This window comes from Thamnophis elegans, chromosome 12 (genome assembly GCF_009769535.1).
Source record: "Thamnophis elegans isolate rThaEle1 chromosome 12, rThaEle1.pri, whole genome shotgun sequence".
NCBI lineage: Eukaryota > Metazoa > Chordata > Lepidosauria > Squamata > Colubridae > Thamnophis > Thamnophis elegans.
In genome coordinates, this window is record NC_045552.1 from 37182875 (window position 1) to 37327053 (window position 144179).

General features: G+C 46.4%; 1 protein-coding gene across 1 annotated transcript; it reads right to left on the reverse strand.

The window, feature by feature from the left end:
- Positions 1–19556: 19556 nt before the first annotated feature.
- On the reverse strand, positions 19557–109267 carry EFNB1 (ephrin B1). Its single transcript, XM_032227968.1, has 5 exons — positions 109194–109267; positions 67101–67378; positions 45735–45827; positions 31079–31210; positions 19557–22425 (listed from the first exon to the last, which is right to left on the reverse strand). The coding sequence occupies exons 2-5, from the start codon at positions 67372–67374 to the stop codon at positions 22055–22057; spliced, it is 870 nt and encodes a 289-aa protein (XP_032083859.1). The 5' UTR covers positions 67375–67378; positions 109194–109267; the 3' UTR covers positions 19557–22054.
- Between the last annotated feature and the right edge of the window lie 34912 nt (positions 109268–144179).

The window sequence follows — 144179 nt, forward strand, 5'->3', positions numbered from 1 at the left end:
TTGCTGGGCTCATGGCGCTTAGTATCCAGCCTCCTTTGTCAGGCAGGTCATGAGAGGTCCCTTCATGAGGAAGATACCAGCCTTGACCTTCTGCCAGTTAGGAGCAGTGGGAGAACAGGTGAATGCTGAATTGTGGTCACTTTCTTTTAAATGCAGGAAGGGATAAGTTCTCAAACTTATCTGCTCTACCTGTTCAAGGCTACCATACACAGAATAACAGAGTTGGAAGAGACCTTAGGGGTCTTCCAATCCAGCATCCTTTTCAAGAGACCCTATGCCATTCCAGACAAATGGCTGTCCAATCTCTTCTTGAAATCCTCCACTAATGGGGCACCTACTACTCCGAGAGAGAAGCTATTCCATTGATTACTTGTTCTTACTGAACTAAAATTTCTCTTTAATTCTAGGTTGGATGTCTCATTCTTAGCTCACATCTGTTATTTCACCTATCCTGAGGTACTGTGGAGAAGAGGTCAACCCCCTCTTCTCTGTGACAGCCCCTCAAATATTGGAAGACTGCTATCAACCAACTTCATTGTATTTAAGAACAATGACAATAAAGATTATACTTATAATGTCACCCCTACTCTCTTCATTAGACTAGACCCGTGATGACGAAACTATGGCACGCGTGCCGGAGGTGGCATGCAGAGTCCTCTCTGTGGGCATACACACTGTTGCCAGCTGCTCTTCTGGTTTCCAATGCACCAGCCAGCTGGTCTTTGCAGGCCCCAGAGCACCTGAAAATGGCCCCAAAAATGCCCAAAATTGCCCCCAAATGGTCCAGAAAATGGTCTGGAAAATTGCCTGAAAATGCCCCCAAAACAGGCCATTTTTCAAGCCAAAAATGGCCCCCTAAACAGCCAAAAAACAGGCATGTGTACACCAGCTAGCTGGTCTTTATATTTCCGGCACTCTGGCATGCGCACATGCGCGCACATTCCGGTTTGGGCACTTGGTGCCAAAAAGGTTCACCATCACTGGACTAGACATTCCCAGTTCACACAACCATTCGTCATCCTCCAGTCCCTTAATCTTCTTTGTTGCTCTTCTCTGCATTCTTCCTAGAGTCCCAACATCTTTTTTGTAAAGTGTTGACCAGAACTGGATGGATTATTCTAAGATTATTCTAAGTGATCTCACCAATGCAGTATAAAATGTTACTTATAGGAGATGACCAGGCAGAGCCTGAAGGTGGGGTCAAATGTGTCATCAATTTGGAAAAAGTAGGATGTAGTAGGATGTAATAGGGATGTGGTGGCTCAGTGGCTAAGATGCTGAGCTTGTCAATCAGAAAGGTCGGCAGTTTGGCGGGTTCAAATCCCTAGCGCCATGGAACGGAGTGAGATCCTGTTACTTGTCCCAGCTTCTGCCAGCCTAGCAGTTCGAAAGCATGTAAAAAATGCAAGTAGAAAAATAGGAACCACCTTTGGTAGGAAGGTAATAGCGCTCCGTGTGCCTTCGGCATTTAGTCATGCCGGCCACATGACCACGGAGACATCTTTGGACAGTGCTGGCTCTTTGGCTGTGAAATGGAGATGAGCATCATCTCCTAGAGTCAGGAATGACTAGCACATATGTGTGAGGCAAACCTTTACCTTTAGGATGTAGTAAACATATTTCTCCCCTCCTTTCTTTTTATTCTCTGGAAAACTAGGGTGGCTCCCTTCTGAAGCCTCTGCAGTTTTCTCATCTGCTGCTGTCTTCCAAAGCCATCCTCACACAGCAACATACAACCCAGAGACAGCAGGGATTCCTTCCCACCCAAAGACCAGGGAATCTGTTGCCTTGGCCAGCAGCTGCTCATCCTGCCAAGGTTGCTAAATGAGATGGCCAGACAAAAACCTTTATCTCTTTTGGGAAAAAATAGAGCTGCTCAGTAGACCCACTTCTAGAAAGTTGCCTCTTCGTGCCTCCTCCATGTGTTGGTGGGCACAGCGGCTTTTGGCCCTCCCTCTGAGTGCCAGCAACAGGGGAAGTTTCTCGCCTCTGAAGCCCACCCGCCGCCCCAGGCCCAAGTCTCTCAGAGGCACATATGTTGGCTCGGACTCAACAGCTGGGGCCCATCTGTTTGGGTGAAGGGGTGGGGGTGGGGAGAGCCAGGGAGAGACACCATGGCAACCAGCACCTTACCTAGTCCTTTTCCGAAAACAGGTTTCACGTGAACCAGGAAACTTATGGAGGGGGATGGGGAATGTCTGTGAATGCACACAAGGTTTCAGAAAGCTGACCCCTCCCCTCCCCAATTTTTGCAGCTGTTGTTAGTTTCCATCTGATCCCGGGGCTGCTGGCCCGCCCCTCTGATGAGCGTCCTCCCTGCTTCCTGCCCCACGTGCTCAGAAGATGCCAGCGTGCGCTTTGGCCAGAGAGTTTCTCTTGATCTGGGGAAGGGGTGTCTGCGAGGGCCTCCCTTTCTTTGTCCTTCTCTGCAGCCCCCCTGACTTCCCCCACCTCCCTTTCACAGCAGTGATGACAACCATGGTGATTTTTCCTCCCCACATGCACAGTTGTCTCTTGTTTTTGCTCAGGCTCATGACAGCCCCAGCTCTTCAGTTACCTCCTCTTTCATCCTGGTCCCATCCAGGTTAGACAGCGGCAGATAAATAAATTTCATTCATTCAATCAGCAGAGTGCACAGAGAAGTTAATACTGTAACTTCAAACTTATTATTTGTAATTTAAAGGGGGAAGGGAGAGGCAAATCCAGCAACAAAAGAGTTCTTGAAATATCCTGATCCTTTTATTTTATTTTCAGGGAGCGCCTTTAGATAAATTTAAATATATGCCCTTCAAGATCTTGGCTAATTGGCATCATCCAAAGCACACATGTATATGGATTTCGAGTATATGGAGAATAATTGTACTGATAGAGGCAAAAGGAAAATTCCATATAATAAATACATACGGAAGATCTTAGAATGTGCCGAGATGGATAAATTGACCAGGGAAATTCAAGGAAAGGAGGAAACAGAGAATTTTTTAATTTGGGGAAAATGTTATAAGTGTTTAGATGATAGAAATAGGAAATAAGAATTTGGGAAATGTAATCTGTATTATAGAAGAAGTAGGAAACAGTGATAAGAATGTAGGAAAAGTAGGATTTACAAAAGAAGAAAAAGTTATATAATAGTAGAAGAATAACAAAGACTGACTGATACAAATGACCAAACATAGACTGTTAAGCAAAAGAGTAAGAAATAATAGGACTATAAGTGTAAAATTAGAATGTATTGAGGGGGAAATAGTGTTTGTAAAGATGCACCGATAGATATCTGCTGTAAGAAGGAACATGTAGTTCCGATGTTATTTGTAAGTTTTGTGTATGTTTTTGTCAATGAGTATAAGTGTTTATAACAAAAAAAATTAAAAAAATACTGTATTTTTCGGAGTATAAGACGCACCAAGAGTTTTTAAGAGGCAAATTAAAAAAAAGTTTTTGCACTCTGCAGACCCCCCCCAAAACAGCCCATTTTTCATGAAAATGGGCCTGTTTTTTTTTTTAAAGGCATGCATAGCCTTTAGGAGGCTTCTTGAGTGCTCCTGGAGGCTGGGGCCAAAAACGAGCAAAAAACGTTCAATTTTGCTCACTTTTGCCTTCCCCAGCCTCCAGGAGCACTCTAGAAGCCTCCTAAAGGCTCTGCAAGGCCATTTTTGCAAAGGGGGTGGGGTCTCGGGAGGCCATAAATGCTGTATTCAGTGTACAAGACGCACCCAAATTTTCACCTTCTTTTCTGAGGGAAAAAGATCCTTCTCATACTCTGAAAAATACAGTACATAATGGTATATTCTTTTTTAAAAAAAGAGCTCTTCAAATATGTCGATGGTAAGACTGAATGAGAAAGATGATGGGTCCAGTTCCGAAAGAGAAATCTTGAAGGATGATTTCAAAAACCTGAGGAACTCAGCTGCTACAGGCAGACCTTGACTTTCAACAATCTGTTTAATGACCAAAGTTACAATGGTGTTGGGAAAAAAGTGACTTATGACCAGTTCTCACACTTATGATTGTTACAGCAACTCCATGGTCACGTGATCAAAATTTGGTGGTATAATTGGCTTGAAAACAGATGTAAAATCAATGCATAATGAATACATAGAAAATATAACAAAAGGAGATGATATATATTCAGAAAGTAATAGGGATGTAAATATTATATATATATATATATATATATATACACACACACACACACACACACATACACATACACATACACATACACATGTATGTATGTATGTATGTATGTATGTATGTATGTATGTATTGTTAAAATGAGAAACTATGAAACAAAGAGGAATATGTATATGACAATATGTTGTAGAATGGAAAACCCAAAATTAGAAAAAAGAAATACCGATAACGGAAAGTTGTAAAAGCGTAATAGTGATTTTAATGTTTGGAAAATGTTGAATAAAAATATTACTTTTTTTTTTTTAAAGGAGGCTTGGCACCAGCTTGCATTTATGGTAGTTGCAGCCCTCCTGGGTCACACCATTCGGGACCTTCCAGGCTGCCTCTGACAAGCAAAATCAAAGAAGGAAGCTGGATTTCCTTAATGACGACGAGATTCATTTAACAACCAACCATAGTAATTTGTTTAACACCTGTGGCAAAATAAGTCATAAAATCAGGCATGACTCACTTAACAACTGCCTTGCTCTTCAGTGGGGGTCTTGGGGTCAATTGTGGTCTTGAGTCAAGGACCCACCGTGTCCTTTCATGGAATGGAGGAGGAAGTCATGTCATCAGCACAACTAGAAATGGGCACCACAGAGGTGGGGAGGTAGCAGGCCAGCAAGGATATGGCAAAAGAAAGGGGGTCCCCAGGAATTATAACAACCAGGGGGTTTAATTGCTTTGGCAATCTCAGAAAGATGTTAGAGCGGTTAAGAGAGCATTTATAAGCATTGTGAAGGTAGCATCAGGATTATTAAGAGCCAACATAGATTTCTCAAGAAAGAAGATGAGAAGGAGTCTGGAGGTTAAATGGTTGCTGGAACTAGATATGTGTAATCCAAGTGTGTCAAACTCAAGGCCTGGGGGCTGAATGCGGCCCACGGGGTGCTTAATTCTATCCTGTGGGGCAGCTGTGGAAATGGCGAAGGACCAGCCAGTGGTGCCTCTGCCAGCAAAAATGGAGCTCTGTTTTCACTGGCAGAGGGCTAGTGAAACAAACTAAAAGCAAAACAAAAGGAGAAATGTTTCCGCTTTTGCATTGGAGCATGCAAGAAGGGACAGGAAAGGAGAAAGGGAAAGAGGAAAGACAAAGGAAAACAAGGGAAGATAGGAAGAGAGCAAGGAAGGAAAAAGAAGGAAAGGGGAAGGAAGAAGAAAAGAAAAGGAAGAGGGAAGGAAAGAGAAGAGAAGGAAGGGAAGGAAGGAAGGGAAGAAGGAAAAATGGAAGGAAGGAAGGAAGGAAGGAAGGAAGGAAGGAAGGAAGGAAGGAAAGTTCTGCCTTAGCACTTGGCTACCAGCAGTCAGCAAGGCTTCTCTGAAGGAGGAGGGTTTGGCCCTCTCCCTGGTCTCGCCTTCCTCCGCTGGATAAAATGGATCCCCCAGCTCCATCCACAGGTGTCCCTGACACAAGTGATGTCGAGCTGGCCATGCCCACCCTGGTCATGCCCACCCCGAAGTCAAACCCAACCCTGATGCAGCCCTCAATGAAATTGAGTTTCGCACCCCTGGTCTAATCTAACAAAGAGAAGAAGTAGGGGTAACAAGATAGCAGTCTTCTCTTAATATTTGAGTGACTGTTACAGACAAGAAGGGGGTCAATCTATTCTTCAAAGCATTTGAGGTCTTACTTCTCTTCTATTGAAGAAAAAGTACCTAACCCAAACATATTTTCAACAGAATAGTGTCTTGATTGCCAACTTGCCCTGAAATAATCTGGAATACATCCTTCAATTAGATTTAAACTTGATAACTTTATTTATTAAAAATAACTTGCTCCATTTTTATTTTCAAAATTTTGCAACTATGTTAGGAAGGAACTCAACAGGTTTCATTAAATCAGAAAGTGGAAAAATTTTAGACTTGGGGTTCTTGACCCAAAAAGGCCTGTGAATAGATTTTTAGGGGGTTCATGCACTTGAAGGGGGGGAATGCAGCTAAATTTTCACTAATCTGTAACTGAAATTTCAGTTATTTTTCATTCTCTGATGTATGTTGCAGGGGTGGGTTCTGGCAGGGACTATTGCTGGTTCGCTTGTGTGCGCTTTGCGCGCATGCGCAGTGTGATTAAAATTGTTCTGTGCATGCAGAGAATCAAAAAAACAAGATGGTGGCACCTATGGCACAGCCCGGGGAGCTGATTTGGGGGCATAGCAGGCCTGGGTCTCTGCCGGTTCTGGCCGAACCATCTGAACTTGTAGGAACACCACCACCCCCAGGTATGTCGGCAACAAAATATTGTATGTCTCCAGACTCCAAATGTTTGTTGACTTCAATCAATATCACTATCTAAAACTAGTAAATGAAAAAGAGTCATTGCCCATGATTTAAAGAATGAATAAAAAGCATATGTATCCTATATTATAGAACACCTGAAAAATTGCCACCTGTTAATATTGTGGCAAAAAGCAGGAATTAGCAAGCAAATATGAAATAACTGTACTTACTGCATTTACTTTAATAACATTTAAAGCAAAGCAAATTTAATTCTTGCCTTGATCTTGTCGGTAGTTTTTTTCTGGTCCTCATCACTTTAGGGATTTCTAACTCAGGTTGTTCCCCTGCCCAGCTGCTCTTCTCCTAATATTCCTTCAAAATCTTCTTGCCTCCAATATAAATCCGTGATTCCCTGCTGTGTGTTTTGAAAGGAGAGAGAAAAGAGCTTGACCTTCTTCTGTGATGTGTCCTTTGAGGTATTTGAAGAATGCTCTTTTCTTGAGATGCATCACTCCGGACTAACCAAACCCAGCCCTGAGCCTCACTGACCTCCCTAGATCTGATCCAAGTTCTCCGAATTCTTCTTAATATGCAATACCCGGAATGGGACACAGCTAAATGTCTATGGAGATTCTCAGTCCTCCAGGCCATAGTTGCCCCAAAGGTGATTTTTTTTCAAAAGGCCACTGGACTTATTGGTTTTTCTTTGAAGACGTTTTGTTTCTCATCCAAGAAGCTTCTTCAGCTCCCTTCCATTCCCCGCCATCCAGTCAGAGCTGAAGAAGCTTCTTGGTTGAGAAACAAAACGTCTTCAAAGAAAAACCAATAAGCCCAGTGGCCTCTTGAACAAAAGCACCTTTGGGACCAGAATGGGACAGTTTTCAAGCAGGAGCTGGCCAAAACAGAGTCAACTAGAATATCATGATGCCAGCTCAAAGTGCATTCGCCTTTTTTGCAGTCGCATCACACTGCTGATTCCTCTTCAGTTTGCAAGCAAGTAGCATTCCAAGACTGTTTTCACTAAAAGCAGCATAGGAAGTCCTCGACGTGCGACCACAATTGAGCCCAACATTTATGTTGCTAAGCGAGACACCTGCTAAGTAAATTTTGCACCATTTTATGAACTTTCTGGCCAGAATTGTTAAGTGAATCATTGCAGTTGTTAAAGTTAGTAAAATGTTAAATGAATCTGGATTCCTCATTCACTTTGCTTGTCAGACGGTCGCTAAAGGTGACCACATGCCCCGGGAACGGCAACTGTCATAAATATGAGCCAGTTGCCAATCATCTGTATGTTGATCATGTGACAATCGGGATGCTGCAAGTATCATATGAAAAATGGTCATTGGTCACTGTTTTCAGTGATGTCGTAACTTTGAATGATCACTAAATAAACTGTTGTAAGTCAAGAACTACCTGTACCAAGCAGGTTGCCTCCCATCATATACCTGTTCATTTGATTTTTTTTTTCAAAATGAAGAAGTTTGCATTTGTCACTGTTGCATTTTTAAAAAGCTGATCTGGACTACAACTCAAGAATCTTGAGTACATCCACACAACAAGCTTGCCTCATTTAATAGCTGTTAAACTCCCTAATTTGGGGGTGGCTACTACGGAGCAGGCACAGAGTAATCCCCACTATTGCTAAAGGCCAGAAGAGGACAAATAGGCTTGGTATACCTGTTGCATAGGTCTGTGTGCAGCAAACGATTTATTGGGCCATACCAAGAACTTGGCTCTGTTGTCTCCTAGTAGTGAGTGGCATCTCAATCTCGGTATAATGCTTACGAGCAAACACAAACACTTACTTGGTGCCTAAATGAAGCAAGGCCCCTGCTCAAAAAGAATGGAGTCTCAACTCTGAGGGCAGCTAATGAGGACAGCACGGGCTACCCTAGCAATAGCACTTAATATACCACTTTACAATGCTTTACAGCCCACTCTAAACAGTTTACAGAATCAGCCTCTTGCCCCCAACAATCTGGGTTCTCATTTTATCCACCTCAGAAGGATGGAAGGCTGAGTCAACCTTGAGCCTGGGGAGAATTGAACTGCCAAATTGCAGGCAGCCAGCAATCAGCAGAAGTAGCCTGCAGTACTGCACTCTAACCACTGCGCAACCACGACTCATGATAGGTAGGTAGGTAGGTAGGTAGGTAGGTAGGTAGGTAGGTAGGTAGGTAGGCAGGCAGGCAGGCAGGCAGGCAGGCAGGCAGGCAGGCAGGAAGGAAGGAAGGAAGGAAGGAAGGAAGGAAGGAAGGAAGGAAGGAAGGAAGGAAGGAAAGGCAGGAAAGGCAGGGAAGGTAGCAATAGCATTAGACTTATATAGCACTTTACAATGCTTTGCAACCCTCTCTAAGCAGTTTACAAAGTCAGCTTATGGCCCCCAACAATCTGGGTCCTCATTTTACCCACCTCAGAAGGATGGAAGGCTGAGTCAACCTTGAGCCTGGGGAGAACTGAATTGCCAAATTGCAGGCAGCCAGCAGGCAGCAGAAGTAGCCTGCAGTACTGCACTCTAACCACTGTGCCACCCGTTGTTTTGGAGGACGTTGGGTGTTGTTCACATGAGTCTTTGGAAAGGCTGCATGGCTCAGCCTTTAACCTCCTCCATTCCCCAGCTGGCAACCCCAAGAGGCTGTCCCTCCTATGACCAAGGAGCAGAATGACTCTGGGCCAGTGAGGCTGGGGTCTCTGCAACCCCTGACCTGCCTTACGCCTCTCAAAATTAGCCTAGAGGATTGGAGAGAACGGAGTGTTACTTCATCTCTCACCAGGCCAGGAGTAAGGCAGCCATAAGCTGTCTGTGGGGGGAAGTAGCCACATCTCCCTCCCTTCCCCCACCCCTGGCTCCATGATATGCAACAGCAGCTCCATGCCATCCACAGCCACTTTGCTACACAGTTGGGGGCAGAGACAGAGAGGCAGGAGAGGCCCCACAACTGGGCTAATGGGGGGGGGGGGCTGGAGCACCAAGAGGAGAGAAAAGGAAGGAGGCAGGAAGGGGGCCCCTTCCTTGGCTCTAAGAGAAAACCCAGAAAAATGGGTGTAGGCCCCACAGGATTGTGGAAGTTTCAGTGATTGCAAAGGCAGATGGGGTGCAAATATTTGATATGATTAAGTACACATGCATAATCTGTAACATAGAGCTTGAGTCCACAAAGTAGATAAATTGCACAATGAATCAACATGCACAGGGAACAAAAGTAGATGGGAGGAACCGCCCTCGTTGGGTGGTGCTTTTCCTTCCCCTGGGAACCTGAGCGAGATCCTGGCTTTGCTCCATAGCAGGACCCAAGAAGCTCTCCAGCAGCCTTTTACCTGGAGGAGGCTTGGTCCCTGCCCCACTCCAGCCCCCCCCCCCCAGCCCAGTGGGGCTCTGGAAGGCGGAGAGGAGATTGCAGAGAAGCTGCTACTCAAGGGAAGGCCACGGCTACTGAGCAGCTGAGAACATGGCAGGATCTGCGAAAACTTCCTGGGAAGAAAAGGCTCCTGAGCTTATGCTGTTTGGGGCAAAATCTGGCCCTGTAGGATGTCAGGACCAAAAATCAGTTTGCACCAGAATAAAACTGGGAGATGTAGCTAAATCAGGGGTCTGCATCCCCTCCTCAAACCAGCGTCCCACTGCCTGTGGTTTTGAGGAGAGCCCACCAGGCAGCTGCTTGCCAGAGACCCTCTCCACTCTGGTGGCAGCTGGGCAGGCAGTTTCCAGCCCTGGCACCTTCTCCTCTTGCTGATCCTCAGGAAAGCAGAGGCTGCTCTCATCCCTCAGCCAGGCCTGCCACCTGCCAAGGTCTCCAGCAGGAAAGAAGGCAGATCCATCAAGATCTAGGAGGAGAGCCAAACTCTGACCATTGCTCTGGTTTGGTGGGCAAGACCCACAGGTTTGGGCACCCTGTGAAGCTTCCCTTTCTTTAGCCAAATGTACTGACTGAGACTTGAAAGGTTTAGCTGCTATCTATAGGGAAGATCACGGTAGACATTTCTCTTCTTGAAGCCAGCTAACCAGCTGTCCAGTCTCAGAGCCCTGAATGAACTTTGAATGAGGGTTCACAGTTCTGTAATAAAGCCTCCCTCATTGGTGAACAGATCTCCCAGCATGTGTTCCTGGTGCCTGACTGGGCGCCAAATGAGATCTGCCCCTCTGAGAGAAATGCCCACCTAGGTTTGGAAGGAGCACCTGGACAGGGTGGAGATGTGCCAGTTGTCACCTGGGAGTCTCTTCCAGGGATGCTGCTCTACAGGTTGCCAGATGGGAACAGCTGTTCCTTAAGTTGGGCTCTGTTGCTGCTGTACCCGCCTCCCTTCCTCAGCTCCTTGACTCCACAATCAGATGACGGTGGAGCTCCCCAGATTCTGGGGACTTCAACTTGCCTTCTCTGAGGGCAGAGTCTGAGGCAGCCTAGGAGTTCATGGCCACCATGTCAGCTGTGGGACCGTCCCAGTCAGGAGAGCGCTCAATGTGCCTGATCTGATTTTTGGTGATGGTGAACCTATGGCATGCATGACACAGGTGCGCAGAGCCCTCTCTGTGGGCACGCCAACTGTCACCCCAGGCCAATTCCACCACACATGCGTGCACGCCTCCCTCTGGCCAGCTGGTCTTTAGGTCTCTGCCGTGCACGCGTGGGGGCAGGGTACATGCAGGGGATGCAGGTGTGCATGTGTGGTGGCAGGGCACATGCGTGGGGGGGGCTCGCATTGTATTTTGGGGTCTTGCAGAGTGCCGCTACCCTGTTTTGGCTTCCAGGTTAGTGCAGGAGGCCTTCCAGGCCCAAAACGGAGTGCAGGCTGGGAGGTGGGGCACACGGCGACAAAAAGGTTAGCCATCACTGGTATATATCATAGTTTCTCAAAGGCAGCAGAAACAGAGTCTGAGATGACACCCATCTTGGATATCCCTAATCTGGTCGTGCTTCCTCTCTCATGATTTGCATAGAAGATACAATAGGAGAATTGGAAAAGATCTTGGAGGTCTTCCAGCTCAACCACTTGCTCAGGCAGAAGACTCTATATCATTCTGGACATATGGCTGTCCAATCTCTTCTTACAAACCTCCAGGGATGAAGCATCCACAACTTCTGAAGGCAAGCTGTTCCACTGACTAATTGTTTCCACCAATTGTTCTTAAGAAATTTCTCCTTAGTTCTAGGTTGAATCTCTCTTTAATGATCTTCCACCCATTACTTCTGGTCTCAACATCCTTTTTTGTATCATAGTGACCAGAATTGGGTGCAGTATCTCACCAGTGCAGCACAAAGTGGGTTTAGGTTTAGGTTTATTAAACTTATTATAAAAGTTATATAACATAACTTTTCTTGTTATGTGTAAGATCTGTTTTATCACCGCTGAATGGCACATTAGTGGATAAGGCCCAGCGTTCAAGCCTGTCAAGATGCTTCAGGATCTTGAGCCCCTCTTCTTCGGTGTTGGCTATTCCTGCCAACTTAGTATTGTCTGCAAATTTGTGAGTTCCCCTTCAATTCCCTCATCTAAATTATTTTTGACTAAATTGAGTACTGAGCCTAAGAAAGAACTTTGGGGTACCCCATTGCTTACTTCCCTTCCATGTAGTCGTTCTATTAAGGAGTACACACTGAGTGCAATTTGTCAGCCAGTTACAAATCCATCTGCTGGTGGTGCTGCCTATCCCACATTTTTCTAGCTTACCAAGAAGTGGGTTGCAGTCTACTTTGTCAAATGTCTTTCCTGAAGTCTAGGTAAATTATGTCTACAGCATTTCCTTTATCCCCTAATTTAGTCACTTTATAAAAGAAGGCAACAAGGTTTGTTTGGCGTAGTCTGTTTTTGACCAACCCTTGCTGGCTTGTGTTAACTGTCTTGTTATTTTCTAGGTGGTCACAAATGCACTTCCTAATGCCTCCTCAATGGTTCCTGCCATCTTTTGCTGGCCTTTCTTCAGGATCCGATAGAAGCAAGTCCTTCGTTATTCAGTTGCAGAGACAAAAATAAGCAATTCTGACGTCAGCCACAGCTTAACAAAGCAACACTTTCGTTTCTGCAGTTTCAGCACCGCCAATTGCTTTGCTATCTTCACAATTGCTTTGCAATCTTCAGCGTGGCCCCATTGTCCCCTTATCTAATCAAGCATGGAACACAAAGCAGGTTGTGTTTACTCACATTTTTCTGTACAGACCAGCTTTTGTTTTTGGAAGCACTCTAGCAGAGCATGTTCTGAACTTCCACAATCATGCTCCTAGCATTGAAGACACCCCTCTGCACTAGTAATTGTTTGAACTACTCCCATTCATCTATTTCACCAAACCCGTCATAGAATAGAATAGAATTTTATTATTTGTATGCCGCCCTTCTCCGGGAGGACTCAGGACGGCGAACAATTCAAAAGTATTCCTCAAGTAATGGGAGAAATGATGGCATGGTGTACTGCTGCCCTTATTATTATTATTATTATTTTAATAATGAGAACATGGGAAGTTTAGGGAAAGAAAAATAGTAATGTTTCTACCAACTTTGGAACCAGTGACATTCTGCCTGCAAAGCCAATATTACAATGTCTCTGATGCTGAAACAGCCCAAAGACCTCCCGGATGAAAATGCCTCTAGTGAGCCATGAGGAAATGGCACTTATAAACTTCAGTAGGACAACACACCCGGAGATTGCATTTGCAAGGAGAGGAAGAGGCTTGGTGGTGACAGGGAACCAGATCAGGGGTGGGTTTCTGCCTGCGTTACTGCCGGTTTGGTGTGCGTGCGATTTGCACGCATACACTCACTTCGCTCAGTTTGCGGTTGCCTTTAAATAGGCCTGCGCATGCACAGACATTAAAAATGTCAACAAAAAAAATGTCGCAGCAACCGGAGAAGCAGTTTGGGGGCGTGGTGAGCCTGCCATCCCTACCAGTTCGGTGACCCAGTTGCCATTTCCACTATTGGTTTGCAAACCGGTAGCAACCCACCTCTGAACCAGACCAAGGAGAGCAGTCTTGAGCGCTTGGCTCTCCTGATTGGCCACAGCCAAAGGGAGAGGAAGCAGCCCGATCTGGGTTCGAGAGACCTTCAAGGAGACTCTAGGACAGAGGTCTTCAAACTTGGCAATTTTAAGACTTGTGAACTTCAACTCCCAGAATTCTCCAGCCAGCATAATTTACTCTTTTGTAATCCCTTCCTCTGCAATCTCTCCACTTAGTTCAGAAGCCTTCAAACTTGGCAACTTTAAAACTTGTGGACTTCAACTCCCAGAATGGCTGTTCTAGGAGCTCTGGAATGGCTCAGTCTATGTCTTCCTCCTCATCAGATCAGGGCAGGCATGGAAAATCCCGCGGCCACATGTTCAGAGGGCTTCCACAAGGACAGGGTTTCTGGAAGCATCATTCCTGAACCCTCGGGGTGGCTTTTTCCCCTAGGAACCCCTGCAATGGGTCGACCTCCAGAAGACCAAGGGGGGCGGACACAAGTCAATTTCTGAGGGGAGGGTACACTGCACCTTTGCAGTCCTGCCTGGGGACGTAACAACCATCTCACTTAGCAAACAGAAACTTTGGGATCAACTGTGGTCGTAAGTTGAGGACTACCTGTATTCTTGCCAAGGCATGAATCAAAATGTCATTTTAAAGCTTTCCCTTTGTAAAGAAGGAAAGACCAGACTCCTGCTCCAAACAATCCCGTTGAATTTTTCTGTAAAGTTTTGCCAGGACTGAAGGGAATTCAATGGTCCCAGTGCAGGGATAGTTCATCGCATATCCCAAATCCCAACAGTAGTCAGTGTTTCTTGTTTTCCTTTCTTAGGAGTAGGAGTAATATTGTGGAAAGATCAGACATCACCAGTACGTTAAATAAAGAGAGAACTACGGTACTTTAGTACATGGTGTTGCATAATGCAATATTTGATCAAAATAAATAGGGACAAATGCAAAGCACTGCATCCGTGTGATCTAGACCCAAAAAAAACCCTATTTGCCATGCTCAGGTGCATTTGTTCGTCTGATGATGTGCTCAGACAAAACATTTTGACCCTTATTTAACTATTTATTTGATAGCCTTTTTATATTACCCCAATCTTAAACATTGCTTCCAACCTTTGCATTTTTTTGGAACTATGACCCTTAATATTTTCCCATGAAATCCAGGTTGCATCAAGTGAAGGAGACCAATCAAATGCCTTTACTGAAGTCTAAGTATACTACGTCTACAGCATTGAATCACTTTATCAAAGGAGGACATAAGGCCAGGCACAATCCATTTTAAACAAACCCATGCTGATAGTAATTGACCTGGGTACTTGAGAGACCGCCTGCTGCCAATTACCTCCACTAGACCGATTAGATCCCACAGATTAGGCCTCCTCCGAATTCCATCCGCCGGCCAATGCCGACTGGCGACTACCCGGAGGAGAGCCTTCTCTGTGGCTGCTCCGACCCTCTGGAACGAGCTGCCCGTGGAGATTCGAACCCTCACCACCCTCCAGGCCTTCCGCAAAGCCCTTAAAACCTGGCTGTTCCAACAGGCGTGGGGCTAAAGAGCTTTTGCCCCCCTCCTCGAATGGTATGGCTGTTGTGTGCTTTTAAATTGTGTATTGTTATGTTCGTCTTTTTTATCACCTGTCTGTACCCCCTTCCCTGACTTGAATTGTGAGCCGCCCTGAGTCCCCTTCGGGGAAAAGGGCGGCATATAAATGTAATAAATCCAATCCAATCCAACCTTGTTCATTTCCCGGTGTTCAAAAACCCATTGCTCTTGATTATTTTTTCCAGGATTTTCCCTGGTTCTTATGTCAAGGTGATTGGGCTAGAATTTCCTGGATCCAATTCCCCCCCCCCTTTTTGAAGACTGGAAATGCATCAGATCTTCTCCAGTCTTTTGGGAGTCCCCTTGTGTTCCAGCAGCTTTTTTAAAAATGTCATTCAGTGGTTCTGTAATCATATCTGCCAGCTCCTCCGGAATCCTGGCCCAAGTTATTTGTACTCAGGCAGGGCAGATAAGTGTTCCCTTACAACTTCCTTGCCTTTTAATGAACAAGTTAAGTTTTTTTTTAAAGTGACAATTCAGTTAAAAGGTGGAATCCCACAAGATGGTACCTCTTTGCCATCTCTTATCGACAACACACAACAGAATCCTGTTGCAGGCAAGAAGCCGCACTGGGTTTTCCAAAGCTGTTCTTGAGGCTTCACCTGCCATTCTGGGCCTAACGTTTTGGAAGCCAGGCTCTGCCAGTCACAAGCCAGGACAAAAGATGAGTGATGGAGGAGTAACACCTCCTTACAAAACCTTGGTCCTGCTGACCCGGCTGGGAGCACCTCATAAGGGCCCCTTTCCAGGGTTACAGGAGAAGATGGTTTTGAAGGCGGAAGAGGGCTCTAGGCCACAACGGCAGACAAAGCGGCAGAACCATCTTCTAGGAGAAGGGAAACTCTGATGACAAACCTCCACTGCCTTGTGGCTCTATCCACTCCTGGAAAAGGCTTCAGGAGTCAATCTCGAGGCAAAATCTGGAGCTGGAGTCCCGGAAGCAGTTTGTGACTGTGTACAACCATTTTCTGGCAAATCGTATTGGCTCTGCTGTTCCATTGGACTGTTTCAGCGACATGGAGAGGGGGGATCTGCTGCTTGGGTAACAGTCTATCCTCCATACTAATCTATCCAGGCCTCGTGCTCTGGAGAGGACACTCCAGCTTCACCTCTTTCCAGAGCACGATTCCATAGTCTTTAGAGGCTGATGGAAGCCAATGCAATGCATACAATGCATCTTGAGTCTCAGGGCTGCTTCTACCCTTTGAGCAGCAACTGGGAACTTCTGGTGAGCAGAACCAAGGAAGATCCTCCCCACCTACTACAACTCACCACAGTCCAACACATCCCCACGGCCCATTCTGGGGGGGACACCACGCCATGGCAGCCCTTGAAGAGCATTCGGAGATTTCAGCTTGTCCAGAATGCAGCCGCGCGAGCGATTGTGGATGCACCTCGGTACACCCACGTTACACCTATCCTCCGTGAGCTGCACTGGCTGCCTATTGGTCTTCGAATACGCTTCAAGGTGCTACTCGTCACTTATAAAGCTCTTCATGGTATTGGACCTGGGTACTTGAGAGACCGCCTGCTGCCAATTACCTCCAACAGACCGATTAGATCCCACAGATTAGGCCTCCTCCGAATTCCATCCACTGGCCAATGCCAACTGGTGATCACCCGGAGGAGGGCCTTCTCTGTGGCTGCTCCTGCCCTCTGGAACGAGCTCCCCGTGGAGATTCGGACCCTCATCACCCTCCAGGCTTTCCGCAAAGCCCTTAAAACCTGGCTGTTCCGACAGGCCTGGGGCTGATGAGTTCCTGTCCCCGCTCGAATGGTGTGGCTGTTGAATTGTTTTTAAATTGTGGTATTGTTTGTCCATGTCTTTTTTTCCCATTTGTATCCCCTATCCCCCCCCTGACTTGGGTTGTGAGCCGCCTGAGTCCCTTCTGGGAAAAGGGCGGCATAGAAATATAATAAATTCAATTCAATTCAACTCACCCCAGGAAAAGAGTTACACTATTATCGAATAAATGGTGGAATAGAATCAATAAAGGATGCCAAAGGAGGGACAAAATGAAATGTGAATGACAAAAATTTAAAAAAAAATATTCAAATTAATCTAAAGCAATTTGCCTTGACACAAGTTTTCCGGGGTATATTAATTGTGGTGAGTTGATTGTGGCAAGATGGCTGCAGCAAGATGTCCCATTCAACCTGATGCTGCTCCATGGGGGAGTAAACCCACAGCAGCTTCTGAAGGGGGGGCAAGCAGCCCCCTCCCTTCCACCATTTCAAGTGTCCAGATCAGGGATCTCCAACCTTGGCAACTTTAAGACTTGTGGGCTTTAACTCCCAGAATTCTCCAGCCAGCATAATTTACTCTCTTGTAATCCCTTTCTTTGCAATCTTGCCACTTAGATCAGAGGTCTTTAAACTTGGCAACTTTAAGACTTGTGGATTTTAACTCCCAGAATTCCCCAGCCAGCATAATTTACTCTCTTGTAATCCCTTCCTCTGCAATCTTGTCACTTAGATCAGAGGTCTTCTAACTTGGCAACTTTAAGACTTGTGGACTTTAATTCCCAGAATTCTCCAGCCAACTGGCTGGGGAATTCTGGGAATTGAAGTCCACAAATCTTAAAGTTGCCCAGTTTGGGAACCCCTGTACTAGAAAAACATTCGCGGCCAGGTACCTTGTCCACAAAAGAACCCCAAAATGCAAGACAACTAAATTCCATAGGAAAAAAATACTTTATTTAACAATATACCACGTTCCATCATGGCTCCAGGGAATTCATTTTCCCGTTATTATTGAAGACAATGATGTGGCAACTGGGTGAAAGCAGGGCAAAGGGATGTCTAAAATGTGACAGAATCAATAGTAATAAAAAAATAAAAATATGCTCCACACCGTTGTTCTGGTAAATTCGGAGTTGTCCACTGGCAACCTCAACCACTGGAGCACCAGGCAGGACTGGGAACATCCTCGCCAGGAAAGGCCCACCATTGCCCACCTGCTGCCAGATGGCCCCTTTTCTGAGCTGGACCCTTCTGGGGAAAGGGGGTGCAGAATCTAAGTCCTCGGGGGCCACGCCCCATCCCCACCAGAGTAAGAAAGACTGGCAAACTGCAGACCAGATGTGAAAATACCTCCGGACTGATAGGGGGCACAGGGCACTCTTGGGGAAATGAAACATGCCTTCTCATGGGTGCCCCCCCACACACACACACAATGGCCCCCACAGACTCCTTGATCTCAGCCCCTCCTTCCCCGAATAAACCAGAGCTCCTCAAACCTGCCAGGCACCTGGGAAACATGAGTCCAATTGGCCCACCTGCAGGATGGATGGCTTAGTACCAAGAACCATTCCGAGGCAACTCCAAGGCCTACGGAAAGGTGACTTCCAGGGACCTCAGCTGGGGACGGGAGTGTATTTGGCCTCTCAAGCACCAGCAGAGTCCTCTAGGGCAGGGTTGTCCAAACTTGGCAACTTTAAGACTTGTGGACTTCAACTCCCAGAATTCTCCAGCTGGCATAATTTGACTCTCTTGTAATCACTTCCTCTGCAATCTTTCTACTTAGATCAGAGGTCTTCAAACTTGGGAACTTTAAGACTTTGACTCCCAGAATTCCCCAGCCGGCATAATTTACTCTCTTGCAATCCCTTCCTCTGCAATCTCTCCACTTAGATCAGAGGTCTTCAAACTTGGGAACTTTAAGACTTGTGGACTTCAACTCCCAGAATTCCCCAGCCATCTGGCTGGGGAATTCTGGGAGTTGAAGTCCACAAGTCTTAAAGTTCCCAAGTTTGGACACCCTTGCTCTAGGGTATGAAAGAGCAGGGATCCTAGCCCATTTCAGGACTGCAAGCCCTCTGGACTGAGGGCATTTCCGCCTCAGTTCTTTGCTTGGGTGGGGTATCAAGTGAGCCCCTCTGGTGGCCCCCAGAGGTTTTAGGAGAAAGGGGGCACGGAGAGGCCTTTCAGGAGGTGAGCATGCTGGTTACACACCCCAGGTGTGTCCTTCTGCGATAGATGAATTGCACATAGAGACTTATGGTACGACAAATGTTTTAACACCCGTTCTTGTGGTTGGGTTTCCCCCCCCCATATTTTTAATTTGTTTTGTTTTCTTTTTCTAAGAAAAGCAACCAGAAAATAATCCAAATTTATACAAAACTTCTTTACATTATACCCTCCAAAAAGACTGGTTATTTACACAAAATAAAACCTCATTTTAAAAAAAGACCCTTCTGATGAGAGAAAGATGAAGCAAAAGGACATTTCAGGATTCAGCAGAGGTGCTAAAAAAAAAACCCAAGACCCCAAAGGCAGATGGACACCCCACACACCCATTTTACACGTTTATTTGGCTGCCCACACCTCAACTACTGGTTTATTTTATGGGGGGGGTTGCAGGCCGACCCCCTCTCGACCCCAACTTGAGCTTCTGAAGGTTCTTGCCATCCCACTTGCTTCAGCCTCACCCCTCGCCCCCACAAATTGTTTGTGTGTGTGTGTGTGTGTGTGTGTGCGCGCGCTCGCGCATGTGCGTGCATGTGCGCGTGTGAAAAGAGAAGTCTCACTGGAGAAGATTTCATGCCAGGCAAAATTCCCGACACAAAATGAATTGCCTGCATCGAACTCCTCATGTGTTTCTTATTTTGTTGTTCTGCGTGGAGCAGGAAGGGGGACATCACCCAGGTTTCCATTTCTGCACACCAAGGAAAATAATCCGTGCCGAATTCCTATGATGTCCAGACTGTAAATTGGTTTTCTTGAGTGCCTGCATTAAGGACTGCAGTTGGCATCTTATCTCTCTCCCTATTTTTGCTCGCACCCTGTGTAAAATTTACATGTTTATGCTTGGAATCATACAATCCCTCTTCTCCTCCTCCCCCATCCCCCGTCTCTTTCTTTTCAACTGGGGTGTGTGTGTCCCTGTTCCCTTCCCCAGAGGGCTCCAGAGCCCATGAGGGTCAGCACTTCCAACCTTGACCTCTGACACGCCACTTCCACAATTTGGCAGATGGCTAAAAGCCCCTCCTTTCGGGACGCCTCTCCCATCTAAGGGCCCCTACCACTGGGTGTAAGATAATAAGGGGCCACGGGAAGAGTCTTTACATTTGAAAGAAAAAAAAAGCTGCTACTACTACTACTTACTACCGCTACTAAAAATTACCTGTCGATTATCTGTGGAGCCCTGAGAAACTTGGAATTCTTGGCTGATCTCTACTGAACACGCCTCAAAGTGCACAATTAACCTAAGCCCTTACACAGATGGACAGACGGATGGACAGACACACCCACTTCATATCCTGCGTAGAAATGCTGATGGGGAGGGACCAAAGGGCCTGTCTCTGAGGATGGACAACTGGTCAGACAGGCGGAAGAGCCCCTCTATCCCCACCCCCACCCCACCCTGACTGACTGGACCAGTTTATTGCAAAAGTCGGTCTCCAGAAGGCAGACAGGCCAACGAGGGCCGCACAGGGCTAGCCATGCAATCTTCTCTGGGGTGGCCGAGGCAGACTAGCAGTCGGCTGCCAGGCAGAAGGCTGGCCGTGGGGCCTTGCTGTGGGGCTGGTCGGCCTGGGGTGGGGGGTGGGGGCAGACAGTGAGCTGCAACCGGGTTCGATGAAGGAGGCGTGCATGGAAAGGAGGCGTGGAGGGTGAGACATGCAAGCGCAGAGCAAGAGGCGCAGAGTCCTCTCCGTGCAAAGTAAGGCTTCTGGCATGACAGGTGCAAGGTGGACGTGGAAGGGTGTGGAGCCCGGGATGCTGCAGCCAAGCAGGTGTGAGGGGGAATGCCCCCCCCTGCTTCATTCCGAACCCCAAGGGAGGGGGAGACTCCCTCTTCAGGGCAGATGGGGGGGACTCTTCCCTTCCCTGGAGGCTTTGGCTGGCACTTGCCCCCTGACATCCGCAACCCACTGGGAGAGCTGAGCCCAGAGGGGCTTTCTTTCCCATGAAGGGCCCTTGCAGGCCACAGGAATCACCATTAGAATTAATATGACTGGCAGGAAGCGAACCAATGAAGAGCTCTGGGATGGGTGGCTGGATAAAAGAAATTGGGGTGGGGGAAGGGGTTTTTGATTACCACATTCTGCAATTGGGCACTAAAGAGACCAGATCCAAGCAGGGGGGAGGGGGGGTCTGTTGCTCCTCCTCCTCCTGAATCCCCAAATAGCCAAAAGCTGAGCTTCCTTTCATGGGCTTTCTGGAAGGGACTATGGATGCTTTCCCTTCATTCCCCTCTTCTGGGTCACGGAATCGGGAATTCAGGGAGACCCCTGCCCTGGGCATCACAGTCCCCTCGCGCATCTGCGCCACGGCCTGGGAGGGCAGCTGCTCTGGTGGGCACAAACAGCAGCCCACCCCTTGACACCCACTTCTGGTTGGTTTCCAGAACTAGGTTCTCTGACCATTGCAAACTTTGCAGGTTTGTGTTTTTTGTTTCATAAATTAGCAAAAAGAACCAAAATGAAGAAAGGTCCACATTTCTCGCAGCAGACACAGAGCACAAGACTGTCCAGTGGGATGAGTGGATGAGGCCCGAGACGCGGGAAGGGGGAGGGGGGGAAGGACTGCAGATGAGCTTGTGCTGGGAAACTGCAGGAGGCAGATCACAAGTCCAATCTTTCGCAATTTTTTAAAAAGTTACAAAAAATACTTTAGAATTATAATATATATATATATATATATATATATATAAAAGATGGGGTTAGGCAGACTCCTTTCTCAGCACGCCGAAAGCTCTGCCCCGCAGGGACTGGCATGACCCCGCTCCTTTGGAGTGCCAGGCTTGGTGTGGCTTCCCTCCCAACAATGACCCCTCCCCCCAAATGAAATGATGACGAGGAGCTGGAAAATCTACCCCCAAAGCGCAGCGGCGACCATTGTGGGGCTTCCCGGGTAGGTTCAAGAGGGAGAAAGGCACAGAGCCCAAGTGAGGGCCACAAAGCGCGCTGGGAGTGGAGGGGGCAGCAAGAGGACACCCCACACCCTCAAATCCTGGGTCTCAAAAGCTCCAAACTTACAAGGCTAAATGCTAATCAAGGGAGGGGAGTGCTTGAGGGGGCAAGCAGACCCTCCTCCTCCTCCTCTCGCCTAGCACCTGAAGGGCTTTTGCGGTGGGGGTGGCAAGGTTTGTCCTCAGACCTTGTAATAAATGTTAGCTGGGCTTTGGGGGGGGCATCTCCTGGACTATGTAGACTGGGTGCCCGTAGTCTCCGCTGACTTTCTCATAATGAGGGCAGTAGTTGTTCTCTGTAGTCCGCAAAGGGATGATGATGTCGCTGGGCTCGGAGCCGGCGTTGCCGCTGCTCTTGGGGCTGGCCAGGGTGCTGAGCGACAGGGCCGCCGCCCGCTGCTGCGTGTGCTTCCGATGCCGTTTTCGGATCTTGATGAGCAGGACAATGAGGAAGATGAGGATGAGGATGAAAATGACGCAGCCAGCCCCGATCGCAGCAAACACGGCCACCTTGGAGCTGAAGAATCCATCGGTTGGTCTTTGGGTATCCTGGCCATCTTGGTTAACAGGGTCTGCAGGTGTGGAAGGAAAAGAGAAATTAAGAAAGGTCGAAGGTGGGACCAGGCAGACGGTCCCCCCTCTGTACATCTTAAGGGGCCCTTCGTGTAGATGGGAATCTTGGTGCCCAACTCCAAATACGTGCACTTTATGAAATAAAGTAAGTTAGAACAAGTAGGCCACCATCTTTTCAAGATCAAAAGAAGCATCTCTGTGGAAAAGGGGTCCCACCCAGTGGGGAAATTCAAAAAATTTTTTACTACTGGTTCTGTGTGCGTGGCTTGGTGGACATGGCTGGGGAAGGATACTGAAAAATCTCAATTCCCTCCCCACTCCAGGGGAAGGATACTGCAAAATCTCAATTCCCTTCCTACTCCAGGGGAAGGATATTGTAAAATCCCCATTCCCTCCCCACTCCAGGGGAAGGATACTGTAAAATCTCCCTTCCCTTTCCACTCCAGGGCAAGGATACTGTAAAATTGCCCTTCCCTCCACACTCCAGGGGAAGGATACTGCAAAATCTCAATTTCTTCCACTCCAGGGGAAGGATACTGCAAAATCTCCATTCCCTTCCCCCTCCAGGGAGAAGGATATGGCAAAATCTCCATTCCTGCCCCACTATGGGCCAGCCAGAGGTGCCATCTGCCTGTTCTCCAACCACTCAAAATTTTCGCTATTGGTTCTCCAGAACCTGCCAAATTTCACCCCTGGTCCCTCTGCAAAATGATCTCTTGCCGCAAGGATGACCCAATGCTCCTCCCTCAAGGAGGCTTGGCAAAAAGGGCTTCCTTGGGATTTTAAGGCCCAACTGTCTCAGTTGAGGAACTGAAAGAAAACACCACAATATGAACTGGGCTGGGAGGTAAATCGGCAGCCAGTGAAAGGCTGTCCTGGAATCACACCTGGCTGAAATAGGAAGGAAACTGGATTTCTCAAAAGCTTTGGAGTCATTTCTGGAGAGTGCAGGTACTGCCTATTACAGTAATCCATGCAGGACATAACCTGTCCATGGGTCCCCCATCCCCAGCAAGGCACTCCCATCCAGAAAGGAACAAATAAGGGAAGGATCCACTAGCTTTGAAGGAGACAGTTGGATTATGGACATCAAAGACAAGAGGCTACATTTACTGGGTCGCATGTAAATTGAGTTACAACCACTGCCACCACCCTGTTTGTTATAAAATGGCCTTTAATCCCAGAAAAGAAAAGCAACCCTTGGTCTTGCTAAGATTCCGTTCAATTTACTGGACTCCACACACGCCAGGACCATAAGCCAGAGATCTTCAAAGCTGGCAACTTTAAGACCTGTGGACTTCAACTCCAGAATTCTCCAGCCAGCATAATTTATTCTCTTGTAATAAGAGATCTTTTAGACCCCTGATCTAAGTGGAAAGATTGCAGAGGAAGGGATTACAAGAGAGTAAATTATGCTGGCTGGAGAATTCTGGGAGTTGAAGTCCACAAGTCTTAATGTTGCCAAGTTTGGGGACCCCTGCCATAAACCAAGCAGAAGTTCAAACCTGCACAACCTCATCTCACTCAAAAGACAAAGAGGGTGAGAGAGAGAGAGAGCAGATGCCCTCTGGATCTCCCACGGCAGCTTCAAATGTATGTTAAACAACACAGATGATCAGATGAAATGTCCCACCACACCTCCTTCATGGACTGGAGCAGAATACCATTCCCACTGCATGGAACACATTGTTCTAATAGGAGCGAAACTGCTATGCAGGGCCACCTCAACCCAATCAAGCTGCAGAAAGGAGAGCTTGAGAAGAATCAGGAATGTATCCAACTTCTCTCTTCTGCGACCACAGAGCTGCCAGAATGCAGATCAAAATACAGCCTTACGATTATTTTTCTCCTAACTCTTGGCCAGAGATGGTGGAGTTCTAGATGAGCATCAGCATCACTTCCAATATCCCCCAGACAAGTCGGTCAACCTCCAGGTTGCTAGGAAATTATTCTGTAGCCCATCTAGGAGATACCATTTTGGATAATAAAATGATATGAAAGGAAATCACCAAGGAACCCTGGCAGCACAGTGGTGAGAATGCAGTACTGCAGGCTAATTCTGCCCACAGCCAAGAGTTCGATCCTCACTGGCTCAAGGTTGACTCAGCCTTCTGTCCTTCTAAGATCGGTAAAATGGGGACCTGGATTGTTGGGGCAATAGGCTGATTTTGTAAACCACTTAGACAGGGCTATAAAGTGGTATATACAGTAGTGACCAAAATTGTGGAAACCTTTTGGGAAAAGTGTATTTTTGAGGTTTGATTGCTAATACGACTTTTTTTTTGGAGTAACATAAAATTATATATCAATGGAAAGATAATTTAATCAAGAATGTAGTGTAATAACCTTTATGGAGGATTTGCTATTAGAATAGCAGTTATAAAGAAGAAAAGTGAAACATAGAAAAAATGAGATATACAAAAATTATCACCATAGGAAAAATGATTAAATTATCTTTCCATTGATATATAATTTTATGGTACTACTCCAAAAAAAGTGATGTTATTAGCCTTCAAACTTCAAAAATACACATTTTTTTGCAAAAGGTTTCCACAATTTTGGCTACTACTGTAAGTCTAAGTGCTCTTCTTATTCCTATTCTTCCAGAAGAATGCCACTTACTTTTCATCAATGGATTAGGATTAGTTAACAGAACAATTAATCAGTGGAACCTCATTGGAGGTTTTCAAGAAGAGACTAGACAGCCGTTGGTCCAGAATAGGGTAGGGTCTCCTGCTTGAGCAGGGGGTTGAACTAGAAGACATCCAAGGTCCCTTCCTACTCTGTTGTTCTATGACTTCTATACATGGCTACCCAGGGCTGCACCTATCTACTTTTGCTCATCTTTCGTCTGTTTTTTTCTGCTAGAAGGCTGAGGAAACTGCCTGTGGAGAACTGCATCCACCAGAGGTTTGTCCAAGCCTTCCCAACAAGAGGGGAAGGCAGGAGATTCATGGAGGGCAAAGGAGCCGCCAGAGCCAGCAGGAGAACAAGCACAGCTGGTAAAGATCTGGAAAAGCAGTATGTCGATTCAAGAAAAAGCTTTATGAACATCGGCGTGCACAAAACCGAGGTTTAATATGTATCTGGTTGGCACTGGTGCACCTTAAATAGATTTGCATTAAACTTTAATGGGTAAAAGGAATCTAACCATAACAGGTCAACTTCTAGTAGGTTTTTTAAAAATCTTTTGTTCTTTCAGATTTATCTGGAGCTGTAAGGGGCATTTGGGCTACTTCCCATCCCCATCCCACCCAGGAACCCACCTGGAAGCATTGGCCAATGTCCTATTGGAATCAGCCCTTCTGTCAAGTGAAACCTTCCCTTTTGGAAGAGGGCTAAGCGTCCACCCCAAAGGCATTAGAAACGTCCAGCTTCACAGTCTTTGATCATCCTCTTCCTTCTTCCTATCTATCAGGAAGGGGCAAACAGCCAGGGATCTCCTCGGAGGAGGGGACGCTGGGGGCTTCCTCCTTCCTCCCCTTTAAAAGGGAATGCACTCAAAAGCCCCATTGGGCTTATTATCCGGGGAGGTCTTATTTTCAGGGAAAGAGGGTAGCTGTACTTCTCAGTCTCCTGGATGCTTGTCTTATAAATTTGACAGGATTTCAGAGAAGTTGAAAGCTTTTATCATTCAGCATGAGATGATATACAAAACCATTTTAAACACTACTGAACACATAACAAAAGCCGTGAACTTGACGTCCTTTCTGAGTTTTCATTGAGGGCGTTAATAGTTTCCCACCTGTTTATACATTCTTTTGTGCAGGGTGTGTTTGTGTCTGTGTGTGTGTGTGTGTGTGTGTGTGTTTCAACTCACTGCCTGGAGAAATCCCTGCAGTTTTTTCCGCTGCATTTTTGAAAGTGGTTTTGCTCTCTCAAACTTGCTCCGTAGGTAGTCCTTGACTTACAAACGTTCATTTAGTTCAAAGTTGCAACGGCGCTGAAAAAAGCGACTAATGACCATTTTTTACAGTTATGACCACTGCAGCTCCCTCATGGTCACGTGATCGAAATTCAGATGCTTGGCAACTGAGTCATTTTTATGACGATTGCAGTCATGAGATTCCCTTTTGCGACCTTCGGATAAGCAATTAGAAAGCCAGATTTACTGAACAACAAGATTACTCACTTAACAGTTGCAACAATTCACTTAACAACTCTGGCAAGAAAAGTCGTAAAATGGGGCAAAATTCATTGAACAAATGTCTCGCTTAGCAACATACATTTTCTGTTTGATTGTGGTTGTAAGTCGAGGACTACCTGTCCTTGAACATACCAGACTTTCATCAGACCATGTGAGTGTAACCCACCACAATGTCAGCAGTCCTGTTGTGGCCCACCAGCGGCCAGTAGAGCTGGTGGCAGACTCAAGACAGTGAGGAGGTTGTGGAGGAACCTGGGCCAGTCCTGGGGAAGGCTCCAATGAGGGCTCTGTGTCGGAGGCAGAGAGGGAGCCAGTTATCAGCTGCCTTTGGAGTCAAACATCAGTGAGGCAGACGAACAGCTGGAGCCTGTTCCCAATGTACACACGCGCAGAGCTGCCAGGAAAAGGGAATAGTTAGGAGTAAAGGCGGACGGTGAATGGCCCCTCCCATAGGGAATAAAGAGGAGCTAAAGGGGAGTGGAATTTGCCAGAGACAATTTGTTCGTTTCATTAGTGAAAAGATTTGTTTGTGACTGTTGCCAATGATTTTCTTCTATGGTGTTGCAAAGATATCGGCCTGGCAGCTCCCCAAGCCTGATAAGGTCTGTGGTTAGAAACTCACCCTTGAAAGACTGTTTGCTGGGATTTTGCTGGGTGTGAATGAGAAGAATTCACATTAGCTTAATAAAAAGGGTTTTTGTCAAGACAAGGAGTCTGCTTCGTGGTTTTGTGAAGCCTAGGTCAGAACAAGTCCATGGTCCAAATAATTCAGGCTAGAGTTGCAGAACCCGCCCCCTCCTATCGGCCCAGGGTTCATAGTCACGCATTGTTCTTCAATTCTGCTTTCTTCCATATATTCTGTAAGAAACATTCCATTTCCCAATTTCTTTCCAGGTTCTTCCACCTCCGTAATAAGACAGTTGTGGGTTTTTTATTGCAGGATAATTTGCCCCCACATGTACGAGCAGGTAGGGATAATTGTTGTTGGACAGGGAAAGGGCTGGAAGCTGCACGTCCCCATCCGTAATCTTTGCTCCTAGTGCACCAGGGTGTGGTAAGTGCCTACTTATTTTGTTTCCTTGCAGCTGTGAGTCAGCAGCCATCACAAGGCTTCTCTTGTCTCCATGCAGGGTTCGGTTGCACCCCGCCTTCCCTTTAGGGATCCGCCATCTTGCTGGCTGCAACACAGCATCTCCTGGTCTTCTTCTAAAAGCTCAGGGTGGGTTTATTCTTGTGCTCCTGGAACACCTGATAATCCTTCATCTTCCCTCATTACCTGCCTTTCGCAATGACCCATTTCCCTAAATCTTTCAAAAAGGTAACCAAGATGGAGCTCTTCGAGGGGGGAACAAACTTTGTCCATATTGTTATTTTGCTATTATTTTTCTGTTGGCTTGTGTTAATATTCAGTCATTTCCTGTAACAATCTTTGGACATTTGGGTTGGTTATCTAGAACAATTTATTGTTGTCAAGCCTAAAAGCAAGAATGGCACGTGGCGATTCTTCCGAATTCTTTATTGCTTCACACCCAGAGACAAAATATTGTCTATAGTGTTTAGTTTAGCAGAGTGATGGTAAACAAATAATTCCCTCACCACTGTCAAACCATTCACTAAGGCTGAATTACTATTCCTATTAGTCTTCTCATCATTCCTATCACCCATCTCCTCCCACTTGTGACTGCAGGACTGTAACTTTGCTGCTTGTATCCTTACGATTTATATGGACATTGATTGTTTCCTGATTGATTATTTGTACCCTATGACTATCATTAAGTGTTGTGCCTTATGATTCTTGACAAATGTATCTTGTCTTTTTATGTACACTGAGAACTTATGCACCAAAGACAAATTCCTTGTGTGTCCAATCACACTTGGCCAATATAGAATTCTATTCTATTCCCTTCCCTTCCATTCTTCCATATTTTCTATTCTATTCTATTCTGCCATCTAGCTGTTTGACCATCTGTGATACAATCACATATCAAACTTCAAGACAGTTGTGTTTGAAAGAGAAATCTAATGAACAATTCACCCCCTGCAGCCCTTGTTAGAGAACTTCTGTTCCCTGTGACCATCTGGAGCCATTCAGGCCAGGAAAGATGGACGAACGTAGAGCATGCAGTAAAGTTGGGGAAAGGGGTGGAACAACTCCTATCTCCCAGCTACATGTGTCTGCGGTCAGCATAACAATTCATTAGACACAGATTCATACATACCTTCAATATGCAATATGGCTGGCTGGGGAATTCTGGGAGTTGAAGTTTACAAGTCCTAAAGTCCCCAGGTTTGGACACCCCTGCAATACGCCAACCCCAGGACTCTGTGGCACGAACAGTTGTTTCCCTCTTCCAAGATGACACCCCCAGCCCCTCCCAGGGACGAACCTGCACATTCTGCTGGCTGACATCATTTGACAAGGAACTTCCCAAATGGGTCACCATCTCCTTTCCTGTCGTGGCTTTCAGTCTTGTCCATCAGTTTGGCCAACTTATTTTCTACACTTAAAAACACCAAGCCCCTGAATAGTCGCTCTTGCTAACTTTGCCTAGGGCAGGGATGGCTAACCTTTTGCGTGTCGGGTGCCAAAAATGCGAGGGCACGCGCACAATAGTGCGCGCATGCTGGCAATCATAATACAAAGCACACCCCCACATGTGCATGCATGCACAACTCCCACCCACTTACCTCCACCCCCCTGCACTACCCGCCTCCAAGCTGAGGTTGGTATTTCCTCGTGGGGGGGAGGCCATTTTTGCCTTCCCCAGGCTCCAGAAGGCCAAAAGTCAGCTGGCCGATGCTGGCGGATGGCTTGCCAGCAGATATGGCTCTGCATACCATAGGTTGGCCATCAAGGGTGTAAGGGGGAACATTTTTCCAAAGGTGGGGTGGGGGGGCAGAGGCCACCCTAACAAGATTAAACAATTCAAACAGCTGCCCCATAAACGTTTTTGACCCACTTTATTCGCAGCCTTGTCCCTTTCCATGCTTACATGAAATGTATTACTTTTTTTCCCCCTTAGGCACCTTTCCAGAATTTATTTCAGATTCCCTATTTGATGAATCCTCCAATTCCTCTGCAAATCTCTGAAATCCACCATGGAATAGTTCCTCACTTGTGTTTCTTTCCAAATCATTTCATCCCTTTCATTTATTCTGTGGAAGGATTTTCCCCCCGTCACCCTCTTCGCTCACTCCCCACAAATTTTTAAATCCTCATACAAAAAACACCACTCCTTTACACACCTACACACTTTCTCACACTGATGTCTTTCCATCAGAATGCCGTTGCATCATCCAGTTCACATGGGAGCTGTCTGGAATTTGGGAAACTATCAGTTGCTGTGCCTTCCTTAAAGTTGTTATTATGGATCCCCTTCCAGATGCTACCAAAGCTGAAATCAGCCCTAGGAAAACTCATTCTCACAAACCTTGGAAACCAACCTACTATTGCCCAGGCTCATCAACTAGAAGCTGCTTTTGTAGGGTGTTTAGACACTTGAGTGCATGTACAAAAGCATAAAAAGTATTATTAAAACATTTTTTCCTTTGAATATTCCTTAAAAAAAAACACGTACACATTCCTAATTAAAAATCACAAAAATTACAGAACAGAGAGTAGGAAGTGGCAATTGAAGTTATCTACTACAACCTTGGTTAGATAACATTCCTCAGAACCCCATTCCCTACCAATACTGATGATGTTACCAAGTTTGGGTAATGAGACGTCTGTAAGAAAACAACCAGGCACCAAGGACCCTTGCTCCAAACATCTGACAGATGACCATTCAGCCTCCTTTTGTAGATTTCCACAACTGGAGAACTGACCACTTCCACTGGCAACCTGTTTCACTGGTTGATGGCTCACACAGTACCGGGAAGCTCCACCTGAGATACTGCCTGAACCTCCCATGGGGCAGTGTTCACCCTTTGATTTTGGTCCTAGTCCCTAGGAAAACTGAGAATGCCCTTTGGGTATTTGAAGACTGCTGTCGTATCTCCTTTCAGTCATCTCTTCTACAGGCTAAGCAAACCCAGATGTTCTACTCTTCCTCAGAGTGTTTGGTTCTTGGCAGCCACAGCAATCACAAAATACCAACAGTAAGTTATTAAAGTTAACATAAAATTAAAACCACATCTCCCACCCTGATGACATCACCCTAAAGCCCTGGGATTGCTCAGCCTGAGCTCCTCTTGAGCCCATCTCAGACTAAGGAGCTTGCAGAGAATGAGCCCAAAAGGAGCTCAGGCTGAGCAACCCCAGCTCAGCTTTAGGGTGAGTTGTGATGCCATCAGGGTGGGAGGTGTGGTTTTAATTTTATGTTAACTTTAATAAGCGAACGCAAGCGAACTGATCCAAACTCCCAGCAGCCGGAGGCCAAGCGTAACCCCCAATGTTCCCATTCACTAGAAACAACCCCAATAGGTTAAAAAATGCAGAGCCACGTCATAAGTCACCCTTGCATGCAGATGCTTCTCCAGTGCCAGGCGGTGGGTGGTCTTACCTGGCTTCCCTGGGACCTCCACCACGGAGGGGAATCTGTGATGGGGGCTTTGTGTGGCGATGTTCCCCGCACTGCCTGAATCCTTGCTGGGCCGGCTTGTGGTCAGCTGCTCTGGCATCACCGCATTGGGATCTAAGAACAGGGAGGGAAAAGTTGGGGTGAAAAACTGAGGCCCGTCTCAGGGGAAGGGGCCCGGCGGCTCAGGTGGGGCACCGGATTGTAATTAGACCATGATAAATTCGGTGGCAGCCAAGAAAAGTGTCGGCTTTTGGCCAGGAGCAGGGAGCTGATGCAAGAGAACATTTGTAGGAAATATGTCAGACGGTCAGGAAACAATGGAAATGCCATTAATAACCCCTTCAGTTCAGAGTCCTCCCCCCCAACTGCTACAAAGTCCCATACAAGCTATCCTCTTAAGATTCCTCCCTCTTTCCCTCCCTTCCTCATCCATCTCCTTTCCCTTCTTCCCTTCCTTCTTTTTCCCTTCCTTTTCCTTTCCTTCTTCTTCCCTTCCTTCCTTTTCCTTTCCTTTCTTCCTTTCCATCTTCCCTTTCTTTTTTCCTCTTCTCTTCTTCTTCTCTTCCTTTCTGTCCTTCCTTTCCTTCTTCCTTTCTTCTTCTTCCCTTTCTTCTTATTTCCTTCCTTCCTTTTCCCTTCTCTCCTTCTTCCCTTCCTTCCTTTTCCTTTCCTTCCTTCCTTTTTTTTCCCCCTCCCTCCCAGATCACCCTTCCCTACTCAACATGGCCTCTGTCTCATAGGGCCAATCACAGCACTCTGTTCAGTGGCTCAACCCTGCATTTAGACAAAAGAAATAGTTTCAGTCTAAAATGAGGACCAGGAAAAAGTTGAAAGTCTGCTTTTTGTTCAGCTATGAAGCTGCTCACATATATTTCCAATTCTGCTATCAAATTGGGGAGGGGGGGTAATTCAACGCTGTAGGTCACACGCTGTTCCATTTCAGTGGTTCTTCTGAAGTCAGAAAAAAGGGAAGGGTGGAGATATTGGCAGATTGTGCTGAGGTGGCGCTGTGGTTAAACGCAGCACTGCAGGCTACTTCAGCTGACTGCAGTTCTGCAGTTCGGCTGTTCAAATCTCACCGGCTCAAGGTTGACTCAGCCTTCCATCCTTCCGAGGTGGGCAAAATGAGGACCCGGATTGTTGTTGGGGGCGATATGCTGACTCTGTAAACCGCTTAGAGAGGTCTGAAAGCCCTATGAAGCAGTATATAAGTCTAACTGCTATTGCTAGATTATGGGGAGCTCCTGAGATCATGGAGAACATGGCCACCAGTCAGCTGTTTTGCCCCCTTTCCTATCAGGAACTGCCAGACTGCTGCACCCCAAGCTAGAATTAAGCTTTCGTGATGGTTGTTTACTTCCATTTATTCAGGGGAGACTCAGCTCACGATTATGACTGGTCCCTTCAGTGCAATGGGAAGACATAGATTTTTAAGAAAAACCCTCTTTCTATTGGCCTGCACTGTCCAAAGTATTCACTTTAATGTGTTGTTTCTGCGCCAACTCAGGAAGCTCAAACTGCCCAAGGAACTGCTGATTCAGTTCTACAGAGGAATTATTGAGTCTGTCATTTGCACCTCCATAACTGTCTGGTTTGACTCTGCAACCCACCAGACAGACACAGACTTCGGAGGAGAATCAGAACTGCAGAAAAAGCAATTACTGCCAACTTGCCTTCCATTGAGGACCTGTACACTGCATGAGTCAAAAAGGGGGCTGTGAAAATATTTTCAGACCCCTCGCATCCTGGACATAAATTGTTTCAACTCCTACCCTCCAAACGACGCTATAGAGCACTGCACACCAAGACAACTAGATACAAGAACAGGTTTTTGGCTGCATTACTATTACTATTAGTCTTCTAATCGTTCCTATCATCCATCTCCTCCCACTTATGACTGCAGGACTGTAACTGCTGCTTGTAGCCTTACGATTTATATGGATATTGATATTGTTTCCTGATTGCTTATTTGTACCCTGTGACTATCATTAAGTGTTGTACCTTATGATACTTGACGAATGTATCTTGTCTTTTTATGTCCACTGAGAGCATCTGCACCAAAGACAAATTCCTTGTGTGTCCAATCTCACTTGGCCAATAAAGAATTCTATTCTATTCCATTAGAATGAAGGTATTTTGTCCTCTTCCTGCAAGTCATTAGAGACTGGTCAGGAAGAGAGAATTCCTAGATGGCATCTCTCTTTTCCTGGAGTCAAACAGTTATGTTCTCAAGTATTCTCTGGAAATCGAGTCACGATTCCATAGCTCCACAATGGGAGTCACCGCTTTACAGACTGCTGGCAAAGATTAAAGTTTTCCAAATTGCCAAGTTTTGGTACTGAAACTTACAGTTTATTATCCATCTATATTTTCTAATGCATACAAATTGATTCAGTTTTCACTGACTGCATGTAAGCTGATGGGATGCATGTTTCCTAGAGAGCCAAGCTTGCATAGAAATTGGCTGCAATATAGCTGGGCTGTGCCTGCACTCATCCCCAAAGCGTGACACACCCAACTCATGCGCCCTTACTTAACAAAGAATGGGGCATGCAGCTGAAGGCAACCCTGTTCCCCTATTGAAGAGCATCAAGTGACCTCCTTGACTGACCAAGGTTTGTATGCACAGGCCCACCTGCTCATCATAACTGCCGCAAGTAGAAGGTTGCAACTTGGAATACAAGAGGAGTACACGAATTAACAAGCTTCTGCTAAGGCCCCTCTTTCCTTGAACTCGCCTCTTTACATCTGGTATCATTTCCGTCTTGTATTCAATAAGCCCAATGTGAATACCAACACGCTGGAAGGCCCCACAAGTCTTATCTTACGGCTAACTGGAAGGCAGAACGACCGGAATGGTTCAGCCAGTCTTTCAAAGGGTAGATCCATGTCCTATGTAATGGATTCCTCATGACCTCACTACAAAATTTCTGCATTGTTTGCTCTTTGTTTTAAACCAGGGGTCCCCAAACTTGGCAACTTTAAGACTTGTGGACTTCAACTCCCAGAATTCTCCAGTTGGATGGAGAATTCTGGGAGTTGAAGTTCACAAGTCTTAAAGTTGCCAAGTTTGAGGATCCCTGATATAAACAGACCAAGTGTGCTTCTAGGAGGGTTCCTTCGAATTGACTTACTCCAAATTCCAAACCAAACCAAACCAACCAAACACGGGGAATGGAAGGGAGAGTCTGGAGGGAAGAGTATTTCCTCTTTCCCATCCACGTCCAGCTCTTCCGGCCTTTGGTCTGTCTTCATGTTGTAGGGCTGGGAGAGTTCCTCTGGAATGTCTACTATGCCCGTCAAACTAGCTAATCTTGCCATTCTTCAAATAAACCTCCTTTAAATAGGTCAATTAAAGCCAATTAATTCCAGCCTGCCTCTCTAGAAAGGACGTTGGTCTTACCTGAACGTCTATTTTCTGATGGGAGGAGGGAATGGTCACACGTGGGTTTTATCACAACCTGATTGGTCCAAGGCTGAGAGGAAATCTATAAATACCGGTGCCTGTCCATTGCTAGCCCAGATTCTCGAACATGAACGGTACAACTGAAAAACAAGAAACAACACAACAAACCCCGGGAAACACCCCCCAGGCCCTCCCCTTGGCCCCAACAGACAGAACTCAGGGCGGGTTGTGACCATTCCCTCCTCCCATCAGAAAATAGACGTTCAGGTAAGACCAACGTCCTTTTTCCAGAATGGGAGGAGGGAATGGTCACACGTGGGACATACCCAAGCTAAAGTCCCAGGGAGGGAGAACAGGAACTCTAGGAACCAAGGGGAGCCTCAGCTGCCACCCCCTGTAGGACCCTACGACCGAAAGATGCGTCCGCCGACGCGAAAGCATCTAGACGATAATGCCGGATGAACGAGGTTGGAGTGGCCCAGGTAGCCGCCCGGCAGATGTCTTCAAACGGGGCCCTCGTGGCCCACGCTGCCGAGGTTGCCGCGCTCCTTGTAGAGTGCGCCGTGACGCCTGATGGAACCGGCCGCCCTGAGGCCACGTAGGCCTCCGAGATGGCCTGACGCAGCCAACGGCCGATGGTAGCCGAGGACACCCTCGAACCCAGAGCTCCAGGTAGGAAGGAGACGAACAAGGCCTCCGACTTGCGGAAATCCTTGGTCCGCCGGAGGTAGATCCGCAAGGCACGGCGGACATCCAGACGATGCCAAAGACGCTCCCTGTCAGTGGACGGACTCGGGCAGAAGTCAGGCAGGACGATCTCCTGAGCCCTGTGAAAGGGGGTATTTACTTTGGGGACGAATGCCGGGTCAAGGCGAAGGACCACTCCGTCCTGGTGAAAATGACAGAGGTCGTCCTTACAAGACAGGGCGCCCAGCTCGGATATACGCCGGGCGGAAGTGATGGCCACCAGGAAGACCACCTTCAGTGATAAGAAGCGCAAGTGCACCGAGCGGAGAGGTTCAAACGGAGCTCCCGTTAAGGCCTTGAGGACAAGCGGAAGATCCCATGTGGGGAATCTATGAACGGGGGGAGGCCTGAGATTTGCCGCCCCCTTGAGGAACAGCTTGACCAGAGGAGACTGGGAAAGAGAAGAAGATCCCGCCCCCCCCAAGACCGAGGACAGAGCCGCCACTTGGCGACGCAAGGTGTTTTGCGAGAGCCCGTCCTCCAGGCCCTTCTGAAGGAAATCCAAGACGTTGGGGATGGTGGCTCTGTCGGGAGAGATGCCCTTGGGGGAGCACCAGCGGACGAACGCTGCCCAGGTGGAGTTATAAATGCGGGTCGTTGAGGGACGACGGGCCGCCTCGATGGTGCGAATGACCCCGGAAGACAGATGAGCCCCCCTTAGAAGCTGCCGTTCAAGAGCCAAACGGTCAGCTGAAGCCACTGAGGCTCTGGGTGAGTCAGGGCCCCCTGCCGTAAGACCACCTCCCCCTGCGGAATCCTCCACGGGGAATTCACCGACAGCTGAACCAGGTCCGCAAACCAGGGTCTCCTGGGCCAAAACGGGGCCACCAGAATGACCAGGGCCCTTTCCGTTACCACCTTCCTGACGGTCCCCGGGATGAGTGGAATGGGGGGAAAGGCATAGAGAAGGCCCGGGGGCCACCGGCTCCTGAGGGCATCCGTGCCCTCCGCCGAGCTGGATTGGAAACGGGTGAAGAAACGCGGGAGTTGTGTGTTCTCGGGAGACGCAAACAGGTCCACCCGGGGGGACCCGAACCGACGACAGATCTCCCGGAACAGCGACGGGTGAAGATGCCACTCGCCGTTGTCCAGAGTTGCTCGACTGAGCCAGTCCGCCTGGACGTTGGAGAGTCCCGAGATGTGCTCCGCCACCAGGGACTGTAAGTGTTTCTCCGCCCATGACCCCAATCGCAGAGCCTCCAGCCAGAGGGCTCTCGAGTGGGTCCCGCCCTGACGATTGATGTGCGCCTTGGTGGCCACATTGTCCGTCAGGAGGAGAACGTGGCTCCCTTCCACCGAGGAGCGAAAGTGACTCAGAGCCAGACGCGCGGCCTTCAGTTCCAGCCAATTGATGTTGTGACGGAGGTCCGAGGCCGTCCATCTGCCCTGAGCCATCCGAGAGCCCACCAGGGCCCCCCACCCGAACAGACTCGCATCCGTGGTGACGGTCACCCTGTTCGGCTCCCAGAACAGACACCCCCGCTGGATGGCCGGGGAGAGCCGCCACACCAGGGATGCACGGACCCCCGTCGAGATGCGGAGAGTCCGAAGGGAATTGCTCATTTGTCCCCTCTGATAGGGGATAAGCTCCCATTGAAGGGGCCGAAGATGGAGTCTGGCCCACGGGACAATCCCTATGCAAGAGACCATCTTGCCCAATAACTGCGACAGAGAGAGGATGGAAACGGAGCGCTTTGTGCGAACGCTCTCTGTCAGCCGACGAAGGCTGACCTGCCTCTCCTGAGACAGACGCACCTCCCCCAACTTGGAATCTATGACTGTCCCCAGATGCAGAATGCGAGTGGAGGGAGTGAGATGGCTCTTTTCGAAGTTTACCGAGAACCCCAGGGCCTGGAGGCTTCGAATGGTAATCTGAAGATCTGAAACGGCCTGAGACAGGGAGCCCGCCTGAAGCAAGACATCGTCTAAATAACATTGGAGGCGGACCGGGACCGATCTCAGATGGGCCGCCAGAGCCGCCAGGACCTTTGTGAAGGTCCTCGGGGCCGAGGCCAGGCCGAAGGGAAGAGCCCTGTACTGGTAATGGTGGGGCCCATGGGAGAACCTCAAGAACCGGCGATGAGCGGGCAGGATGGGGATATGAAGATAGGCCTCCGTGAGATCCACGGAGGCCAGGAAATCGCCTTTCCTGATGCCCTGAAGGATGGACTTGAGCGATGACATTTTGAACCGCCTGTAGACCAGAAACCTGTTCAGGCGCTTGAGGTCTAGAATTGCTCTCCAACCCCCCGTGCTCTTCGGGACCACGAAGAGATTTGAGTAGTGGCCCCGGCCCCGTTCCCCTGCGGGAACCGCCTCCACCGCATGGATTTCGAGGAGGTGGGCGATCGCCTGACTCATCAGGCGGCGGCGCTCTCGACTCCGGGATGGAGGGAACGACCGAAAGAGATTTGGAGGAGTGGAGAGAAATTCTAACCTGAGCCCGTAACGAACCGTGGCTCGAACCCAGGCGTCCGACGTGATGTCGTCCCACCGGTCCGCATAAAGAGCGAGGCGGCCGCCGATGGGATGACTCGGGTTCGAGTCACTTCCCCCTGCGGAAGGGACGGCCGCCTCCCCCCCGAAAGGGCCGCCGAGCCTGGCCCTGGAAACGGCTCCTGTCCTGGAAGGGCTGCCCCAAGAAATGCCTGTCAGAAGAGAAAGAAGAGAAGCGCTGGTTATAGCCGAAGCTAGGGGCCCTATACCGTTGCCTACGGAAGGGACGTGACTTGTTCTCGGCCTTCTTAGCCGTGGAGGGTAGGACCTTCTTCTTGTCCTTATCCTCCACGAGGATGCGAGTAAGGGCCTCCCCGAAGAGATCGGGCCCCTTGAAGGGGGCAGCCGCCAAATCCCATTTGGCTTTGTTGTCCATTTGCCAATGGCGCAACCACAGGAGCCTACGGGAGGTGACCGAGGTGGCCAGGGCGCTAGAAGCAAACTTGACCGTGTCCAAGGTCGCGTCAGCTGAGAACTGACACGCCACCAGAATCTTGACCAGATCCTGATGGATCCGGTCCTCCTGTATGGGAATGCGTGCCTGCAGCTTCTTGAGCCACATGACCGTGGCACGATTAAAGTAGGAAGCCGAGGCCGCCGCCCTAATGGCCCACGCTGTGGCGTTGAAGTTCTTCCGCAAAGTAAGCTCTGCGCGCTTATCCTCCGGCTTCATCTTATCTGCCACATCGCCCGACACCACCGGGGAGGAGGACACCAATGCGGCCACAGGGGTGTCAACCGTCGGGAGCTGAATGGCCTGAGCAAAGGTTTGCTCCATGTTATAATGCCGACGGTCGGTACTGCCTGGAGAAGAGAAATTAGAAGGTTTAGCCCACTGGTCGGTCAGAACCTCTAGGAACAAGGGAGGGGCAGGGATCTCTTCCTTATTGGTGGCCGTGGCAGAGAACATGACCATGTCGGGATCCCTTGGGGGGGGCACAGAGGGATCCCCAGTTCCGACCTTGGTGGTGTGTCTCGCCTTATCCAAGAGAACTTTAAACAAGGCGGGCATAAATAGGACCTTGGAAGAAGGCTCCTCCGAAACAGTGGTATTCTCATCATCTGAGAATCCCATCTCCTGGGGTAACTCCCCCCCACCCAGGAAGGAAGCCTCACTGATCATGGAAGGGGAGGAAGCCCGACACTGAGCCCTGTTCAGCCCCCCATGCCTAGAGTAAAGGGAGCCTTTGTCCCGCTGGGCAATGCCCCGAGTGATGGCTGCCGAAATAAGCCTCTTAATCCCTTCAGGGAGATTATCCAGATCCTCCACATCCACATAAGTAGAAGCAGGGCCCTGAGGAGCCAACCTTTGGGGGGAACAGGGGCCTCTGGACGTGCCCTCCAGAGGATCATCTATGGGGGATGGAGAACGCCCCCTCCTGGAGAAGGCCCGCGACCTACCAGGGGAGCTGCATGAAGAAGCCGGGCTAAAACCTCTAAGTAGAGACCTTTCTGAAATGGGCCTAACAGGGGACCTGGATCTGTCCCTAGATAAAGGCTTGGAGGGCTGGGCCTGCCTTTCTGCCCTGGCAAAGGTCCTTTCCAGCGCCCTATGGCGAGCTGCCTCATCCCTAGAGACAGAACTGGAGGGGCGCCTTGAAGAAAGGGATCTCTGAGGGGGGGCCCTCCCCCCCACCTCCTGATCCAGGGCCTCCTCACTCCCAGTAGGGCCTGCCCCTTGTCCCTGGGGAATCTCCGCTCCCTCGTCCATGCCCCACTCACGTGTCCGACGAAAGGAGCAGGAATCGGCCTCCAAAGTCCCACCTGAGACCAGGGCCTGAAGCCTGTGGGGAGACCTAGGCTCAAGGCCTCTCACTAGGCCGCACTAGGCCCGTCGATAAGGGCCAGGCCTCACGCACGTGGCAGCCTCCAAAATGGCCGCCGGAACGCCGTGCGCGGGAGAAAAGGGCTGGAAATAATCACCAGCAGCCCAGCCAGGCTTTTCTAGCCGGCTTCACTTTAAAATGAGCAGGGAGAACAGCTCTCCCCCCCTGCTCTGTCTCCCCGGCAACACAAACAAAGGAAGCCTGCAGCGAGGGCCCCCTCCGGAGCGATCTGCTCGCTGGAGCCTCGAGGCTTAAGTTTCTCTTTCACTTTCCTGCTGCAAAAAACAGCCTCTTCAAGAAGTTTGAACGAAGCAGTTTGAATGGAACCGCACCCCCGCACCCGGGGACGGGCAAAGGTTCCTGGCCTGCGGGGGGGAGACTAGTGCCCCACTGGGCCCTCCCCCAGCCGCCCGAGGCAGAGATCTGTCCCTTGGGGCCGCAGCAGATCAATTTAGAATTTAAATTTAAAGTGCCCAATTAGCCAAATAGGAATCAGACTGAATAGAACTCACCCAAAAGGAGAAAACAAACAGAACCTATCCAACTACTCTACAGCTTGGACCAGGCTGAGAGAATCTGGGCTAGCAATGGACAGGCACCGGTATTTATAGATTTCCTCTCAGCCTTGGACCAATCAGGTTGTGATAAAACCCACGTGTGACCATTCCCTCCTCCCATTCTGGAAAACTAAAATTTAAATTTAGCTAACTACACCCGCACTCAGTTTTTAATCTTAGCACAATCAACAATTGTAAGGACGAGCATTTTCCCCTGCTGGCAGGGCCATTAAAAAACAGATTGTGGCTTAAGCACAAGCACTGGCCTAATAATCCAGAAGGAGGTCACTATTATCTATAATTGAAATTGTGCATTTGGCATTTCGACCTGAAAAATTTGTCCCGCTGTATAAATTCCATTGAAGAATAACCTCTTGGGAAACTTACTTGATCTCGTATATCGTCTCACACTGAATGATAAAAGCTTTAAACGTCTCTGAAATCCTGTCAAATTTATAAGACAAGCAACCAGGAGACTGAGAAGTACAGCTACCCTCTTTCCCTGAAAATAAGATACCCCCCCCCCCGGGATAACAAGCCCAATGGGGCTTTTGAGAGCATGCGCTAAAATAAGCCCTCCCCAAAAATATTGAAATCCAGCAGCAGACATGAGGTGACCATGCTCGCCACCTCCTGCACCTCAAAAATAATAAGACCTCCCTGAAAATAAGGCCAAGTGCTTATTTCAGGGGTCAAAAGCAAATAAGACCCCGTCTTATTTTCGGGGAATCATGGTATAAATAATGGGAGAAACGGAAGCAAGGAAGGCAAGTGGGAGGATGGCTGGCCTGGCTTTTCTGTCATCTGCCTGAGTTAAAGGTTAATTTGGAAATCCGCCTGTTCTGGGGGGAGCCCCCCCCCTGACTCTTATGTAGGAGCAAACAGGTGGCAAAAGTTCCTAGCCAGCTACCAGATCACAGAATCACGGGGCTAGGCTAGAAGGGACCTTGAAGCTCTTCTAGTCTCCAATGTATACCTGGAGATTGTTTTAAAAAATGGTTAGTAGCAGTCCTCGCTTAATGACCATGTGAAGTTATAAGAGGGCTGAATGGATGGCACCTATGCCTGATCCTTGGACTTTCAAGTGTTGCAGAGTCCCAGTGGCCATGGGACCAGAATAGCACTAGCACTTAGACTAATATACTGCTTCACAGTTCTTTCCATTCCTCCTTCAGGCTGTGCTATTTCTCCAGTTTCTCCTACTCCTTTTCTCCCTGATGCCGCTGTCACTTGGCACTGCTCTGTCCATCACATCCACCGTCTTCTGGGCCTTGTCTACTACATGTCTGGTTGATTGGCTAGTGCCCTCCTGCCTTTGTGGATCTGGAGGGCTCACTTGATCTTAGCTTTCTTATTCTGCGTGATCTTCTGTGGGTTCTCCCATATAGACTCCCCTGTAGCCCAGTGATGAAATTCAAATTTTTATACTACCGGTTCTGTGGGCATGTCTTGGGTGGGGGTGGTAGGGGAAGGATACTGCAAAATCTCCATTCCCATACCACTCCAGGGGAAGAATACAGCAAAATCCCTGAGTTAAATGCCTGAGTTAAAGGTTAATCTGGAAATCCGCCTGGTTCTGGGGCGAGCCCCCCTGACTCTTACGCGGGAGCAAACAGGTGGCAAGTTCTGCAGAACCGGTAGCAGAAATTTTGAGTAGTTCAGAGAACCAGCAAATACCACTTCTGGCTGGCTCCAGAGTGGGATAGGAATGGGGATTTTGCAGTATCCTTCCCCTGCCACGGCCACCAAGCCATGCCCACCAAGCCACACCCACAGAACCAGTAGTAAAAAAAAAAAATGAATTTCACCACTGTCCCAAACTAATTTCAAGCAGTGATAGCGGGCGAATTAAGCAAGTTTAATATCAAAACACATAGACACCACACGCCCAAAACAAAGACTTCAAGATCCAACCATTTCGAAAATCCCACATAAATTATTTTTCTGCTTAAAAGCAGGCAGATGAAACAGAGCCCATACAAAATCAGAATTTGCCTCTCGCCTCTATTCTCCAGTTGAGAAAGGCAGGAGTTTTTCATAGCAGTGGTCCAACTGCTCCCTATTCTCAGAGCCTCTGGCTTTTACAAATCTCTCCCACCCGCCTTCAACTTAGACCTATTAAAGATTCTGCGTTTTGTTCGGATTTTACCACCAGAATTACAGCTGCACAGACTTGACTCTTCCTTTCCAGCATCAAGAACATGAACCAATTAAAATTGCACAGAGGTTGGTATTTCTTCAACGTCCCCAGGCACAGGCGTTCCTCTTTGCATCTTTGGGCCTCTCGGATGGAAATCCAAAGAGCAGAGATAGCAACAGCAACAGCACTTAATATACTGCTTCATAGTTCTTTTTACAGCCCTCTCTAAGCGGTTTACAGAATCAGCCTATTCCTCTTAACAATCTGGGTCCTCATTTTACCCACGTCAGAAGGATGGAAGGCTGAGTCAACCTTGAGCTGGTCAGGATCAAACTGCTGGCAGTGAGCAGTGAGTTAGCCTGCCATCCTGCATTCTACACTGTGCCATCACGTCACGGCTCCTATGCGCATGTCCTCAATCAACATGTATTGTGGTTTATTTGCCAAGTGACAAACACTGGCCTTCGGATTCATGGAATACTTGGCCTCTCAACAGCCAACAGCATTCTGTCAAAGAGACACAAGGATCCCCCGTGATCAAAAAGGCTGGCACTGCATGTGATGAGCAAATATGCCCCAGACCCCAGCCATCCAAAGACTGAGGGGCTTTGCTTTGGACCAGGAAAAAAACTTTCTATCCTTTCATCTGGCTTAGGGCCAGGAGAGATTAAGCTGAAAACAAAGAAACCTGTCAATCAGCTAGCAAGCCCACCGAGCCCCTCATCCCAGGTATGTCTGCCAGACACACCTGGACAGAGAGATTGGTCATATATCAGTTCAAGGTTGATCTCGACTGTGGGTTAAGGAGAGCATGTATATAATTATATTATGTTATTCAACCCTGGAAGAAATCAAGTGTGGGCCTCACCTGCTACCCTCTTATTTTCAAAAGGACTGTTGAGATAATGCTGGGCAGATCCCCTGCTTGTCTACTTGGCTCATTTTCCAGGATGTCCTAACCTCTTCTTCCCCTCCATTTCACTTCCACAGCATTTTGCCTTTCCCAGAAATCCTGTGCACTCCCTTGTGTGAGCAGTTAAAGGCTCCTATGCTCCCATTTAGCCTCTAAACTTCCCAACCCAGGAAATAGTATGTGGCGTCATGGCATCCGTACCGTTAAGCATTTCCTAGGTTGCCATAATGGGAAGGCGGGGCTAGATGAATCAAAAGTTGGGATTAAAATTGCCGGGAGAACTATCAACCACCTCAGATATGCAGATGATCCCACTCTAAGGGCAGAAAGTGAAGAGGAACTAAAGAGCCTCTTGATGTGGTTGAAGCAGGAGAGTGCAAAAGTTGGCTTGAAACTCAACATTAAGAAAACTAAGATCATGGCATCCATCCTTCTCAATTCCTGGCAAATAGATGAGGAAGAAGTGGAGGTAGTGACAGATCTTATCTTCCTGGGCTCCAAGATCACCGCAGATGGGGACGGGAGTCAAGAAATTAAAATACATTTGTTCCTGAGGAGGAAAGCTATGGCAAATCTAGACTAAAAGGCACAGACATCACCCTGCCAACAAAAGTGCCTATAGTCAAGGCGATGGTTTTTCCAGTTGCAATGTATGGCTGTGAAAGTTGGACTATAAGGAAGGCTGAGCACCAAAGTATGGAGGCCTTTGAACGATGGTGCTGGAGAAGACTCCTGTGAGTTCCTTGGACTGCAAGGTCAGTCCTAGAGGAGATCAACTCTGACTGCTCTTTAGAAGGCCAGATCCTGAAGATGAAACTCAAATACTTTGGCCATCTAATGAGAAAGAAGGTTTCACTGGAGAAGAGCCTAATGCTGGGAAAGATTGAGGGTAAAAGAAGAAGGGGACGACAGAGAAGGAGGTGGCTGGATGGAGTCACCGAAGCAGTCAGCGTAACCTTAAATGGACTCCAGAGGATGGTAGAGGATAGGAAGGCCTGGAGGAACATTGCCCATGGGGTCGCGATGGGTTGGACACAACTTCGCAACTAACAACAAGGTCTCCTTCGTAGCCCAGAAGTGGCTGCATTAACCTTTCTGAATAAAACCAAGTCCAATCTATCCCAGGGGGCCAAAAAACCCTCAACTTTTTAACCAACATTTAAAAGTCCACAAAGAAATGACTTTCTCAAAAACCTCAACAAAACATGTGGGTTTTCATGGAATGGGGCAACTTGCCGCAGCCAACCCACCATAGCCATTTTGCCAGGGTCAACTCATCGCAGTCAAATCACCACCACCAGCTCACTGACCATGGTAAGTTGGCTGGGGCGAATTGACCGTGGCAAATTGTCCTAGAATCCATTTTTCAGTACTTTTACTTAGCTGGATCTACCACAATAGCTATATATTGAAATATGTTATCATTGCAGATCTCCAGTGAGAAGATAAGATGGTTGTATTTCATATTATTTGTCCAAAATGTCTACAGCCAGGGCAACTGGAGTCATTCTTGGCAAATCTCATTAAGCAAATTTACATTCTTATGCTGCTTTGACTGTACTGAGTTTCTTGCTGAAATCTCATCCTGGAATTCTGCCTCCTGGTTCCTCTCTTTGCAAGGCTGCCATTTTCTGCCCACATCATTTCTGTAGGAAAAGGGCTTCCTGGACATTAGCACCAGCACGGAAAAGGCCTCTTTCAGAGGGTTTTCTCTGGCATCAACTTTCATGCGGAATTAAGCAGGTGCAAGGAAGGTCTTTATTCTGAGGCTTTAAACGGGTTTAATGCCTTCCCCCTCCCTCCTTCTCTCCTAATCATCCAATGATGCAGGGTGTTTTGTTAAGTTTCCTCTACTGCACGGTTAATTATTATTATTATTATTATTATTATTATTATTTTGCCATTAGCTGACTATATAAATCTTGGAAGTGGAAATCAAAGCTACTTTGGAGGCTCCAATGTTGGAACCAGTTTCCGAACACCAGCTTTCTCCTAGAGGGGCTCTGCGCCCCAACTTTCTTCTGCTTGTGCAAAGGCTTCCTAGCTGGAGCCCAATCTCCCTTGCTTGAAATGATAGCACTGAAGACATTTTCAAAATCCCCCCCTTCTACCCCTTTATGTCTTTTCCATCCTTTGTATTTTACAATTGCTACTTTCTGAGTTTTTATTTAGCTTCCTAAATCAAGGCAATTTAAACCCCTGAGAGGGAGCGGGGAATACTTAATTTTACCCCATGCAGAGAGAGGGGCAGACAATCCCTCTTATCAATCAGGTGCTCCTTTATTTTGGGACAAGGGCTGCAGCCACTCGGCAGAAACAAACTCATTTGGAAGGAGTTGTTTGGGGAAAGGACAGCTATGGATGGGTCTCTAGGCCAAAAATGTCTGGAATGCAAAGGAGTTTCACAGAGGGCTTCAGCTGAGCTTCTCCACGTCCCTGGTCATTCTGGGAAAGACCCAGGTCACTCAAGGCCCGCAAAGGTCATCTCCTACCATGGCACCAAGCTCAAGTCCAGATCAGAGAACCCACACTGGCCCTGGAAGGAGAACTCACCTTGTCCCACTTTCATGATGATCTTCATGGAGTGTGTTTGGCACACCCCGCCTTCTCGGTTCTCCAAGCCCTCAAGGGACCCATTGGACGTGGCTGCAAGGAGAGAGAAAAAAGGCGTCAGGGCTATGGAAAGCAAGGAAGGGCGACAGTGCAACACTGACGGACCCTCCTCCACCCACAGTGCACGAGAGGCAAGGTGGACGGTGGGCCCGAGAGCCTCCCCCCCTGCCCAGAGCTGCCATGACTGCCTCTGGGGAAGGTTGCCCCACGTGGGTAGGGTTGCTCTCATCCACAATGGGCCATTCCCTCTTTAAAGGGCTAAAGTGGTCAAAGAGGGAGGAAGTGGGAGGGAAGCTCCATCTATAGTTAATCCTGCCCCTCCCCACTCCCACTCAGCCAAGGAGCTGCCAGTTCTGCAGGGGGAGGTTGGGCCAGTCCTGTCCAAAGCGGCTGCTGGTCCCGAGAGCCTCAGCATCCCTCCAGCTCAAGAGGCCTGAAGATTTATTTTTTCATTTTATGACATGTATGTGAGGCCCACCTTGTCCAGAGACAACTCCGAGCAGCCTACAAACAATAAAACTACTACACATTAAAATAATAAAGCAAAAATAAATAAATAACAAAGGTAATAAGTGCTGTTCAAAAGGCGTTGAGGGGGAGGGGAGCACAAAGTACACGGGGAAGAAGAGTGGGGGTCTTTCCTAATCCAGGAATCACCTCCAGAAGGGGGCACCCCTTTGTGTCACCAGGCTGAGCTGAGTTTTCAGCTCTTTTGGAAGGCCAAAAAGGGGAGGGGGTCAGATCTACCAAGATTTGGGAGAAAGAGGACCCTTCCCATTATGGAGACCCTCCATTTTTTTGAAAAAGTTTTTTATTTTTTCCCATTCAAATACATTCACAAATATACATTCTTGTAAGTGCTACTAACATTTATCTATTAACCATTAATGTTTATCATTATCTTATATAAAATACATTTTGGGTCACTTTCTTGCCACCCCATGTCTCCATCTTATTCTGCAACAACCTTGCTCCTTCCGTCTTCTCAACCTCCCTTCTCTGCCTTCTTCTTTCCTCCTCTCCTTCCTCTTTTCTTCTTCCCCTTTCCCCCACTCCTCCTCTCTTCTCCTCCCCTCCCTGTCTCTCTTACTCTTACTTCCTCTGCTTTACCCTTCCTTCCTTTCTTTCCTCATCCTCCCTCCTTCCCATTGTTGCCCTTATTTACTTTCTCTGATGGGTTCCCAGGGTGGCATTTCAGCGATCCCAAATTTATATTTACATAATATAACATTATGGAGACCCTGTTTGTCCTGCTGCTGTCAGGGCACTCATGATGCAGGAAGAAAAGCCCCACACACACACACACACAGAGCCTTCAGCCCCCGCTGCCCCCCCCCACAAGGGATTAGGACAGTCCCTGGGAGGGCATGCCAAAAAGAGAAGGTCCTTTTGTGTCTCTCCCTCCTGTTAACCAGCTCTCTCTTAAAATAGGCAAGAAGGAAGGGGAGGGAGGCTGGGGCTGCCTTCCTGCCCCCTTTCTGCCCATTGTGCAAATTTGGGGAGGAGGGTGCTGGCCTCCTCTGCTCTGCTCAGAACCCAACCTAATTAGCAGCAAGTACAGGCAGACACCCCCCCCCCCAAGGCATGTGGGAGAATAAAGGGGCCCGGGTGGGGTGAAGGCAAAGCAGAGAGGGAGGACCTTCTCCCACCTCATCCAAATAAAACCTAGCAAGTACCACCTGAAAAGAAAAGCCCCTCCCCCATAAGAAGCCCCCAAAGGCTTCCTGTTTCTTTTTTTTCCCCCATCAATTTTTTATTTTTTATATTCTTTATACATATTAATGCGTGAATGGTGTGGTAACTGGGTAACGTACATGTCAGTACACATAAACATAGTCTTATTATTCCTAAATATTACATTTCATTTCCATTCTTTCATATTATTTATACATGCCTTTTATTATCACCTTTCCTTTCTCAACCATCTTTCTGTCCTTTTGTATATCTTAACATACTAATATATAATTATTATTTTTCCCTATTTTCTATCCCTATTTTAACTCCCCCCACCCTTTATATTGCTATAATATTCAAAGACGTGTTTTCCACCTATTTTGTTGTTCATATTTCCATAATTAAATCAAAGTTTCATCCTTCCCAAAGGCTTCTTGTCTTTGTGTGTGGAGCTGTGTGACCTAGAAGTTGTACTTAACAGAATAACAAAGCTGGAGTGGGCCTTGGAGGTCATCCAGTCCAGCCCCCTGCTTAAGCAGGAGACCCTAAACTTTTGCTTCGTCGCCCTTAATTAAAGGTAAGACGCAACCAATTAAATTCAAAACAGGAGGGAGATGGGATGCCAAAAATTTCAATATGAGGCTTGCAAACAGGGCTACAAAGCCATTGGCTATGAAAGGGGAAGTTTTATGGATGTATACAGCCTGATTAGGTGGCTCAGTGGTTAAGACACTGAGCTTGTCGATAAGAAAGGTCGGCAGTTTGGCGGTTCGAATCCCTAGAACAGGCCTTCCAACCCTGTTACTGTTTACACGTGAGGACCACTCCTTGCTCGCCCCAGACCAGGAATCTGCCTTCAGCAGCTCCCGCCAGGTGCAACGTGGGCGCTTCCAACGACTGTTTTCCATCTGAATCCAGATCGCCACATAGGATCTCCATTACACAACAGGATCTCCATGGTTACCTACATACCGTCTCTCTGGAAGAGATCCACTGAAATACACACAGGCACCTTTTTAAAAGAGAACCAGATTTTAACCTCTCTCTGCTACAGAGCTTCATCCAAGAAGCATGCAAGTTTTGCAGTATCTGGATCTTGAAAGCAATGGCTGCAGCCCACCACAGGAGATCACACCTGGCCATGAAAAGATTGCTGACCCCTCTTCCATGGACGGTTTCAGGAGACGCCCCAGGAGGCCTGGCCTGCTGTTTCAGCAACCGTGGAGCACAAATATTTGACGCATGAGGAAGGCATAAGGACGGGGCTTTTGAAGGCACCAGAAAGGGGGAGGCTTTTTCCTTGCTCCAGGCAAGTACGGACCTTGCATGACGGCCTAATTTTAACTAGCACAAAGCCACATGTGCCAGGCACACAAAGGCCGCTTCGTGCATCTCTCTCTTGCCCGCCTTCTGGGCAGCTGTGGGGCAGAAAACGGCTGCAGAGCAATGAGCACCCAGTAATCCAGCAGAAGGAGGGTCTGGGCACAGATCTCCTGATTTCAAAGCCATGTTTTGGATGGAGGAAAGGGACATCAAAACGGAGGGGGGATGAAGGAAGAGAACAGCTAGCAGCCCCCCCCCCTAAAATGATAAGTGGAACTAATGAATTCTTGGGTGGTCACAGGTGGCAAAGGGTTAAAAACACACGCTCCCCCCAATATCTCACTATCGGCTGATTTTTCTCAGCCCTACCAGTCAGCTGGTCACTTCTCTCTTCTCTTTTTGCTTCTCCCCAACAAAAGCTTCTCCGTTTTCAAAGGGTCCCAATTTCATATGTTATCCTCATTAACATTTACAAGTCTGTAGACACCCCGAAAGGGACACTCAGGTGGCTCCGGGGCTAAGATGCTGAGCTTGTCGATCAGAAAGGTCGGCAGTTCGGCAGTTTGAATCCCTAGCGCCACGTAACAGAGTGAGGTCCTGTTATTTGTCCCAGCTTCTGCCAACCTAGCAGTTCGAAAGCATGTAAAAAATGCAAGTAGGAAAATAGGGACCACTTTTGGTGGGAAGGGAACAGCATTCTGTGCACCTTCGGCGTTTACATGACCACGGAGACGTCTTCGGACAGTGCTGGCTCTTTGGCTTTGAAACGGAGATGAGCACTGCCCCCTAGAGTCGGGAACGGCTAGCACATATGTGCGAAGGGAACCTTTACCTTTAGACACCCCAAAGATGCAGACCTATTACCCCATATCATCACAGTTCACCCCAACTGATGTCCTTTTTGCTGTGCCAGGTGAGGGAATGGCCAGAACAAACAAACCAGAATTCAGTCATTTCTCAGCCTCCTTCCAGACCTCCCCTGCTCTGCCTCTGGAGCCTTCTTGGCTTGCCCAGGCGAAAGAGGAAGGGGAGGGGTTTCCAAAAGTCCTCTGCTCCCCACTTTGCCAGCAGCAGGACCTCAATGGGGCTTAAAAACACCAAGCCATGCCACCTCTTCATGTATGGAGGACGCATACAAATTCATAATTTCCAGGATTTTTTTTATTGATTGCTATAAAAAAATTACTATGCTGCCCCATCTTGATATCTAAAATGACTCTGGGCGGTTTACGATGTAATAAAATAGAAATATAGCAAAACAAAATTGCACAGGATTAAGTACCGATTTACAAAAACCACAGGCTCAAGCGGAGCAGAGGTGGTGCCTTCCCTGTCCTTGCACCAACCCCCAGCCCAACCGAGAGTGCCTCCATCGGGGGGGGGGGCAGACCAGCCCCAGAGCCCCAGGTTTAAAGGCCCTTCTGGAAGGCCAAAGAGGTGGGGGGGGGGGTTATGGTGGATCAAGATGCTCCAAAGAGGCAGAAAAGCTGAAACTCCTAGACTGTCAGAGCAGCAGGCCTTTTCTGCCAGAACGAGAAGGGCGGACCAGTGCCAATGGGGCAGGACAATTCCCTAGGTATCTCAGACCCATAAAGGGCTTCAAACACATCTGAGCTGTATCTGGAAGCAGATCAGCAACCAGTGCAGCTAACTTAACAGTGAGTGGTGTTACACAGGCCACAGGTGGAGCCTCCACAACGGCCCACACCATTGTGTGTCCTGAACCAACAAGTTTCTGAATACTCTTCCAGGGTTGCCCCAAGCAGAGCACATAGCAAAAATCCAGACATGAGATGATCAAGGAATGAGTGATGAGCACAAGACCCAGAAAAGGACATAGTAGGAAGTTGCGCAAAGGCTTCCTAGCCGCAACCGTCACCTGGTCTTTGACCAGGAATGACAAGTCTAGGATAACCCCCAAGTTGTGCGCTGAGTCTGTCTTGGCCAATGCAACCCTATCCAGGACTGAAGATGATAAAGGATCCCAAGACCTTCCACACCCACAGCTCCTCCAACTTATCAAGATTCAGCCAAAACCTGTTGCCCCATCCAGACCACCACAGGTACCACAAAAGGTACCACCACAGGTACCACAGGTACCACCACCACAGGTATCAGACCACAGCATTACTTGGGTCATCCAGGATGGAGACTGGCATACTGATTAGGACTGTCCAGGGGTGAAATTCAGCAGGTTCTGACAGGTTCTGGAGAACCAGTAGTGGAAATTTGGAGTAGTTCAGAGAACTTGCGAATGACAACTCTGGCTGGCCCCAAAGTGGGGAGGGAATGGGGATTTTGCACTATCCTTCCCCTGCCACGTCCACCAAGCCACACCCACCAAGCCACGCCCACAGAACGGTAGTAAAAAAAATTGACTTTCACCACTGGAACTGTCCCATTGGCATACTGATGATACCCCACCCTGTTAAACAGGAGCAGAGAGAGACTCCCAAGCCACAGAGGGACGCGGGCTTATGGTGGACCTCCTGGCCCCTATCAACACTGATTAGAACCAGCCTTGGGGGAAGAAACCAAACCAGCACAGTAGAGTCCCAAATCCCGCAGTTGGTCCAAAAGGATACATGGTCAATGTTACGGAAAGAAGCTGAGAGGTCAAGGAGAGCAAGGACGGACGCACAATCCCATTCCTCTTTCGCCAGAGAGTGTCAACATGCAACCAAGGGTGTTTCTGTCCCATAACCTGGCATGGAATCAGACTGTCTCTCAGAACTTGCACCATTTTTGCTGCTTGTCTCTGGACTCGCTCAATTTTAGCAATTTCTCTTTTAAGTGAGGTCTCTAGAACTGAACACAGGATTCCAAGTAGGGTTTGACTAAATGCTGTTCCTGTCCCCTAACAGGGCCTGAATTCTAACCAGGAGGGGGCCAGATAATCAGTTTCATCCAGGACCCTCTGAAGCTGCCAAGTAACCACCTTTTCGAATCATCTTCCCTAGTACTTTACTTTATTGTCATTGTACGTATCTACACAGTATACACATACAACGAAACTTACTTTTTCCTAAAGAGGAAAGATAGGAAACAAGACTAAAGTTGTCAGGCAGGTGGGATCAAGTGATGATTTCTTAAGGGAGGGGACAAACCTGGGCCTCCTTAAAAGCTCCTAAAAATGCCCCCACCTGCAGAGATTAATCAATACTGCCTGAACCCATCTGCTTGCACCATCAGGGAGGGACACGGATTGAACTGACAGGTGGTAGAACTGACAGCATCAAAGACTCTATCCACTTCCTCAGATCCAACACTGTCAAACTGTTCCCAGATAACTGGGAAGGCCTCCCCTCAGGCATCTCACATGGACTTGCTCCACACACGGGATCTATGTGGGAATGAATCCAAGTTACTTTCTCCCTCAGGAGTTGAACAAATTTCTCTGCTTGCCTTTATAGATCAGGGGTCTCCAACCTTGGCAACTTTGAGACTTGTGGACTTCAACTCGCTCAGCTCACTGAGGAATTCTGGGAGTTGAAGTCCACAAATTTCAAAGTTGCCAAGGTTGGAGACCCCTACTGTACATGATCACCAAGTTTTTCTGTCCCAGGAGAGACCGAGTGATCTGGAACACAGCCACTGGCCGGCACCCTATGGGCACAATAAGGACAAAGAAATAATGCTCTTTAGCTGCTTTTATTACCATGGACTAGGCCTTAATTGCAGCTCTAGGTCGGAGCCATCCTTCATTTTCCTCAGTGGAGGAAATTTATCATCTATCCTCCCTCTTTAAGGTTGCCTCATAATTGCCTTCTTCCCATACTTTTGAATTATAAAGTCACCAATTCAGTTTTTCTGTTTTCAGCAAAAAGTCCACAAAGGGTTTCCAATCATGAATAAGTGTACTTGTTTTGTCCCTGATCAAGCAAGTTAACTTGGCCATTTCCTGCCAATTTTGTCATCTTCCCGAGCATTCCTCCAGAGTGGGTATTTTGGAATCCTTCCATCTTTGTGCAGATTGCATCTTGTTGTAGTTAGCATGTACAAAAACATTTTCCATGGTTCTTTTCTAGTTAACTATCCATAAATTCCAACCAACCAACCCATACATGCATACCAGTGGTGAAATTCATTTTTTTTACTACCGGTTCTGTGGGTGTGGCTTGGTGGGTGTGGCAGGGCAAGGATACTGCAAAATCCACATTCCTTCCCCACTCCTGGGGGAAGGATATTGCAAAATCTCCATTCCCACTCCACTCTGGGGCCATATTTGCCAGTTCTCTGAACTACTCCAAATTTCCGCTACTGGTTCTCCAGAACCTGTCAGAACCTGCTGAATTTCACCCCTGATGTATACATACATATATGTACTACACATTTAAGTGCATATTTTTCCTCAAAGGTTTGAAATTAAAATGGCCTTGGAGAAATGACTTACAACTCATCCCCAACATTATGATTAACCACCAACCTCTTGCTCACATAATCCCAATTTGGGTGACTGGAAACTGGCTTGCATTTATAGCAATTGCAACATCTTGCAGCCATGTAAGCAGCAGTACAACAAGGAGGAATTTGGAGTGGAGGAGAAGAAAAAGGAGGAAGAATATAGATAAAATAAGTTGCAATTGGGGGTGGGGGAGAATTTAGACATCAGTTTTGAAGAACTGCCAAAGAAAAAGAAAAAGGGGGAAAGAGAGGAGGAAGAGGGAGGAGGAACGGCATCAGAAAGACAGTGGGACGTGCAGGATAACAGCTGAGAATGGAGGCGGCCTGGAAGAAGCAAAGGAATTTCAACACTAGCCACAAGAAGAGCTGAAACAAGTATTATTTCATCATTAACCTTGCCACAGCCAACTCGCCACAACCAACTCACCGTGGTTGGTTAAGGAAATAAATAGGTGGCATGTATGTATTCATGCTCACAGAAGACCCAAGTTATATCTGTAGTAAATGTAAACTAATTCAAACATTTGGGGGGGGAATAAATCTAGAGACAAGTCTAACCACACAAAATGTTGCTTGTGTCTCAGACTAAACCGAACTGAACTGAACTGAATACAGTAAGGAAAAATTAACTAATAGGAAGTGAACTTTGAATGAAGACAAAGAGACCTGTCACTCATAGAAGGGGAAAAATATCCAACACAGTCAAGTCCAGCTAAACAATCGATTTCATAAGAAAACGTGCAGGCACGTGTTGATGATAGCAGACTCACTGCTCAGGGGAACTGAATCAGCAATTTGTAGACAGGACAATCAATCTAGGGAAGTATATTGTCTCCCAGGAAGAAAGATCAAAGTTGTAACTGAGAGATTTACTAAAATAATTAAGTCCACAGATTATTATTCCTTTTTCCTCTTTCATGGGGGGGGGGGGATGATTGATATGACAAAGAGCTGGAAAAATGTATCCAGAGATTATGAGCAGCTAGGCATCAAAACGAAAGAGATAGAGACACAGTTGGTGGGTTCCTGTGTACTCCCAATGAAAGGTAGGCATCCAATGAAGGAACACAGAACTTTTGAAGTAAACCACTGGCTTGGGGCAGGGGTCAGGAAACTGCAGCTCTGGAGCCGCATGTGGCTATTTCATCCCTCTACTGCGGCTCCCTACCGCCAGTCAGCTCCGCAATCGATTAGGATATGTAGAGGAAAAAGGACGCCGCACTAGGTGGAGACTCTATGGTGGGGGAACCAGACTTCCAGTCGGCTCCAGAATTGAACGGGGGTTAGGACCTTTGTGGCTCTTTGACTGTTTAAGATTGCTGACCCCTGGCTTATGGGAATGATGTTGATGACACAACTTTGGATACCTACACCCTGGTTTAAAATACCTGCATGGGGTGGGGTCTTCTGGCAGGGGATGGATTAGTTCCCAATAACTGGGAATAATGTTTTTGGAAGTCAGCTGGATCAAAGCTCCGGGAAACTGAATCAGGAATCTGTAGACCAGTCAATCAAAAGAAACACGCCTAATAAAAGAGGAGGTGGAATTGCACTATATACAAGAAATAACTACGCCTCTATAGAAATGCAAAGCTAAAAAGAAAAAAAAAACCAAGGATGAAAACAATTTCTCTTCCTGAAAATTATATAGGTGTATACAACATTTATATAGGTTTTTATATAGCATTTATATAGGTGTATACAATATTACAGAACACTCACACAAACAGTGGAAATAGATGAACTTTTTGCTAATCAGTTAGCTAAAGTATACAGGATGCACACCACAATAATAATGGAGGACTTTTAACTCACTGAAGCAGTCGGTGTGAGCTTAAATGGGCTCCAGGAGATGGTAAGGGACAGGAAGGCCTGGAGGAACTCTGTCCATGGGGTCGTGACGGGTCGGACACGACTTTGTGACCAACAACAAAAAAACTACACTGACATCAAATGGGAGCAAACTCTACATCTAGTAGAAGATCCAACAGATTCTTGACAAACGTAGCAAACAACTTTGGCTCCAAAAGGTAGAGAAGGGAACTGGGGGAGGTCAGCAATACTGGAGTAACCAAGCTCTCTTTAACAGCTGTGATCATCGGGAAATTTCACCTAATGTTTGCTAGAACAGCTTCCTTTCTCCTTGCTCAGGCATCTACATATTCCCTTTACAGCAGTGTTGGGTTCCTAACCAATTTACTACCAGTTCGCTGAGAGGGCTTTTTGTGCGATGGCAGAAGAGACTGGGGAACCAGTTCAGGGGTATGGCAGGCCTGAGTCGCTGCTTGTTCCAGCGACCCAGGACACCATGCTACTACTGGTTCAGACGAACCGGTCCAAACCAGTACTGGCACTCAATACCACATCGGATCTGAACAACGCAAATCAAAGGAAGAATTACCAGTCTCTGAATGCCAGTTTTTGTTGTTGTTGTTTGTCACCCTGAGATTGCACTGGCCTTTTTAGCCGTTACTCTACCCTGCCTGCTCTGGTTCCCTTTGGGATCTACTAGGACCTCATCATAGTACTGCACCACATTGCCACCAATTCAGCCTCCCCACTCTGGAAGAAATGCAGCTGAAGGACTCATTGAGAATTTCTTTCTCTTTCCTTTATGCAGACTGCATCCATTTACCCTTCGAGAGACACATCCCTGAGAACAATGGAATTTACTCTCAGTGCACACAAGCCTCCCAAGGCACTCAGAGAGGCAGCTGTCTGCTGAGCAGCATTTTGCACCCATTCGCTGTTGCTTCCAATAAGTGTTGAGAGACTTCCAGGCACTCCTGGAAAAAGAGGAGGTACAGTTCAGTCTCTTAATCTCTAATTCCCAGAGGAAACAAAACTCCCCTCTCTGCAAGCAGAGAGACACAAGATGAGAAATGACCAATGTCCAAGGCTGGGCTAGCGAGAACATTAAACAAAGGCTAGGAATCTGGAGGTTTGTCTGAACTAGAATCCTGGAGTTTTGAATGGCTTTTTTTAAGGGGCAAAGCCACCCATGGCGATTGGGGGTGGGGGGAGAGGGATCCCTACTATGCATTCTTCCCTTTATACCAGCGGTCCCCGACCTTTCCAGCTTTGCGTGGTGGGGAGAGAGGAAATGGTTTCGCATAAGTGGCAGGCAAGCGTGTGGGCATCTCCATTTGCATAAGCAGCAAGGCACTCTTGCGAGCATGTGAAACTCCGTTTGTGCAAGTGGCAGGCACAAATCCACGCCACTTGTGCCATTGGAGCTGTGTGCATGCACTTGCCTGCTGTTTGCACAGCTCAGTTCCAAAAAGGCCACAGCCCAGGGGTTGCCGGGGGGGGGGGAACCCCCTGCTTTAGATAAACATGAGAGGGAAATGAGAGAAGAGGAAGAAATCTAACACAAACGTAGACAGGGGAAAGCCTATAGAAATCAACCAAGGTTATTTTTGCACTACACATGTTTATTCTGTGTCTTTCCATTACTCTTCCTTTTGCAATTAGGATAAGTCAAGTTTCATGACTTGCATTTGGGTAGCAAAGGGAGATATTTGGGGGGGGGGGGCTGCTATAATAAATCTTTGCTTATGCATCCTAATGGCGCGAATTGCAGGAAGCAATTGTTACTGCAAAAATGGGATGATCCAAAAGGCACCTTGAAGGAACCTTTCTGCTCACCGCTAAACTGCATTTAGCCTTTGCCTGCATTCACACGTATTCAAACTTCTCGATCATTCTCAGTGAAAGCACAACCTTCTGGAAGTCAGCAAGACGGCGTCAATGCAGTTCTATTCATCAGAAATAAAATCCAAGGTATTTTTCAACCCAATGTAGCTGCCACCTGATGACTTTTCAAACCACTCTGATTCTGGAAAATCACATCTGATCTACATCAAGCTTAGCTAGTTATTGCTTACTTCGACTGTTTCAAGATTGGAATGGATAGTCTACAAGCAATTAAAAAATAATTCCAGAACATTAAGATGATCTCTCTCATCTTAATGAAGCCTCAGGACCTCCTAATGCCAAGAGGATGACTCATGGCTCTAGTTGCAGCCCACAGAAACCATCCAGATGGGCTCCCGCTGCTGAATCAGCTCTCCGTTCATTTGGTGGGTTGATGCAGGAGAAAAGACAGACGGGACTTCGGTTCCCTAACCAACTTTCCTTGAAGCTGACATCTCAGAGGAACACCCAAAAAATGCGGAGGAAACCAGACACTGATGAGGCTACTGATATTTCTCAGCTTGGCCACATTATTTGTACTGTGTGATCAGATGTGCTTCACAGACAGAAGCCGCCAAACCAAATGCCTTTCCGGGCGATGGTGGAGCTCCTGAACTTGCAATTTCACTGATTTGTGTAGAAAGATGTTCAGCTCCCTCGTGAAAGATGGAGATTTTGAGCTTCTTCTGCTAAGGCTCCTCTTTTTTTTTGAACTCGCCTCTTTACATCTGGTATCCTTTCCATGTTGTAATCAATGAGCACAATGTGAATACCAACATGCTGGAAGCAGTGATGGGATTCCATTTTTTTTACTACCAGTTTTGTGGGCGTGGCTTGGTGGGCATGGCATGAGTTAGTGGATGTGGCTTGATGGGCGTGGCATAGCTTGGTGGGTGTGGCAGGGGAAGGTTACTGCAAAATTCCCATTCCCTCCCAATCAGCTGGGACTCGGGAGGCAGAGAATAGGTGGGGGTGGGGCCAGCCAGAGGTGGTATTTACCGGTTCTCCGATCAACTCAAAATTTCAGCTACCGGTTCTCCGGGACTGGTCAGAACCTGCTGAATCCCACCTCTGTCTGGAAGGCCCCACAAGTCTTATCTTATGGCTAAGTGGAAGGCAGAACGACTGGAATGGTTCAGCCAGTCTTTCAAAGGGTGGATCCAGAGGGGTGACTGAGTCTGTTTCTATACAGGATTACCTCACCCACGTCCTATGTAATGGATTCCTCATGACTTCACTACAAAACTTCTGCATTGTTTGCTCTTTGTTCTAAACAAATATTACCAGGAGGGAGTTCAGGAAGTCTTGAAATGCAAGATTTGCCTGCTTAAATCTGAGAGTCTCATTTTTTTCTCCTCCTAGTTCCATTTCATTAGCAACTGAGACCTTTTTATGACCAGCTTTGTCCTTTCTCTTCTCAATTGCTGAAGAATTCGGCTTTCTGAGCTGCCTTAAGTTTCAATACCGGGAATTTGGCCATGTTCATTCCAGCTCTGCGTTTTGAGTCAGGATCAAAGGACTATTTGCTTCCTAGCAAAACAACAAGACCCAATTATCCCCAAGGCAAGGAAACTTCCAAAACCATCCAAGACCAATTTGGGCAAAAGCAGACTTTTTAAAGAGCAGCACACAACCGATTAAATTCCAAAGCACAGAAACAACCCTCCAAGAGAGCTTTAAATCAGTATCTTGCACCATCCTGTTGCTGGAGATCAGCTACACATAAGCAGGACACAAGTAGGAGGACAGCTTACATTTCTGTTCACGTCTATGGTTATGGAATGGGGATGCTAATAAGGATGATTTGGAGCTCAGACCCCCAAGAGGCCACATTGCAGAACCTAATGGACAAGGAAGACTTTGGCAATGCCCACAGTAGTCCTCTTCAGTTGCATTTTGTCTCTTATAAACACCACAATCAAACCATGTGCTCTTAGAGAATAGAATAGAATTTATTTGTCAGTACACAAGAGACTGGTTGAGCTCCTCAGTGCACACACCCCAACACAATACAACTCACAATGAAGACAGAAAATCCCTAACACAATAAATCTTATTAACAAACACCCAGTCCTATTGCACCAGTGTGAACATGTTACACGTTGCGCCAGCATGTTGCGTCCATCGTACTACATAGTTATGATGTTATTGCACATTCAGGAGTCCGACAGCCCACAGATCTTCTTTCTGCCTCCAACCCACACTAAGCCAGGTGACACCAAAACACAAAATCACCCCACACAGAGGCCTCCTCCCACTTACACATACAAAAGAGCAGCCTGCACGTAAAATAATAAACTGCTTACTGAATCTACTGAACCAGTGGCTTCCGGTGAGCACCAAGGATATTACCTAGTTTGGGTGATGAAACGTCTGCAAGAAAACAAGCGAGCTCAGAGACCACCAAGGACCCCTCATTTCAACCCTGAGCTACAAATATTCTCCTTTATAGGGAACCCCCCCCCTCCCGATTGTGCATCAGGTTTGTCTGTATAATGCAGGGGTCAGCAACCTGTGGCTCTGCAGCCGCATGTGGCTCTTTCGTCCCTTTGCTGTGGCTCCCTGTTGCTCAAATATGCATCACAACCGTCAATATGTGACACACGCTGGCCACGTAATTTACTGAGCTTTTCAATCCCCAGTAGGCCAACTAGAGATAAATCCAAGAAAAGTTTCAGAAAACAGAACGTTTAATTCAACTACATATGCTAGTATTGTGGCCACTCAGGAAATAGTCAGACACGGGAAGGGTTTTGTGGCTCCCGGTGCTTTCTTTTCTGTGGGAAACGGGTCCAAATGGCTCTTTGAGTGTTTAAGGTTGCCGACCCCTGGTATAATGGAATATATGGATGACCTTAGGGGATGAGGGGAAGAGATGCTGCCTAAGAAACAATCAGATAAGAGAAGCAGGAGCCCTCAGTCACTTAATGATCGGGGAAAGAACCTTAGGAAGGATCCCCCCCCAATGGATCAGGTGATTAAAATTAGCTGTGGGAAGTTCGAATCTTCATATTTGCAAGATTGTATTAATGTAGCCTTATGATAAAAGTAGAATTCGTTCATCTAATTACGTTTCCTGACTGGTTTGCCAGTCTGAGGGACTTGTATCATATCCAATACCAAAGTATTTGGTATCAAATCAAGTTTATTACACTCCGAGACCAGAACAAATAAAATCACTCAAGGACTATCCAGTTAAAAATTCTAGAATAAAATAATAAACAACAAATACAATCTATATTAAAATCACATTTTGGCATTCAATCGTGTCAGTTACACAAGGCCCAAATATTTGGCATTTGCTACCAAAGAAAGCAAAGATCCAGAAGGCCCGAAAACCAAGAATTATTCCATTTTCAATTGAAGCCTCTTTCCTATCCATAACTGGGAGGTGAGGTGGGGGGAGAATCAAGATGGTGGTTGCAATTGGGCAATGGGAGCCCCCATAGCTTGATGTATCCGTGTGTCATTAACACATTACAAAAGGCTTAGATCAGGGCTTAGCTTTTCTAACACTCATCACCTCAGATGTTACTACTTTGAACTACCAAGCAAGGAACTGGGGGTTATCCTGAAGGCTTTACTACACGGCCATGCTGAAGGTTGGGCAATGTCCTAGAGTCAACGGGGGGCCCAGACTCTGGACAGGATCGGACTGCGTCGTTTGTTCTACCCATGCCAGCAGAAGGGGCATGCTATGGATCCCGTCAGTGAAGGAATTCTGGTTGGTGCATCCAGGAGAAGAGCCTTCTGTGCTGTGACTCCAACACTCTGGAGCACGAGTCTCCAACCTTGGCAACTTTAAGCCTGGCGGACTTCAACTTCCAGAATTCAGGAAGTTGAGGTCCGCCAGGCTTAAAGTTGCCACGGTTGGGAGACCCCTGCTCTGGAATGTCTTACCCCCTCAAGGTGGGATCTGCCCCCTCCCTTCTGACAGGGTCTTGGAGACCTTGATCTGCCAGCTGGCCTGGTGTCCCAATGGGGGTGCATCTTTCTGGAGGTGCTCGACAAACTAAGACCCCCCCCCCACCTTTATCCCTGCACATCCTTCCTTCTTCCCCATCTTTTTAATTGTGCTTTATTGCTGTTATTAGGCATATTTATTGTTCATGGTTTCAGCATTCGCCCAGAGTCACCTTGACACGAGATGGGCAGCAAACAAATCAAAGGAACAATTAAGTCTCCAACCGGCAACTCCAAACCACACGTTGCTCTAACCTTTAAAAAAATGTTACCAGGATGCAGAAAATGGAAGTCTACCATCATTATCCAGTTGTGCTGGTTTTGTTTTACCCTAACTGGTGAAATGTCATAGAAAACCCCAGTGAGGTTGGAAGCCTATGATTCTCCAGCTTGCTCCATCAAAAAACTTGAAGTTGGTTAAAGTTCCTGGGATTTTCCCCTCCGGATCACAAGACTAATTCTGTGGAGCAAATGCAGCCCTTCCCAGGAAAGCAATCGGAGGGCCTCGGAGGATCGCAAGCGAAGATGGACCAGCAGTGCGGAATGGGGACAACTTGCCACGGCCAACATGCCGCAGAACAATTCAACAAATAGAAAAGTTCAATGAATTTCAACAGAACGGTAACCAATTATAACAACAACATAAAGAAAGTCAATGGTGTGGCGTGGTGGGCGTGGCAGGGAAAGGATACTGCAAAATCCCCATTCCCTCCCCATTCCAGGGAAAGGATACTTCAAAATCCCCATTCCCTCCCTACTCTGGGGCCAGCCCGAGGTGGCATTTGCTGGTTCTCCGAACTCCTCAAAATTTCTGCTACCAGTTCTCCAGAACATGTCAGAACCTGCCGGATTTCACCCCAGCTACACACACCAATAGTGTGATGATGATGCAGTTGCAAAAAAAAAAAAAGAAACACATCAACTAAAATGTAGTACTGGCAGTCCTTGACCTACAACCATTATGTTCGGCAAGCGGTGACAGCCTTTAAGCGAGACAGCCTCACTTAATGACCCTCCACCCTCTGTTCCTTCTTATGTGGCCGTTAAATGAACATGGGATTAAGCGGAACATGGAGTGCCTCCTGGGTGGGGGAGGCCCCACCTAGCTGGGTCCATGAAGGAGGCAGACAAGCAGCAAAAGTCCAGCCAGATCCAGGCCTGGCGCCAGCCACGTTCAAAGCAGCTTCCAAAGAACACACACACACACACACAAACACACACACACACGTGCTTGGAAATGCCAAGGAGGAAGTCAGCCTTCCATCCATCCATCCATCCACGGGGTGGGGAACCTTTCACAGAAGAAGGAAGCCATGCTGGTGGGCTGGGCCTCTGCCGCAACTCGCTCCAGGCTTTGGGGAACTGGGGGCGGTGCAGAAGCCTCAATGGAGGAGATGATCGTGCTGCGGGAGGGATCCAGTGCACACACACCCCTTTGGAGTCTCTTCGTGCCCACAAGGGATCTAAGTCCAGCCTGCTTTCAATTCCACGGATTCTTACCTACCCCTACTTTGCTTTCAGCGTTAATAGTTTAGATTCTTGTGACAGTCTGGAATAATCTTGTGTTCATTTGAGCAACGGTGGTTCCTGGTTTCTTGTGCTTGACATGTAACTTTGAAACATGGTCATATATAGGGGGGATTTGGGTGGGTGGGGGAGTCTGTCATAACTTTGAATGGCCATTAACTGAACAGTCATATCTCGAAGACTACCTGTATTGAAATTAAGAAAAATCCTTGGTTCTCCCTAGTCCACTTTGGACAGAGCGCACCTCATATATTGTATTCCATTAGGGATATCTGACAGGTATAACAGATATAACAGAGTTGGAAGGGACCTTGAAGGTCATCTAGTCCAACCCCTTGCCCAAGCAGGAGACCCCTACACTATTTCTGAGAGGGTCTCGTTTTAAGGACATGGACATCTGGATCATGTCCAGAAAAAAGGAAGCCAGACAATTAAGGAAGGAAAAACATATAAGGAGTAAGTTGTTATAGGTGTTCTATCTGGAGGAGATTGTGGGGAAACACATGACAATTGTCTTCAAGCATCTGATGAGCTGACATGTAGAAGTACAGACAGAATTGTTTAAAGTTGTATCAGAAGACAAAAAAAAACCCAGAATTTATATTTCAAAAGCATGTTTTCACCTGGACACCAGGAAAAGAGACCCTAATGGTAAGAACAGCCTCAGAAAATTTGATCTGCCTTTGCTGGGGATGCTGAAACCGAGGCTGGGTGGACATTTTTGATCAGGTTCTACCATGGGTGAAATCCAACAGGTTCTGGAGAACCGGCAGTGGAAATTTTGAGTTGTTCGGAGAACTGGTAGCAGAAATGTTAAGAAGTTCGGAGAACCAGTAGCAGAAATTTTGAGTAGTTCAGAGAACCGGCAAATGCCACCTCTGGTTGGCCCCAGAGTGGGGTAGGAATGGAGATTTTGCAGTATCCTTCCCCTACCACGCCCACCAAGCCATGCCCACAGAACCGGTAGTAAAAAAAATTGAATTTCACTACTGACCTGGAGGTCATCCAGCCCAACCCTGCTCCAGCAGGACATTGTTAAAGTGAGTTTCTGTCTTTTGACCTCCCCAGTCACATGAGTACATAGCCATGCCCACCCAATCACATGACCCACCACCACCAAGCCATGCCCACAGAACTGGTAGGAAAAAAAATTAGATTTCACCACTGGGTTCTACTAAGGCAGGGGTGTCCAAACTTGGGAACTTTAAGACTTGTGGACTTCAAATCCCAGAATTCCCCAGCCAGCCATGCCAACTTTAAGCCAAGTCTTAAAAGTTCCCAAGTTTGGACATCCCTGTACTAAGGGATCCTTCAGCTGAGCTGGGAGTCAGGCTGGATTACCTGCAAGGACTCTTTCAACCTTTATGCTTCATAACCTTACAATGATCTGAAATAGGTACCCTAAGTGTTGCTTCCCCCCACCCACCCAATCAAAACACTTCCATCTTACTTGACCTGAGCTTCAGGCCATGAAAGCCCAGTTCAGGAAAGATTTGGAAACTGCTTCCTATCGAAGGAGAAATACAACACGAAACAACCACCTGAGCATTAATATGAATTATGTTGGAAAACCTATCCCCTTCGCTACAAGTGGGTGGTCAACTCCAGGGGTGGGTTACTCTTACCGTCGCTACCGGTACGCTGCTCACAGGACCGCGCTTTCTGTTCCTGCACACGAGCTGCGCACACATGCGCAATCCACCGCCCCTGTGACACCCAGGCGCCACATGCTATGCGTACAGGCGCAATTGGCCGGTTGCTTTAAAAACTAGTATAGAATGCAGGCGGGCGGGCCAAACGAGCCACGATACTGGTACGCTGTCAGCTGCTCCCGGCTACTACCGGTATGGCCGTACCGTATCATGAGGAACCCACCACTGGTGAGCTCTATCCAGACTACAGCAGTTCTCGTCTTTACCTCTTTTCCCCCTTTCTGGTTCTGCCAACCTCTTGCCCTGCTTTCCGCTTATGGGCCTCAGTGACTTCTCTGATATTCCGAAAGCTCTTTTAACAGGACCAAGATGGCAGCAAAGGAACTGCTCCTTTTAGAGACCGAGAATTGAAGACTTCATAGAGCCGAAAATCCTAGTTCTCTGGATTAGAAGAGCTGGCGGAAGGGCCCAACAGGCATCTGCTTTCAATTTCCTTCCACCCTTTAAGTTCACAGGGGGACCAAGGGACAGCCTGGAAGGAAATTCTGCTCCAAGTCTGTCATTATCTAAAAACTGTATGTGGCCTGTTCTTCGCCGTCTTGCCATTTTCGACCCTTCAAACAGAACTTAAAGCCAAACAAGCACATCCAACATATATCTATTTAGTGAAGTGGAGGGTAGAAACGAAGGAAAGAAGCCCAAAGCCACACTGGCATTCTGGAACCATCTAGACACGGCCCAACCAGAAGACAATAGGACAGAAAGAAACCCTGTTGGCACCCAAAGCCCCAGCTAGAAGCATTCCATGTGTCCTCCGTGGCTCAATAGAACGCAGATGCCGCAGAAACCAAACAATTCCTTCTCCCAAATCAGTGAAACGAGAGACGTCCATTGGGAGGAAGGATAAGCAGGACCGGATGTTCCCTGTCCTGCCAACAGGCCCTCAGTGCCAAGGGCTGAACAAAGGCCGGGCCTAAAAGGATCCATCTTGCCACATCATTAGGGGCCCTCCTAACGCCAGCCACAGGAGAGAGTCCCTTCAATCAAGGCCTCCTTTTCAGGCTGCATCCCCCATAGAGAAGGCCTTTCGGCACTTGACAAATAACACAAACATGACGTTAGAAAGAGAAGGTGGGAGGCAAAAGTGGATTCCATGCTCCGAGGATCAATTTCCATACCTAGATTGAACTAGTACCTGTGACTGTTTTACCTGTTACATTATTCTAAAAATGATAATATTGTACCTAACCAAAAGGGGTCCCACAAAAAGTTATGTCAGACCTTTGAGGTCATCCAGACATGAAGTATGAATAGAATAGAATAACAGAGCTTGACGTCTTCTTGTCCAACCCTCTGCTCAGGCAGGAAACTCTACACCTTTTCAGACAAATGGTTATCCAACATCTTCTTAAAAACTTCCAGTGTTGGAGCATTCACAACTTCTGGAGGCAAGTTGTTCCACGGATGAATTGTTCTCACTATCAGGAAATTTTTCCTCAGTTCTAAGTTGCTTCTCTCCCTCTTCTTTGGGGCAGCCCCTGAGATATTGGAACACGGCTATCATGTCTCCCCTAGTCTCTCTTTTCTTTAAACTAGATTACCCAGTTCCTGCAATGGTTCTTCATATGTTTTAGTCTCCAGTCCCCTAATCACCTTTGTTGCTCTTCTCTGCACTCTTTCTAGAGTCTCCACATCTTTTCTACATCGTGGCAACCAAAAATTGAATGCAGTATTCCAAGTGTGGCCTTACCAAGGCATTATAAAGTGGCATTAAGACTTCACGTGTTATGTGTACTAAGATGAGTACTAACTCTTATCTTTATTTGCTGAAGACTGGAAGAGTTTCTCTCCTTACTCTCTTGGAAAACCAGGGAGGGTCCTTCTGAACGACTCCCCTTGTCCCTCTCCCTCTATGGATGGACATACAGGCAGCCCTTGACTTACAACAGTTCATTTAGTGACCGTTCAAAGTTACAATGCACTGAAAAAAAGACACTTATGACCATTTTTTCACACTTGTGAACACAGCAGCATCCCTATGGATCAGAATGCAGACGCTTAACAACGGACAAGGCATGTTCAAATCCACAAGCCAAGGAAACCGCTGGATTCTCCTGAATAAGCCCCAATGCTCCGTAGCTACAGTTAAAGTGGGACAGAGCTTGGGAGAAACACTATGGGGGCCATTGAAGCAACCACCAAGGGTGTGTGGAGAGGACTTCTAACCAGAAGCTCGCTTTGGTTTCAATCTCTGGACCAAAATCACAAGAAACGCCCCCAGCACTCCGCCAATGGACTCTTGACTTTGTTTCCCGAGTCTCCCTTCAGACTCTTTCCCGAGGCTTTAACATAGCAAATCCCGAATCCTTTTCCAGACTTCCACTGGTTCCTGCCCAGGCAAATGTTACCCTTGTGCTGGGCCAGCAGCACGCTTGGCTCGCCTGCAGGGAGTGTGCGGAGAATCCCCTTCCCCTTGCGCATCCCGCAAAGCAGCTACATTCAATTGAGAATTTTTCAAAAGAGTCACAGGTAACAACAGTGGTAGTCAACCTGGTCCCTACCGCCCACTAGTGGGCGTTCCAGCTTTCATGGTGGGTGGTAGGAGTTTGCTGTAACTCTGCTTTATAAATTTTATAAAGTAAAATTACTTCCCTACTTTATAAATCACCATTACTGTGGAACTGGTGGGCGGTTAGAAAAATTTACTACTAACAGAGATACAAAAGTAGGCGGTAGGTATAAAAAGGTTGACTACCCCTGGGTAACAAGATGGCTCCCCAGAGCATTTAACAAATTGCAACTGAACAACACAGGGTCTTCCCTAATGGGAAGAGGTTCCCTGGGTGGAAATGGGGAAGGGGGGAGGGAGAAAGAGGAGGGGAAGAGAAAGACTGCGAGAAGAGAGTGAAGGTTCGCTCTCCGTGCTTGTGGATTGGTTTCCAAACGTTTCGTTACCAGCGTAGATAACAACTTCAGCGGAGTTTAGGGGATTGTGAACGTAAGACTCTCCACGGAAGTCTGGGGGAGAAACACCGAGGGGGAGGAAGATGGGGGGGGTGTCACTCACATGTGATAAAGTAATCCTGGTGTCTTTTGAATTCCAAGCCCATATAGTTGGGGCTGAACTCCTGAAATTTGATGGTAAAACGGATTTCCAGCTCAGGCCTGTTGCAGGTCACCAACACATTTGGGTCCATGATGGTGCTGCAGAACTCGGCTTGGTCCCGTTTCACAAGGTACAGTTTGTAATATTCATACGGTTTGGATGGCTCTGCCTTCGGACAGATGATGTCCAGCTTGTCCCCAATTTCTGGGTAAATCACCAGCCCTGTGCCGGACATGAATCTGCAAAAAAAAGAAAATGGAAAGAAAAAGGAAATCAGAATGGAATGAGCTGTGCTTCACATGGCATCCACTTCACCTGTTACATTCAGCCCATCCCTGCACAAGGAGAGCATCCGAGCACAGGCCATTTCAAAGTACTACATTTCTACTCCCAAGTGCTACGTTTTTATTTATTTATTTGTATCCCACCTCTCTTAATTTTATAAATAATTCAAGGTAGTGAACACATCCAACAACCTTTCTCCTCCTCTTTCCCCCCAACAGCAACCCTGGGAGGTAGGCTGGGCTGAGAGAGAGCGACTGGCTCTCCCCATCTCCCCCTTTCTGGACTGGTTCCTTAACCATTAGGCCAAAATGGCTGACATCGCCTTCATTTCAGTCTGTTTGGAAAAAGGAAGAGCTCAGCTGAGAGTCCAGTCCCATTAAAGACTGGTTGAAGACGGATGCTTGTCCCTGAGTGCTGTCCGTCCACAAATCTTTCATGGAGACTCCATATTTGCATCATCACCTGGTTCTTTTTCACCCAGGAATGACAGCTTCGGATGAAAATGGAAGACACCATTCCTCTCTGGCAGCCTGACCTTTCCTTCTCTGACCATCTTCACTAGCTTGGGGCCTGCTCTGGGTCTCCCTTTCTTAGCACATGGAAACTTTAAGGCTTGTGAACTCCCAGAGTTCCTCAGCCAGCTTTGCTTGTGGACTTCAACTCCCAGCTGGCTGAGGAATTATGGAAGTTGAAGTCCACAAGCCTTAAATTTGCCAGAGTTGGAGACCCCTGTCTTAGCAGGCTGGTCAGGTCCGGCTTAGAGCCTTCTTAAGGCCAAGGTTCAGTCCGATCTTCTGGCATAGCAATGACCTGAGCCAGACCCTTTGGGCCTGGGTGAAAGATGAAGAAAATGGCTGTGCGAGTGAAATAGATTTCACTCCCCTCCACAGTGATCTGAGGAAATGTGTGTCTCTCCTGCCTCTGCTGGGCACTGGCAGGAGCGATCCTTGGCTCTTCATTCTCCACATGGAGTGGAAGGGAGAGGAGGAAAAATACAAAGCTCCAGATGCTTGAGAGGGAATGAAAACACCCACCCTGATGCCGAACGTCCTTGCTAAGGGAGATGTGGTTGAGTGAAAGGGGGCATTTTTGACTCCTTTAATCTTCGAGGACTCTAGTTCTGATATGTTATCGTTAAACTTTTATTTTGGAGAGTTCAGGAAGGTACATTATTTGAAGATGCCAACCTTGTCCAGCTAAGGGCCGGAGAAGAGTCAAATAGGTTGAGAGGGGAAAGCATTTTAAGAAGAGAGCGGAGAAGGCTGTCGGCCTCATGGTAGGGCTTAAATTGGGGGGGAAACACAGCTCCCCCTTACATTGCAGACTGTTTAAAAGGGTGATGGAACCATCCTTGAAAGAGACTGGCAACCTGACAAAAGGCAGCACAGAAGTCAGGGGGAGTCATTCACACAAGGCTACCAGAGGATTGCAGGTCTGAGCAGCGTATGCGACTGGAGTGGGCAAGGAAGGGGGAGGGCGCATGTGTGGAGGTGAAGGGCGCATAATCGGCCACTGACCAGGTGAAGGCTGCACAGTCGCTGCTGTCAGGTTTCCAAAAGATGCCCCAATTAATTCATGAGCCCAAGCCAAGTTTCAAGAGAAATCCAGTCATTTATTAGGAACACCATTTCGGCAATGCCCTATTGCAGTCAGATCTGACTTCATTTAAATTATTTCCCTTGTGGTGGTGCCTGGGCATCTTGGTGCCTGCTCTGGACAAGCCTCTCCCTCTTGCTCGTGATTAGAAATCCCAAGGGGTCAGTTCAGGACTGCTCTCCCCAAGACAGAGAAGGGAGTCAGCTGTTTCTCTTCCCTCAGGAGTTATTCCACACCAGCTGGCTTCCTTCTTGCTGCTGAACTGCTTGTCCTTTCTCAAAACTGTGGGAACTGACCTTCTGAGCCTACTTCTGGCCCCACATCTTGGGTGTCCATGTGGACACCACAGTATCCCGACAGACCTGGCAGGGCCTTTTGAACGCTGCTGGTGGCCTGTTGAGCCCAAAGCTGGAGGCCAAAAGCAACCCCTGCAAGGTCTCCTCCCTTCCAGCCGACGGAGGCTCACTCCATGGTTTGCACGCTGAGCTTCCAACCCAGCCAGAGCAAGTCAGTGCTTCCCCCACCCCCACTCCCCACAGAGCTTCTCTGCAAAGTCTCCCAGCTAAATTGCACCATGGTGTCTGCCAAGAGCAGCCCATTTCCCTGCCAAAGTGCTGTGTCCCTTTCCCATTTTTTTTTCATTTCAAGTACATTTCTTTCTTTCTTTCTTTTCTTTGTCTGTTTATGTTTCTCAACCTAGAATATTTACAAGAATAGAACTGGTGAACGCAGCATTTATTTTGCACCAGAACACTAACATTTGGAAATTTCATTTCATTCTAATTTTCCCCTGAGAAAGTTTATGATTTCTTTCTAAAGATCAGGGGTCCCCAAACGTGGCAACTTTAAGACTTATGGACTTCAACTCCCAGAATTCTACAGCCAGCAGAATTCTGGGAGTTGAAGTCCACAAGTCTTAAATTTGCCAAGTTTGAAGACCTCTGTTATAGATGAACAAACGTAGACTAAGAATCAGGATCTTGAAATCCTAGTGAGGTCTGTTAATGGCCTCTGAAGAGAGAAACAGCTTGATAGGTAAAACACAAACTGTTACACACCAGATACCCCACCAACCTGCCTCCTATACATACCCTCATAACTCTCACTTGATTGCCTTGTCATGAAAACAGGGGGCTGGGTAGAACCTGAGTAGAACTCTACTCCTGAGTAGAACCAGGAGCAAAGAAACCCTCGGGTGGGCTCCAAGAGCTTCAGCTGATACAACACGAGGCCACGTGGCTGCTAACTCATAACACATTTGGATGGCCCAACATCTGTGGTGCCAAATCCGCATTGGGTACCAACTGCTCCTGGCCCTTACCAGGCCCAGAGCATCCATGGCTGCTAACTGGGAAGGCCTTTCTTCGCCTTTCGGAAGGGCTGGAGAGCTCCACTTGGCCCCACTCTCCAGAGTGAAAGGGAACTGTGGCCCTTTTACAATCCATGAACTTTGACTCCCAGAATACTTGAGCCAGCCATGCTCTAGAGCAGGGGTCTCCAACCTTGGCAACTTTAAGCCTGGAAGACTTCAACTCCCAGAATTCCCCAGCGAGTAAAGCTGGGGTCCCCAATTTGTGAGCCACGGCCCAGTACCACATCACAGGGTAATCACCACCGGGCCTCGTAATTGGCTGGCCAGTGTGCGCACCTCTATGCGTGTGCACAGCCCCTCTCACAGGAGCATAATTGCAGGTACCACTCACGTGTAGTCACGGGGCTTCAGCTCTCCTTGCACAAGCCTTGTTGTCGGAGCTCGCAGCCCCAATCATGCAAGTGTCCTTGCAGGCGCTTGAGGCCCCACTTGCACGAACATTGCAGGCACCCATGCTTGCACATGCACATATGTGCTTGCCCCTCCCACAAAATCATCCCCTCTTTCCCCTCTCCTCCTGCTCCAGGCCACCAACCCAGAAGGGTTGGGGAACTCTGCTCCAGAGAGGTTAAGAAAAGGGTAAGGAGAAGGGGTTTATTTAGAAGGCCCAATTTTAAACAGGGCTGTGTGTGTCTGTAGTGCACGCGCATGCATGTGCCCACGCACCTTCATGTCAGTCTTGATTCCTGACAACTGCCTGGACCAGTGCGGCATTTTTCAGAAGGGGCTTCCCCTGCCTCCTCCTTTTGAGAGAAGGGACTGGCCCAAGGTCATCTTGCTGGCTTCATGCCTAAGGAGGGATTTGATCGATTGATGGTGGATTGCAGGGGTACCACCAATCAGGCCCCAACGTTTTATTCATTTTAATACTTCAAGATAAAATATGGCTGTACTTAGGCGTGCTTGGAAGTGTTTGGAAGAAAACGGCAACCAATTTGAGCATTTAATGTCATTCGTACCCTACGTTCTCTAAGGGGCCTGACTTTGGTGCACCCTGAATGTATAGATGTATGGAACATGGAAGCGGGGGAAGATGGAAAGTCAGGGGAGAACACTGAAATGCATAAGCAGGTAAATGAGACAGGTGTGCATTCGTGTGTGGGACAGAAAGAGAGAGAGAGAATTAATTACATCTTCCTGGGTGTGGAGCTCCAGTATTCTGCATAGTTACTTGCCACTCCCCAAGATTAGTGTAACTGGCATAAATCATGCACAAGAGTGAAAAAAGAGCAGCAGCAGAATAAACTCCCCAGATCCAGGTAAATTCTGAAAGCTCCCAATTAGAATTAACCATTCTTAATAGAGCAGACCCTAGAATTTGAGGGCATTGCGCCATGACAGCGCTGCCCAAAATCACTTCTACTTTCTCTTGCTCTGCCACAGAAATGGGCCACCTGGGTGAATCTCAGCTGGCACTTCATCAAACGTGGACAGTAGGGATACTGGCTGGTCGGGGTTAGGTTAGGCCAGTGGTCCCCAAACTTGGCAGCTTTAAGACTTGTGGACTTCAACTCCCAGAATTCTCCAGCCAGCATAATTTACTTTCTTGTAATCCCTTCCTCTGCAATCTCTCTACTTCGATCAGAGGTCTTCAAACTTGGCAAGTTTAAGACTTGTGGACTTTTAACTTCTGGGAGTTGAAGTCCACAAGTCTTAAACTTGCCAAGTTTGAAGACCTCTGGTCCCATGCGCTGAATTCCTCTTTCCACCTTCAGTGGGCACAATCCACTGGGAAAGGCAATCCACTGAGAACCAGAGCAATCCACTGAGAACCAGAGCAACCCCCTTCCACAGTCCTCCCCATGGCTTCCCTGCTCCCCCTGAGGATCAACCCGTTGCCAGTCCACCCTTTGGGGGAGCACAACTCCGCTGGCGGAGACCCTGGCTCACCTGCACCCCGAGATGACCTCTCTTCTTTGGGCAGAGCCTGAGCCTATGGCTCCCCTCCTCTCCAGGACCAACTCCCAAGGGAAGAGACCCCTGCAGCTTTCCCCCCACAAGATTGCGGCAGGGGATAAGCGAGCCATAACTGAGCCCTGGTGGCGCAGAGGTTAGAATGCAGCATTGCAGGCAAATTCTACTGACAGCCAGGAGTTCGATCCAGACAAGGCTTGAGTTAGACTTCCATTCTCCCCAGGTTGGAAAAATGAGAACCCAGATTGTTGGGAGCAAAGATACAAAGGATGCTTCTGTATTGTAAATGATCCAGAAAGTGCCATTGCTATGGAACAGTCTACAAGCATAAATGCCCTCTTGCTAAATGAAATAAATGCCGCCTCCCTGCCCTGGGATGGACAACAGCCCAGAAACGTGTCAATGAGTGGGATGCCCTTTTCTCTATCCAGCCAGATTGCAGTAATGGACACAGGTCGCCTGTCCTCTCAGGTACAACCACATCATGGACGAAGGTAAACTTGTTACAGATAGTTCTTACCCCAATAGGTAAACAGCACAGTCATTAAGTGAGGTCCCACAAGGCTGGGACTAGCGACTTCATGCCAGGTTCCCCCCCCCCCTTCAACTCTGATCAGAAGCTGGGTGTGGCAATCACATGACCATGGCATGTCACGACCCCTGTAAATGTTGAGCCAATTGGCAAGTGCCCAAATCGGGATCACATAACTGGAACTGTTGTGGCCACAAGTTTGAGAAGAGATCATAACTTAGAAGAGTGGCTGAATGAGCAGTCACTAAACAAGGACTATTTGTACTAGATAGATATAGTATTTATGTTTACTATTTTTCAGTTTTTCTAATCTCTATGAAAAGTTGCTTACGTTGAAAGGAAATAGGATGACGCGTATGAAAGGTGTGTGTGTGTGTCTGTGTGTGTGTGTGTCTTTGTCACTCTCTCTAGGACGCTGGCTTGGACGCTGGCGGCAAAGCAGCTGCCCTGGAAGAGCCATGCCAGGAGAACCTGGTGCCAGCCTCCCTCCCCTCTGGCTCTCCAGAGCAGGGGGGAGGGGGTGTCTTGCGCTGCCTTTTGAACGCTCGCCATAAGAATCCCCAAAGACAAAAGCGGGAAGGCGAACTCTGGGCAGCCTCCATAGACAAGAAGTTAGAGGATGCTGTCATTCCCTTTCGTTGCGCAAGACTTTAGGCTGCTTTACACTGCTCTTTAAAATGGACAGGCAGGAAAAATTAGAGCAGGCGTCCGCAAACCTGGCAACTTTAAGACTTGTGGGCTTTAACTCCCAGAATTCTCCAGCCAGCATAACTCCAGCATAGCTGGCTGGAGAATTCTGGGAGTTGAAGTCCACAAGTCTTAAAAGTTGCCAAGTTTGAAGACCACTGAATTAGAAGATGAACTGCAAACCCTCCAGATTTTCTTCAGCTGAGCCTCGCTTCCAATTCATGGCCATCTCTAGGCAGTTTCTTGGCAGTGGAAGTACTCACCCCACCACCACCACGCCTGGCCCTGGAGGGCTCTCCCACACTCTCTTCTCGCCCCCCCCCCTCTCCCCCAGCCTTGGATCTGCCCGCCGGTACCTGGCCAAGCCCAGCCAGACAAGATCAGCCGGGTGAGGCAATCGACGGAAGCCAATTTACAAATTAATTCTGACATCACTGTGTCAACGGCTGATCTTGGAACAGCCGTCCAGCTCTCTGACCCACTCGGGGAAGCCCAGAAGAAGTGGGAAATCTGCACACTCCCATTCATGTGTGAGAAGGGGAGGTCTCTACAACCCTTTGCCTCCTGGATACTCTGGGGAGATGCAGCTCTCTCTCTCCCCAAGTTGCTAGACTAGAATAGAATAACAGAGTTGGGAGGGACCTTGAAGGTCTTCTAGTCCAACCCCCTGCTCAGGCAGGAAACCCTACACCACTTCAGACAAATGGCTATCCAACATCATCTTCAAAACTTCCAGTGTTGGAGCATTCACAGCTTCTAGAGGCAAGTAGTTCCACTGATTAATTGTTTTCACTTTCAGGAAATTTCTCCTTAGTTCTGCTTCTCTCCTTGATTAGTTTCCACCCATTGCTTCTTGTCCTGCCTTCGGGTGCTCTGGAGAATAAGTTGACTCCCTCTTCTCTGTGGCAGCCCCTCAAATATTAGAACACAGCTATGATGTCACTCCTAGTCCTTCTTTTAATTAAACTAGACCAGTCATGGCTAACCTTTCTGTTGTCACATGCTGAAAGCGCACATGTGCGCACTGATAACGCAATGCATGTGCAACCCCAATGCCTGCCTTGCCCCCCACACATGTGCATGACCCATGTGCGCCCCATACACATGCGCACAACACCCACCCCTGCACATCTATGCAAGTCTCCTACATGTTCCCTGCGCATGCACGGCAGACACCTGAAGACCAGCTGGCTGGCAGGAGGCACGCATGCATGTGCGGTGGAGCTGAGCTGGGGCGACAGCTCATGTGCCTGCAGAGAGGGCTCTGTGTGCCACCTGTGGCATGTGTGTCATAGGTTTGCCATCACGGAACTAGACATACTTGTATCACAACTTCTGTATCACATCTCTCGCTATCTAAAATTTTAAATTTAAGTCAAGGGAAAATAAACAGGAAGCCTGTTTCTAGCTCAGTGATGGCGAATCTTTTCGGCACTGAGTGCCCAAACTGGAACACGTGTGTGCGTGTTGGGAACACTGGAAACCTGAAGACCAGCTGGCTGGCACACGCGTGCCTGTTTTTCTGTCATTTTGGGGGCTGTTTTCGGGCCATTTTCAGGCTGGTTTTCAGCCCCAAAACAGCCTGAAAATGGCCCTGAAAATGGCTTGAGGTGGGGTTTTTTTGGCCTTTTTGGCCATTTTTCTGGCCGTTTTCTGGTGCTTCGGCACCTGCGAAGACCAGCTGGAAACCATGTGCGCCGGAAAGCAGAAGAGCAGCTGGTGACGGCATGTGTGCCCCGAGAGAGAGCTCTGCATGCCAGAGATTCGCCATCACAGCTCTAGCCTGGCCGTGTTGTCTGGTCAGTGTCAGGCCTGCAGTCAGATTCCTTTTAGGATCTTTGGTCTGCCACACTCTCTCTCTTTCTTTACTATGCTGTTCATTAATGGGGTAATTGGGAGGGGGGAATAGTAAGGAGTAGAATGTGTTGTTGTCAAAATAAAACTTTCCTTTCTAGAAAGCCAAGATCATCCTTTGTCTCTGCACCTGACTGGAACTAGATGGGTGGAACTGCCAGCGTGGCAGTGGGAGATTGGACCATGGGATGGACTTGTGGTGTGAGGCAAGATCATGAACTTTCAACTGGGTGGGAACCCCGGGAAGCTTTCAGATTTGGGTTTTCCACAGATATGCCAACATGTCTCTCTCAATAAATTGGAAATTTGAGGAAAGTTCTGCCTTCGACTCTGATTTCATTTTGGATGATATTTGAAACGCTGACAATCATGAGAAAGCCCCCCAACAAAAAAGATCTCAATGCACCCATCAGGGAGCAATGAAATCATCAGTCAGCCTTCCAAGGAAGCCCGGAGAAGCAGCCCTTCCCTTTGGCCTCTGTGGATGGAGGTGCCTTTGTCATGCTGGTTCTCTAGGCTGTGATTTTCTCCTGTCCTTGTTCTGACCAAGTCCTAGACAGGTAGTCCTTGACTTACGACAGTTCATTTAGTAACTGTTGGAAATTACAACGGCACTGAAAAAAAGTGACAGGACCATTTTTCAGTGTTACAACCTTTGGCGCATCTCCGTGATCCTGTGACCAAAATTCAGATGCTTGGCAACTGACTCATACTTATACAAAGTCCCGATGTCACAGGATCACCTTCTGCAACCTTCTGACAAGCAAAAGTCAATGGGGAGCCCAAATTCGCTTAGCCACCATGATACTAACTTAATAACTTCAGTGATTCACTTAACAATTGTGGCCAAAAAAAAAAGCCGTAAAATGGGGGGAAACTCACTTAACAAATGTTTCCCTGAACAACAGAAACACTGGGCTCAATTGTGGTCGTAAGTCAAGGACTACCTGTGTAAGAATAAAATTTACATTCTTTTCAGCTGCATTTTCCGTTCTCCTCTTTTGAGTGGGCTTGTCAATCTCCACCTCTCTTTTGTTTCGGTAATTGCTGTATTTGCTCTCCTGTTGTTTTTTTACTGATTATGTGAGAGGTAATTTGCACAAAGCCCAGTTGCTGAGACAAAGAGGAGCGTAATTTTGCTATTCCATCATTCCCTAAGCCTCCTCACTGCAAGTGTTGCACAAATTCACCGAACAAAGCCTGGAAAAACAGCAACAGTCCCTTGGTGTCTTCTACTATTTCACTTAGAGCAGGACTGTAGCCAGCCCAAACGTATCACAGCATCAGTCAAAAGTGTGTGTGTGGGGGGGGGGACTATTTGGTTGTAACCCCCATCTGGTGACAAAGATGTAGGCTGAAGAACAAGTCAGCTATTTCACCACACAGATTTTATTATAATATTTAAGAAAAAAAAAACACAACAATTTTGTCCCTTGCATGAAATGAACACGCAAGTAGGTGGAGGCTGTTTTCATGGGAGATGGTCCCACACATTGTGCAAACAGGCCTCCCTCAATTTTTGTTGAAGAACTGGCCATTAACCTGGAGATGCAAATCTCCCCAAGGAACCACTTGTGAATTCACTCACACATGCATGCAACCAAGGCCTTTCTGAACTCTCCAGAGATTATACATAGGTTTAGCAGGAACCATATGTACCGATTGAGTGATTATGAGCTATGAAGTCATTCGGACTCCTAGCAACCATATAGATTATCTCTGTGATTGTTTGTTTGTTTTTTTGTTTTTTCAAGTCATCATTTACTCCCGGCAACAGCATCACAATTGCATGCGGTTTCTTGCCAAGATTTCAAAACATGTTTTCTATCCTCTGTTTCCTAGGGCTGGGAGTGAGTGGATGGCTGAATAACATATGAATAAAAAAGGAAAATAAGGCCATGCATGAATGGAAGGATATGACCTATGCAATGAAGTATCTTTGCACAGAAAGGCACAACTAGAAGCCCGAAAACCAGGTAGGGAATACCTTACCTGTGGAGGAATGCAACAACAGGTATGGCTGGTTTAATGAAAAGAAGGACTAAGGGAATGACATGATAGAAGTCTTCCAATATTTGAGGGGCTGCTCCAAAGAAGAGGGGGGCAACTTATTTTCCAAAGCATCAGAAGGCAAGACAAGAAACAATAGATGAAAACTAATCAAGGAGAGAACCAACTCAGAATAAGGAGAAATTTCCTGATGATGAGAACGATTAACCAGTGGAACAGCTTGCCTCCAGAAGTTGTGGATGCTCCATCACTGGAGGTTTTTAAGAAGAGGTTGGACAACCATTTGTCTGAAATGCTATAGGGTTTCCTACTTGAGCAGAGGGTTGAACTAGAAGATCTCCAAGGTCCCTTCCAACTCTTGTTATTCTGCTAACAGATCCTTTATTTGGGGGGGGGGGGAATCTTCAAAAGTCCACACAACACAAAAGATTCATCTGCCACAAAGCAAAGGAAGAGTCAACTTTAGGATGCCACGGATTTACACCTCTTGTAAATCTACCCATGTAAGTCCCGCCTCTCTCTACAGCCAAAGAAGAGTGATGTAATTCAGATCATCCAGAACTGGGAGCATTTCAATAAATAATGGAGAAGCTGAAGTTGCAATACCCTCCCAAATCTGCCACCTAAGAGGGCATTCTAAGCACACCCTGTCTGGCAGCGCCGGGTCAAAGTGGAAGTTTCAACTGCCAGGAAAAGCAACAATATGGGGCAACCCCTGCTTTGTGTCTTTGTGCTGATGTGGAAAAATCAAATCAAGTATATATACTAGTTTGCATGCAGGTAGGAGTTTCAGTAGCAAATCCCACCGTATAAGTATTTGGAGGAAACCCCAGTTTGGAGATCAGCTAGAACCGTGATGGCGAACCTATGGCACGTGTGCCCAAAGTGGCATGCAGAGCCATGTCACCTGGCATGCGTGGGGTTGCCCGTTCTTCTTCCGGGTTTCTGGTGTCCAAGCGCACGACGATCAGCTGGCCTTCATGCGTGCGGCACTGCCAGGAACTGGAAGAGCTGGCCTTCTGTTTTCTGGTGTGAACATGAGCCAGCTGATCATCAGGGGCGCATGCACACCAGTACTGGAAGACCAGCTGGCTGGTGCATATGTGTGTGCCAGAAATTGGAAATTCATTTTCCTGCACGTGCATGCCTCCTGGGCAGCTCCTCCTCTGGTTTGCATGCCACACTCCCTTTTTGGCACTCGGTGCTGAAAATGTTTGCCATCACTGAGCTCAATGAATTTGGACCAGTTCCCTCAGCCAAAAATGGAAGCCAAAAACCCATTGATGCCCTATCCCAGACTGGTTAATCCCAGGGTGTTTAATAATAGCCCATAACCTTAAATGAAGAGTCCCTCATGTTACACTGGGCTGTTTCTGAATAATGAGAATGAGGACGATGAAAAATCACCTATGCCTAACCCACTTGCAGGTTTTTTGTTAAGGGCCACGTTTGAACTACAACTGCCATGTTTTCTCCATCTGGACATTTAGAAAAAGTAGAATGAGGAAAATTTCATCCAGAATATATGCTATTCATCTGTATTAGCCGAGGTTGATTATTCCCAAATCCTCGGAAAGATTACTGCGATCCCCCCAATGCTTCCCTTAAAACCATCCCAGCCTCCGTTGCCCTGGGGACAGGTGGTAGAAGCTCCAGACAGGAGAGCAGCCCCAAGTCACCTGAACCCAAAGGGAGACTCCGGCTGGGATCCTCTCAAGGGCCAGAGGCAGAAACTGCTCAGGCCACAGAAGTCTTTGCTCCGGAGCAACTCACGGCCCACATCCAGCCTGCAGGATGCTTAGATCTGGCCCATGGAGGCACCCTGGAAACAGTGAAGGACTGACCCACGGTGCCTCTGCCAGCAACAAATGGCTTCCGAGCTCCATTTTGGCTGCGACAGCCTCCTGCAACCCTCTGCCAGTGAAAACGGAGCTCGGGAGGGCCGCACATGGCCAGCAGATTTTTGGCCCTTTGGAGGGCTGGGGGAGGCTGTTTTTCATCCTCCCCAGAGTTCAGGAAAGCCTCTGGAGCCTGGGGAGGGTGAAAATCCCCCCCCCATGCTCAGGTATCGCTCGTGCATGTGCGGTGGGGTGTCGCTCATGCATGTGCAGGTGGGAGGGGTCGCATGCGCAGGCGGGAGGGGATGCGCACACAGTTTTGGCACACCTTTAGAAAAAGGTTAGCCATCACTGCCCTAGATCATATTTAGATGGATGAAGGGCTAATGGTAATGAAACTGCAAGGAGCAAACCCTGTTCCTGTTCAGTGGCCGGGCCAATTCTGGCCACATAAGGCCATCCTCGACTGAAAAAGGTGTTAACTTCCCATATGAAACCTCAGCCCACAATCCCCCACTGGGCGACCTATAAATATCCATCCCATCTCTCAGCATAACAGGGCGAGGGTTTCGGTGCAAAAACATAAGCCTCATGGAAAAAATCCAAGCGATGTGTCACTCTTGCCTACAGGAAAAGGCCTTCTCCACACCACGGGAGCTCTCACCCACCCCTGGGTCCCAGTCTTGACCCACAACAGCTGCCTCTCTGCTACCAAGGTAAAGAAGAGACCGGGGCAACCATATGGCTAAAAACACCAACACAAAGCAGAGTTGTCCCCCCTGGAGTGAGCCGAGATTCCCTCAATCCCCACCCATGAAGGCTGCCTGGAAAGAGCTGCGCTCCAAATGAGCTGCATACCTCATTTATTTACATTTCAAACATTTATACAGCCACTCAGCTTGTGCCAAACTCTAGGCAGCTCACAAGCTTCCAGTTTCCAGCATGTACATGTGCACTGGCCAGCTAATCTTCTGCTTACTGACACACATGTGTGCACGACGATCAGCTAGCTGACGTGCATTCTCACACTGGAAAACAGAAGACCAGCTCTTCCAGTTTCTAGTACTGCCACACCCATGAAGGTCAGCTGATCATCATGCATGCATACGCACCAGAAACCTGGAAGAGGAAAGGCTGACACTACGCATGCCAGGCGACATGGCTCCACGTGCCACTTTGGGCACGCATGCCATAGGTTTCCCATCACGGCTCTAGAGCATGCAGGGCAGGGCTGAGTGCTCAAGAGAGGACAACTTGTATGCCCGTCCTATGAACAGACCAACCGGAACTGCTCAAGAACCACACGGAATCCTTGAGCTCAAAAAAGGCAGGGAGATCTGCAGGGGCAGCAGCCGGAGGCGCATCCTTGCCCATGGTAGCAATAGCAATAGCAGTAGACTTATATACCGCTTCATAGGGCTTTCAGCCCTCTCTAAGCGGTTTACAGAGAGTCAGCATATTGCCCCCAACAATCTGGGTCCTCATTTTACCCACCTCGGAAGGATGGAAGGCTGAGTCAACCCTGAGCCAGTGAGATTTGAACCGCTGAACTGCTGATCTAGCAGTAGCCTGCAGTGCTGCATTTAACCACTGCGCCACCTTGGCTCTTATGGTGTGACTTCCCCAGCCTGGAAAGTCTGTGGAGCTACTGCTGCTGTTAAGGATGAGGCCGAGTCAATACTGGAACCTCGCCCAGCCCCATGGCTGCTCCTCTCTTCCGACCCCCTCTCTGCTCTTCCCAAATGGCTGCCACTACTGCCACCCTCTCACCCTCCCAAGAGATAAAAACCACTTGGGACAAGGCCCCCTCTACACTCAGATTCAAGGCCCCATTGAGACAACAAGGATTCAGTTGCCACATCCTCCTCCTCCTCCCCGCTCCACTCCTTGTGCCCCTCAGGCTCTTTCTCAGAAAGCTTTCTGAATTGCAAGAGGTCTGCTCAGGCCCCCAGAGACAAAGGACCGGCACAGATTTACACAAGGCACTAATGCAGCATCCAAGGTTGCCTTGGTAACTACAGACGTTGGGAATCTGGGCTTAACTCCGCAGCCCTGCCTCTCCCGATTCCACCCCCCCCCAAGAAATGGCCAACCCTTCCCTCCTCCCTTCAAGCAACAGGACAACTGCCTTCGCCACTGCACCCCGCTTTGTACCCCCAAGTCAGCTGGGTGAAAAAGGGGGAAAGAAAGGGAGCCAAGGTCGGTCGCCACTTTTACCGAACACCATTCGTGGCTTTCCACATTACTTCAGAGCAGAAAGTTGCCGCAGTCACACACACACCCGCCCTCCCCCCCAAGCCAGACCGCACAGATCGCTGCTGCTGTGGACGGGGACCCCACAGACATACGGTCCATGTCTGCGTGCATAATGTTTGCTGCAGAAGACCTTTCGCATGCTGATATTCTGAGTTACGTGGAAATGCTGCCAAAGCAACTGGCCCAGGATTGGCCTCGCCAAGAGGAGCTGTGGCCTTGCTCCTTCTCTGAGGGACAGGATGGCACAAGAGGAGCTCAGTGGATGCCTCCGTCCTCCACACAGCCAGCCTCACCTGAGCACAACAGCTGTCCTTTTGCAGACAGCCAGGATGGCTTCGTCCAAGAAAGCCCCAAGAGGGCAGGGTGGTTGGGCCATCCACAGCTGGGGAACCACCTCATCATAGGCAGCCATGCTTAGGGCAGCAGAAACTTAGGGCGCCCTCATCCAACCCAACACACAGCATTCCACTCCTTTCCACTGAAACTGGTTGAATCTCGAGAGTTAGGGGTAGGTGTGTGTGTGTGTGTGTGTGTGTGTGTGTGTGTGTGTCTGTGTGTAGACAGCGTTCTGCTTTTTCCTGTAGGATGCAAGGAAAAAAGGAGCCAGATTCTGAAGAAGCCAACCCTTCACAGCTGAACAAAAGCCAGAGCCTCACTGGAGGTCTCGCCAGCAGAAGTGGAAGGGAGAGGATGAGATTCCCCCCCCCCCAGGTGTAGCTCAGGTAGCTTGGTTTTTCAGGTAGGCAACACCAGCTTCATTTTTTTTTTTTAACAAAGATGATGCCGCAAAGCCCAGAGGCTCCTGGCCAATAGAAAGAAAGAAAGGAAAGAGGGGAAATCCAGCTGCTCAGGAAGGACAACTCAGAAATCCCTCAATATCCCTGATGGCAATGTCTACTACTACTACGATGACAACCACAATAACACCGTTTGTGTCAGAAGCACTCTTACCAAGGCGTTTCTGGGTTGAAGTGATTAACCACTGACATTACTGTTGCCCAGGGAATGCCAGAGGGCTCCTTTTATGTCCCCAGTATTTTCCCACCCAAGTGGTACCTATTTATCTACTTGTATTTGCATGCTTTCCGCTCTGGGACAAACTGACGGGAGCTCTCGGGTTTTGAACTGCTGAGTCGTCAGCCTCTCCATGATCTTCTGACTCAGCATCCTAGCCACATGAGTCACCACAGCCCCCATGTCCCTGTCTGTGAGAGCAAAGCAAAAGCTAAGTTGAAACTAAACGCTATTTCTGAACACATCATCATCTGTCTGGTGCTTGCGATTGTGGGTCAGAGAGACTTGCTGGCAAAAAGAAGTCAAGGAAACGATTGGAAAAAATCAAGGGAATGATCAGACCACTAATGGGAGAAGATGGCAAGAAGATGAAGGACAGCAGAGAAAAAGGGGAACTATGGCATTCCTTTTTTGCATCTCACTTTACACTAAAGGGAAGAAAAAACAGTCCTATCAAAAGTAGTACTTTTCAAGACAGATTAAGAATACAAGTCAAAGTGGACAAGAAAATAGTAAGACAACACCTGTCCATTGTAGACAAGTTCAAATCACCAGGCACCAGAGGGATTACATCCTAGAATTCTGCAGGAGCTGGCAGCTGTGAGCTCAGAACCACTGAACCATGTCATTCAAAGCTTCTTGAGCACCAGGGAAATACCAGAGGGCTAGAAAAGAGTTGATGTGATACCAATCTTCAAACAAGAGGGGAAGAGGGTCCAGGAATTTACAGACCAATCAGCCTGACATCAATACCTGGGAAGATCCTGGAAAAGATAATCAACCAATGGATTTCCAAACAACTAAAAACAAACAAAGCTATTATCAGAAGCCAACATGGGTTTGTCAAAAACATGCCAGACAAGCCTTATTGCATTCTTTGTCAAAGTGACTAAATTAGTGGACCAGCAAAATGTTGTGGACATCGTATACTTGGATTTCAATAAGGGATTTGACAAAGTAGACCCACAACCTATTTCTTGGTAAGAAAGAAAAATATGGGATAGACAGCATCACCACCAGATGGATTCGTAACTGGCTGGATCTTCCCTGGGTCTCTTCCCTGCTCTGCTTGGCACCAGAAATGTTATGTGCAGCAGTGTTTGCTTAATATCCAGCACTTTGGTTACTCCTGCCATCAGCAACCCTGCCAACCAGGCAGCCTGAGGGTCTCCCAGCAAACTTCCAGAGCTCTGCCTCAAAGTTTCCCAGAGAAAAGAAGACCTGGCATAGCAAGGACCCTCCTGGTCAACCTTTTACTACTCAACATCAAGAAATATGGCCTTGGTGCATCTACTTAACTAGGCCCTTATTAGGATAGCAGTACAACATCTATAGATTAATATTGTAGAGGTTTGCCTTTGTGACAGCAGCCCAAATGTTGTTTAGGAAAATGAAGACACACAAAGAAATACCAGGTATGGTTTCACAATTGCATACTAACACAGAGAGAAGCAGATGGGGATTCCTGAAACCACGGTCCATTGCCAGGAAAGAGAAAAGAAGGGGATACATGAAGCAAGGACTCCCAAAAGGCTCAGAAAAAGCATGCACCAGAAAGAAGAAGCTGATCAGACATGCAGAGCTGCAACCAGATTTGTCAGGAAATCATCAGGAACGCGGGGTCAAGCACGGAGACAGGGCAGGGGGCAGCTGCACGCTCTCTACATCAAAACGGGGGGTGGGGGGCAGCTGCTTGTGAGCCGCAATCAAGAGGGAGAAAAGGAAGACAGCGGCTTCTTTCTTCAGATTATGAAGGACGAAGAAAGGAAAAGCCGAACGGCGGCTAGACTGAAAATCACATATTGTTCTCCCACAGCACTTTTGGGGGAACCGGAAGGGGGTAGAACTGGCAAATGAAGGGCAAGCATTGAATCACAGAGTTAGAAGGGATCTAGGAGATGATCAAGTGCAATTTCTTCTATGCTGCAGGATTCACTAGAGACAAATGGCGATCCTTTGAAAACCTCCAGGGAAGGGGGGGGACCCCACCCACCCAGGCACCATTTCTGGATCTGTCACACTTGAAGGATTGCTCCCAGGGTCTCTTCTGCTTTTGTTGTCACGTTCCACTTGACAAATGAAAAATCTGGACAAGCAAAAATACCTTTCAGAATATAAAATATATATATTTGCTTCACCAATAAATAAAAGGGCAGATGACTGGCACATATTCCTTAAAGTGGGATTAAGAAGGCCCCATAACAGAAATAAGGGAAAAGATTGGGACAAGAATCCTTCCAGTGGGGGAGTCCATGTTCTCCAACGTTCAGGCATTCTGTGTCCTGGGACAATGGAGGCTGGCCATTTCTTCCAAGACTTCAGATAAAGAGAAGGAGGAAACCTACAGCAACTGGAAGGGATAACCAAGGCTCAGACTTGCCAGATGAAGAGAGCAGGGTGGTCAAATCCCACCCAGAAATCCTTGCATGTTGAACCCCAATCCTGTGATCAAGCTGGGATGCTAAGCCCACATCTCTTGAAGGAAGTACTGTGTTTCCCCGAAAATAAGACAGGGTCTTATTTTTGTTGACCCCCAAAATAAGCGTTTGGTCTTAGTTTAGGGGAGGTCTTATTATTTTTCAGGTGCAGGAGATAGTGAGCATAGTCACCTCATGGCTGCTGTTGTGTTGCAATATTATCAGGGAGGGCTTATTCTCTGGGGCGGGCTTATTTTCAGGAAAACAGGGTAGATTTATTTGAGACTTGAAAGGGGCCCCCAAGAAAATAGTTTTGGAACTAAGATTCTTTGGGAAAGCAAGTGGAGCAAAGAAGAGAGGATAAAGGTTTGTTGAGGAGAAATGGTGTAAAAGAAGCAGGAACACCTCCCTACTGCTATGGACAACAGAACTAGATCTAACACACTTCCAGGCACAGGAGCTTTTGAACAATAGGACGACCTTCATCCCGAAATGAACCAGAGAGGACAAACAGAAGAGAAATCTCTCCGTTGTTGGGGTAGTCAAGAAGGAACGCAGCCTCTGAGGGGATGTCCCCTGGAGCACTGCAAAATCAGGCCAGCAGGTAGAAGGAACAGATTGAAAAGGATGCTAACAAATTTCACAGCTTTCTTTAAATGCACTGAGAATAGAAGGAAATGAGTCAATGAGTATGACCAGCTACTAGACAAAAAAAAAGGCGAGAAGAAAAAAGCAAGGAAAGTGTGCCATAGCAATAGCAATAGCAGTAGACTTATATACCGCTTCATAGGCCTTTCAGGCCTCTCTAAGCGGTTTACAGAGAGTCAGCATATTGCCCCCAACAATCTGGGTCCTCATTTTACCCACCTCGGAAGGATGGAAGGCTGAGTCAACCCTGAGCCGGTGAGATTTGAACCGCTGACCTGCTGATCTAGCAGTAGCCTGCAGTGCTGCATTTAACCACTGCGCCATGATAAATAGCAGGGTGATGGGGCAAGTCTCCAAAGCTGACAGGTGCATGATCAGCCCACTCTTCTCTACTCTGGATAAGTTCACATCTTCAGGGACAAGAGCTCCCGGAAAGTCAACCTGGCTCACCCCCTGGGATAAAAGGAGGCATGAACCCCCCCAAAAAGTCCTGGAAATAGGTGAAGATCCATGAAATGACAGAGTAATCAGTCTGACATCAAATCATTTTCACAGGTATCTATGTCAGCCTGAAAATAATTATACCCAAGAACTAATCTCCCAGAGCTCTGATTAATACAACTTATTAAAAAGTCCACAATTCTGCTGAGTATTTTGAAATTATAAACCTATATATAGGCAAATTAGAGTAGGACAATTCTTCTCATGCTGTTTCATTGCAAAGGGTGTGTGGGTGTGTGTGGGTGTGTGTGTTCGTGTGTATGTGTGCGCACGCACTCTCACCAATCTGAGATCTATCTTTTAAAAGACTTCCCTGAATCTTAGATCATAGACTTGGAACAAACCATAGAGGTCATCTACAGGTAGGTCCTCACAACCTTACAACCACAATGGAGCTCAGAATTTTGGTTGTAAGTTGTTACAGTTGTAAATCAAAAGCACCACATAGGTGAACTCAATTTTACAATGATTTTACCAGGGTCATAAAGTGAGTCACTGTGGTCCTTAACCGAATCCAGCATATACAATGGATACTTTTTGCTGATCTTTGCCAGAAAATTGCAAAAAAAAGAAAAACTAGCAAATTGTGGTCATGTCACCCCAGGATGCTGCAAATGATCAAAAGTGCAAGCCTGCTGCCTTGTGCTCAAAATGCAACCACGTTAATGCCAGGGGTGGGGGGGTTAGTTGTAACTTGAACTCTAACAGGATGTAAGTAACTTCTTAAAAGCCCATCAAAACTTTGAACAGTTGTTAAGCAACTGGTCATAAGCGGAGCCCTCCCTGTAGTCCAAATCCTTCCTCAGGGCAGGACCCACCTTGGGAGCTGCAATAGGACCACCCAGCCTCTGTCTGAAGACCTTCAACGAAGGAGAACTTCATCATCCATGGTAGCAGTTCCACCACCCTCTAGCCTCCACTGGAAGAATCCTACTTCCGGAAGGAACATTGTTTGGCTGACTCTGAACAGCTTCTACAGGAGCTTCCTCACCAGTTCCAGCCTAAACCTCTCCCCTTACACTTCTAGCCCCACTGGCTTTTGTCATAGCCTCTGGAGCAAGAGAAGATAAATCCACTTCTTCTTCTGTGTGACATCCTGCTGGATGCTCCAGTTTCCCCACTTAGCTGCATTTCCTTAGGCTAAACAAGCCCAGGTTTTTTAACTTGGTTTCAACATCCTTCATTATCTTGGTAGCAACCAACAGACTTTGATCCAATGCGTTACCATCTTTTTTGAAACTGATACCCAGAACGAGGCACAATATTGCAAGCGAGGCTTGATCAGAGCAAGCAGAGTGGAGCAATTCTGTAAGCCTACCTCATTCTTTGATGTAGTAAGTTCTTGAGTAGCTTATGGTGATGCTGTCAGTTTAATATGCCTTAATTTCCGGAAAGTGCTTAATGAAGTACCTTTCTTCCTCCTTTCCATTCAATTGTGTCAGTCCTTAGAGCCATGATGGCGAACCTGTGGCACGCGTGCCAGAAGTGGCACCCAGAGTCCTCTCTGTGGGAACGCATGCCATGACCAGCTGCTCTTTTGGTTTCCAGTGCACACATGCACAGTTGGTTTTTGTGCATGCCGGAGCACTGAAAAATGGCCAGAAAAAGACCCCCCAAACAGCCGAAAAAAATGCCATTTTCCAGTCCATTTTCCAGTTTTTTTTCAGGCCTTTTTTGGCTATTTTCCAGGCCAAAAGTAGCCTGAACAAATGCCTGAAAATGGCCTGAAAAACACCCTGAAAACAGCCCGAAAAACACCCCCAAAAAGCCATGCACATGCTAGCCAGCTAGTCTTTCAGTTTTCGGAGCTTCGCTGCGCACAAAGACCAGCTGGCCAGCACACATGTGTGTTCTGGAAACCCAAAGACCGGCTGGTCAGTGCCAGCATGCTCACCAGTCAGCTGGTCCTCAGATTTCCTATACTGCGGCACATGCACACGCACGGACATGCACGCACTTTCTGGTTTGGGCACTTGGTGCTGAAAAGGTTCACCATCACTGCCTTAGAGGTTGCCTAGAAAAGTCCCTGCAGTTTTCCCAGCTGGGTTTTCCAGAAGTGCTTTGCCACTGCCTCCTTCCTAGGGCTGAGAGAGAGTGATTGGCCTGGCTTTGTGCCTAAGGCCAATGTAGAACTCACAACTTCTGGTTTCCAGCTTGGTATTTCCCAGCATTCTCAATGAACAACTTGTTAAGTACTGGCTTATGTCTCTCAGGTGGCTCCACCGTTGATTGACAACCCAAACTCAAAGGGTGCTTATCCATTATTTTAATCAAGGAAATGTGTTACTAAACTAGGTTCACTGGGCCCTACGTTCTTCAACCGTTTCATTCATGGCTTCAATTAAGAGAGAGAAGAAATGTTTAACCAATGTGCTGATGAAACAACATTGGACAGGTAGATGCCCTAAAACAGAGGTTCACAATGTTGGCAAGCTTAAGATACGCGGACTTCAACTCCCAGAATTCCCCAGTCAGCGAGCTGCCCTAAAAGACAGAAATCAAATGCAAAACACTTGTAAGTAGGATAACAGTAACAAGCCTAAGAGTAGCAGTATGAGGTACCATCACCTGAAGTAAATAGAAGGTTCTTGATTTGGGATGGGGGGGAGGAAGAACCATGAATGTACCATATAGCATGGGTCTCCAACTTTGGCAACTTTAAGCCTGGCGGACTTCAACTCCCAGAATTCCCCAGCCAACTGGGAGTTGAAGTCCGCCAGGCTTAAAGTTGCCAAGGTTGGAGACCCCTACCATATATGATATCTAGCTGGCATTAAAAAAAAATGGAAATAGCCGAGTGGCTGCAAAGAGAAATGTGCCATTTCTGGCTACCACAACAGAAGCAGAATTCCAAACTCCAGAATGGAGAGTTTTGAAAATTGCTCAGAACTCACCTCGCCTACCTTGTCACTTTAAGACAGGGTCAAAGAAAAGCAGAGGAGTCACGCAATTCCTACCTCCCGAGGGAAGGCTGACTCATGCCACAGGAGGAGCAAGAAACTAAAAAAATGCTTTCCACTCCAACTTAACTTCCCAAGACAGGAATGTGGTGATTGGAATCACTGCTCGGTCCGAGAAGCAGCAAGAGGCCACCCTGAAGCAAAGGGGGGGGGGGAGAAAACCACCCAGAGGACCGAGGGTGGACCTGAACTCAGGTATGGCCTGCCCCACACCTTCATCCCAACACCAGCTGGCTTCCCAGTTCAGAAAATGAGCAGGCCGCCTGATTCCGTGGCTCACAGCTCTGACTCACAGGTAGGCAACCTTCCCGCAGCACCCACCACTTCTAAAAGGCGGAGACATTCGAGGGACCTTCACCTGGCTGAGAAATGTGTGAACACGCCCTTCTCGGCAAATCCAGGCAGATCTCAGGTTCATTAAGGAATTCTTGCTGAAAACAGCCAGGGGCCTTTGTGGAGGAGGAGGAGGAGGCAGTACCCAGGTTTGTTTCCCAGAGCAGATGCAGCGGCCACCGCCCCTCCTATGAATCTTCGCCTTTGATTAAAGACCCAGCAGAAAGTGTGATCAGCAAGGAAGGGGGCATCTTTTGCTCAATGGGCCCATCAGCCCCCACTCCAACACACAACAGGACTCTTAGGGCAAGTCCTCCCAGAGCTAGGCCAAAGATCCTCTGCCAGATGAAGATGAAAAGACTGTGGATATTTTCAGCAAGACAACAATCCAAAACATGCCTCCAAAGGATCCATGGGATGCAGGAAGGAAAGAGAAGGATTTAAGCAAATTTCATCATCTGAACTTGACGTGGTGGCGTAGTGGTTAGGTTGGAGTATTACAAGCTAATTCAGCTCAATGCCAGGAGTTCGATTCTGACCGGGTCAAGGTTGACTTAGCCTTCCCTCCTTCTGAGGTCAGTAAAATGAGGAACCAGACTGTTGGGGGCAAGAGGCTGACTCTGTAAACCCCTTACAGTAGGGATCACCAACCTTTTGGACCTCAGACACCATTAAATTCATAATTTTAAATCCCGCAGCCCACTAATATGATTTTTTTTAAAGATAAATAGTATTTAGTGCAATATAAAAAATGCAAATAATTTTTCAGTTGACCATCAAAATTTTCTCATGGACCACTGCCTTAAGAGAGTGCAGTAAAGCACTATAAACAGTATATAAGTCTAAGTGCTGTTGCTAATGCTATTAAATAATACTGAAAATCTAATCTCAAATATTCACTGTAGACAAGGAAACCTAAGAAGCAGGATAGGGAGGTGCTTTTGAACTCTGGTGTGGGGGGAAGAGTCCAAGAAGATGGTGGACAGCCAAAACAGTAAACCAGTGAATCTCAAATCAGCCCAGAGTTCTCACGCCAGACACAAATCACCCAGGCTCAAACCACTATTGGACACTGGACCTCTCCCAGTAGCAGCTGCCTCCTTACATCCTACCCGGAGTCTTGGGTGAAGCTGCCCCCTGCAGCCAGTCAGCCCTGGCCCTCCTTCCCATTCTTGGACCCTGCAGAAAGCTCCCCTCCCCTCTCCTTTTTCCAGGGAAGACCCAACTTCTCTCCAGCTACGTCCATTCAACTGCAGTCTTTTACTCCCTCCCTTTCATTTTTGATTAGACTGACAGCATGCCCCACATCAACCAAAGAGTGGGGGGGGTGTCCCTTAGTACTCCAGTCCCCACGCACCAACTAGACGACTGGCTCCAAAGCTACCCACACCAGCCTGGGCTAACAGCCAGACCAGCGTGTCAGCCTTGTGATGGAGCAGCTGCACATGAAGGCCAAAAGTGACAAGTTTTTTGTTTCTTCTCTTTTTCTTCACTCAAGTGGCTGGTTTCTGCCAGAAGAACTGCGGCCAGGCCAGGCCACATATGGCACAAATATGACCAATGATGCCTAAACATTGCTACAACTGCATCTTTTTAAATAAACTAGCATGCACTGATTAGATTCTGTGGATAAATGGCCAAGATGTGATGCTACTACCATTAAAAGCAACTAAAATAAACAGTTCAGAATTTCTTGCCAAAGATGGAGAAATATGCAATCCTAGGATATAAGATCTTTGGGGCACCCCCTCATTACCAGCAAAATGCAGTGGGTATAGGATATACTTGAGTTTCAGTAAGGCATTTGACAAAGTAGACTACAGCCTACTTCTTGGTAAGCTAGAAAAATGTGGGATAGACAGCAACACCACCAGATGGATTTATAACTGGCTGATTAATTGCATTGAGCACTATAGTCCTCTGCATCTACATGGAGGGAGGTAAGCAGTGGGGTACCCCAAAGTTTTATCTTAGATCCAGTATTCTTCAATATCAATAATTTAGAGGAGGACATAGAAGGGGAACTCATCCAATTTGCAGATGACACTAAGCTGGCAGGTATAGCCAACACCCCAGAAGATAGGCTCAAGATCTAGATGGATATCAACAGATTCAAGCACTGGGCCCTATCTAACAGAATGAAATTCAGTGATGAAAAACTAAGGTTTTACACTTAGGAGGAAGTACCCAAATGTACATGTATAGAATAGTGGAAGCTGGCTCAACAAAAGCAAATGCGAGAAGGATCTAGGAGTCCTAGTAGACAACCACATATATATGAGCCTGCCGTGTGTTGCAGCTGCTAAAAAAACAATGCAATCCTAGGCAGCATTAACAGAGGAATAGAATCAAGATCTCATGAAGTATTAGTACCATTTTATAAGCCCTAGTAAAACCACACAGCAGCATCCATTTCTGTGAGGAGAAATGTAAAACCTTGATTTTTGGGTAGGAGGAGAACCAATGCAGACACACACTGAACAACAGTCTGCTGAAAAAAAATGCAAAATCAATCCTAGCATGCATCAACAGAAACACAGGATCATCCTCAAGAAAAATGACCATCTCCCTCTATTCTGCATTAGTCATATTGTACCCAAAATATTTTGTAGATCTAGGTCTGTATACAACAGTAGATCAGGAAACATTCCCTAAAATAAGAGCCCCAGGAGCAACTTCTTTCTCCGGGAGGCAGTAAATTCTTCTGTCCTCAAAATGTTCAAAGAGAAGGTGGGTGGCCATCTCCCAGGTATGTTGCAGTACTGGGCAGAAGCTCTCCAATGTCTTTGAAGAGGTTTCTTCAAAGCAAGCAGTTTTTGTGATAGCAGCCAGCAGGAGATAACACACAAATGGGGACTGAGCTTGGTGAATTGTCAAAGCAGTCCCAGACCAAGCAAGAAAAAGGGAACCCACCAGCCAAGGGTCTGGATCCTTCCCCCAAAGCCCTCCCATCAAGAGGCTCATAAAGCCACTGGAAAGTTAGGAGAAAGCCATATATGTTCACCAGCACCTCAGTTCCAGGGTGGAAAGGCTCCTGGGCTCGGTGTACCTTGAAGGAGCTCTTAGGCCAGCCCCAACCACTATGGGACAACTCTAGGCCTAGAAAGAAATGGATGTCCCACCGCCTGGTAGTGGGAGACTGAGCTGCCTCTGCTCAGCCTTTGAACCCAACCACTTCTCAGGGCTTCTCTGTCCTTCCTTGGAGAAAGGAAAGGCAGCTCATTCTGAGAACTTCCTTATCTCCTTGGCCCCTTGAGAAATCGGAAGGGAGAAAGAAACCATTTTGCTGTTCCAAGACAAAGAATTACCTTGGCACAGGGCTGAATGCTGACTTTCATGGAAGGAAATATGGCAGTGCAGCAGAAGGCAAGGGGGGAGCCCACCCAGCCCAACAACGTGGGAAAGGAGAAGAGACACATTTCAGCACATATCCATGCAGTAGAGGCGCCAAAGACTGCAGTGGGGGGGGGGCTTCCAGCCTGCATGCAATGGAGCACCCTCTCTAGAACACTGGGGGGGTCCTGCCTCCCCCCCCCCCAGGAAAAGGCAGCTTCTTGGAAGGATCGCTTCTGTCTTCTCCCTATCTTTCAGGAAGGCTTCGTTCTGCTTCTACATCAATGCCCTTGTGATGGAAAGCAGCCGATCCCATTCAGGCAACTCTGGACCATTTGAATCGTCCTTCTTCAAGGACCAGCTCAAAAGTCACAGAAAATGCATGCATCACACCAGCATGACCCTACCCCAGAGGGGACCTTCTCAATCCTTTTTCCATCATCCTGGACAGGACGAAGAGAAGGGTAGAAAGTTCTGTCTTTTTTTAAAAGTTTTTTATTTTTCCCTTTCAAATTGATTCACAAATATACATTCTTATAGATGCTATTAATATTTATCTGTTAGCCATTAATGTTTATCGTTATCTTATATACAATACATTTTGGATCACTTTCTTGCCACCCCGTGTCTCCATCTTATTCTGCAACAGCCTTGCTCCTTCTGTCTTCTCAACCTCCCTTCTCTGCCTTCTTCTTTCCTCCTCTCCTTCCCCTTTTCTTTTTCCCCACTCTTTCCCCCACTCCTCCTCTCTTCTCCTCCTCCCCCTCTCTTGAGAAGGGTAGAAAGTTCTTGGCTGTATACGGACTGGATATCCATGAAGGGGGAGAGGATGAAAGCAAGTGTGTGTTGCCACCAGCCAACAATCAGAAGATGCAAGTGCCAAGAAATCTTTGAGTAATTCAACAGAGGATGTGTCAAATTGCCCCTTCTCCAGTATGGCTGATCCTCCGATCTACTTTACTCTGGGCCCCGAATTGGATAGCATCCCGAGGGAGGCCCAGGGAATTTCCGCAAGATGCATCTGCAGCATTCTGGAATTGGCTCAGCTCTGCCCATCCTCACAGAACTGGATGGGTCTGGGAGCTGCCAACCTATGGCTACCACCACAGAGGTCCACGGGAGCACATGTTTTCTTGAAATTGCAGGCATTCCCACGCTAGTTTGCCCACCCAAGTCTCTCCCATTGAGCTATGGAACATCTTCTAATGTTCTCCATCTCCACCCAATAGAGGTTGCCATATTTTAAGCTGGAGCTGCATAGATAAGTACAGGTAGTCCTCAACTTACAACAGTTCATTTAGTGACCATTCAAAGCTACAACGGCACTGAAGAATGTGACTTAAGGCTGTTTTTCAGTTTTGAGCTTTGCAGCCTCCTCGCGGTCATACGATCAAAACTCAAGACGTTTGGCCACTGGTTCAGATTTATGACCGTTGCTGTGTCCCAAGGTCACATGACCTCCTTTTGCAACCTTCTGACAAGCAAAGTCAATGGGGAAGCCAGATTCACTTAACGACCAGGTTACTAATTTATCAACCGCAGCGATTTGCTTAATAACTGTGGCAAGAAAAGTCTTAAAATAGGGCAAAACTGACTAAAACAAATGTCCCACTTAAAAGCAGACCTCTGGGACTCAATTGTGGTTGTTAGTTGAGGACTACCTGTACTGTAGCAAGTTCTTTAGACTATATACATCAACGCAGGCAGAAGGTAGCACTCTGTAAAATACCACGTGTTTTTCAAACTGATTCTGGAATACAAAATACCGGTCAAAATATCTGTGCGAAAGGAGACAGGCTCACCCTTGAACTAAAAAAATAAAGGGGAATCGGAATATTTTGAAGTTTGGAACAGATTTATTATTGGTATAAGGCAAGGTGACAAAACTGGAACAAACTGTAAACATGTGATTAGAAGGATAGATAATGTATTAAGTTGGCTGACAGTTATTGGTTGAGATTATCTGTACATAATGTGATTGTATGATCACTATGACTTCACGGTGCTGCATTGTTTTAAATGTAAAAACAATAAAAATATTTTTTTTAAAAATCATTGGGCATCAATAGAAGGAAATGCTTCCAATCATTTGGATATAAATTCTCAAGGTAAGTCATCACAACAGCCACCTTTCCCTTATTCCCCTCTCCACAAACTATTGTGACTTTTTCACTCCATCTGAAAAAGGCATTAATCACGATGCAAGATCACTCAGCTGAAGAAGCCATCCTCAATACCAAACTGTCTCCTAGTTTGGACCCCGTTGGGTATGAAGAGCTTCCGGTGCTTAATAATGGCCTTCCCAGCCCAGCTCCAAGGCTCCTGAGGCCAGGTGTGTTACCCACTGTGGGCCACACAGCCAGGCGCCCTGCATGGACATGCACAGCTGCTGCCAAGGCTTGTAGGCTTGTGAGGGAGGCGGCTGGTCAGCACAGCACCAGTCTTATTGGGAAGGGTGGGGAAAAGCAGAGAGAGGGGAGGGGAGAAATGCTTGCCACATCCGGTGGTCACTTGGGGAGCCTTCTCTTCTGCCCAGACTAGGGGGAGGGGCTTCCGCAGAGAGCTGCTGGTGAGGAAGGGCTGACCTGGGTTGGGAGGAGGGGGAGAAGAAGGGCCTCCCGACCCATTCTTGGCAGAGCAAAAGATGGAGCTCATGAATCACCCCTGTCCAAACAAACTACCGCAACCTTTACACAATGCGCCTCAGTTTGGGGCCTCTGTGTTCCAAAAACAAAACGGCACAAGGATGCATTCAGCGGGATCTGCCTGTACCTGTTTGACAGCAGTTTTAATTTTATTGCTAACTAATTAATTAGCCTGGGCCAGAAATATGCTCAAGTAAAGTCTCTCTCTCTCTCTCTCTCTCTCTCTCTCTCCTCTCTCTCTCTCTCTCTCTCTCTCTCTCTCTCTCTCTCTCACACACCACACACACACCACACACACACACACACACACACACAAAACAAGCATTTGTGAACACCTGAGCAAACTTGAACCAGACAACCACTTCATTGTCTGTTAGCTCAGATGCTCTCACTTAGCCTTTTTAATAATTATGCGGATGTTTGAAATTCTGGAATATTTTCTAATATACCATATTTCTCCAAAATAAGACAGGATCTTACTTTCTTTTGACCCCCGAAATAAGCACTTGGCCTTATTTTTGGGGAGGTCTTACTATTTTTGAGGTGCAGGAGGTGGCAAAGGTGGTCATCTCATGGCTGCTGCTGTGTTACAATATTTTCGGGAAGGGCTTATTTTCAGGGAAGGGCTTATCTTAGCGCATGCACTCAAAAGCCCGATTGGGCTTATTATCCAGGGAGGTCTTATTTTGGGGAAACAGGGTAGTTCATATGCCAAGGTTTGCGTTTTATTCTACACCATCCAAAATTACATTTTGAGATGGGCAGCTCTTTAAGTAGAGGTAGCCCTCAATTTACAACAATTCATTTAGTGTCTGTTCAAAGCTACAAGGGCATGGAAAAAAGTGACTTATAACCATTTTTCAGAGTTACAACCATTGTGGCATCCCCAGGATCCTGTGATCCAAATTCAACACATTTGGCAACTGACTCATGTTTAGGACGGCTGCCGTGTCTCTTGTGGTCCCCTTTTGCGACCTTATGACAAGCAAAGTCAAAGGAGAAGCCGGATTCACTTAACAACCGTGTTACTAAGTTAACAACTACAGTGTTTCATTTACCAAATTTGGCAAGGAAGGTCCTGAAATGGGGCAAAATTCACTTAACAACTGTTTTGCTTAGCAACAGAAATTCTGGGCTCCATTGTGGTCATAGGTCGAGAACTACCTGTGTCATGTAATTGACAAAGCCAAATAAAGTGAGCACATACAGAAGCCTTTTTGTTCCATGTTAACAGGTGCCAGCTCATATGCTTCCTCCTTGGATCCCTTCCCGTCACATGAAAACACACTGGACAATAATGGCTTTTGGGTCTCTGGAGGCCAAGGGACCCAGCTGTCCCATCCAGCTGTCTTCTTTCAAGCACTGCCCATGGTAACCCCTTGCAGAGTTACCCTCTCCTGGACCTCCTCATCCAGGCACGCATGCCACTCCTCAAACGCCCGCCCGCCAGTGCAATGCCACGATGCTCTGGCATGCCTGCAAACATTTACAAGTCCTAAGGCTTGGCAGGAACAGAAGGAGCCTCTTGAAAGCTTGTTGTGCCCAGAAGTGGGGTCATCTCCACACTGGACTCTCCACACGCAGCAATCCCAAAGGTAAGAAGGGGGAGAGCTTCACTCGCACGGACCTCGTTGGGGCAGAAAAACAGCTTCTAAATCAGCTGATCATCGCAGGGAGCTCCAGTAAGTAAGCAGACGAAGCACAGAAGCAGTAAGACAGGGAAGCTGGGTTGCTATTTTGGGCTTCGCACCTCGCAGTTTCAGCCTCCAAACGCTCTGTTTGAGACCAGTTCAAGGCTGCAGGGATTGCCAAAGCACATCACTGCCAATCACCGGCCAAAAATGCAATGCACAGAGGCCCAAAACGTGATGCACAGAGGCAGCAATCGCCGGCAAGGTGCTCTGGTGATCCCAGCAGCCTTGAACCAGTTTCAAACGGAGCCAGCCTCATTTGCCCACTGCATAACCTTTCCACCACTTTATCAGGGACGCCAGTTCTCCTCCCACACACGCATTGTCTCAACAAACAGACAACTACAGAAAAGGGCTGTCAAGTGTGACTGCCCCCCCCGCACATACCCTGAGGGACAACCACACCGTGCGTGCAAGATTGCGTTGGAGATGAAGGCACGAAGGGTGGGGCAAGGGCGAGGTTCCTTGTCTGCAGAAAGGTTGGAGCCTCTGGAAATTCAAAGAGTAGCAACTGAAGAGGGGAGACCACCTGCCTGGCTGCCTCGCAGGCCACCCGCTGGATCTCCTGGTCCTCACCTTTACACTGGAAGCGCCTTGGCTGCTGCTACCCTCAAGGTATTTTAAGCACCATGGCTTGGGAGGAACTGGGGAAAGGTTAGGAATTCATAGCACACACACACACACCGCCTAACTCTATCGGACTTCCATAGGGGCCTAACAATTAACTGGGGAAGGAGGAGCATTGAGGGGAAAGTCTTATCGTATTTTTCGGAGTATAGCACCTTTTTCCCTCAAAAAAGTGGCTGAAAATCTGTGTGCATCTTATACACTGAATACAGCAATTTTTTTGCCTCATAAAACCCCATCCCCTTCACCAAAATGGCCGTGCATAGCCCGTAGAAGGCTTTCAGAGAGTTCCTGGGAGCTGGGGAGGGCAGAAATGAGCGAGAAATGGACAGTTTTTGCTCAATTTTGTCCCCCCCAGCCCCCAGGAGCACTCTATAAGCTTCCTAATGTCCTCTTTTTTAACAAATAATGAGCCCGTTTTTGCAAAAAATGGGCCGTTTTGGAGAGGTTTGCAAAGTGCAATAACTTTTTTTTTAATTTGCCTCTTCAAAATCTTGGTGCGTCTTATACTCCGGTGCGTCTTATACTCCGAAAAATACAGATATATAGGAATCCCTGTTAACCAAAACGACATGTTCACCATTAGCAGCTCTGCCTGTGCTAAATTGAATCTATGAGATGCTGGTTTTCAGCTGACAGAGACAGCTCCAGGCATCTCCAGGACAACTTCCTCTTCCACAGAGCACCAGTCTGGCTGGGGATGCTCGAGGGTTAAGTACACCAGGTGGGCCAAAGACATTGTCCTCCTTCATGGAACAATTTTCCCAGCATGCCTCTGGAGATGGCTGGGAGCAAAGGAGCATCACAGCCACAGAGATGGTCTCAGTTGCTTTCAGATCTGACGGCAGTATGTTTTTAATTTTCATTTTTATTGCATGCCCCTAAAAATTGGTTCTTGATTTCAGCAGGCCGAAAAATTATTAAATAAACCCTTGAAATGTAGGTGTGATAAGCCACAAAAGAGACCAGGTCTAGTCCAGAGACAAAGCACAACTATGCGTATGAGTATTTACTCTATTGTTAGGCAATATTAACAGAACCTTGCAAGACTTCAAGTACTTCCCCCCTCCCCTCCTTTTAGTCTCCATAAAACTAGGAAGGATTCCTCCCGTGAAGGAGGGGGTCAAGCTATTCTCCAAAACATTTGAGGGCAGGACAAGAAGATGGAAGCTGAACAAAGAGAGCTCCAACCTGGAACTTAGGAGAAATTTTCTGACAGCGAATCCATTACCGTATTTTTCAGAGAATAAGACGCTCCAGAGTCTATGACGCACCTTAGTTTTTAGGGAGGAAAATAGGGGCGAGGGAATCTGCCTATCAAGTATTCATCTGGCTAGCATCCTGTCCTTAGCTTGGTCAGCTTCGGCACATTAGTTTGCTGGTTGTGAGCAAGTGCGCGCACTTCACTCACATGCACCTCGTTGGGGCAGAAAAACAGCTTTTAAAACACAGATCATCACCGGGAGCTCCAGTAAGTAGAGTAGGTGAAGCGCAGAAGCGGTAAGACAAGTAGCAGCTGTTCCAGGTTGCCATTTTAGCCTTCGCACCTCGCGTTTTCAGCTTCCAAGCGCTCTGTTTGAGACCAGTTCAAGGCTGCGGGGATCGCCAAATCGCCACCTAAAAACACGACGTGGCGGAGGCCAAAAACTTGATGCATAGAGGCAGTGATCGACAGCCATGTGCTCTGGCGGTTCCAGCAACCTTGAACCAGTCTCAAATGGAGCATTTGGAGGCTGAAAACATGAGGCGCAGAGCTCCAAAAATGCAAGCCATTGTCTGTGGCAATCTCTGAAGCCAGGAAGAAGATGGAGGCCGAAGGGTGGGGCTGGTGGGTGGGCAAAACTACATTTGGAGTATAAGACGCATCCAAATTTCCATGTCTTATACTCCAAAAAATACGGTACTTCTAGAGCCGTGAGTGGTCCAAACACTGGAGGTTTTTAAGAAGAGTTGGATGGTCATTTGTCCAGAATGGTATAGGGTCTCCTGCTGTATCTCCCAACTTCCTCCCTACCAACTCTATTATACTGGACTGAGAATTCTTTCTTTGACAGTTGTCCAGTCTGTGGCCTTTCCTCCTCCTTCCCCAGGTCGCTGCCCACAAGAAAAACTGATCTTTTAAACTTGGCGAGCCAGTCTGATCCTAAAGAGAAACCTCAAAATCTGTCGCACAGGTCCCACTGCAGACAGTTGTTCAGTTCTAAAGGGCGGCATGTCTCATTACCTTGATCTTCCTCTACACATCAGCACTTATTTTGGTTGATGTCACCCTTCCTTCCAAGCAGCACAGGAGGGAACCCCAAATTAAAATTACTCTCCTAAATGTTTCCTTCTCAGCTAGTTAGGAAATGTGTCGTGGTTTTCATTATGGATTCTGCACCCAGGAACTTTTCCCTCACGCTTACATCAAGTCTGTTGTGTGTTTTGAAGCCCCTGGCAACACCTCTCTGACGATACCAGTTTTATTATGTGTCTAGAGGAATCACTGCGATTATGGTATATATTTTATAAGGCAGGTAATTGCCTATTTATTATTTTAGGGCTTCTATTTTTATGAGGGAATCTCCTTTTAAGCTCATTTTTTCAGTGTCGGGTTCCTTTCTCCCAAATTTATTAGCAGACAGTAAGACAAAGCTCAGACACAAGTCAGTAAGAAAAATCAGATGTTTTTCTTCAGGCTAAGTAATTCCAACACACACACACACACACACACACACACACAACCCTTAGCTGCAGCCACTTCCCAAGCAGCAACACCTGCCTCAAGAGTTTGGGACTGGGAAGCTGCAACACCAGACTGTAAGTAGAACATTTCAAATATCCACATCACACAAACTATCAGCCTTTCCTGAACATTTCTGTACAGGAGAAAGCAAAGAGATTTGATAGCCAGTGACCTAACTCTTATTCTACTGTAAGATACACTATAAAAGTTCATGCCAAAGTCAAGCAATTCAGCCATCGCTGCCTGCAGAACCACAACCAAACTTTGGATGCTCCTCTACCACAACTGGTTTCCTGTTCAACTCCTCTCCCCATCCAGGTTCAGAGTTTTGCATACTTGCCTTGATGAGGGTCACAGGCCAGCCCCATTTACACCTAGGCAGGTTTCCTTTCTGCCATGTATGCTGTTCCTATCATTTTCAGAACCAAACTTCAAATCCACATTCATCAAACCATTCCACCGCCAATCATTATTCTATGGATAATTTGCATTTAGTTTTACTCATTAGTCTAAGAATGGTGAAAAGTAATTCAAGTGTTAACCAAAGGACTGAAGAATTATTAAGTTAATGTCTAACCATATACACAGCTCCAAGTGGGGTTTTGGTTTTTTTTGGTAAAATTAGCATGTTTAGATTCAATAAATTCAATATTTCCAAATATTGATGCAGCCCTCATTCATTCTAATGGCTGGTCGCACAATCAGCCAGATGCAGTTGGCATTCCAAGAACCTGGGGTAGATGATGTTGTTGATGCTCTTAAAAGTATCATCACAGAATCTAAGTGGTCCCAAATAAAGATGGCTTTTGCAATTGACTAGTGGTGAATTGGTCAATGTCAATGGTGTTCAAGGGATGCTCCAGATGTTTTTGGATAGCAGCCAATGCCTCTATTTGGCGACTTTCTCCATTTTTCTCTGTCTTCTGCTTTCTCTCTGTATTGCAATGTCCGGTATCCAGACTTCAATCAACATTTGTTAAGTCTGGGGAGTTATGTGGCAGATGCCTATCAATTGAAATTCTGAAGCCCCAGAGCACTTTAGCTTTTCATTTGTTATTATCTTGTCTATTTTGTGGTCCCACCAGTTCCTTCTTGCAGGCAAATGGTATTCCAACGCGCTATTGTTGCTACTTTGTCACAACACTGTTTGAAGTCAATCTTTGTGATCTTCTTGCAATAGCTAACTAGATGGTTCACCATTTTTTCAGTTTCTTCTAGAAGTAGCATTTGGTGTATGTTGCTGTCTTCTCAACTCCTGATTTTCATGCATTTATTCTTATGGTTTGGTCTTGTGCATCCAGAATTAGCCCCCTTGATTCTTTCTTCAAATTTTGTGCCCTTAGTCATTGCTAGATCTTGTTGGAGCCCTGGTGGTGCAGTAGTTAAAGGGCAGTATCGCACGCAAACTCTGCCCACAGTCGGAGGGACAGACAGTCCACCTGGCAGGCGGGTGAGCAGAGTGCAGAATGGCAGAGGCCCGGCGTGTCCTATTTTCATTTACACCACCACCATGGGCTGTTCAGTGGCAGTGGTGCTCAGGCGATTTGGAGACAGTGGGCGAGATGATGGCAGTGTCCAGGCACATCCCATTTTCACAACATCACCACGGACCATTCAGCAGCATCCCAAAGCTGTTCTTTCTGCTGCCAGTGGCAAGTTGTCCTTGCAACAAATTCGCTTTGTTGAGTTCTACTGCAATGAGTTAGCGGCGGTGAGTTGGCAGAGGTGACTTGGCGATGCCAAGTTGCCAGCAGTGAGCTGGCCGGGCTGAGTTGGCCCATTCCGCTTGGGAAGGACTTTACAGGATGATAAAAAATGCCAAATCCAGTTTAAAACATCTGGCTGACTGTGTGATGAACTGTAAAGAAGTAATACTAGTAATAATCTTGGTTAGAAATGTTGGATTTTTAAATAGTTTTAATTTAAATGGTAAACCATATATTTAAGGTCAGGGAATTCAATTTTGTTTTGGAACTCCACAATGGACGATCATAAAGTTTCTAAGAAAAAGTTATTGCAGAGCTGGAGTGGCCTCTGCACTTACAGAAAGAAATTTAATGACAGTTTACATCTGGACAGCATTAATTTAGGACCTAATGAGAGAATGTAACTCTTTTTTTCAACTCCTATTTTTCAGTACTTCATTTGTTTATTTGATTAGTTTTTAATATTCCAAGCTTTAGTACAGGGGCTAGACAGTTATTTTATAGGTTCTCTTATAATAGCCTTTTGGATGAGCCCTAGGAAGAAGATTTCTAGCAAGCTTAAACTTCTTTTTTTAATGCATCAACAATCAGATTTTCCCAAATTTTCTGCTCACCCATAAATACTTCAACTTTTTTCTTCCAAATAACAAATACAAAGACTGTTAGGGATTTTAAAGCTTTTACACAATAGGGGTATAGCCTCATTGAAGAAGAAAGGGGGAAATCTGCCACTGAAATCTGAAAAAGAAGATTAATAAGGAAATTTTGTTCAGCTATGTGAGAAAATCAAATTTGGAATTCTAAAGTGACTTCCAACAGATTACACTGGAATTTGATCACCCTGGCTGCACCTGAAGCTGAGGAGTGTAATGAGGTGTATTAAATGCTTGTGTTGGGAACTGACAGAAGAACCAGGAAAAATGTTGGTTTCGCAATTGAAATCACATAATAAGATACAATTAAAGCCTCTGCAGATAAAACATATAATGAGTCAGTGGAAATTCTCACCTGGGGGATTTTATGCTGCCTCTCCCACACCCTTTATAGTTTGAATTAAACATACCTGACAACGAGCTTCAAACTTTTTTAAAACAAAGTCCAGCTGAAGGGCTCTGACACATCTCTGATTCTACAAAAGTATTAAGCAAGCCATGAGGGCTCTTGGGACAGGTTTCTACACTGTGATGGGAAGCTATAGAATAACTATTTTAAGATTGGACAAACTGATTTGATACCCAATACTGCCATCTTGACAAATAATACCTCTGACAAGTCATTCGTTCAACTTAAATGCTGTCACGTTGTTGTTATTTGCGGCATCCTGCAGTCACATGACATTTTATGACACTTTTGCTTATTTCCTATTTTCGGTAACACTGCTCATAGCAGCAATAGGTTTGCTTAACGACAGCCACAGAAATGGTCCTAAAATAGGGTGGCTGACCCAATTTATAATCATAATGGACAGGACTCCATTATGATCATGGGTTGGGGGACTACAATAAAGGCAAGATAAAGCCAAATTAAATAATAAATGATGATTTCAGATACACAATAAATGTAAATAATCTAATATCCTTTTCAGGAGGGGGAGTGCTTTCAAATCATTTTTTTTTATTCTGGCAACTTCTTGGACTATCCCTCATAGCTTGTTGTAATCACGATCCCTGCATCAGTTCTACTTTGATACTTTAAACAAACTAGAAAGCTAATAATTCATTTTTTTAATAGTATGACCAGATCACCAAATTTTCTTTTTAAACTGAGGTTTCCATATGTGAGGGCTTCCATTTGAATCATTGGGCTTATATATCAATGTGCTATTTTTTGGACTGTAAATGAGACTGTAACGTACGCAACTGTTATGTTTCCATTAGAAGCCTCTAAATTCTTGCACATATTATGTCCTAGTTATCCTGGGAATTGTTTGTGTTCCTAACATTAAAGGCAACCTAACATATGTGAATGTTACTGGGTAATAAATCTGATTTATTCTCTCATGAAAATGTGACTCTAAAACATTTTTAAAGGCTGAAAATTAGTTTAGCGCACATTCAACTTACTGCTAAGTATACCTTCAAAGCTATATACAAGGTAACTTGTAAAACTGCGGAATGGCAATAAATTCCATTAAAACATTAATGTATTTTCACTTTGGAGTGATGCGCTGTCCAGCTAGAGAAAACTCCAATGATTTGGAATGCAAAACATTTACAATTTTAAAAAATAGATGTTTATGAACTAAAAAAAATATAGCGGGAATGATTACAAATTAAATAAGCTCTTCAGTAAAGAATTGGAGTATTTGTTTCTAACAAGTCAATGTCTTAGTTTTTAAGGAAACATTCAACATATTTTATGGTCGTAAGATTGATTTATTTCATGTATAGACGATTGCAATCTCTAAGGACTTACAAGAAAAAGATGCACAATAAACAATGTATGATTAAAAAAATTAAAAAGCCCCAGAAACCCATCAAAAACAGAATGAACAAACTACAGGTAATCCAACCAAGATGCAATCATGACCCTAACATCCTCCAGGACAGCTCAATTTTGAGCTGCTTCCAGAACGCAACTGGCTGTCCAAAGGAGTGAAGCCCCACCAAGAAGACAGTGTCACTGAGCTGTAACACACATACACACATCTTCCTAAAGTGCAGCAGGCCAGCAGCTTCTCCCAGGTAAATCAAACAGGCTGGATCAATTCCAAGGGTAGAATTCATGGGACTGAATCTTGTAAGATACCTTGGCACCTAGCCATGGAAGGTTTTATAGGTAAACACACCACTTTGGGTTTCATTCAGAAAACTATTGGCAAGCAGGGTAGTGTCCACAGCACCAGTGTAATATTCGCCTATCAGCAAATGCCAATTCCATTAGCATACAAGCCATTGCATTCTGAATGAACTGCAGTCTCTGAGTCATTTCCAAAGGCGCAGTCCTACCCAGAGCACCCTAAAATAGAGTGGAATAACAGAGTTGGAAGGGACCTTGGAGGTCTTCTAAAGCAACCTCTGCTCAGGCAGGAAACCCTATACCGTTCCAGACAAATAGCTGTCCAAAAACTCTTCAATGTTGTAGAGCATTCACAACTTCTGGAGGCAAGCTGTTCCACTGGTTAATTGTCCTAACCGTCAGGAAATCCTCCTTAGTTCTAGGTTGCTTCTCTCCTTGATCAGTTTCCATCCAACTGTTTCTTCTCCTGCCCTCTGATGCTTGGAGAATAGCTTGATTCCCTCCTTGTGTGCAAAGTCTAAACAGGCGGCCCAAGCGTGAGTCACTGCAGCAAAGTCCTCCCACTGCCTATAGTCCCCCGTCTGCTGCTCTAAAAGGACCCAGGAGTTCAGAATGAAGTCACACATCAGCTCCTTCATCTCAGCAAGGGGCACCACTGGAGGGAGACAACCACAAAAAGAGCCACTGAGCACGGACTGGAATTTCAGCCATACAGAGCCCCAATTACCACAGTGGCCGCATAAGAATACCAAGTTCAAACATTGCTGGGTGTTCTTAAAAGGACCTATGAGGGATCCACTCTCCTGATCTGGGCCCCAGCCGATGCCCTCCACCAGGCCATCTCTCCTACATATCCAGGCTTCAGAGGAAGGTGGGAGACCAGGAGATAGTTATCTAAACACTTGCCCCTCCACCAGAAGCTGAGAAGAAATAGAGATCCAGTCTGCAGGGGAAAATCTTAGGAGAGCCTTCAATCACTTTCTTAAATCACAGCTCAAAAGAAATCCAGGTAACCAAGTAAGTCCACCATCCTGGATCCTATCCAGAAGGCGTGAACAAATCTGGGCAACCCTGGAAGCAAAATGATCGTAGCAATCTGATCATTGACCATAGCAGCCTGAAAGGAGGTTTGGGAAAACGCTGGTTGTTCCTTAGCAGAGAACTGGTTGTCCACACACCCGCTGGCCTGCCAAAAAGACAGCAATGATGCATCAACCTCTTATCAGCACAGGGTATGCCCATCAAAGGTAGCCACATACTAATGCACGGTCAGGCATTTTTCTTCTCCTTGGCACTGGAGGTGCCGCTTTGGATGCGTCATCTCCGCTCAGCTAGCCCAAAGCCACCACTAGCTACCCAGATCTTCCGCACTGCTATAAGGGAAGCTGGTTCGGTGCCCAGAGGCTGGCAAGCAACAGACCCAGTGGCCCCCTTTACGTAATCTGTCCCCGAGACAGGATGAACAGAACAAGAAAGGAAAAACTGAAAAAGGGACCCAGGAAATTAAGGTATTAACAGAAAAAGTTGCCCCTTGTTGCTCAAAAGTCTTCCTCCTTGACTTTCCTCCAAAGGAAAAAGAGATGCCCCCATTTCAAATGTTAGCAAGTCAACTGTGATGATTTGCTGTTTCTAGTGTGATAGCTGTAACTCTTTGGCAGCTCCCATCGGTCTGTATTTAAGATGCACAGAACCAGGGAATAGGCGCTAACGTTCCACATCATCTTTTAGCGGGATTGATGATGCTGATTACATGGCTTTCTTTTGTTTTGTTTTTCCCACAACAAACTCCAGGCCCATTCAGGCCTTCCCCATTCAGGCCTTCCCCTAGCATAAGACTAAAGTTTACACAGCCGTCTCTCTGACATTTCAGGAAGGGCACAATAATTGTTCCCTTCTGCCAGCTGGGCTTTAGCTAGGAATAGCAGAAGCAGCCTTCTTTCTAGACTTTTCACAGAACTGAGCTAGAGAAGGGAAGGTTTGGGGAGAAGAACCCCAGCTGGATCTCCCCCCCCCCAGGACAGGTGAATGGGGGAGCCTAGGAAGATAGGAGAGTTTAGGTAAAAGGTCTTCAAACTTGGCAACTTTAAGACTTGTGAACTTCAACTCCCAGAATTCTCCAGCCAAACTTGGCAATTTTAAGATTTGTGGACTTCAACCCCAAGAATTCTCCAGCCAGCTTGGAGTTGAAGTCCACAAGTCTTAAAGTTGCCAAGTTTGGGGAGCCCTGGTTCAGATAATCCCCTTCCCATTCTGTAACAGGAGGAGGGGGCGGCAGAGAGGGAGGGGGAAACCCTTGCCCTCTTTTTAACAAGGCCTACAGGCAAAGGGCGATCCACTCAAGAAAGAAGCTCCCAGATGAAATCCTGGCAGCCAAGCTCCAAGAAGAGGACTCAGCCCAACTGGCCGCCCAAGAAGAGAATCCCCGTCCTGAGACCCTTCGGGGCCTGAAAAAAACCAACCGCGGCGGGATCTCCCTTATCCTCCCCACCCCCTTCCTTTGTGATCAGGCGAAAGTCAGGCTAGGAAGACCAAGCCCTCCCCGCTCAACCCACCCAGGGGGCTCTGAGTGAAACCCACCGAAGGCGGCGACCCAGCAACTCCGGGGTCTTGGCTTACTGACCAGCCCTACCTTGGGAGTTAGGGAGGGGGGGGGCAATGGCTGGAATGCGCCCGCAGCCAATCAGCCGGCAAGGGAGGCCGACCGAAGGGAAAACAGGTTTGGGAATGTTTGGAAACATGGTAACATTGGAAACACTCTCTCTTTCTCGGCTCGCCAGGAGGCGGCCGCCAGTAGCCCTGTCGATCGGCAAGGGGTTAAAACGCGGGATCCTAACTGGGAGCGGAGAGAGGAATAGTTCCCGTCGTATCAGCGTTTTGATCTTTCGCGGAGGGAGCGCAGAAGCGCCGGAGGGAGGGAGGGAGGCGAGGGGGACGTAACCAGAAAGCCGCTCCGCTTGCAAGGCGACTCTCGGCAGGCGAGGCCAACGGGCAACAGTTCGCTCACAACCAAAAGGGCCAACAGGCAACAATGGGCGCTTCTCCCATCGGAGGCTTCGCGCCGCGCTCGATCCCCAGGGGCAGCGGCGGCTGATTTGCCTCGACTGGGAGAGACCCAACTTTTTGTAAAAGTTTTCTTCCCCCGTTAAAAACGCATTCCTAAAATACAACATATTTACGTGTAGTGAAATGTAAATTACCCACTTACACCATTCACACACTGATATGTATAAAAGTTTAAAAAAATAAAAATTTGATTGGGGGGGGAATCATTCCTAAAAAAAGGTCTTGCTACGTTCAGCTTCATAAAGAAGAAGAACCGAGCCTCTAAATGCAAACGCCAAGCGAACTGCGCTGATTTCTACCATCCCGGCCAATCTGCCAGTTACAAGGGAAACCATCTCGCGCCTCATACGGAGCATTTCATCCCGTAAAACCCCCGCAATTCCACCGACCGGACTATGCAATGGAAACCCCTTTTAAAGGAAGGGTTACCTATGGCATCTTGCTCAATGCCGGCCCACCCCCACCCAATCCGTCCCATTCCTCTCTACATTTCAGGTTTTTCACAAGTTCGGGACCGTGGACGTGGAAATCGCACCTCAGAAGGACGGAGGCTCAGGAATTAATGCCGAATGAATCCGAAGGGAGCTTTTTTTTATCCCGCAGAACAACTTTCCTAGAAAGGCGGGCTAGAAACGCAGCTCTCGCCGGCAGCTTCCAGAGGGGCCCCTGATGGCAGAATTCGCACTGGGGGCACCGGAGGGCTCTGTCCGGGAACCAGCGCTGCGCTCCTCCCGGAAAAGTCCCCTGGGAGCAATGAAACGCGGCTCCCGGGAACCAGAGGCACCTAAAACGCCTTTCAGGGCGGGGATTTCGGCTCTGGAGGGATTTGCCGGCCGCTCTTCCCACAAAGAGGCCGGGGACACCCACCCCCACCCCCGGCAAGGGGGGTACTTTCAATCCCCCGCCCGGTTCGCGCTCGGCAGGCACGAAGGCCGCCGCCGACCCCCGGGGAACTCGGGAGGCAGGGAGCGGCCGCCGACCCTCTCCGGGGCGACTCCTGGCAGCCGCCCGCCTTGCCGAGGGTCGGCGGGGAAAGACGGCCTCAACGCAGGAGTTATTTTCGGCGGCGCTATTTTCCCCCCGGGGACCGACCGAGGGCAGCTTGCGGGGGCCGCCGAAGGTCGGGCGGGGCCGGACTGAGCGACGGCTGGATGGACGTGCCCCGAAGGCGCTTCGGCTCCCCCCGAATCGAGAGTCTCGTGTCCCCCGCTTCCAGCTCCAGCGTCCGGAGTGCCCGCGAGCGAGCATCCCCCCCATTCCCCGCAGCCCCTTTGTCCCCCATCCATCCCGCCCCGTCCGGGCACCTACTTGGCGTTGGCGGCGCTCCAGGAGACCGGCTCCAGGCTCTTGGCCAGCAACGGCGGCGCCAGGCGGCCCAGCGCCAGCAGCAGCGGCCAGCAGCCCTCGGCACAGGCGCTCGGGGCGTCCCGCGGGCTGGCCCATCCTCGGCCGCCACCGCCACCGCCACCGCCGCGGCTGCTCCGGCGGCGGCGGCGTCTACTCGGGCGACGCGACCCTCCTGCGCGGCGCCTCACGGGCCTGCCATGGTGGCGGCGGGGCGGCGGCGCAAGCAACCCCCGCGCTCTCACCGCCTCGGTCCCCCCGCGCGTCCTGCCGCCGTCGAACGGCCCGCGCCGGCTCCTCTGCTCGCACTGGGCGCGCCGGGCGACGGCGCACGCTCTACTCTCCGGCGCAGGCGATCGCGGAGGACGGCCCTCCCGGCGCCCAATCAAAGAGCGGCGCGCGGGGTCCTCGCCCGCCGCCGGACGGGGCGGTGGCTACCCCGCCCCTCCCCGCCCCGACAGGGTGGGGCGCGCCGGACTCGGCAGGGCGGGGCCGGGCGGAAGCCGCAAGCCGCCAGAGGCCGAGCAAGGGAGGGGGAGGTCCTTCCTTCCTCCCTTCGCGCTCGCGAGCGGCGGGCTCCCCCTGCTGGCGCAGCGAGGGAACGCAGGCTGGTGGGGGGAACGGCGGACCCCGGGAAGCCTGCCCCTCCCAGCCGCCGCTCCCCCTCGGTGCGGGCCGTTGGTGGGGCTCCGTGGTCGGTTTCGGGGTCCGAGGGGTCCCCGCGTTCTAAAGGAGCACGAGAGGCGGCCGGCTTTCCTGCCGGAATTCCAGCCGCCGGAAAGCGCGCCTGCCCGGCTACCTGGGTGAGTCTGGGCGTGGGTCTCGCACCGGTCGGAGCCGCACCGATGACCTCGATGTGGACCGAGTAAAACAGTGTTGGCGAAGCCGGAGGCGGGTTGGCCTAGTGGGAAAGCGCTAGGCTGGAAAGCAGTGGCGAGTTCGAGTCCTGCCCAAGGAGGACCCGACTGGCTGACCTCGCAGGGTGGTGGTTGTGGGGAAAAGAGGCAGGAAGGAGTCAGTATTGGGTTGTTTATAAGAATAAATTTTAAAAAAATAAATTCTAATCTTGAGCCCATTTGGTATAACAGAGGGAAGGCCACATAGATTATGGTAAAGACTATGAATTACAGAGAGAATTAATAATATAACAACAATAATAATAACAACAACAATATCGCTGTTTCCTGGAGAATGCCAGAGTCGAAGAAAAGACCAAGAAAAAATAATATCGCGACCTGTCCATCGAAACTACATGTAACAGTGATACCCATTATCATGGGGGCACTTGGCACCATGTCCAAGAATTTTACAAGATACATCCACAAATTGCAGCTTCCTGCAATAACACCAGTGGAACTGCAAAAAAAACATCTTATATATTAAGTAGGTACTTAGTTGATACCTAGGATGCTGGCAGCAAACCGTATCAACCATTAGCACCAGTCACTGGTATTTGTAATGCATTTTTGAATGTTCAGTTGGCTGAGTTTCATGTTAATGAATAAAGTAAATAATAATAATGATGATTATTATTATCAAATAAAATACTGACAAAACACTGGCGCATAATACACCAGACATCACACTGGTTGAGAAAAATAAGGTTACAATCATAAACATCGCAATACCAGGTGATAGCAATGTCGACAAGAAGGAATATGAAAAAATCACGAAATACCAGGACTTAAAAAATCGAAATTCAGCGATTATGGCACAAACCAGCAGTGGTAATTCCAGTGGTAAGAAAAACATGCACTGGCTGATTATTTAAAAGAAAGTCAAGAACATCTATTAATTGAAGTAAATAACAAAAAACTACTGAAGGCCCAACAGACGAAACAGAATACAGAAAACGTGATAAAATCCAGAATGGAGAGTTGGCAGAACAAAGCACTGCATGGCCAATTTCTGGAAAAAATAAAAGATAAAGTGAACAGTGAACAAACTTGGTTATGGTTAACAACAGGTACATTAAGAAAGAAACAGAGTCACTAATCCTGGCTGCACAAGAACAAGCTATCCGCACAAATGCCATTAAGGCCAAAATCTAAAAATCCTCTGATGATGCCAAATGCAGACTTGCAAAGAGCTGATGAAACTGTTGACCACATACTCAGCTGCTGTAAAAAAATCGCGCAGATTGATTATAATTGCGGCACAATTCAGTAGCACAAATGATCCATTGGAATTTGTGCAAAAAATATAATATTAAAACAGCAACAAACTGGTGGGAACATCAGCCTGAAAAAGTCACCGAAAATCAGATGGTCAAGATCTTGTGTGGGATTTTCGCATACAAACAGACAAAATACTGGTGCATAATACACCAGACATCACACTGGTTGAGAAAATAAGGTCACAATCATAGACATCGCAATACCAGGTGATAGCAGGGTCGCTGAGAAGGAACATGAAAAAATTACAAATACCAGGACTTAAAAATTGAAATTCAACAACTATGGCACAAACCAGCAGTGGTAATTCAGTGGTAATCAGGACACTGGGTGCTATTCCAAAAGCACTGGAATTACATTTAAAAACAGTTAAAAATTGACAAAATCACCATCAGTCAAATGCAAAAAGCCGCACTGCTTGGATCTGCACTCATATTACGAAAATACGTTACAACGTCCTAGGCCCCTGGGTGGGGCCCGACTAGTAACCAATGCCAAATCCGGCGAAACAACTGGCCGCTGTGATACAATTGTATAATAATATGATGATGATGATGTGCATAGGTTCACCAACGTTGCCTCCCATCCCTGTCCTCCTGTCCCCACTTTTCATATCCATTTCTTGTATTCATAATCATGTTTATACTTAACTTCTGTTATCTTCTACATGCTTGACAAAATAAATAAAAGTAAAGTAACATATAAACTCTGTCCCTGGGAAAATAAGAGAACATGAATGCTTGCAAAAATCCGAATAAAAGTGGTCTGATTTTGTGGAATGCAAGGAATGAATACACTTAGGGAAGAGAATGAAATTTAATACAAGTAAAAGAGGGAATATATTTTGGTGTAATTTGATATAAATTATGTGGATGCAGTATCCTTAGGCTGGTATTAGATGCAGGCAACTAATTTCAGCAAATGGTGAAAGTTGGAATGATGACTGGTGATATAAAAATAAAATAACATTTCAACTACGTGGTTCAAGCATAAATGTAGTCATAGTAGAAGTGAGTCATAGTAGTGAAGGAGCAAGTTATCCATCTAACATATGTCAGCAATGTGACTGATTATGATGAGGACTGGGAGAATTAGTGAAGGATGGCCACTGTAATTCCACAGTTGGAACACATTTGGAGAGAGTCCATGACAGACAGTGAGGAATATCTAAGAGTTTCCAGAATTCCCCTTGGGTTATTTCCCAGCAATTTATCAAGACACTTCAGCGGATTACAGGTGTCAACAGGCAGCTAAACAAGATTCCATAGATTCATAAGGGTGTGTCTTGGTCTTAGGAGAAGCTCTTGGAGATGAAGTGCTAAAAGAGAAATTGTAGAGCTCACAAGTGGACATTAACAGCAATTCTTCTAGGAAGTGATCCAGGTTCCAAAGTCATTCGCTAAATAATTACTCAAGACTCTGCACAGCTGCATGAGCTGCACAAGAAATTACTTGTGGATGCTTGAGTAGCCAGTGGAGATCACACCAAACCCAAAGGACATGATTGAATTCCTTCAACACAAAAGCCACCTCAAAGACCAAGCCAAACAGCCTAAAGAGGGAACACAACCTGATAAACAGTACCTGTTTCCCAGATAAACGCTCAGCTTACCACACATGGAAATGATGATGTTTCTTAAGTCCTCTCCAGCCTTGAGCTCACGGTCATTGGAGAACACAACTCAATTGGAGAACTTTCTAAGATCTTAGAGTGATGGGTTGCCACAGCTTAGTTAGGCTTAGAAATGAACTTGGATCAAACTGTAGATGCTGAAAGGAATATTTTACCGTTTGTGTTCGTGTGTGTGTGTGTGTGTGTGTGTGTTGGTATAGATAGTAGTCCAAGGTAAAGTATGAAATAATCTGTCATAAAAACATTGAAAAAACAGTAAGACTGCAGGTATATATGGTGCAACTGGAGAAATATTAAATATGAATGGTTTGCTTATCAGGCAGCTGTGAGATTTGTTTAACATTTGCGTTAAGACTCGTTGCTGTCTGAGGATCAGAAAGAAAGACATTTTTGCCCTCTACAAAGGGAAACGTTGTTGCCATGAATTCAAAAACTACTGGAAGCTTTATTAAGTGTTCTTGGTTGTGTGCCTGCTTACTAATGGTTAAAAAATCTACAAGATGAGACAGTAGAATGGGAGAAATACAAAAGGCAATTCTATTAGACAGGCGTGTAGACCAAATTTCCACTGTTAAGCAATCTGAATGTGAAAAGAAATCATTTATTGTGGATTTATTGATGTAGAGAAAGGGAGCAGCATGGTGGCCTAGAGGTGAAGACGCTTGCCTCCCACTCAGAAGGTTGAGAATTCGATCCGAGGCTGCGACGGATGTTTCTCTATCGGCACAAAGAGAAAATATCTGCTGTGAACTCTGTGTAGGCATCAGGAAGGGAATCTGGCCAGTAAATGCTCGGCTCCATTCAGTCACCCCGACTCTACACCGATAAAAAGGATTAGAAGGTCTTAAAAAAAAAAAAATGATGTAGAGAAAGCATAAAGTCAATAGTTTTATCTTATGGAATGCTTGAAGGGTGGCTCAGTGGCAAAGACGCTGAGCTTGTCGATCAGAAAGGTCGGCTGTTTGGCAGTTTGAATCCCTAGTGCCATGTAATGGAGTGAGCTCCCGTTACTTGTCCCAGCTTCTGCCAACCTAGCAGTTCGAAAGTACGTAAAAATGCAAGTAGAAAAATAGGGACCACCTTTGGTAACAGCGTTCTGTACGCCTTCAGCATTTAGTCATGCCATGACCATGGAGCTATCTTCGGACAGCGCTGGCTCTTCAGCTTTGAAACAAAGAGCAGTGCCCCCTAGAGTCGGGAACGGCTAACACGCATGTGTGAGGGGAACTTTTACCATTACCTTTATGGAATGCTTGAGTGCTTGTGGAATAAAAAGTTGGTTGCCAAATTCAATTACAGTGTTTTACAATGGAAGTAAAGTTTGTGTGGGATGAAGTACAGGTAATTCCTCATTGACTGCCTGATGCAGCCATTGTTCAAAGTTAAAGTGGTAGCAAAAAGTATCTTTGCAACCAATCCTCACATATACAAATGTTGAAGCCTCCGGCAGTCACATAATCACCATCTTCTATACTTCGCAAGTGATATGCATTTAGCACCAATGCAGCATCTTCAGTCACCTGATCGCCATTTGCATGCTTTTTACTTGCAAGAAGCAGAGTTAATTCTGTATGAAAGGGAGCAGTAAAATTTGCAGTCATAATTTTTCACTTAGTCACTACATCTCTTTGCTTAACATTTGAGAGGCTGCCACAAAGGAGAGGAGGTCAACTTATTTTCCAAAGCACCAAAAGGCAAGACAAGAAACAATGGATGGAAACTAATCAAGGAGAGAAACAACCTGGAATTAAGGAGAAACTTCCTAACAGTGAGAACAATTAATCAGGGGAACAGCTTGCCTTCAAAAGTTGTGGATGCTTCCTAACTGGAGACTTTTAACAAGAGACTGGGTATCCATTTGTCCAAGATGGTATAGGATCTCCTGCTTGAGCAGGGGGTTGGATTAGAAGACCTCCAAGCTTCCTTCCAACTCTGTTATTCTACTCTACTCTATTCTACTTTAGCGTGCTCTGCATAGGACCCTATATCATTTCAGACAAGTGGCTGTCCAAACTCTTCTTGAAAACCTCTAGTGATAAGGCCCCTACAACTTCTGGTGGCAAGCTATTCCACTGGTTAATTGTTCTCACTGTTGGGAAGTTTCTCCTTAATTCCAGGTAGCTTCTCTCCTTGATTAGTTTCCATCCATTGCTTCTTGCCCTACCCTCAGGTGCTTTGGAGAATAAGTTGAACCCCCACTTCCCTCAAATATTGGAAGACAAATATTGGAAGACTGCTATCCTATCATCCCCCCTAGTCCTTTTTTCACTCATCAAGAGATGAAGTTGGGATGGCTATAATTGGAAGAGCAGATCTCATGTGACTTCCTATCTTCATTTTCTTAATTAGCTTATGGCAACTTTCAGGGGGGACATGTTGCTATATGTGAGATTTCATTACTGCAACCAGTTTATAGACTTGCAAGTGAAGTTGCTTATTAGATTTTTCATGATGCGATCCCTAAGATCTTCCAAGAGTGTCCCCAATTTGCTTTCATCATCATCTTCCTTCCACCTTTCCCAGTATCAGAACCTTTTCCCAGAGAGCTAGGTCTTCACATCATGCGTCCAAAGTAGAATAGTTTGAGCTTGGTCATTTGTGCCTCAAATGAGAATCTGGGTTGATTTGTTTCAATGTCAGTTTTTTTCCTTGGCTATCCATTGTATTCTTGGAGTCTTCTCCAACATTCAAAGACCTCAATCCTGCTTCTTAAAATTCAACTTCTACTTCTGTAAAGCATCATAGGCAATAGTAAGGCTTACCCGGTTCCACCACAAAACCGCGATGCCCTTATCCGCGCCGACATAAGTGCGGAGGCAAATCCGCGGGGTCCGAAGCGCTAAGAAAAAAACGACCCTACCGCCGCGACAACAGCGCGGTGACAGAAGGGCGTTCTACATGCTTCGTTCTTTGCCTCCAAAGGTAGCCCTCCTCCTCCAGCGGCAGCGGGCACGGGGCAAAGCGGGCTGCCCAGCAGCAGCAGCCCGCGGGAAGGGTCCAGCTCAGCCGCGGGGGGCAGCAGGAAGCGGAGGAGGACGCGGCAGCGGCGGCGGCTGAGGCTCTCCCGGGCCGGCGAAGTGGGCTTGCCCGGTGGCGGCGGCCGCCCATCCAAGGAGATGTTGTTGAGGAAGAAGAGGGCGGCCTGCCTCTGCCGGGCAAGCCCGCTTCGCCGGCCCCGGGAGAGCCTCAGCTGCCGCCGCTGCTGCGTCCTCCTCCACCGCCAGTGTCGGCGGCCCTGCTCGGGCCCCCCGCGGGCTTCCTGCTGCCCCCCGTGGCTGTGCTGGACCCTTCCCGCAGGCTGCTGCTGGGCAGCCCGCTTTGCCCCGTGCCCGCTGCCGCTGTCAGCTGGAGGAGGAGGGCCACCTTTGGAGGCAAAGAACGCCCTTCTGTCGCCGCGCTGTTGTCCCCGCGGTGATGACGCGCGGTGATGACGTCGCGACTTTAGGGACGCGATTTAATCTCCGCTATTTTGCGTAGCGCGGTTTTGTCGTGCCACGGGCTTACCCAATTCTGAATTTTGTAAGTATAGACACATCACAGCATTCGAATATCTTTTCCAAGGTCTTTGTGGCTGCTCTATCAACTACTAGTCTGCTGCGCATTTCATAGAATAATATAGAATGAATATAATATTCATTTACTGTTGATGGTCCTAGGAGACAGGTGCTCTGTACCACTTCAAAATATCAGTTCCAAGATTGGTTGATGTACTTGTCCTTAGTTTGGGTTTCTTTATATTTAATGTTAGTCCCATTTGCATAGAGCCATGGGGCTGAAAGGAACCTTGGAGGTCTTCTAGATCAACCACCCACCCAAGGAAGGAGTCCTCATGCCATCTCAACCAAATGGCGTTGCAGTGGTTAGAATGTAGTACTGCAGGCTACGCTGCTGATTGCCGGATACCTGCAATTTGGCAGTTTGAATCTCACCAGGCTCAAGATTGAGCCTTCCATCCTCCCCAAGTTGATAAAATGAGGACCCAGATTGTTGGAGGCAAGAGGCTGACTCTGTAAACTGCTTAGAGAGGACTGCAAAGCCCTGTCAAGAGGTATAAGTCTCAGTGCTATTTCTATTGCTATTTTCTTGAAACCTCCTGCAATGCAGCACCCACAACTCCAGGAGGCAATCAGTTCCACTGATCAATTGTTCTTATTGTTAGGAAATTGCTTCTTATTTCCAGCTCTCTCTGATAAACTTCCACCCATTGATTCTTATCCTACCCTCTTGTGCTATGGAGAATAAATTGACACACACACACACCACACCGTGACAGCTATCTCTGGTCTCCCCAATTAAACATACCTAGTTCCCTTAGCTTTTCACTGTACAATTCAGTTCCAGATTCCCTATTGTCTTCATTGCTCTTCTCTGCCCTCGTTCTAGGATCTCAATAAATTTTTGTATCACAGTGACCAATACTGGATGCAGCATTCCAAGTTTGGTCTCAGCAATGCAATGCAAAGTGATACTAACACTTCACCTGATCTCGATACTATTATTCTGTTGATGCAGCTTAGAAGGGTATTGGCTCTTTTGGCACACTGTTGGCTCATACGTAAGTGGCTGTTCACTAGATCCCTCACAGTTGCTACTATTGACCTAGGTACCACCTACTGTATACCTGTCTAGGTGTAAGACCTTACTTTTCTCATCACGGAGTGGCATTTTCTTGGATACGGCCCAATGCTCAACCCTATCAAAATCCTTCTAGATCTTGACCCTATCTTCTAAAGTTTGACTCTTCTCTCTATCTTGGTGTCATCTGCAAATTTGATGAGCTGCAGGTGTCAATGCAATGTGAACAGAACAACTCTATTCAAAGAGGCTCCTTGCCGGGCAAAAGGTGAGACCTCCGAAATAGCTGCCTGCAGAGAGATTGTAGCTCATTTTCCTTCAAACTTCATTGGAAACAATGTTTGGAATACCATCTTGTGGCTTCTATATTTCCTTGCTTTTGAATCTTTTACTATTGGACCTGCTGACTACCTGATTTGGTTCTTGATTCCTGCAATGTGTTGGACTACTTGCACTTTAAGAGGACTTATACCGGCAAGCAAGCTGCACAGAACTTGATTTACAATCTTGTCTACTGTCACCTGCTCATCTAGTAAATAACTCCTTAGCAACTTTGCATGTGTGTGTGCAACCTGAGACAGAGCACACACTTTTGGAAGAATTGTAGTCTTCCAGGTCTGTGTGCCCCTAATGAGCATCACATCAATTTCAGTGATTCCTCTTACTTAACATTTACCTTCTTGCATTAGTATCCCTGAGCGTCCCTATTTCCCATACATGTAGGATTAGAGCAGGCAGGGCTGCAGGGGAAGGCAGAGTTAAATGCGTCATCCGCCCAGAGTCATTACATACCCGCAAACAGTCCAAGTTCAACTCATCTTGAAGAGGCTTGAGCAATAAACCTTCTGAATTGCAAATGAATGTACCGTCCTGATCCTTTGAACTTGGCTGTGCATTTGGATAGAAACATCTGTGGTTTTGCCCAATATTACAGGTCATGTCCTGCACAACGGTTTTCCCGTTGTGGTCTGTTTTTCTAGTCATTGCCTGTCTCCGGTTTGGGACCTTTCTTGCTCTAGTTAAAGCCCGTCTGATGAGATTGGTGAGGTGTTGCCAAACACCAGACTTGGATTCTGTCTCTGCCCAGAAGTTCTTGGTGAAGGAAGTGTTTGCCATTGGCAGGACTGATTTTTAAAATTATCACTTATGCTCCCAGTTCCTTCATCTTTCTGCCCAAGGCCTCCAGAGAGACTCCCCACCCCCCACCCCAATCTCTCTTGCCATCCTGACATGAATGAAAGGGAAAAGATAGTGAAGGGTGGATTTCAATATCTCAAGGATCAGAACAGAATTGAGCTGGATGGGACATTGGAGATCTTCTAGTCTAACCTGCTCAAGCAGGAGACCCTATATCATTTCAGATAAGTGACTGTCCACCCTCTTCTTAAGACCCTCCAGTGAGAAGCACCCACAACATCTGAAGGCAAGCTGTCCCACTGGTTAATTGTTGTCAACTGTCAGGAGGTTTCTCCTTAATACTAGGCTGCTTCTCTCCTTGATTAGTTTCCATCCATTGTTTCTTGCCTTCAAGTGCTGTGGAAAATAAGTCCCCCCACCCTCTTCTTTGTGTCAGCTCCTCAAATATTGGAAGACTGTTATTGTCTCTAAACTGTTGCTATCGCTTTTATTAATATTGCTGTTATCTCTTAGGACAGTGTTTCTCAACCTTGGCAAGTTTACAATGTGTGGACTTTAACTCCCAGAATTCCCCAAACAGCACAACTTGTCTTAGGATACAAATACCTGAAAGACAGCAAATTTCCTAAGACGTCTCAGGCAGAGGTGGGTTCCCTACATTCCTCTTTGCTGGGGCTCCTTTTTCTGCCCCTCCAGTTGCCTTCCAGGAACCTCTTGTCCAGGGGTGGGTTCTTGCAGGAATTACTGCCAGTTTGTTCATGGGGGCACATGCGTGCATGCACAGTGCAATAAAAATTGTTCTGCACGTGCGCAGAAGTGAAAAACAAGATGGTGGCGTCTATGGCAGGGTCCGGAGAACAATTCCAGGGATAAGTTTCACCTGTTAGTTTTTATTCTGCCCTTCCCAAACCTCTGAGCTGAGCCAGATGTTACTTCTTGCTTGTCATCTTGAGGTTCAGCCCATCTCTTTCTAGAAGCCCTTCCTGTAGATAGAGTCATCCACAATCAGAATGGCACCATCCTTTGAGCTGGCGACTGCCTTCTAAATCTTCTTCCTTCATTGGATGTTGACCTTCAGTTGGAAGTCTAACTGAGCTCAATACCTGTGCTCCTAATTCTTTGGCTATGCTGCTTAGTTGGTCATAGTCCACTGAAATTGTTTTTCAGGCTTTTGGTTGATCATGTCTACAGTCTTCTACAGTCATGACATAAGCCTAAAATTGAAAATCAGGCTTGTCAGATTACATCTTTTCTATCCTGCTCTAAGGAGTAGAGAGTTGGTCTCTAACAGAAAGCAACTTGAAGAAAATAGAAGCATTTTAAATGTGGATTTATAGACGGCTGTTACATATAAGCTGGGTTGACAAAATCACAAATGAGATGAGGTGATAAGATGCCTGGAAAAGCCAAGGGAAATCATCAAAACCATTAAAAAGCAAAAGTTAGAATATTTTGGACATGTGATGCAATGCCCGGAAAAATACACCATACTTCACTTAATCCTGGAGGGAAAGATTGAAGGCAAATGAGGTCCAGGCAGGAGAAGAACATAATGGTTTCAAAAATTAAGGGTCCAGTTTGGACAAAACTCAGAAGCACTTTTTCATGCAGCTGTTAATAAAAAAATGTAACAGAAAGAAAGGTTTAAATTGGATAAAAAGTGCTATGGATTTGATTTTGGTAAAAAAGAACTGGAACTTTCATTATGTGGCGACGATGAACAAATTATTGCTAAGATTTATAAAATGTTATTGAAACTGAATGTAGAAAATGAACATGTAAAACATTATATGGTTCACTGGACAAGGAATTTTGGATATAAATGTGATGCTTAAACAATGGGAAAATATGTGGATGAATGGTTTAAAATTTACATTAAATTATAGTTTAAAAGAATTTTTATTAGATGATATATCACTGGTATTTAACACCAGATAAGCTATCTAAGCTGTATAAAGGTATGTCAAATGAATGTTGGAAGTGTAAAAATGAAGAAGGGACTTTTTATCATCTTTAGTAGACGTGTGATGAAGCAAAAAAAATGGGAGTATGATTAATACAGAAAATCCTGAAAATGGAGATAGAAATGAAACCAGAATTTTTTTCCTTTTGGGACTAATGGAAAAAGAACTGGAGAAAAAATTTGGAACTCCGTTACTATATATGTTGACAGCAGCAAGATTATTGCATGTGAAAAAATGGAAAGACCCTTTGATACCTACCTGGAAGAATAGTTGCAGAAGTTGATGGAGTTGGCTGAAATGGCAAAACTGACCACTTTGATTAAAGAAAAGAACATGAGAACTTTTGTTTCCACATGGAAACCACTTCTGAACTTCATGCTTGATGTGCAAAAGAATGTAACTTTGAGTTTGGGCTTCATAGATTAGATTGATAGACCTTTATAGAAATGATTTTTTCATATATTATGGAAAAACAAGAAAAACTGTGTTTTGATGCTAACGCCTTATCTGAAACAGAGAGAGTCGGAAGTCAATGCTTTTCTTTTCGCTACCTTTCCTCGCCTGTTTCCCCTTTCTCCTTCCTCCTCACTGCTCTTTTATTTACTTTTTATTTTGCATTTTGAAATACTTAATAACTTAATAAAGAATGCTTAAAAAAAGAAAAGAAATTGTCTAATCTACAAAAGGTTGACTCTGCTCCTTGAAGTAGTAACTCTCCAATCACCAAAACGTGGCCTCTTTTTATTTGGGAGAATCTGAGTTACATCTTATCACCGGTACATTTGGCAAAGTGTTTTCTTCAGGAGTCTCCTTCCCGAGGGAGGATATGAGGTTGATGGCTCCGTCCCAGAGAGGGCCAGGGCTTCCTTCTCTCTGCTCCTTTGTTCTTAGAGTGACTTGTTGCTGTCAGCCTTGCCCTTCTCTTTTGTCTTCCTCATTGTGCTCTGCTTCATCTTCCTTGGCATGCTCTATTTGGAAAGACGCTTCTGAATTTCTAAATTCAAATGAGTTTGTCATGTCCATCACATTCACTGTTGGCACTCAGAGGGCCTCGTGTGGGAAAGTCTGCAGTCTTGGGGGCTTGATTGGCCCCCAGAGACTTTCCTCAAGTAATCTAATCAATTTGCACTTCTGGCAAGGGTACCTTGAGTCCTCCATAGGTAGAAATACAAACACCGCACACTCTTTTGTGTGTAACAATGCTGTCCCAAAGGTGTTTTCAACACACAACTAGACTTTCTTGGGGTTTTTTTCCCCTTGAAAACTTTCTTTACCGTTTTGTTTTTTCCTGGTACAAACATTTATTTTTAGTTTCTTTGTATCTCCCCAGGAATTAGAACAGAGTCGTGTGTGTTTGTGTGTGTGTGAGCGCGCGTGCGTGTGCACGAAGGAATATGTAAAAACAAAGTCTATATAAAAAGTAGCAGGCATTTTATATTTCACCTTATACCTAAAGTAGGCTGACAACTAAAATTGAGGTCTTTTGCTCCCGTCTTGTGGTGTAATGCTAAATTAGCACATTAAGTACAAACCGATCAATCTTGTTTGTAGGGCAGTAATAAACAAAATTACAAAATAGGGGGAGAAAAAGAACCAACCAAAGGAGATCGCAAAAAGGAGGTAATCATTCAACTCACAAACAGATTTATTGTCCACCAAAAAGAGAACAGTATCCCGTTCTCTTTCACTTCCTTTTTTATTATTCCCTGTTTTTATTATTCCCCTGCCAGTGGTGGGTTTCCTTTTTTCTTTTTACTACCAATTCTCTTGTGCATGCGCAGAAGCATCCGGGTGGGTGGGTGGAGCCTCCCATCATGGCCACCATCTCTGCCCTGCTCTTATTTTAGTAGCTTCTGGTTGATGAAATTCCAGAGAACCACAATGGCCTGTCACCATTCTTTGATCCACCTCATCCTCCTAATGACCATCCTTAGGAAACCTAGGGGCTCTTTGGAACGAGAAAGTAACAGATGTGGGGCAGCTTCAAACATGGCAGGGGTTGGAATGTCCCTCAGTGCCCACCGAGCAAGCAATGGGGAGAGCGGGATGGAAGACACCCCAGCCTCTCACTAGGGTCCAAGTGGGGGAGAGGGGTGTCTGTGGAGATTCCCAGTCATCCAGATCATGGTTGTTTCAAGGTGCTTTTTCTTCAAAAGCAACCAGACATTTTTTTCTTGTGGAAGACGCCAATGTTTCCCTTCTCATCCAAGAATTTCATCAGTTCTAATGGTGGCGTAATGGAAGGACAGGTACTGTATCTATCGATAGGTACCATGTTTTTAGTGTATTAGATGCACCTTGTTCCCCCCCAAAAGGAGGGTGAAAATCTGGTGCATCTTATAAACTGAATATAGCATTTTTGGCCTCCCAAACCCAGCCCCCAAGCATCCGGTTTTCATCATAATGGACGTGCAGAGGGTTTGGGAAGCCTGCAAAGAACTCCTGGAGGCTGGGAAGGGCAAAAACGAGTGAAACGAGTGTTTTTTGGCTCATTTTTGCCCAGTCCCCAGCCCCCAGGAGCACTCTACAATCCTCCCAAGCCTATGCATGCCCTGGGTTTTTTTTGTTTTTGTTTGGTTTTTTTTTGCAAAAATGGGATATGCAGAGCATTTGGGAGGCCTGCAGAGTGCAAAAAACTTTTTTAATTTACCTCTTCAAAATCTTGGTGTGTCTTATACTCCGGAGCATCTTATACTCTGAAAATACGATATGTATACATACTAGTAACTGTCCTTCCATCCTTCCGCTGTCAGAACTGATGGAGTTCTTGAATGAGGTTAGATGGTTTTTTTCCCCTTCTTCCTCAAGGAAAAATAGCCCAGTGCCTTTTGAAGGGGAAAAAAGGGGCCTTTGAGACAAGTGGGAAGATGATTCTTCAGCCTCCCACCAGCGTTTAAGCAGGTGAGGGAAGATCCTCCAGCCTCCCATCGGTAGCCAATGGGCAAGCTCCTTGGGGTTGGGCAATACCAAAGCCCTCAGGAGTGATGCAGGGTCCCACATTTGCTCCTGGTCGCCCCCTTGTTGAAAGTCAGAAGACAGAGGACAGTTTCTTAGGAAAACAAGCAAATTCTTTCTATATAATTTCGGTGAGTTTCTACCAATGGCTTTCTGGGCTGCCTTTCTTTTTAGTGGTTAAGATGGTTGATATGTCATGCCTTCCGGCATTTTTTTTTTAGTTTTCCTCAGCACTGGTGCTTCTTCAGTCAAAATGGAGTTGTACTTCATTCACTTCAGGAGTCTGTAGAAAACTGAACCCAGATGGAAGTTAACGTTCAGAAGTCCCTGAAGTCATTTGAGACGATGTATTCACCACAGATAGAATGAGGCCTGCTTAGGAGGTCTGGAAAACGGTCATAAGTCACTTTTTCCGGTGCCATTCCAGTGACTAACTGTCTTTCAGCATGGCAAAACAAGCAACATTTCAGTGAGGTCTCACTCGCCATCTTCAGACTGGTGTTTTCGGCTTCGTGTTTGTGTGAAACACAAATTTTCACTCAAACACAAAGCCGAAAACACCAGCCTGAAGATGGCGAGGTGAGACCTCACCGAAACATTGCCAAGACAATCTCAATCTTACACGGGAAAAGACCCGAATACAACAAGACCAGCATACCTACACCTGTGAAATCTACGATACACACACACACACACACACACACACACACATGTATATATATCCTTACATTTTGCAATTTTTTCCACATCAATCACATTAAGATGTATCAGTGCCTCCAATGTGGAGAACCAGACTGGTATTTTCATATAATGTCTTTCTTTTAACTTTTCCCCATACTACAATAAAGCATTCTAACAAATGTCTTTGAAAGTATCCATGTATTTTATTTTGGCCATACCATAAAAAAGCATGATACCCCAATTCGAGATCGTGGCCCCTCCCAAATTTACATCACTTTATGTCTCAGATTTACCCATTCTTTCACCCAGTCAAATGCAGCAGCCTGGTAATATAGCTCCCAATCTGGCAACCCAAAGCCCCCTTTATGTTTAGTATCCTGTAGCAGTTTCCAATTTTATTGTTTTTTTCCCTTGCCAATATTTTAATATCATTTTATTTAGTTCTTCAAAAAATCAATAACTGCAATTTTTTCCATTTCTCCAAGTCCAATTTAATTTGTTGTAACAATTTCATATAGTTTATCTTCCTTAATAGTTGCACAATTTGCTGTTAACTGAATTCCTAAATATTTAACTTTCTTCACTATAAAATATAAATATATATTTTCCCCACCAGCTCTTTTTTTTGTTTGTTTGTTTGTTTTTCTGTACATGTTTGGCTAATATTTTGGTTTTTTTTCTTTATTCACCATATTCTGCTATCATTTCATTACCTTGGGTTCAGTTTCCTGTGGTTCTTCTAAAATGAATACTAGGTCATCTGCAAATTCCTGTAATTTGCATTTTTCTTGCGTTTATTTCCATTCCTTTTATTTCAGGATCTTTCTTCTATTTAATACTTCCATTGTTAATATAAATAGTAAAGGGGACAGAGGACATCTTTGCCTCATGCCTTTCCCTATGTTAAAGTTCTCTGTCATGTCCCCATTGACCATCACTTTTAATGTTTGTTTAGAGTATATTGTCTTCATCATGTTAATAAATTTCTCCCCAAAATCCTAATAGTTTAATTGTAGTAACATGAATTGCCAGTTTACATTATCAAATGCTTTCTATGCATCTAAAATATCAATGCTATTTATTTTTCGGAATGTACTTCATAATACTCCAGCATGTTCAGGATAATTCTTATATTATATTTAATTTGCCTTTTCGGTAAAAATCCATTCTGGTCTGAGTGTATAAATTCATTCAGGAATCTTACTAATCTCTCTGCAATGATTGAAGCATATATCTTGTAATATTGTATTTAATAGTGATATTGATCTGACATATTTTATCTGTGTACTATTCTTCTTTCGGTGTTAGACTTATATTTGCTTCCCTCCAAGTATTTGATATTTTAGCTCTCTAACAATACTTCATTGCAGGAGTGAAATCGACTTACCTTGCTACCAGTTTGCAAATGTAAGAACCTTCCATGCATGCACAGAGCGTCAAGAACAGGACACAATGACGTCCAGGTGGGTGGCAGAGCCTCCCGCTGCTGCCGCTACCTGTTTGTCCGAACCAAATAGAACCGGCTGAATTGCACCACTGCTTCATTCTAAACTTCCAACATTGGAATACCTAAAATATCTTTTAGGCATTATAAAGTTCGGCCGTTAATCCACCTGGTCCTGGTGTTCTATTGTTTTTTTGACTCTTAATCGCCTTTGTTAGCTCCATCATTGTTATCTTTCATTTAGCATATCCTTCACTATTTCAGATATTCTGGGTAGTTCAGTTTTCTCCGACATTGTTTGATTGTTTCCTTCTGACACTTTCTCTTGATTATATAATTTTTCATAGTAATTCGGAAGTATTTCTTTTTACTTTTATTTTGGTAGTGAAGGGTTCCCCTTTTCATCCAATAGACTTTGAATTCTCTTCTTTTCTTTTTCCTTTTTCAATTCATATGCATGGTTTAATTGGTATTTTCAAAGTAATTTTGTTTTGCTCCTTTAATTTGTTTTTTGTGCTAATTCTTCTGTTTCCATTAAGTTGAGTTTGTGTTTAATTAACTGTATTTATATTTAAAATTTATTTTTTGTGGTTCTTTCTATAAGTCTATTTCTAATCTTTTATGTTCTTCTACCAGTCTCTTTTCTATTGCCTCTTTTCCTTGTTCTTTTTTGCTGTATAGGTACAGCATTACTGACTTCCTGGGGGCGGAGCCTGTCGCCGAAGGAGCTCAACGGAGCTCCTCTCAGAGTTCTGGTCTGTATATCTAATTAAGATCAATAGATATCACCCCTTTTTGGCAGAAAGGGGCAGGCAGAAGCTCAGGTGCTAGATTATTCGTAGTTCACAGCCCCTTTTTCTTTTTTTTTGGGCTGTGAACGGAGAAAAGATCCAGCGTAACTGGAGCTCTTATCTCCAGCCAGTTCTTCTCAGCTGCTTTTTTTTTTGCAGCCCTAGACAGGCGATCCCCCCCCTCAGGACAATGATAAACTGCTTAAAGCAACTTAAGACCAACACGAGCGGGTTTTACTCCTGTGATGTTCCTTTTTTTATAACTATCTAAACACCAGCCTCGTTTTCCTTTGAAACTTCTTTGTTCAATCGTGCTGCAAAATGGCGTTTTTACTATGTTGGTGATTGATGATGTAATTAACCGGCTTTATCTCCCCGGAGACTGCTACTCATTAACAAGCAAAATCTACAATAACTTATTGAGAACTGAGCAGGTGAAGACACTGTTTATCGTTTATTCTCAGCTTTTATCTATATGCCTCCCAGGTCTAAGCAGGCAAAACGCTCCCCCCCGCATGTGCTTAAAGACTTGTTAGTAAATCGCTGCCCTTGCCTCCTACACCCCCTACTGGAGATTCCTTAACACAGGAGCTTCTTTTTCAAATACTCAATGATTTTAAACAAGAAATCAAAGCATTTGTGCTGGATTTATGCGACAAAATACAGACTAAGATTGCCCAAATAAAGGTGGATATGTTTGAGGCTATGTCTACTTTGACAGATTATATCGAAGAAATGGAGACTAACTGGAAACTTTGGAGGAGGGCTAATTCTAATTTGACTTCCAACATCCAAGCATTACAACAAGAGATTAGAGATACTCAAACACAACTTATAATGATAAATTATAACAGAAAGGCGTTTGCAATAAGAGTCAGAGGACTGCCCGAAAAGAAAGGAGAGAACTTGAAACAGACGTTTGTAGAGGCTTTCAGTCAAGCGGTGGGAAGTCCGGGATTCAATTTGATTGGAATATTCGAAAAATCTATCGCCAGAATTCGTGGGTAGCAGAACAGCGACAGCTTCCAAGAGACATAATTATATACTTTTTTCACAAGAGAATCCAGAAATGCGATTATCCATAAGTTTTACAACAATAGGCTGCGAATCGATGGCAAGATTTGTTTGTCTTTAAAGAAATACCACTCCAGATGCTGCAAGCAAGGAGAGACTATACTTTTTTAACCCAAGAGCTTAGAAATCGTCCAAATACAGTATAAATGGGAAGCTCCAGTTGGAATCACAGTTACACTCGAGAATCAAAGATTTCGTCTCAATTCTGTTTCGGAGCTCGGGACTTTTATTATAAAACTCTGGAAGGCGGGGCTTCTTGACTCACTCGGAATGCGGAAAGACAAGGTGAAGGAAAGACAAGCAGCAATTCACTTGTTACAAGATGGAGGGAGTTGTTCTCCCCTACCGGAGAGGCAGAAGAGCGGAAACTGAGGATTTAGCCATATTTTCAAAGCAGCGGGACACGTGGTTATAAGGCAGAGGGTTGCCTTCTCTTTCCAGAAGGGCAGAAGAGTAAAGAATAAAGATCCAGCGATGTCTTTAAAATACTTTTTAAGCTCTTGGACTGATCAAAATTTTAGGATTCCTGTTTGGTACGAAATGGTAAAGCTGTGTACCGATGAGGAATGGAAGAAGCATTGCTTATTTTGGACAGATATTGTATGGGATCTTTATAAGACTTATTTGAATTTTAATCCAAACTGCGCATGAATTGTTTTCTGGTGTGAGGAAAGCGGGGACCAAGATTATTTGAATTGCGGTTTGGGATGAATGGAGTCGGGAGGAGTGGGGCAGAAGGGAAGGTGGAGCGGGATATCGATGAAGGGATCCTGGGACTGAATGAAGTGGTATGGATTTGGGCACACATTTTACGGATTACATGCTTGAAGTATAACATAAAAAGCTCAGGATGTTAAAGTGAAGAGCGAGATCCTAATCTTATGGAATTGGGCTTGGGAGGAATGGAGATGATAAACGAGGGGTAGGAAGATGAGTAGCGAAAGTATGATTAGACTGCTCTGTATTTGAAGGTAAATTGATTTTTGTATAAACTATTATTTGAATATAAGGTTAAGAAAGGCTATCTGGAGAGTCTACAGGAAGATGGGGGTAAATATCAAAGAAGCAAGGGACTAAGATAAAATATAAATGGAATGATCTATACTGTTTAAATTTTAAGAATGATGGGAGGCTGAGCATAATGCAAAAGATTTTATTTTTTTATTTTTTTTCATTTTTTTTTTCTTTTTCGGAGTGTTCTTTTTATTTATTTTCATTATTATTGTTAATAAGATATTCTAGAAGGTGAATGGTACTGAACCTGTGCCGGGTGTGGGACCTGGGAAGTCGGAGGGGATTAGGGAGGGGGGTTCATTGGGGGTGGGTGGGTGGGTGGAGATATAGTCTCAATATAGAATAAGAAGAATACACTTGTATACTGTTGTTCCTTATCTTTTCTTTTTATTTTTCTCTTTTTTTTTTCTTTTTCTTTTTATTTTTTTCCTTCTCTTTTCTTTTTAGCGCAATTTTTAGTAATTGAATAGATTTAATGAATAGAGAAATGCACCAAAGTGAGAAGTAGAGGAAAAGAAGAGGGAGAAGTAAGGAGGGAGGAAGAGGGGAATGTAAGGAGGATGAGAGGGGAAGGAGGGTGAGGAAGGCCGAGAAAGGAGATAGGAGGGGAAAGGGAAGTAGGAGGGGTGATTGTTGGAGGGAGAAAGGAAAGTGGAGGGGGAGAAGAAGGGGTGTATGAAAGCGCAGGTTGGGTTTATGATGAGTTGTATTTAGGTTGGCTTTTGTTTTTTTTTTATTATTATTATTATTGCAAATATTCAGTATATAGTGAATGTACAAAATTGAAAAATGAAAATGAATAAAAAAATAAAAGAAAAAGAAAAAAAAGCAAAAAAAAAAAAGCATTACTAATCCCCAAATATATGCTTTTGCTGTATCCCATACATTTTGTAGTTTCATCTTTTCTGTTCTCCTTAAAAAGAAACCCATTTCTTTTTCAATTATTTGAATAAATTCTTTATCTTTTAGTATCATTTGATTTAACAACTGTGTCTTTTTTTTCCTTTGGACTTTCCATTTTCTTTTATTGGAGTATGACCTGCCAATATGTTGTTTCAATTTCTATCTCTGATTTGATCTTAATTCCGGTGTCAGCCATATCATATCAAGTCTCGACCCTGATTGGTGTCTATCTGATAAAACATATATTGACTTTTCTCTAAGATCATTTCCCTCCATATATTTTGGAGTGAAAATTCTGTCACTTTAAAAAAGGTCCTTGGTAGTGTTTTTCTTGACTTTTTACCTATTTTCCTGCTTTTTAGTCCAATTTTGCATCCACTATTACATTAAAATCTCCTAATATACAAATGTTTTCATAGTCCATTTCCGTTATTTTCTTATGAAGTTTTTTTGTAAAATTATTCTTGTTTGTTATTCCGTGTATATATTGCTATCAACAATACTTGTTTTTTATTTATTATTACCTCCAACATCAATATTCTTCCTTCTTCATCTGTATAAATTTGCTTGGCATTTATTGTTTTCTTTACATATATAACCACCCGCATTTTCTTTTGTTGTGCTAATGAAAAATATGCTTTTCAAATTTTAGGGTATTCTAAAAACTTACTATTTGTTTTTTGATGTAAACTTCTTGTAAACAAATTAAATCAAGATTCAGTTTTTGTAATTTTGTGAAGATTTGTTTCCTTTTCCTTGATGAATTCAGTCCATTTATATTAATTGATAACATCTTTAATTCTTCTTCCATCTTCTCACTTACATATAAGTCGTGTTGTCCTACTTGATCTTAATGCTCTCTGTTACTTGCTTTTGCTCCTTCTCGCTCTACTTGTTCTATTTTCTATTGCTTGGCCTCATTTACTTCTTGCCATATAATCTTTTCCTCATGTACTGGTTGTTTTTGACCTTTACGTTTTGTTCCCTCTCCCCCTTCTTGTTCTTCAGTGGTGCCAAATTGATATTCATAGAATATGCTTTGTCCAATGAGTCGATTTTATCTTTTTTTTTTCATTCCAAGTTACTAAATGACCTCTGGTATCAGCCATCTGAAATTTACATTGTATTTAACCAACTGACCTGTTAGAAACTAGTATTGTCTCTTTTGGTTCTTACTCTTCTTTGGCACCTGTTTCAACAACCACAATTTCTTTCTCTTTATATTGCAATGGTTCGTCTCTGACTTTTTTGAGTATTTTATTTAACTCTTACCATCTTCTTGACAAATCTAACATGGACTTATCTTGGGAGATTGTAACTTCTCGCACAGCTTTTGTGTATTCAAAATATTTCATCCATTTCTGCTTGCGTTTCCTGTTTTGTAATTTGTAAGGTATTTGCCAACAATTCTATCATTATATCCAGTAGGTCTTCTCCTTTTTCCTCTTCTATTTTTGAAATCTTAGAAAGTAGGTGATTTTCCCATTTGCAATGAAATCGCATTTTCCTCCAACTCTTATTTTCCTGTGTAAGCCTTTGATTCATTTCCTCCATTTTTTTCTCTGCTTGCTCTGGTTTTTCTTCTGAATCCTTTGCTCATTTTTTGCTATCATTGTTGAAATTCCTTATTCTTTCATCCATATTGTTTATATTTTCTTTCACCTCTCCCAACTCACTTTTCACTTCATTGTGATTTTTTGTTATGTCCTTACAATCTCTATCGTGCTTGCTTCCTAACGACTGTCATAATAATAGGGGAGGGGGCATAGGCATTTGGGTAGGGAAGCAAAACCAAAAAACCTTAGGAGGATCCACCCTTTGTTTCATGTTAGCTTACTGAAACCTGAACATACCTCCTCACTTTGACTGGATGAACCCCCCCTCCTGCCCCCCTCATCATCAAAGGAGAGCAGCATTTCAAGGTCAAAGAGATCCTCGTTTCTTAAAAAAAAACATAGGGGAAAAGTACAGTACTTAACTGCCTGGAAACATTTCCCTTCCTTTAACGAGCGAGATGTCAGAGCCCGAAGCTTTTGCAGTTGTTTTCACTCCAAATTCCCTGATAAGCCTTGATGGTGTTGATGTAAACAGTCCTGTAATTTTGAGTTGCTTCTATCTTGTCTATGTTGTGTTTTTTTCTCCAGGGCTAACACCTCTACTACAGGAGGGCCGAATGTCAACCTCTATCTTGCTTGCTTGCTATAGGATGCCATGATAATGGGGATGGGGGGGCATAGGTATTTGGGTAGGGGAGCAAGCTGGTGGAGATGTCTCGCCCATGTGAGGCAAAGGGAGGAGTGCTCTCATCATCTACTGCGCAGCTGAATGGACTTGTTTATGCCCAGTAAAGGTCAATCATTCCAGCATACCAGAAGGATGAAGCCACCTGAAGATGCACCCCACATGACAACGATGAAGGTTGGGGGTTGAGCATTCAGCATGGGTCCTTGGGGGTAGGGATTTGGGAATACTTTCAATGTCTAATTTTCGTGCCTTTAGCCTCAGATCTTGCTTTTCTTTCATTGCTATCACTTCAAACTCAGTAAAAGTATCTTTACTCTAAAACCATGGAGTTGGGGGTTTTCTTTCTTGGGTTTTGAAAGAGGCATGCCTGACAGGCCTCCTGTAAGGATTAGAACACCATCATGTGTTTTTGAAATGAATTCGATTTTTCTAATTACAGCATACTTTCTATGGACTTTTGATTTGATGGGTTTGATGCTGTGGAGAATGTTGTAGATGATGCAGATGTTGTTTTCTTCCCTAGTTTACTTAGATTTGTATTGCTTGCCATTTCTGCAAGTAATGCAAATTTACTTATCAAGTAAATTTAAAACTTTAGGAAAATACGCCATGCTAATCTCTTGTTTCCCAACCAACTCCAACTTTGATAAACCAAGGAGAAAGCACGCATTTCCCTTCCAATTTCCCACCAATTTCACAGGCAGGAAAATTTGGCAGGCTTAGCAAAGCCCCGCTGAGCCACCACCGTATTGCCGCAATGTGTGGGGTCCAGTTTCTTTGTGTGGGGTCCAGTTTCTTTTATTTATATAGTTTTTTTATTTTATATGGTTTATGTTTATACATATCAATGTGTGAATGGTGTGATAACAGTGTCATACATTTCAATATAAATAGACATATTATTACTCATAGTTATTACATTTCATTTTCATTGTTTCATACTCTTTACCCATATCTTTTACTACCACCCTTCAGTTCTAAACCTTTTTCTTTTCCCCTTTTATTTCTCTCTATTTTAACCTTTTTTTCCTCTTATCACTATTATGTTCAAAGACATGATAACATCATTTATTTTCTGTTTCACATTTTCCATCTGTTTTATTATTCATATTCCCATTATTTAGCTCTTCACCTCTGTTTCTATTAAAGTTCCATCCTTTCTTTCTTTCATTATTCAATATCTCAATATAAACTTCTAGTACCAATCACAATCATTTAAAGCATTTAAAATATATCTGTTTCATGTTTTTTCTAATACCATCATTCAACCTCTAATTTTCCAATTAAAACTTAATTCTTATTCATACATCTATTCATATTCTTTCCAATCCTCTAATCCATATACTTCTTCTACTATTAATAAATATGCTTACATTAAAATATATTCTTTCATTATCTAATCACCTTTGTTTAATTCCAGCGTTTAACGACTAGTCATATTTTTATGCATATTTAACTATTGTCAGGCCTGCAGCCATCTTTTCTTTTGGCTCTTTGGCCTGCCACACTTTCTATTATTCTACTATACAATTTCTACTGTGGGAAAATGGAAGGTGGGATTGTAAGGAGTTACATACTATGTAGCCATAACAAAATTCTTTCTGGGAAAGCCAAGATCTTTCTTTGTCTCTGCACCTGATCAGAACTGGATGGGTGGAACTGCCAGCATAGCAGTGGAGATTTGACTATATGATGGATTTGTGGGGGTGGGGGCAAGATCTTGAACTTTCAACTAGGTGGGGAAAACCAGGAAGCTCTCCGATTCGGGTTTGCCCAGATGTGCCAACATGCTCAATAAATTGGAATTTAGAGCAATACTTTGCCTTGGACACTGATTTACTTTCAGATGTTATTTGGAACGCTGACAACTATCACACTACATACCAAATCACTGCTAATCATATTTTATACGTTTAATAATACTATCATTTAAGCTCTCATTTTTCAATTAATGTTTAATTTTTATTCATAGTTTTCATAATTCCTTTATTTCACACACATTATTGAAGTATAATCATGGAAATTCTTTAACTCTTTGTCTCACCTTATCCATTATCTCTTGTCCACATCCAAGCTTTTAATCTTATTTCTTCTTCTTCTTCTTCTTCTTTTCTTCTTCCTCTCCCTCTCCCTCTCTCTCTCTCTCTCTCTCTCCCTCTCTCTCTCTCTCTCTCTCTCTCTCTCTGGCTTGTCTACCATATTCTTCTCTTAAGTCTTTTATTTCATCTACTTCTAAGTCTATATTCTGATTCTGTAATCTAATTTTTTCTCCCCTCTCTATCCTCCCCACTTGTCTGTTCTTCTGTGCGCTGCTTGGGGAATCCAAGCATGGGTTAACTTTGTCCATTAGCCTAAAGGCTGAGTTATGTAATTGTTGACCACACCTCCTCTGACCGGAATGCTTCAGTTTTTTAACTCAGTCCGGGCTTAAAGAGACGCAAAAAAAAATTCTCCTCTAGGTTAACAGACAAGTTAACTTATTTGGCTTGGATTCCCATGTTATTTCCTTTGAATAAGGTTTATAGTGTTTGTGTGAACTAGTAATAGGATTGCGCCTCCTGGAGATTCTAGCGGTCGCGGAACAGACACCATTAACTTTCATGCACCAGAGGTTGAATGAATGGTATCAGGAGAGAGTTGGTTCGCCGCTCTCTGCCTTGATCTGTGGCCGCGGTAAGAGACAGTTCACCACTCTCGTGTTGGCATGGGGCCCGGCAACCCACTGTTACCACTTCCGGGGCTCTTCCCTTCTCGCATGGGGCGGCGATGTGGTCCGCAGCTGGCAGGCACGGACATGAGCGGCCCCCAAGAAACGCATTTCTCGGTGCTGGAAGATCTTGCAGAGCACCGGAGAGGTTAACTGCACTGTTGGAGCCGAGCATTCCGTCTCCCTCACCCCCTTCCATTTGGGCAGGGAAAAGACGGCCGCCATTTTGAGGTCGGATTTGAATTTCTCGCCGATGTGAGCCCTGACACTGCCCAATCCGGCAGTTGAAGTTTTTCGCACCGAAACAAGGGCGGTGGGTGGAGCTTGCCCTGCGCACTCCTTCACTTTGCTAGAAGGAATGAGTCAGCATGCTACAGAGGTCGGTTTGCCGCCAGCGTTTAGCACCATCTGCTCGCCAATTTCAGAGGTTTGCCCTGGTTTTCAATCGTGCTTGAGCCTTTCAAATCACTCCTGTCTCCCCCCCCCCTGTGATTATTATGGCCGATCAGGCAGCAAGGGATCTACCAGCTCCCCTCCGCTTGAGGTCGCTGGGCCCAGCTCCAGGGTGGGTAGAACCACCACTAGGGCCTCTAAGCAAAAGTCCCGCGGGGCTTCTGCAGCCTCCGATACCGCTGCCAGACACAAGGAAAAGGCCAAGGCTTCGGCCTTAGCGCCTGGGCCTGCCACCAGGTCACCTCCTATATTGGTGGCCGAATGCCAATCTCCTATTCCCTCGATTCCTCCAGCAGGAATTCAGGGTTGGTCTCCCGATCTTCCCACACCACTGGCAAGGGGTGCGAACGAAGGAGCTTTGGGGACCCAGTCTAGTCATGATCTACCCTCCAGGGGCCTGGCCTCGTGTCAGACACCCCCACCTTCAGGCCCCACGGCCACCTTCATGCCCACGGCAACAGGTCTGAGAACAAGGGATGGGCCTGATTTTGATCTGTCCCCAGAACTGCATAATTTGATTTCTGCAACTATCTCCCAGAGGGTGGATGAGGAATTGCAGCGCAGAGTCCAGAGTCCCCCTTCTATTAACATTGCCAGGGATCTTGCCAGTTCACAAACTGATCCTCCTTTGCCCCCACCTTCGGCCTACAGTGAAGGCTCTGTTCTAGGTGGGGAGGAGGACAATGCTGCCCTGGAGTTGTCAGATGATGATGGGCCAGCACAGGATATCCCTGCCTTTTTCGGCCCGCCTTATTCAAATCTCATTTATATAATGCCAAGGCAACTACCAAGATGTGTGGTGCAACCACTCAAGCTAGCACGGCCGTGGGACTTGATTCCACTGACCGTTATTTTTCAGAACAAGTCCAGGAGCAGGATGCCATTCCCGCTCCCAAGCTATTTCTGGACGTTATTCAGAAACAGTGGGCCCAACCAACGGCTGTACCCCCGCCCAGTAATGGGGACAGGAAGCTGTATGCTTCCACGCCAGAACTAGAAGAACTCCTTCAGTTCCTGACTGTGGACCTACACCTCCACTAGGATGCTGGTGGTGGCACTAGTGTTTTCTTCGGATGCCACACTGAACGCGGCCAAGTTTGCGTCCCGTGCGGTGGTTTCTAACATGGCATCTCATAGGCTCCTCTGGCTTCGCCATTGGCAAGCTGATTTACGTTCTAAGTGGCGCTTGGCCTCTACCCCCTTCAAAGGAAGCCCTCTGCTTGGGGCGGTGCTAGATCCTATTTTGATCAAAAATAGGGACAAGCGCAAGGTGCTCCTTTCAACCACTAGACGTGATGACAGGAGACAGCAACCATATCACAGAAAGCAGTTCTTTCAGGCCAGGGACTCCGGGTACACCACTGCTCCCTATGTTTTCCCTTATGCCAGGCCATTCCAATAGGCTCAGGACAGAGACCAGGACCGCTCCAGGTCTAGGGACAGGGGTCACCAGCAGGGTCAGCAACAGCAAGCCCGGTGGCCATTTCGTGAGAGCGGCAACCAGTCTTTTCGCAGGTATAGGTGACTCACACGAAGTGGAGCCTATTGGCGGGCAGCTCACCTTGTTTGCCTCTCAATGGGCAGAAACCACCTCAGATGTGTGGGCTCTTCAAACAGTGAGGCTGGGCCTCACTCTGGAGTTTCTCGCCATTCCCCCAAGGTGTTTCATCAGGTGCCCTGTACCAAGATGCCAGGTAAAGATGCGCCTGATGGTATCCGAAATCAAACATCTGATTTCCATACACGCTATAGAAAGGGTGCCCCAGGGACAAGAGAGACTAGGATTTTATTCTATCCTTTTTCTGGTTCCCAAAAGGTCGGGTGGATGGAGGGCCATTCTACATTTGAAATGGCTCAATCTCTATTTGAAATACCGAGGTTCAAAATGCAGTCGCTCAAGAGCATTCTTGCTTGCATCAGACAGGGCGACTTACTGACTTCTGTAGACATCAAGGAGGCATACCGCCACTTGCCAATACACCCGTCTCATCGAAGGTTCTTGCGGTTCCAGTTTGCCGGGCGCCACTTCCAAGTTGTTGGCGGTGATAGCGGCATCCCTCCGGTCAATTCTGATAAGGGTCAACTGCTATCTAGATGATATCTTGATCCTATCGTCCTCTACAAAAATGGCAAGGCAGGATCTGCAGCCCACGATCGAAGCATTGCAATTTCACGGCTTCGTTTTGAACTTCCTGAAGAACCACTTGCTCCCAACCACATCCCTCTTCCATCTTGGGACCGTCATCAACTCCGAACAGTGCATGGTGTCACTGTCCCAGGACAGGTGTTGAAGTCTCCAGACTCTGGTGAGTCAAGTGCAATCACAGAGTTCTCTTCCCCTTGCAGTCCTATCCCAGCTGCTGGGAAGATGATTTCTTGCATAGACATTGTCCCATGGTCCAGATTCCATGCATGCCCCCTCCAGTGGTTTCTGCTCTCATTCCAGAGGGCTCACACCAGCCACTCACAGACCAAAGTCCGCCTGCCTCCCAAGGTACGGCTTTCGTTACGCTGGTGGACTTCTTCAAAGATTCTTAAGGGATGCCTTTTCAAAGAACCAGACCGCATGTGGTAACAACAGACGCGAGTCTATTCGGATGGGGAGCCCATGCCTTGGACCGGGTGACGCAGGGTCGCTGGAGCGCCCAAGAATTGCGGAACAGCATCAACTGGCTAGAGCTTCAGGTGATTCACCTAGTCCTCCGCGATTTTCAGGACCTGGTGTCGACCAACCTCGTGTTGGTTCTCACGGACAATGTACAGGGCGGGGCATAACCTTTTCCTAGGGGGTCACAGCAAGATCGACAGCAATTTACAACTTCCGCGACACCTCATTTTAAAGCCCATAAAAAACTGAATTGAATGAGCTATTAAATGTTAAATTTGCTTTAAGAATGGCTGGAAAATTCGATTCGGAAGAACAAAGGATCATTGACAGAATAAAATGCATTGCCTTTCGAGAGGCTCGCGATGCTGGAGCGACGTTTATCAATCGAAAATGGATTGCAAACAAATTGAAACGTCATCCGGATTGGGTTACTGATAATTGGAACAAAACAGCCCAAGAATGTTTCACAAAATTTGGAGAAGGGCGTCCTCTGCAACTGTCCCAAGAAAGCAAAGCCATCATTGCAACTGGCAGTCGCAAACAACGAAAAGGAAACCGAAAAGTGGCCCAAGAAATCCTTCAAATTCGTGGAAAACGAGTTGATCAAAGGACAATCGGCCGATATCGAGAACGAGAAGGTTTGAAGCCATTCCACGTCATTTGCAAACCATTGAAAACTCAAACACACGTTCAAGATCGGCTTTGGTTGTGCGATTGGTTGTCTGAATGGACCGAGGAAGATTTTCTTCATTTGGTGCCATCTGACGAATTCTTCGTTTATGCCATTCGAAAACCGAATTTCCAGAACGATCGAATTGGGCTAAAGACGTCGACGACATCGCCAAACATGAACGATATCGACAAATCGTTCGCAATCCGACTTGCATTGGGATTTTCGTCATTTTCACAGCCAAGAAACTGCATTGGGTTTTGAAGGATAAAGGGGAATCCTGGGATGGCAGTTATTTCCGTGAGAAAATTTTATTGGAGAATGTCATTCCATTTCTCAGTGATCCAGACAATGTCTTGGTGGTTGGTGAGGCTGTCTTTCTTCATGACAAAGCTCCTTGCATGCGTGCAAATGCGACTCAGCAATTGTTAAAGGAAAACAATGTCGAATTTTGGGGCAATGACGTCTGGCCGGGAAATTCGCCAGATCTCAATCCGGCAGAGAACATTGGGGCCATAATTAAGGATGAAGTGGAAGCTCTGATGATTCAGGAGCAAGGTCAAAATCGATATTCAGTTGAAACTTTGAGAATGAATTTGGAAACTGTGTTGAAAAATCTGGAAAATCGAACGGAACTGTTTGAATATTTGTTGTGTTCTTATCCACCTCGTTTGAATGCTGTTCGAAGGGCTAATGGTGGTCATACTGACTATTAAATCGTGTCAATAAACTCAGTTTTTGATGGGCTTTCGAATGGTGTATGAATTATTTGTGTTGTTATTACAAGTGTTGCTGTGACCCCCTAGGAAAAGGTTATGCCCCGCCCTGTAGCTTCCAAGGTGTATGTCACCCACCAGGGTGGCACCAAGTCCCGGGCCTTGATGCTGGAAGCTGAACGCCTTCACCATTGGGCAGAGGCTCACCTGCCATTGCTCCGGGCGGAGCACATTTCAGGCTCGGCCAATGTACAGGTGGATTGGCTGAGCAGAACCACAGTGGACCAGACGGAGTGGCAGCTCCATCCAACTCTGTTCCAAGAACTGACTCACCGCTTTGGCCACCCCCAGGTAGATCTCTTTGCTCAACCGCACAATGTGCACCTGTCAAGGTTCTTCACCAGGTATTACACCCCGGGGCGGAAGGCACCGAAGCTCTTCTATACTCCTTCCCACCCCTTCCGCTCGTACCACTGGTCATCCAGAAGATTCTACTGGAGCAAGCAGAGGTCCTTATAGTCGCATACCCCTGGTATGCCGATCTGGTCCATCTTTCAATCTCCCGTCCGTGGAGAATACCAGACACCTGGATACAACTCTTGCAAGGGGTTCTCCTTCACTCGAACCCTCAGCTGTTACAATTAGCCGTGTGGCATGTGAGCGGGCGATCCTGAGGCGTCAGGACTTCTCTGACAAGGTCATCGCTACGATCCAGGCTGCTCACCGCCCATCCACAATGCGCATTTACAAAGCCACCTGGCAGGCATTTTGCAGGTGGTGCCTGACAGTATCCATGGACCCTCTTAAAACTTCTATTCCACAGATTCTAGTCTTTTTGCAATCGGGTTTGGACAAAGGGCTGACACCCAGCACCTTACGAAGCCAGATTGCGGCCTTAACAACGGTTGTGGGAGGTGCCCCGGGCCATTCCCTCGCTCGCCATCCGAGAGTCCAGTCCTTCTTGAAGGGCACATCTAACCTCAAACCACCGGCAGTCCAGCATTACCCTACATGGGACTTATCCCTGGTACTTAGAGCTCTCACGGCTGAGCCATTCAAGCCCATCCGTACCATCAGCCTTAGATTGTTGACCCTCAAGACCATCTTTTTAGTGGCGATTACATCCGCTAGAAGAGTTTCGGAACTGGCGGCACTTTCAGTATGGGAGGATCTCTGTATATTCCATCAAGACAGAATCATATTGCAATTGGACCCGGCCTTCCTGCCAAAAGTCAACTCCTTGTTCCACAGGGCGCAGAAACTCAACCTCCCAGACTTTTGCCCCAATCCATCATACCCCCAGGAACGGAAGTGGCACCATCTCGGTGTTTGCAGGGTGCTCCATCGCTATGTGAAGCGCACGTATCATTCAGGAGGTCAGAGGCACTTTTCGTGTCCTTCCAACCGGCATCCATGGGTCAGAAAGTGTCATCAAACACAATTGGTTGCTGGTTGAAGGCGTGCATTGTCCTCGCTTACGAATCCCAATCTCGCCCGGCACCCAGACACATCACTCCCCATTCCACCAGAAGGGCGGCCACCACGGCGGCGTGGGCAACGCAGGCCTCAGTGGAGGACATTTGCAGGATGGCGACCTAGTCATCACTGTCGCCCTTCATCCGTCATTACAAAGTGGACATGTATGCCTCGGCGGAGGCTTCATTTGGGCGACACGTCTTACAGAGGGTTGTAGCATCATCCACGGCCCCTGACCAGCCTGCGTCCCGCCCTTGAAATTCAGTGCTTTGGCATGTCCCATGCTTGGATTCCCCAAGCAGCGCACAGGAGAACGACCACTGACTTACCTGAACGGTCCTTCTATGTGTGCTGCGAGGGGAATCCAAACCCACCCTCGGCTTTGGCTGGTTCGGGCATTGACACTATCTCCTCTCACACAGACTCATTGTGTTACTCACCTACTTACGTTTTCATCAGCTGATTCTTTTGCTTCTCCTGGATCGGCTGAGCCTTTGTACAAAACTGAACCATCCCGGTCAGAGGAGGCATGGTCAACAATTACGTAACTCAGTCTCTAAGCTAATGGACAAAGTTAACCCATGGTTGGATTCCCCTCACAGCGCATATAGAAGGACCGCTCAGGTAAGTCAATGGTCGTTCTAACCCCTATCTTTTTCCCCAAGCATCTTCTTTCCAATCTTTCCTCGTTGTCCTGGTCTTTGCTCATTGTCCCTTTCATAATATTTTCCAGTCTTTGGTCTATGCAATCAAATATTTCTACCATCTCCTTATGATGTTCCAGTATAAGGTCCTTAATACTTTGAAACATTAGCTCCATTCCGTAATCTCCACTCACTTTCACCTTGTGTTGAGTCTTTATTTAATAAGTCTGTTTTTAGTCAATTATCCGGGAACTGTTGATTTAAAAAAAGAGGTCCCAAATCACTATTTTAATTTCTCATCAATATTCAATCAAATCAATTTAAATACATCAGGGGGTTATCCACCCCTCAAGTTACTTTTATATATTCAGTAATATTCAGAGATCTCTAGGCAAAAGTTCTTGTTTGATGTTCCAATCTCCAGTGGTTATAAGGTAGATATATATAATTCAATAGATATTTTCAATCCTTTAAATGTTTATTCCCAGGTTGCATAGCTCCTCTTTCATCAACAGATGGCGATCTTTGCTTCAATCTGCAGCCTCTCTGCTTTGTTATGACAAGTCCAATTTAATTATCTTGCTTATTTTAAATTATAAGTCCAGTAAATGAACCACATCAATAAAAATAGTTTGGGGTTGTAGTTCCAGCATGCCTTCTTAATATCATGTTTTGTTTTGAGAGTTCAAGTTTCTATTTGTTTTTTTAAATAAATTTTCTCTTCTTAAATTTTCCGGTATTTTTTTTTTTTTAAATGCTTGTATGCCAGTATGACAAATCATTCCAAAATATATTCCCCTTCAATTTTTATGGGTCAAGTTTCAGCAAAATATGCTGCTGCTCCTCGTCTTTGGATGAGAGAGCTTTCCAGTTCAGGGACATGAGATACGGTTCTCCTCAACCTGAAAGGCAGTCCCCCGTTATCTCACTTCCCCTCCAGGGTAGCTATGGCTCCAATTGAAGCCCTCCAACGGGGAGAGCTTGTAACAGGGCTGTGGAGCTCTGGGTCCTTGCTTCTGAAGGTGCCAGAAGTACAACCGGAGGTCCTGGGGTCCAGCTTCTTGACGAAGGAAGCATCGACCACTTCCCACAGATTCTCTTTGTTAACCATAACTTGTATACACATAGAAGAATTTCTGGAAGAGGAGGGAAAAGAAAGTCAGGCCGGGGTTTGGGGAGAGGGTAGGGATCAAGAGTGGAACCCCAGGATATAGCTAAATAAAGAAAGGATAATGATAATAAATTATATACATGGAGGATTAGAAAACTTTGGTATTAAATATTATGGATGTTTAGCTAAAATAGGATATGAGGATTTAATGTTAATGAAGGATTTTATAAATAAGTAAATGAAATGCCAGTATGTGGTTATGGATTGAATTTTGGTATATTTAAGGATGAAGGATGTTTAAATAACTGTAGTCAAATAAAAGTGGAAGTATAATGATGTTAATATAGTAAATATTTAAGATATTTTAATTAATATGAATGATATTTGATGACGGTGGAAGAGATGCACAAAAGCTTTTTGTAACCAGCTGATATACTTTTTACAATATATGTTTGTTTTGGAAATAAATAAATAAATTTTTAAAAAAAGAGTGGAACCCCAGCTACTTTGTCTCCATCGGTGCTCTGTGAGCTTGGGTGTTTTTTCTACAGATGTTTCATGACCCAACTAGCAGTGATGTGCAGGCAGGGGAGGCAGGGGAGGCAGGGCCTCACCACTGTCATCATGAAAAGAAAAAAAAATGTAAAAGGAAAAAGGCTGAGGTAGTTGCTGCCAGAGTCATAGTGGATGAGTCTGCTTAGTGCTTAACTGTTTAAAAAAGTCTCTTAAAAAGTGCCCTCTACAGGAGGAGGCAGGAGAACCACGTGCCTCATTTAGTCTATATGATCACTTGAGCAGAGTTAAGCAAGGGTCAAAATTCCTTATGTAGATGAGGCACTTGGTTCTCTTGCCTCCTCCTGTAGAGGGCATTATTTTAGAGACTTTTTTAAACAGTTAAGCAGAGTCATCCATTGGGGAATCTGGCAGCAGCTAACTCAGCCTGACCTCAGCAGCTCTTGCCTTTTTCCTTTTACATTTTTACATTTTCATCATGGCAGACAAGAGCAGAGTTGAAATCCTTTGTGAAACAGCTGGAAAAGGTATATGGGTCGGAGGGAGGGGGAGGAATTCAAAATTAATGTAATTTGTAAGTAATTGTATTATTATAAGTAATGTGTGTGTGTGTGTGTGTGTGTGTGTGTTTTACCCGCATCTGCTGGGGTGCGGGCTGGCACTTTTTTTATGTCGGACATAGCGGCAGGGCTTTTGGACATAGCGGCAGGGCTTTTGGACATAGCAAGACGCCTCTGTGTTGGACACAGCGGCAGGGCTTTCAGACACCCCGGCGCTGTGTCCGCCATAGAGGCGGGACGCCTCTATGTCAGACATAGCAGCAGGGCGGCTTTTGCCTCTAGCGCCAGGTCGGCATGGCAGCTTTGCCCGCCTGCCGCCCCGGCGCTAGAGGCAAAAGCCACCCTGCCGCTATGTCCTACATAGATGTGTCCCACCTCTATGGCAGACACAGCACCAGGGTTTCCCGGGGCTTCCGAAAGCCCTGCCGCTGTGTCCGACATAGAGGCGTCCTGCCTCTATGGCGGACACAGCACCGGGGCTTCCTGGGGCTTCCGAAAGCCCTGCCGCTGTGTCCGACATAGGGCAGCTTTTGCACGCTTGCCTCATCAGCCATAAACTTCACCACATGTCACTGCCAACTAGGTACCGTCATCAGCCCTGGAAGGGACTGACGTTTATGGAGAGGAGGAGAGGGGAGTTGGGAGGAGGAGGACTTGGGGTCCCTGGTGCCTCTGAGCTTGGGTGTTTTCTTGCAGACGTTTTATGATCCAACTAGGTAATGTCATCAGTGCTAGTAGGGGGAGAGGAGGAAGAGGAGGATGAAAAGGAGGACGACTGTGGGGTCCTTCCAGCTCTAATATTCTATGTTCTATGACTATGCAAACAACCATACCCTAAGCAGCATTGAATCCAGTTAATAGTAGAATGGGAGGCCCCATGGGTGTTGAAAATGTTTCCAGACA

What these genes read in the sequence shown, in the direction of transcription:
- EFNB1 (XM_032227968.1), bottom strand. Translation starts at nt 67,374, where the DNA reads ATGTCCGGCACAGGGCTGGTGATTTACCCAGAAATTGGGGACAAGCTG. An exon ending in CATCATGAAAGTGGGACAAG is followed by an intron (nt 31,211 to 45,734) that starts GTGAGTTCTCCT and finishes CCCTGTTCTTAG; the next exon opens with ATCCCAATGCGGTGATGCCA. An exon ending in GGAGGTCCCAGGGAAGCCAG is followed by an intron (nt 22,426 to 31,078) that starts GTAAGACCACCC and finishes CCACACCTGCAG; the next exon opens with ACCCTGTTAACCAAGATGGC.